The sequence below is a fragment of the Pelobates fuscus genome, chromosome 1 (genome assembly GCF_036172605.1).
Source record: "Pelobates fuscus isolate aPelFus1 chromosome 1, aPelFus1.pri, whole genome shotgun sequence".
Lineage (NCBI taxonomy): Eukaryota > Metazoa > Chordata > Amphibia > Anura > Pelobatidae > Pelobates > Pelobates fuscus.
The window spans coordinates 210,669,487-210,813,665 of record NC_086317.1 but is presented as its reverse complement, the minus strand read 5'-3'; the positions used below and the strand labels follow the sequence as shown (position 1 = coordinate 210,813,665).

At 42.3% G+C, this 144,179-nt stretch overlaps 1 protein-coding gene across 4 annotated transcripts; it reads right to left on the bottom strand.

The window, feature by feature from the left end:
- Positions 1-52,661: 52,661 nt before the first annotated feature.
- Positions 52,662-121,876, bottom strand: PTPRU (protein tyrosine phosphatase receptor type U). 4 transcript variants are annotated; one of them, XM_063454404.1, is made up of 33 exons: positions 121,658-121,876; positions 95,088-95,207; positions 94,535-94,806; positions 93,753-93,834; positions 92,502-92,617; positions 91,870-92,044; positions 91,295-91,588; positions 90,734-91,027; positions 90,454-90,563; positions 89,483-89,684; positions 80,613-80,715; positions 80,231-80,504; positions 79,667-79,703; positions 79,163-79,301; positions 78,766-78,795; positions 78,311-78,462; positions 74,300-74,490; positions 73,842-73,911; positions 73,627-73,703; positions 66,901-66,918; positions 66,732-66,779; positions 65,660-65,696; positions 65,173-65,270; positions 62,254-62,370; positions 56,642-56,796; positions 56,401-56,536; positions 56,123-56,272; positions 55,645-55,821; positions 55,189-55,329; positions 54,759-54,884; positions 54,335-54,486; positions 53,655-53,790; positions 52,662-53,395 (listed from the first exon to the last, which is right to left on the bottom strand). In XM_063454404.1, exons 1-33 carry the CDS (start codon positions 121,728-121,730, stop codon positions 53,333-53,335), a joined length of 4,365 nt encoding a protein of 1,454 aa, XP_063310474.1. In that variant the 5' UTR covers positions 121,731-121,876; the 3' UTR covers positions 52,662-53,332. The 4 variants fall into 4 exon arrangements, with proteins under 4 accessions (XP_063310474.1, XP_063310484.1, XP_063310493.1 ...); XM_063454414.1 differs by lacking the exon at positions 78,766-78,795; XM_063454423.1 differs by lacking the exons at positions 66,732-66,779; positions 66,901-66,918.
- Positions 121,877-144,179: the final 22,303 nt, after the last annotated feature.

Sequence of the window (144,179 nt, the reverse complement as noted above, 5' to 3'; positions counted from 1 at the left end):
TTGGTTTTGTACATGAGGCGACGAGGACATGGTTTAAACTCTTTACAATTACTCTACCTTTGTAAATGTCCCCTACTAAATCTCTAGTGAGCTTTACTTTATTATTTTGGAAAATTCCAAGTTCTGAGAAACCTTGATCAGACTGTGTGAGGTTTTTTGGTTATTTTTGTCAATCAATGTTTTATTGAGGTCATGCAAAGACAAACAAATCAAAGTATATGAGAGTCAAGCCAAATATTGGACATGTCACATTGCTGTATACATTCAGCCATTGTATAGTCAGATACATTACAGGGCATTACTCATGTCATACAATATATCTATACCGTAATTATATATTTACTTTTTATTACATTCTTTATTGGAATGTGTTGCTGATGTAGTTAGAGCTGTTTGCAATACAAGACCTAGCTTCAAAGTTAGCTTGTGGAGTGCAACGTTAAGAGTTTTAGGTATAGGTTCCCTACATTACATTGCTTCTCTGGCCGAGGCGTGGGCTTAGAGAAGTAGTGGGTGTCTCTGTTTTCTTGATCCATATAGCGTTGGGCTGCCATAGTGGCACATATTAAGGGTATCGTGTAGCGTAAGCCATTGTAAGCATTAGCAGTAGTCGTGATGTTCACGTCCCGGGATACTTTAGTCTAGGGCGTCGGTGTAGGTCTGGTATGCCCGGATGGGGGGGTCCAGTAACTTGGGGAAGCCCTTTTCCTCTAAATCCTGACACATTGTGGGAGTTAACCATTGGGCGATTACTTTGGGGTATCTGTGCTGAGTTGTACTTCGCATCTTTAGGCAGAGGATTTAAAGAGAAGGCCTGGTGTCGTGTGTGGAATTATCATAGATTTGACATTGCCCTTGGGACTGTGTTGGGCGTCCTGGTCAGTAAAGTGTTTTGTCGTTTCCCTTAGTGCGGGGTGTTCAGTGCGTCTGTATCTTAGGTTTAGTGTATTATGAAGAGGAGGGAAAGGAAGGGATCAGGAAGCGAGTGGAGGGAGAGAAGACTGTGTGGGGAGAGTAAATGTTAGAAGGGCTACGAGGCCTCGAGCTCTCCTCCCGCCCCCGGGCATCTATCTCCTCCTGCCCCCCTCGAAACAAATTCAACCCATGGGTACCAGGTCTGGGTACATTTGTCCGAGCGACCTTGCAGGGTCCTTTGCTTGTTGTAAATGTCTTCAACCCTGGCCACCCATTGCTGGAAGGTAGGTGCTACCGTTCGTTTCCAATGTGTCAGGATTAAGGATTTTTCTGCCGTGAGTAGGTGTATTGTAAGGCTCTTTTTGTATTCTACTGTGGGGAGCGTTGTATGATTAAGGAGCATCATCAGTGGCAGGAGGGTTAGGACCGTATCTGTGATTACACTTATCTTTAGTGATGTCCCGAACGGTTCGCTGGCGAATAGTTCCTGGCGAACATAGCATGTTTGCGTCCGCCACCGCGGGCGAACACATGCGATGTTCGGTCCGCCCCCTATTCTTTATCATTGAGTAAACTTTAACCCTGTACCTCACAGTCAGCAGACACATTCCAGCCAATCAGCAGCACACCCTCCCTAGCAGACCCTCCCACCTACTGGACAGCATCCATTTTAGATTCATTCGGAAGCTGCAACCATTTTATTTTATTTTTTCAATTTATTATTAATTTTTTTTATTTTTTTTTCAGTGCATATAAATGTTACAAGCAGATACTCCCCCAGACACTCTGTATTACTGCAGATACTCCCCCCAGACACTCTGTATTACTGCAGATACTCCCCCCAGACACTCTTTGTTACTGCAGATACTCCCCCCAGACACTCTTTGTTACTGCAGATACTCCCCCCAGACACTCTGTGTTACTGCAGATACTCCCTCCAGACACCCTGTGTTACTGCAGATACTCCCTCCAGACACTCTGTGTTACTGCAGATACTCCCTCCAGACACTCTGTGTTACTGCAGATACTCCCTCCAGACAATCTGTGTTACTGCAGATACTCCCTCCAGACACCCTGTGTTACTGCAGATACTCCCTCCAGACACTCTGTGTTAATGCAGATACTCCCTCCAGACACTCTGTATTACTGCAGATACTCCCTCCAGACAATCTGTGTTACTGCAGATACTCCCTCCAGACACCCTGTGTTACTGCAGATACTCCCTCCAGACACCCTGTGTTACTGCAGATACTCCCTCCAGACACTCTGTAATACTGCAGATACTCCATTCGGACACTCTGTGTTACTGCAGATACTCCCTCCAGACACCCTGTGTTACTGCAGATACTCCCTCCAGACACTCTGTATTACTGCAGATACTCCCCCCAGACACTGACACAGAGCAGAATAGGGACTGTTCCCCCTACATAGTGTCACTTGGCAGATATGGATTGACACCTATCCTAAGGATCCCTGAAACACACTGACACAGAGCAGAATAGGGACTGTTACCCCTACATAGGGTCACATGGCAGATGTGTATTGACACCTATCCTAAGGATCCCTGATACACACTGACACAAAGCAGAATAGGGATTGTTCCCCCTACATAGGATCACTTGGCAGATATGGATTGACACCTATGCTAAGGATCCCTGATACACACTGACACAGAGCAGAATAGGGACTGTTCCCCCTACATAGGGTCACTTGGCAGATATGGATTGACACCTATCCTAAGGATCCCTGATACACACTGACACAGAGCAGAATAGGGACTGTTCCCCCTACATAGGGTCACTTGGCAGATATGGATTGACACCTATCCTAAGGATCCCTGATACACACTGACAAAGAGCAGAATAGGGACTGTTCCCCCTACATAGGGTCACTAGGCAGATATGGATTGACACCTATCCTAAGGATCCCTGATACACACTGACACAGAGTAGAATAAGGACTGTTCCCCCTACATAGGGTCCCTTGGCAGATATGGATTGACACCTATCCTAAGGATCCCTGATACACACTGACACAGAGCAGAATAGGGACTGTTCCCCCTGCATAGGGTCACTTGGCAGATATGGATTGACACCTATCCTAAGGATCCCTGATACACACTGGGTGGGGGCCGTAAAAATAATGAGGGGGGACCTACTGTCCTCCTCCCGGCCCCCACCCCTGCGCGGTGGGTGGGGGCCATAAATCACAATGGGGAGGACCTACTGTCCTCTCCCCGACCCCACCCCTGCGCAGTGGGTGGGGGCCATAAAAATAATGAGGGGGACCTACTGTCCTCCCCCCCGGCCCCCACCCCTGCGCGTTGGGTGGGGGCCATAAATCACAATGGGGGGAGGACCTACTGTCCTCCCCCCGCCCCCACCCCTGCGCGGTGGGCGGGGGCCATAAAAATAATGAGGGGGACCTACTGTCCTGCTCCCCAGCCCGCACCCCTGCGCGGTGGGTGGGGGCCATGAATCACAATGGGGGGAGGACCTACTGTCCATAAAAATAATGAGGGGGGGACCTACTGTCCTCCCCCCGGCCCCCACCCCTGAGCGGTTGGTGGGGGCCCTAAAAAAACAATAAGGGGGGACCTACTGTCTCCCCAGCCCCCACCCCTTAGTGGTGGGTGGGGGCCCTAAATAAAAATCCCCCCCCCAATCAAAGGTGACTAGTGGTCCCCAAGCCCCTAGTCACCCACCCCCCACCCCCAAAAAAGTTACCCCCTACCTACCCCCTCACCCTAAAAAATAGTGAAGGGGGAATAAAATAACTAACCTGTAAAGAAAAATTTAACTTACCATTTGACGTCTTCTTTTTTCTAAAATCTAAATTGGTTAGATTCCAAGCCCACCAATCCGAGTTCTCTTTGTCATTTTACACAGCATGGGGAAATTCCTTTCCCCATGACAAAGAGAACTCTGATTGGTGGGCTTGGAATCTAACCAATCAGAGTGCTTTGTGTCATTTTACACAGCGTGGGAAAGTTCTTTGGTATTTTCCCCACGCTGTGTAACATTACAAAGAGCACTGTGATTGGTGGGCTTGGAATCTAACCAATCAGAGTGTTCTGTGTCATTTTACACAGCGTGGGAAAGTTCTTGGAATTTTCCCACGCTGTGTAAAATGACAAAGTGCACTCTGATTGCTGGGCTTGGAATCTAACCAATCAGAGTGTTCTGTGTCATTTTACACAGCGTGGGAAAGTTCTTTGGAATTTTCCCACGTTGTGTAAAATGACAAAGAGCACTCTGATTGGTGGGCTTGAAATCTAATCAATCAGAGTGCTCTGTGTCATTTTACACAGCGTTGGAAAGTTCTTTGGAATTTTCCCACCCTGTGTAAAATGACAAACAGCACTCTGATTGGTGGGCTTGGAATCTAACCAATCAGAGTGCTCTATGTCATTTTACACAGCGTGGGAAAATTCCAAAGAACTTTCCCACGCTGTGTAAAATGACAAAGAGCACTCTGATTGGTGGGCTTGAAATCTAATCAATCAGAGTGCTCTGTGTCATTTTACACAGCGTGGGAAAGTTCTTTGGAATTTTCCCCACGCTGTGTAAAATGACAAAGAGCACTCTAATTGGTGGGCTTGGAATCTAACCAATCAGAGTGTTCTGTGTCATTTTACACAGCGTGGGAAAGTTCTTTGGAATTTTCCCACGCTGTGTAAAATGACAAAGAGCACTCTGATTGGTGGGCTTGGAATCTAAACAATCAGAGCGCTCTGTGTCATTTTACACAGCGTGGGAAAATTCCAAAGAACTTTCCCACGCTGTATAAAATGACACAGAGCACTGTTATTGGTGGGCTTGGAATCTAACCAATCAGAGTGCTCTGTGTCATTTTACACAGCGTGGGAAAGTTCTTTGGAATTTTCCCACACTGTGTAAAATGACAAAGAGCACTCTGATTGGTGGGCTTGGAATCTAACCAATCAGAGCGCTCTGTGTCATTTTACACAGCGTGGGAAAGTTCTTTGGAATTTTCCCCACGCTGTGTAAAATTACAAAGAGGACTCTGATTGGTGGGCTTGGAATCTAACCAATCAGAGTGTTCTGTGTCATTTTACACAGCGTGGGAAAGTTCTTTGGAATTTTCCCCACGCTGTGTAAAATGACAAAGAGCACTCTGATTGGTGGGCTTGGAATCTAACCAATCAGAGTGCTCTGTGTTATTTTACACAGCGTGGGAAAATTCCAAAGAACTTTCCCACGCTGTGTAAAATGACAAAGAGAACTCTGATTGGTGGGCTTGGAATCTAACCAATCAGAGTGCTCTGTGTCATTTTACACAGCGTGGGAAAGTTCTTTGGAATTTTCCCCACGCTGTGTAAAATTACAAAGAGCACTCTGATTGGTGGGCTTGGAATCTAACCAATCAGAGTGTTCTGTGTCATTTTACACAGCGTGGGAAAGTTCTTTGGAATTTTCCCACGCTGTGTAAAAGGACAAAGAGCACTCTGATTGGTGGGCTTGGAATCTAACCAATCAGACTGCTCGGTGTCATTTTACACAGTGTGGGAAAGTTCTTTGGAATTTTCCCACGCTGTGTAAAATGACAAAGAGCACTCTGATTGGTGGGCTTGGAATCTAACCAATCAGAGCGCTCTGTGTCATTTTACACAGCGTGGTAAAATTCCAAAGAACTTTCCCACGCTGTGTAAAATGACACAGAGCACTGTTATTGGTGGGCTTTGAATCTAACCAGAGTGCTCTGTGTCATTTTACACAGCGTGGGAAAATTCCAAAGAACTTTCCCACGCTGTGTAAAATGACAAAGAGAACTCTGATTGGTTAGATTCCAAGCCCACCAATCAGAGTTCTCTTTGTCATTTTACACAGCGTGGGAAAGTTCTTTGGAATTTTCCCACGCTGTGTAAAATGACACAGAGCGCTCTGATTGGTTAGATTCCAAGCCCACCAATCAGAGTGCTCTTTGTCATTTTACACAGCGTGGGAAAATTCCAAAGAACTTTCCCACACTGTATAAAATGACACAGAATACTCTGATTGGTTAGATTCCAAGCCCACCAATCAGAGTGCTCTTTGTCCTTTTACACAGTGTGGGAAAATTCCAAAGAACTTTCCCACGCTGTGTAAAATGACACAGAACACTCTGATTGGTTAGATTCCAAGCCCACCAATCAGAGTTCTCTTTGTCATTTTACACAGCGTGGGGAAATTCCTAAGAACTTTCCCACGCTGTGTAAAATGACAAAGAGAACTCTGATTGGTGGGCTTGGAATCTAACCAATCAGAGTGTTCTGTGTCATTTTACACAGCGTGGGAAAGTTCTTTGGAATTTTCCCCACGCTGTGTAAAATTACAAAGAGCACTCTGATTGGTGGGCTTGGAATCTAACCAATTAGAGTGTTCTGTGTCATTTTACACAGCGTGGGAAAGTTCTTTGGAATTTTCCCACACTGTGTAAAAGGACAAAGAGCACTCTGATTGGTGGGCTTGGAATCTAACCAATCAGAGTGTTCTGTGTCATTTTACACAGTGTGGGAAAGTTCTTTGGAATTTTCCCACGCTGTGTAAAATGACAAAGAGCACTCTGATTGGTGGGCTTGGAATCTAACCAATCAGAGCGCTCTGTGTCATTTTACACAGCGTGGGAAAATTCCAAAGAACTTTCCCACGCTGTGTAAAATGACACAGAGCACTGTTATTGGTGGGCTTGGAATCTAACCAATCAGAGTGCTCTGTGTCATTTTACACAGCGTGGGAAAGTTCTTTGGCATTTTCCCACACTGTGTAAAATGACAAAGAGCAGTCTGATTGGTGGGCTTGGAATCTAACCAATCAGAGTGCTCTGTGTCAATTTACACAGCGTGGGGAAATTCCAAAGAACTTTCCCACGCTGTGTAAAATGACAAAGAGAACTCTGATTGGTGGGCTTTGAATCTAACCAGAGTGTTCTGTGTCATTTTACACAGCGTGGGAAAGTTCTTTGGAATTTCCACACGCTGTGTAAAATGACAAAGAGAACTCTGATTGGTGGGCTTGGAATCTAACCAATCAGAGTGCTCTGTGTCATTTTACACAGCGTGGGAAAATTCCAAAGAACTTTCCCACGCTGTGTAAAATGTCACAGAACACTCTGATTGGTTAGATTCCAAGCCCACCAATCAGAGTTCTCTTTGTCATTTTACACAGCGTGGGAAAATTCCTAAGAACTTTCCCACGCTGTGTAAAATGACACAGAGCACTGTGATTGGCGGGCTTGGAATCTAACCAATCAGAGTGCTGTGTGTCATTTTACACAGCGTGGGAAAGTTCTTTGGAATTTTCCCATGCTGTGTAAAATGACAAAGAGCACTCTGATTGGCTTAAACCAGCCAATCAGAGTGTTCTTCGCCTAATTGCAGGGCGTGGCAAGGCTTTGTAAGCCTTCCCCCGCCCTGCAGAGCTCAGTCTGCGCGGAGCCCTCCATGGGTGAAGATGGATAATTTTGTTAGCGCTCGTTTTTTTTTTTTTATTGCGTCGGTTCTTATTGCTTTTTATTTGGCCTTTTTTGGGGCTGAAAAAAGAATAGTTTAGAAAAAAGAAGACGTCAAATGGTAAGCTGAATTTTTCTTTACAGGTTAGTTATTTTATTCCCCCTTCACTATTTTTAGGGTGAGGGGGGTAGGTAGGGGGTAACTGTTTTTGGGGTGGGGGTTGGGTTACTAGGGGTTTGGGGACCCCTAGTTACCTTTGATTGGGGGTGGAATTTTTATTTAGGGCCCCCACCCACCACTCAGGGGTGGGGGCTGGGGGGGGACAGTAGGTCCCCCCCTTATTGTTTTTTTAGGGCCCCCACCCACCGCTCAGGGGTTGGGGCCAGTGGAGGAGGACAGTAGGTCCCCCCTCATTATTTTAATGGCCCTTACCCACCGCGCATGGGTGGGGGCGGGGGGAGGACAGTAGGTCCTCCCCCCATTGTGATTTATGGCCCGCACCCACCGCGCAGGGGTGGGGGCCGGGGGGGAGGACAGTAGGTCCCCCCTCATTATTTTTATGGCCCCACCCACCGCGCAGGGGTGGGGGCCGGCGGGGAGGACAGTAGGTCCACCCTCATTATTTTTATGGCCCCCACCCACCACGCAGGGGTGGGGGGAGGACAGTAGGTCCTCCCTCATTGTGATTTATGTCCCCCACCCACCGCGCAGGGGTGGGGGCCGGGGGGGAGGACAGTAGGTCCCCCCTTATTATTTTTATGACCCCCACCCACCGCGCAGGGGTGGGGGGAGGACAGTAGGTCCTCCCCCCATTGTGATTTATGGCCCCCACCCACCGCGCAGGGGTGGGGCGGGGGGAGGACAGTAGGTCCCCCCCAGTGTGTATCAGGGTCCCTGAGGACAGATGTCAATCCATATCTGCCAAGTGACCCTATGTAGGGGGAACAGTCCCTATTCTGCTCTGTGTCAGTGTGTATCAGAGATCCTTAGGATAGGTGTCAATCCATATCTGCCAAGTGATCCTATGTAGGGGGAACAGTCCCTATTCTGCTCTGTCAGTGTGTATCATGGTGTCTGACGACAGGTGTCAATCCATATCTGCCAAGTGACCCTATGTAGGGGGAACAGTCCCTATTCTGCTCTGTGTCAGTGTGTATCAGGGATCCTTAGGATAGGTGTCAATCAATATCTGCCAAGTGACCCTATGTAGGGGGAACAGTCCCTATTCTGCTCTGTGTCAGTGTGTATCAGGGATCCTTAAGATAGGTGTCAATCAATATCTGCCAAGTGACCCTATGTAGGGGGAACAGTCCCTATTCTGCTCTGTGTCAGTGTGTATCAGGGATCCTTAGGATAGGTGTCAATCCATATCTGCCAAGTGACCCTATGTAGGGGGAATAGTCCCTATTCTGCTCTGTGTCAGTGTGTATCATTGTCTCTGAGGACAGGTGTCAATCCCTATGTCAAGGTGTCAATGTGTCATATGTCAGGTGTCAATCCATATCCATTGTGATTTAGGAATGTTAGGTGATTTGTGCCCTTTATGGATTAAAACCAGACTCTGCATCAACTGTGTAATTTTCCATGGGAGTTTTGCCATGGATCCCCCTCCGGCATGCCACAGTCCAGGTGTTAGTCCCCTTGAAACAACTTTTCCATCACTTTTGTGGCCAGAAAGAGTCACTGTGGGTTTTAAAATTCGCCTGCCCATTGAAGTCAATGGCGGTTCGCCCGGTTCGCGAACGTTTGCGGAAGTTCCCGTTCGCCGTTCGCGAACCGAAAATTTAGTGTTCGCGACATCACTACTTATCTTACTGTTAACCATCCGCCAGTAGGGGGTTATGAGTGGGAATGACCACCAAATATGTATTCCAGTGCCAGTGCCCGCCCTGCATCTCCAGCAGTCACCCAAGATGGATTCGTGGACATGTCGGAGGGTGTCAGGGGTCTTGTACCAGTGTGTCAATAGTTTGTAGTTGGTTTCCTGGTATTTTGAGCAAATGGATCCTTTATGTGTCAGTAGGAAGATTTTATCCCATTCCCGGTATGTGAGCTCGGTCTCCGTGGCCCGTTCCCATTTTGCTGTGAATCCCAGTGGGGGTCTATCTCCACTGGACATAAGGGTGGAGTATAATATCGACACCCCGTGAGATAGGTGTTGTCTGGTTGTTCATATGTGTTCCATGTACGTCAGGGATCTGTGTAGGTGGCTCTTTCCTTTAATGGTCGTGTAATAGGTCTTGATCTGGTGGTAGTGAAATTCATCTAACTGTGTCAGTCTGTGGTGTGGATAAAGGTCCATTATCGGTTTGAGTGTTTGCTCAGTACTCCAATTGTGTATGTAGACCCAGGAAGCACGTTAATCTTGACCGCGCTGATACATCCGAACCCCGAGATATAGTGGGTTGACCAGCTGTGGAGGTCTTTCTACGGAGTTGTTAGGATCGGGAGGTAGTTTATCCAGTATAGAAGTGTGAGGTCGGCCGGCAGCCAGACTCCGAGATACCGAGGTTTGACATCGCAGAGTTTGAATGGGAATTGTGAGATGAGTTGCCTATGATGGTCAGGGTTCCGAGTTACTGGCATAGCTTCGGATTTGCACAGGTTGAGTTTTATATTGGATACCATGTTGTACATCCTAAAGGCTTCCAGCAGGTTTGGGATGGAGATTCCCGGTTGTTCTAAGAAAAATAGTGTATCGTTGGCGTAGGCCGCCACCCGATGCTCGACATCTCCCACTCGGAGCCCCGAGATTCCCCCGTCCTATCTGACCGCCTCCAGAAAAGGCTTGAGAGAGAGGGCAAACAGGAGGGGGGACTGGGGGCATCCCTGTCTGGTGCCATTGCGGATGGGGAATGGTTTCGTCAGGACCCTGCTGATGCGTATGCGTGCTGTTGGGGAGGTGTATAATGCCACTACCCAAGCCCGTAGGGTGGGGCCAAAGCCCATGTGTCGTAGGGTTTCCGCTAAGTAAGTCGAGTCAACCGGATCAAAAGCATTTTCAGCGTCGGTGGAGTGGAGTACCACATCTTTCCCGGTGTGCTTCGCGAAGTGGATGACGTTGAGGGCCCTTGTGGTATTGTCTCTTGCTTCTCATCCTGGTATAAATCCGACTTGGTAGGGATGGACTAGGTCCGGGAGGATCCACATGAGTCGGAGTTCCAGGGCCTTCGCGAAGAGCTTTATGTCTGCGTTCAAGAGCGATATTGGTCGTAACCTGCGCAACAGGTCAGGTCTTTGCCCTCTTTAGGGATGACCGTCACAGTTGTGGCTAGAGTGTCGGATGAGAACTGTCCGCCTGAGCAAATCGAGTTTAGGCCTATAAGGACTCTCGGCAGCAGTATGTCTTTGAAAGTGGTTAGGTATGTTACTGGGAGGCCATCCGGGCCAGGCGCCTTGTGGGGTTTGGATTGTTTCAGGGCGGCCGCTAATTCTTCGAGCGTCAGGGGTAGCTCCAATTCTGTCGCCGACTCCGGGGATATTGTGCGTGCAACATGCTGTTCGAGGTATTCCATGATGCGTTGTCCGTGGCGTTGCGCAGCTGCGCCCCTCCTGGTCTGTGTCTGGTTGTACAAGTCATTGTAGTAATTTTGGAAGGCTTCTAGGATGCCTTCTGGGAGCCTGGTGATGTGGTGACCCTTGGTCCATATCTAGTGGATGTGTTGTCTCTTTCTCTTGTCTTTCAACATCCGAGCTAGCAGACGACCACTTTTGTTCGAGTGTTCGTAGAACAACCTGGCCGATTTCCGTATGATGAACTGAAGCCCTCGGGACAGGAGGTTACTGAGTTCCCTACGGGCCTCTGTGAGTTGCAGGTATGTACTGTCCTCTAATGTGTGTTTGTAGTCCTGTTCCAGTGCGGCTATGCGTCTTGTTAGATCAGTCGTGAGTTGTGTCCTGTCTCTTTTACGTTGTGTGCATTCTGCGATAAAATTACCGCGCATGACACATTTGTGTGCCTCCCAGAGATTCAGCGGGGGCATGTCAGGTGTGCCATTCATGTCGAAGAATTGTTGGAGAGTTTGGGCGGCCTTGTCTGTGAACCCTACGTCATTCAACAGGCTTTTATTTATTTTCCAGTGGCGTTCAATGGGTTTAACCCCTTAAGGACACATAACATGTGTGACAAGTCATGATTCCCTTTTATTCCAGAAGTTTGGTCCTTAAGGCGTTAAACAATGGGGAGCTAGTGCAGTCTGTCACAGGTGCTTGGTCTGTATGGTCTAAAAGTCTAATGTCTGAGTCTTGTAGGATTGTCAGGTATTCCTGGGCCATGAAGATGTAGTCTATTCGGCTGTAGTGTTTGTGTACGGCCGAATAGAAGGTGTAATCTCGGCTGTCTGGATGTACCGCCCTCCAGCAATCTACCAGTCCCATCTGGCCTATTGATCTGAGAGCTGACCAGAGGCAGTGTGAGGGGACTGCACTGGTTCCTCTAGAGGAGTCCAGACTTGGGTCCAGGGGTAGGTTAAGGTCTCCAGTCACCATTAGCAAACCCTCCCTAAATTTTTCTAGCTTGGCCATCGTTTTGACCAAGAATGCATGTTGTTTTTTGTAGGGGCTGTAAAGGCATGCAAAAGTATAGGTATGTTCCGCTATGGTACCCTTGAGGAATAAAAACCTCCCGTCTGGGTCTGACAACTGTGGTGTACAAAGGAACGGGACGGTGTGGGAGAAAAGTATTGCTACGCCTGCTCTCTTCGAGTCTGTGTGGTTCGAGTAGTAAGCGAGGGGGAAGCATTTGTTCCCTAGTTTCGGTGCCCCTGGGCCCTTGAAATGCGTCTGCTGCAAGAACGCTATGGACACCCTTTCAGACCACAGCCTGTGGAGGAGATGGGACCGCCTCTCCGGGGAATTTAGGCCCCGGACATTGTTGGACCAGTACTTAAGGAGCGCCGGTTGGGGTCCCATCCTGACTCCCAGGGCGGGAGGGAAGGGGGGCGGGGCCCGAGATGAATGTATAGGATATGTAAAGAGTTGGGGGGGGCGGAGAGGAGGCTGGATGGGTAGAGGGTTGGGGGGGTGATATATGGAGGGGTGTCCGGTTGTGTGGTACGTTAGGCAAAATCGATCTTAGATCGGGTTGTTTTGTTCGACTGGGGGGAGGTTGTTCCGGCCCAGTGTTCGTATTTACAGGGAAGATCACCTGACGTGAGTAACCGTGTCTCTGTCTCCGGTGGCACCCAACCCGTGGGGTGCATCTACAATTGTGATGAGCGGGCGTACAGATGGGGTGTGTTGCAGGCGTGTCGTGCAACCCTTGTATAGATGGGGGGGCTCTCCTGGTGGTCGGGGTCAGTTATTATGGTGGCCGGTCTACTGGAGAGGGCCCTGTGGATTGTCAGCGCCCCTTCTGCCCTACCTATGTCCCCTTATGCTCACGTCGGGCTCAATTAGTCGTATGTGGGCCCGTTCCCAGCTGTTGGGTGGCGTGTCCCTGAGAATCTAGCTGTGCGTGCGCATGAGTTAAGTAGACAGACGTAAACAACATCATCATTAGTGCAACTTGAACGATAACTTAGGGAAATTCTTGGAAAACATTTGAATAATTTTGAAATAATGCCTCCCCGGTCTCCCGACCGCTGCAACCTTTGCTCCCTGTCTACGCTGGGCAGCAGTCAAGTAGCCATGGGTGCTGCAGGCATGAGGCTCCCTCCCCGAGATCCCTCCACCCGGGCCCCCTCCCCTCGGGTTCCCACCACCCTCTCCAGGCCGACAAATACCAAATTATGCCGGGGGGTATGTTAATTCGTGATATAATTCGTGTTATCCCAGTCCGTGCCGTGTGAGACGTTGCAAGGTGGCCTGTTGGCATCGGGGTTGCCAATAGGTGTAGCAGGCCCACCTCGCAGCCCCCTTCTTTTCCCCGTTCCCCCTTCAAAAGCCATGGGTCCGTAGCAATCTTCCCCTGTGTCCCATTTATGGTACTGCCTTGTCCCCGTACCCGGCAAACCCGGTCCCACCCAAACCCCAGGATCCCCGCGGTCACCTGCATTATGGTGTCCGGGTTAGGGTCGTGTGTAAAAATGAGAGTACATACCCCCGTGGTTGAGACCCTCATGGTAGGCAGGAAGCTCAGTGGTCTGGTTGCTGTGTGCTGGGTCCAGGTTCGGATTGACCGGTCGGGACGGGCACAGACCTTGTGGTAGTTCTTCATTCCTCTGGTCCCACTAGGCCTCCCCTGAGTCGCTGTGGCCTGCGTTCAGGGCTTCCGCGGATGTTGTGTGCTGGTTCAGTGGGGCCAGTAGCTGTGGCCGGCGGGCCTTCAAAGATCCAGCTAGGGACATTGACGTGTGGGAGGCCTGTAGCTCGTAGGAAGTGTGGGACCTCATTGGGCAAGGGAATGGTGTGCAAGTGGTTGTCGACTTTGGCCTGCAGGCTGAACGGGAACCCCCATTTATATAAGATGCTCTTTTCTTGCAGTAGGCGTGTGATTGGGCTCAGGGCCCGGTGGGTGTCCAGAGAGAGTATGGACAAGTCCTGGTAGAGTGAGACTTGCGCGTCCATGAACGGGATATTGTGTTGCGCTCTCGCTGCCCTCATGATTGATTCTTTCAGCTGAAAAGAGAGTAGGCAGCAGATTATGTCCCTGGGTAGGCCGTCCCTCCTGGGGTTCCGCAAGGCCCGGTGTGCCCTCTCGATGCCGAAGTCTGGCGGTGCACTGTCTCCGAGTAACTGGGAGAACAGGCTCGTTAGCATTTCATGTGGGTTTTCACCCTCTGTCTCTCGTATGCCCCGGACGCGTATATTGTTTCGCCGGCCTCTGTTGTCGATGTCTTCTACTTGTCTCCTGAGGTCGAGGATGATATTGCCCTGTCTGATAGCCGCCAGTTCTGCAGCTTGGTGGTGCTGCTCCGCTTGCATGTAGTCGACCTCCAGGTCATCTACCTGGTCCTCGAGTGCCGTAAGGTCGTTCTGCACCGCCGTGGTTTCTTCCCGGATTACTGAGCGGAGCTCCGACACCATCTCAACTTTATCTTTACGAGTGAGCATGCTCGCGGAGATGGCGGCCAGGTCTGCAGAGATTTGGGAGAGGGCATCTGCGTCCTGGGAGCCCGGCGTTGAGCCTGCCATGCTCGCAGAGCCGGGGGAGGTAGACGCCATATTCTCTTGGTCCCGGGCGCCGTGTAGGCCATGTGGCATAGAGAGGTAGTCATCCATGGGGCCAGGTTGCTGTCGGTGCTGTGTAGCTTGCGCCAGCCCTGGAGTGGCTGGTGGTTTAGTTTTCCCCATAACATTGCCGTTATTTGGGGAGTTTTAAGGCTTTTGCGGATTGGGGCCTAGGAGCTCGAGTCTCGTGCGTCCTACTCCATGAGTAGCCAAGCCACGCCCCCCAATTGTGTAAGTTTTATTATTTTTATCTATGTGTAAAAATTTACCTATAGACACAATTTGACTTGAATGCCTCCTATAGACTTTAAGCTTGTTTGAGCAGGGTCCTCTCCAACCTATCGTTCCTGTAAGTTTTCTTGTAATTGTCCTATTGATAGTTAAATCCCCCCTCTCATAATATTGTAAAGCGCTACAGAATCTGTTGGCGCTATATAAATGGTGATAATAATAATAATTCAGTGATTTTATGAAGGATATATAACAGATGGTGCTGATACAGACAACATGTGTGCCTCCATGCAGGATTTCAAAATCCATATTTTTTTATGTAACATTCCTATATTGGATCTGCTTTTGGATTACACCTCCATGTTGTAATGCTGTCGCCCACCCCATGTGTTTCCTATTAAGGGTTAATAAATGTGTAGGGGATTAGAAAAATAGCCATTTCTGTCACATTAGAGATTTTTGCCTTTTAGCTGAAAGCAGCAAAGTGAATTGTTAGTGTAGAACTCAGGTGAGCTTACACTTTAATGGCCAGTTATTTAAATGTGTATAGGGATTTGGGATAGTGCGCAAGTAACTTTTTCTTTGGTAACTTTGTTTTTTATTGTATTATTGTGGCTGATGTGTACTATAGTCATTGCTCCCACCCTGGAGTAGTAGGAGTTTAAGCGCAGGGCTTAATCTTGAACGTTTCCATGAATGCTGCTTGTTTACCTCAGCTCTGCCTCTCTTATTATCTATCTGTGTATTGTATGATTTTGTTTTTGTTTATTTTTTGTATTTGCTTATATAAGACATTAACACACAAAGATGCTCCTAAATGAGCCAAAATGATGTGCACTTTTTAAGATATTTATGATTTTCGATCATGCTCAAGATGCTAAGTGTCTTGCTGCTGTGAGAGACTTTTCTGTTGACATTTAACTGATAGAGTAGACCTATATACACCACATGTACAAATTCAAAGCACCCTCCGTCGCATACTGTTATTAACTTCTTTTTTTCAAAATCTTTATTTAGCAAACTGGCAATTAAATTATCAACAGTTGAAACATACATACATATGTAAATAAGACTTAGAGCATGGAAAAACAATGTCAAGGCAAAGGAGCAGGTTGGGAGAAGCAAGTGGACACATACCAGATATAGCCAACTTGAGCTGAACAACTCTGAAGTGAGGCTGTAAGTGTCTCCATGGAGTGAAACTCTCCTACCTTCATAATCCACCCTTTGACTACGTATCTCACTTTGACTAATGGATGCAATCAGTGCAGCAATCCAAAATCCCACTGGATGGAGCAGATACAGACGTTTTAAGGTCCACCAAGAATGTGAGTGGAATCAGTGGTGCCAAATTATAATTTTATGTATTGGCACACCCATTCTTCGCAAAGTGTTCACACACCATACCGGAGCTTGCACGGATAATGGGAAAGTTATTTTTTTTTTTTGGTTACAGCTTAAAATTTCCCTTTTTGCATGCATTAAACTGTAACGGATCGCCTGGCACCCCGACTGGGTACCTCCGTTAAAGGATGCTCCTAGCGCTTCCTGAGGCCTCCAAGCACTCTAGCCGACACCACAATCACCGAATCAGAGAAGCATATGAATCCTCTCAAGCCTCTGAATGCTGTAGACAGTTGAATAGGAACCATATGAATAGGTTTGCACTCCTAGCAGTCAAACTGGAACAGCATGCAATAACTCCTCCCCCAATAATGAGACGACACTTCACTTTGAGGGTAAAACAGGAACTTCTGGACTGGCACATCCAGCCTGGCTTTTATTACACTTGTACACTTACAGGCCACACCCAGGGGGAGGCATAAAATAACCAATGACATAGATGTTACCTCCCACACATCCCCTCCCCTTAGTGTGACACATAATAATAATCACATAATCCCATTATTTATTCAGTTTAAAATATACTTTTTACACAACTTTCATAACTCTAAAACCATACATCACATTCACATAAAAATGCATATCCACAATCAATCCATTCAGGGGAACAACATATTAAAAAATGGCATGAATCCGACCAGGGGTTCACAAGTTACTAAAAGTATCTTTTGTCCCTACTAGCCGCATGGCAAACCGTTTTAGACAGATTTTACCTAGGCCTCTATCCTGGAGACAAAGAGGAAAGTAATCCAATTATCCAGGCTAGAAGCAGACTCCATTAACCACATGGTTACAGAAAGACATAAAACACTTTAAAATACAGAAAGTTACTTTTTATCCATAACACACAGACATTTCACATATCCCCAGATAGCTGGGATCTGAGCGCACAAAACTACCGAATAGCGCGCAGATCCTATTCACACAGTACAATTGCCATGGAGCTAAAGTCTTTCCCATAGTCTTTCATTATATGAATAGGCTCCATGGTATAGCTATCTGGGTTAACACATTCACATAAAGTCTGGTCCATAGTCCAAAGGCAAGAGGCGGGCAAGCAGCCCCCTCCAAGGACACGTGGCGAGGTCGGTTTCGCCACATAAACTGTAGACGCAATATTGGTGGCAGAGCCTGCCTTCTTGCCATAGTGCATCCAGCTGATATATTTTTCCCAGGAAAACGCACACGCACCTGGACATAGACCTAATCTTAAAGAAAACATTATTATGCAGACCAGGCAACCTCTTTTCTTTGCTTCATGGTCTTGTTTTGACGCTCATATCCCCAACTAAGGGGCTTTTGGCAGTGGACAGGGATAATCATGGGCATTCTGACCAGTCTGTGGCTATGCAGCTTCACATGCAGCAAACTACAATGCACTGTGTCTTAGTGTGCGTGTCTGTTCACTAGTGTATGTGTGTCTGTCAGTTAATGTGTGTGTGTGTGTGTATTTAGAAGGTGGTCATGACTAGGAGAGCACCACTGCATACAAAGACATACATACACAGGCTTATACTCATACAGATACAGGCACACAGAGCAGAGGTGGATTCAGGGTGTAATCTCGGGAATGGCACTGGTAGTGGGTTGTAGTGGCTGTAATTGAAAAGTTAGGGGATGTAGTAGGGGGCTCGGGGCTGTTGTGGGGGGACTGGAGCTGTAGTGAAGGGCACAGACTGTAATTGGGGGTTTAGGAAATGTAGTGGGGGGTAGAGGCTGAAGTAGGTTGATGGCTACAATTTGGGAAATGGGCTGTGGTGTGGGTGATATGGGTTGCAAATAGGGGGGCAGGGGCTGTAGTAGGGGTATGGGGGCTGTGGTAAGGGGACATGGGGCTGAGGGAGGGGGACACTGGGTCTGAGGAATGGGGACAGGGCAGAGAAAGGTGGAACTGGGGCAGAGGAGAGGGAACAGGGGCTGAGTAAGGGGACAGGGCTGAGGGAGGGGGACAGATGTTGCGGGGACATGGACTGAAGGAGGGGGACAGGGGCTGAGGAGAGGGTCAGCAGCTGACTAAGGGGACAGGTGCTGGAGAAGAGGGACAGGGGCTGCGTGAGGGGACAGGGGCTGAGTAAGGGGGACAGGGCTGATTAAGGGGGGCACAGGCTGATTCAGGGACAGGGGCTGGGGAGGGGAGTAACGAGACTGAGTAAGGAGACAGGGCTGGGGATTAGGGACAGGGGCTGAGTAGCGGGACAGGGGCTGAGTGGGGGGACAGTGGTGAGAATGGGGGACAGGGACTGAGTAGAGGGTCAGGGGCTGAGTGGGGGGACAGGAGCTGAGAAAGGGGGACAGGGGCTGAGAAAGGGGGACAAGGGTTGAGGGAGGGTGACAGGAGCTAAAGGAGGGCAACAAGGGCAGAAGGAGGGGGACAGGGGATGGGGAGGGGGCCAGGAGCTGAGGAGGTGGACAGGGGCTGAGTAAAGGGACTGTGACTGGGGAAGACGGACAGGGGCTGAGTAAGGGGACAGGGGCTAAGTAAGAGGGACAGGAGCTGGGGAAGACTGACAGGGGCTGAGAAAGGCCGAGAAAGGGGGGCAGGGGTGGAGAAGGGGGATAAAAAAAAACTCAAGTTTATTCCCCCCTGAGGCTTACCTTAGGCCAGGGAGGAGTGGCACAGGATCTGCAGCCTGCAGTCAGTAAAGGCGGCCTCTCCGGATGACAGGTGGAGGGGGCTTGACTTCCTCTGCTCTTCTCCCCGACTCTCCAGTAGTCCTGGAAGAAGAGCAGTGGAACCTCCTCCTAACATCATCAGGAGAGGCCGGCCGACTCCACTGGCTGCAGGCTGCAGATCCTGTCCCACCCCTCCCTGGCCCATGGTAAGCCTCAGGGAGGGGAAGTGAGTTAAAAGCTGCAGTAAGACAGGTGAGTTAAAAAAATCTGAATCCCCAGCCAGAGACTTTTTTGCGCCCCTCCAACTCTGGTACTCTAAGGCAGCCGCTTGTGCCGCCTTATGGATGCGCTGGCCCTGACTGCATACATGGAACACCCCACAAGACTTGCCTTCTGGAAATATTCTGGCCCAGTCTAACCATCACTATTTGGCCCTTGTCAAAATCATTCAGATCTTTTTGCTTGCCTTATTTGGTTTTAATGTTGTGGCTGATCAGTGTACATTAACCGGTTAAAACAAACTTGAAATTGTCAGTATAAGTTTATATGGGCATGGTCCAGATTCACATTCATTCTGCAGAGTGTTATTTTCTGCCTAGATGATCATAGAGTATTTAGTTAAGGAAAACTTGCACGTGGAGAAGAACCAATGGTTGTAAACAGTGAGACTTTTGTTGAATGGCATAATTATGATGTTGCTCTGTATCATTTTTGGGCACGTTCTTTTCATTCTCAGGACACTCGGGTGCCAACCATACTCCGTTTCTGAATCCTGGGATTCTATTTTAACTGGTGGAGAGCTTTGTCTTATCTATTTTACATGGTGCAAACTGTACCACCCACTTGTAGTTGAACTTTGAACATTCTTTTGTCCATTCCTTGTATTATGATGGCTGGTATCCATTTACCCTGCCCACAGTAGTTTCTAATTCATACTTTATCATGAATGTCAATCTCTGGAACACTAGAAATGTTCAAGTCCTGTTTAGGATGTTCTGTCTAAAGTTGACCAATAGGAGTTCTTAGGCGTCTTCCAAACATTAAAATGGGAACTGATAAGCCAGTTGTAGCATGCAGTGTGTTCCGATAATTAAAAAATAAAATACTGTGTTTGGATTAAATTTTGTTTTGTAAGCTAAATTATGTTTCAAAGTTTGTACAAATTGCCCAGTCTCTCTATTAGCGGATGGACTATATGGAGTTATCTTACAGTGCTGGATATTATTCAAAGCCAAAAAAGTCTCAAATTCATGAGATACGAAATGGACCATTAACTGAAACCAATATTTTAGGCAGTTCAAGTCTTGCAAACAAGCTGGAACGTATTACAACAGTAAATACATTTGTCCAAATACATTTGTCCATCCACTGGCTCTGCAACATCAATATGGATTCTTGTCCAAAGTTCAGTCACCAATGGCTAAGTTCTGGAGAAATTCCTGGTTGGATTGCCCTCGGTCTGTGCACGTGCATTGCAAGCAGCTATATACGAAGATACATATGTACCCAACATAGGCCAACAAATACATTCCTGTGATCTATGCTTTATTTTTACTACACCCTGATGTAAACTGTGTTGTGCACAGTTTCATTACTCCTTGTAAAATATGGCTGAAGGTCAGGGCAAACTTTAGACCTCTTATGTTGAACACAATACTTAATCTCATGTAACCTACATTCAGAGCATGTATAAGTAGCAATCAACTGGAATTTAGATTCACTGGCTGAGGAGGAGTTTCTATTAATTTAGATCATTTGGCCATATGATGTAACAGTGGAAAACTTGAAAACAAAACCACATTAGTATGATCACTGTCTCATCTATATCTAATTGAGTATTTGTAAGCTATACCCTTCTGAGGGAGTAAAATGGACAATTGCGGTTTTGATGATTTGTGATCAGAGTAACATTTCTGCCATATAGATAAATATGGAATTTTTTCACAACTCAAATTACTGCTTCCTGATCAATATGGGAGCTAGAGTTCTGGCTCAAAAGACACAGGATGATCATAACCATCAGGCATAATGTGTGAAATTACTGTGCCAAACCATATGGCGAGGCATCACAGGCTAGTACTTAAGACTTCTTAAGGTTATACTGGACAAGGAGTCATGAATCCAGAAGAAGTTGTTTGCTTATAATTCTTTGCACACAACTCAGTTGAGGCCCACTGGGTTTTACTATTTAAAAGACGGTGTAGCGGATACATGAAATTAGCCAAATTCTGTAAGAATCTATGATGGTATCTGAGCAAACTCAAATAAGAAGGTTGTTGGGATACATTGACAGGAGTGGGAGCATGAATTAGTGTATTCACCTTTATCTCTTGTCCCCTATATGCACACAATACTCCAAAGTAATACTACTCACTCACACGTCTGTATGTTTATTTTTAGTTCTAATTCCTGTAGGCATTGTAAACAGCTTCAATATTTGCTTTATGAGCGGCATCAGTTTCACCAGTGATATGCACGTCATCCAACATGCAATGAGTGTGTGGAATACCTGCCAGGATCTCATCCATTATCCATTACCACACAGCAGGCACTGAGGCAGTTCCAAACACCATCTGTTTATACTGAAAATGTCCTTTATGAGAGTTAATAGTTAATAGGTGTCTAGAGTATTGATGTACAGTGGTACCTCGGACTATGAGTTTAATCTGTACCGGGAACGAGCTTGCAGTCAAAAAAACTCGTAATCCAATACAAATTTTCCCATGAAAATCAACGGGAATTCAAACAATGCATTACAGACCCTCATACATACATATAAAAAATATTTTTAATGGTAATTACTCAACCAATTATTACCCCTAACATCACAAATGATTAACAATGAATAATTTACAATAAAAAATAAATGTTTTACTAATTAACCTGCACTTTACCTTTGAGGAAAGCCGTGGCTGGCGTGAGGGAGACAAGGTAGAGGAGGAGGTCTCCTTCCAAGAGAATGTCGGAAGCTGTCACCTCGGGAGTTGTCTCTTCACTATCGGATATTTTATGCTTTTTGGACTTACAAACTTTCACAAGGAACCTATCAAATGAAACCTGCTTTTGCCTACTTTTACAAATTTCACGGAAATGTGACATTGCGTTATCATTAAACAAATTCACACTAGGAATTGCTACAGTCTTATTTGGAAGAACTGAGAGATTCCTCCGCCTTGTCCTCCTCCTCAGATGATAACTCTTCTATAACCACATGCTGCTGCTCCTTATGCATATACATCAGCTCGTCGGTCGTCAGCACATCAGGTTTGTTCCTTCAGCCACCTCGAAACATCGCTGAAACAAGGCCTTAGTATACAGCCTTTTTAAGTTTGAGATTACCTGCTGATCCATGGGCTGAATGAATGACATGGTGTTGGGAGGGAGGAACATGACCTTGATGAAGCGGAATTCCTCCAGTAGGTCATCCTCGAAGTCTGGAGGATGTGCAGGAGCATTGTCCATAACCAGCAAGCCTTTGAGAGGGAGGCCCCTATCAAGTAGGTACTGCTTGACAGAGGGATCAAAGCACTCGTTGACCCATTCAACAAACAGCATCCGAGTGACCCAAGCTTTGCTGTTGGACCTTCATAACACATTGAGCTGACTCTTCTGCACCTTACATTTCTTGAAGGCTCGTGCATTTTCAGAGTGGTAGACAAGCAGAGGTTTCACCTAGAAGTCGCTGCTTGCATTGGCACAAAACAAAAGGGTGAGACAGTCTTTCATGGGCTTATGACCGGGCATGGCTTTCTCCTCAGCAGTGATATAGGTCCTTCTGGGCATCTTCTTCCAAAAAAGCCCAGTCTTGTAGCAATTGAAAACTTGCTGCGGCACATAACATTCGGAATCCACAAGCCTTTCGAACTCTTTGACGAATACCTCTGCTGCCTTGGTGTTGGCGCTCGCAGCCTCCCCATGCCAGATGACACTATGGAAGCAAGTCCTTCTCTTGAAGTTCTTGAACCAACCACAGCTCGCCTTGAAGCTCTTTTCGTCTGTTACAGATGGACCTGGCAGCTTAGTCTTCAGGTCATTGTACAAGGTCCATGCCTTCTCACAAATGATGCCCCCAGTTACTGTATCACCTGCCAACTGTATCTCGTTTATCCAAACGAGAAGCAGCTTCTCGACATCTTCGAGAATACAAGGATGCGGCTTCGTTACTGTCGTTATTCCCTTGGATATGTTGATAGCCTTGATCATTTCCTCACACTTCAGAATGGTGCAAATCATCAAGGTTGTATGGTTATACAACCTTGCTAAGTCCACAACTTGCATACCTCCTTCGTGCTTCTCGATGATCTCCTTCTTCACCTGCACAGTAATCGTCTTCTTCCCGCTTTCCTTCTTCATCATCTATGGGGCCATTCTCAACACTACAGTACACACTGCACTTCACCTAGACACAAAACACTTCACTTCACACTGCACTTCACGTAGTCGCGAAAGAACAATGAACACGTGGGTAAAATGCAGTGCGTAATGCTTCCTCCACGATAGACTCGGTTCCTAAGTCATAGCTCGTAGGGCTTTTTAAATCATCCTCCAGCTCTTCTTCTACAACCCTTAGCAAGTCTCTTGAGTGAGGGTTGAATAGTTATTTGCATCCCTCCCCAAATACCAAAGAAGACTTAGTGAATGAAAGAATGATGTGTATTCCAATGAAGAGGAGCATTTATTCTTATATAGGGAAACACAAGGGAGGATTAAGCATAACCAATAACAGTGCCAGGACTTGGGAAAGTAACCAAGAACCGTCAGAAAAAAGGTACATTTTAATCCTTTCTAAGGGAGCTATGGGGGGCAAGTGACCTAAATGGTGGTTTTAGCACTATAGGGTCAGGAATAACAAATGCACTTAATTGGAATAAACCTTATTGATTACTCCATTGTCTTACAGGATGATATTCAGTATCAGCTTATTGCCGATAAGCCAATAAATGACATTCTGTGCACATACTAGGCTGGCTAATGATATCTCTTTAATGCTGACAGAGGAGACGTTGATCCTCCAGCAGCAAAGGGGTTAGACTTAGTATGTTTAGGGTTCCATAGTGAAACTCTGCACATACAGACAGTGGTGTATCCTGGTTTTGTACTGCCCTAGGCAGGACAAAACTCAGGCGCCCCCCACCCCCTCCCTCCCACGCCACCCCCTCCCAACCCTTCCCCCGTCCCGCCTTCTAAATACACACACACACATTCACTGACAGATACGCATACACTAGCTAACAGAAACACACACTCACTAACAGACACACACACTCACAGGCAAACACACTTACACTAACAGACACACACACAGTGAGACACACTAACAGACACACACTCACTAGCAGACACACACACTCACTAACAGACACACACACTCACACTAACAGGCAAACACACACATAGTCAGACACACACACACTAACAGACACACACACTCAGACACACACACTAACAGACACACACACTAACAGACACAGACATTAACAGGCACACACACACTCACTAGCAGACACACACACACACACACACTCACTAACAGACACACACACTCACACAAACAGGCAAACACACACACATTCAGACACACACACACACACACTAACATTAACATATATATATTTTTATTTTTTTTAACCTCCCCCCCAGCCTCCTTACCTTTGGGAATGCTTTGGGGGGGGGGGGGGGGGTCACTTTCTCCATGGTGGTCCAGTGGCTGCTGGGCAGGCTATCTGCTGGGCGGATGGGCGGATGGGCGGATGGGCGGATGGGCGACTGGCGAGGGAGCACTTGCTCTGAGCTGTCTGCTCAGCTCCCTCGTGCGCCGCCCGCAGAGTGAGGCTGGGAGCCGGAAGATGACGTCATATTTCGGCTCCCAGCCTCACTCTGCGGTGCACGAGGGAGCTGAGCAGACAGCTCAGAGGAAGTGCTTTCTCATGGCCGGCATGTCAGTTAGCCGCGAGGCTAACAAGGCATTTGCCCTCGGCATTTGAGGGCGGCGTTTTTTGCCGCCCCCTGGAAAATGCCGCCCAAGGCAAATGCCTTGTTTGCCTCGCGACTAAAACGTCCCTGCATACAGACATCAGGCACCATGACCACTTAAAATCACTGAAAAATCGTCATGGTGTCTGGAGTAACACTTTAGGATCTAAATGAACCAATGCTGCACCACTTTGCACACACTGGTATTGTCAGTCTGGACCATGTTTTAAAAATATCACAGACAGCATGAAACTAAGGGAGCATTACTTCAGTTACAGTAAGACAAATAGTCATAAAATTCCAAAATTATGTTAATGATAAGTATCTGATCTGCAGCAGCCATAAATCATGATTGAAATTAAAAAATACAATCTCTATATACAGCAGCTCTGAAAGATAATGATTCCTCAATATTCCCAGAGGCCAATGCAACTTAGCATGAATAACATTGTCACATAGCATGAATAACATTGTCACATAGTATGAATAACATTGTTTATATTTCAGACCACATTTTCAGTGGGGGGCAGTGTGTGTATGGGGGGCAGTATGTGTATGGGGGGCAGTATGTGTATGGGGGGCAGTATGTGTATGGGGGCAGTATGTGTGTATGGGGGGCAGTATGGGGGCAGTGTGTGTGTATGGGGGCAGTATGGGGGGCAGTGTGTGTGTATGGGGCAGTGTGTGTGTATGGGGGCAATGTGTGTGTATGGGGGCAGTATGGGGGGCAGTGTGTGTGTATGGGGGCAATGTGTGTATGGGGGGCAGTGTGTGTGTATGGGGGGCAGTATGTGTGTATGGGAGCAGTGTGTGTATGGAAGCAGTATGTGTATGGGGGCAGTGTGTGTTTGGGGGGCAGTGTGTGCATGGGGGCAGTGTGTGTGTATGGGGGGCAGTATGTGTGTATGGGGCACAATGTGTGTAGTGGGGCAGTATGTGTATGGGGGCAGTGTGTGTATGGGGGCAGTGTGTGTGTATGGGGGGGCAGTAGGGGGGGCAATGTGTGTGTATGGGGGCAGTATGGGGGGCAGTGTATGTGTTTAGTGTGTGTGTGTGATAAGGGTAGGGGGGCTTTTTTTTCGATTCCCCTCTCCCTTCTTACCTTTATTGAGGAGGAGGGGGACATTTCTTGATCCCTGGTGGCCCCAGTGGGATTCCCTGGTGGTCCAGTGGGGAGAGTGAACTCTCGCGAGATTTGGAGCGTTGCCGTGGTTACCGTGGCAACGCTCCATGCTCGCGAGATGAGGACCCGGAGGAGCTGCAGGCAGAGCTCCCGGGTCCTCTCTCCCTCCCTCTCCCCTGCTGGCTGCGATCACAGTGCCTGCGGACTGGGGAGGGAGATCTCTGAGGGCTAGCACCTGCATGTGCTGGCAGGGGAGAGGGAGACCGTCGGTTTTCTCGGGGGGGGGGGGGGGGCAAATGCCCCATTGCCCCTCCCCCCCCTGGATCCGCCACTGCCTCAGGGTCCCCCTCCTGTGGCGCTGAAGGGGTTAAAACCCCTTCAGTTACTTACCTTATTCCAGTCCGGGCTCCCTCGCCACTGGTGACCTCTCCTCCCCCGCCGACGTCAGCTCCCCCGTCCGACGTCAGCGGAGCCGAAAGCGCATTCAAAGTGTCCATAGGAAAGCATTTCTCAATGCTTTCCTATAGAAGCTCTGCGCGATGGAGGCGAAATGTGCCTCCAGCGTCGCAGATGCGCCTCTAGTGGCTGTCTGGAAGACAGCCACTAGAGGCTGGATTAACCTCAAATATAAACATAGCAGTTTCTCTGAAACTGCTATGTTTGCATCTGAAGGGTTAAAACCTCAGGGACCTGGCACCCAGACCACTTCATTGATCTGAAGTGGTCTGGGTGACTATAGTGTCCCTTTACGTTCCAACTTTTCATAATCTTTAAGTGTTGTATACTACTTTGATGCATATCCCAGGTAATCTGTCTAGCCGTTTTAAAACAGTTTAACTGCTTACAATGGAAGTGGAGAGGCCCGGGCACTTCTGGCACCATAACCACTACAGCAAACTGTAGAGATGATGCTCTTTGCAGTGTTCCTTTAAGTTTTAAGACTACTTTCTCATGAATAGCTTTTTTTTGGACCTAAAAGGACCTATTTCCAGCTGATGCTCGGTATATATAGATCAATAAATTGAATTGCTGTTCTTAAAGTTCCCTGATTACCTTAAATAATTAATAGAAGTGAGAAGTAAGTCATTGCATTAACCATATGACAGTCCTATTGTAGATGAATACATAAAGGACAATTAGAAAATATCATCTATTTACTAGATATCATAATGGAAAATCAGTTTGGTGTATGTAACAAGTTATGGTATCCTTAGGATATATGTATAAACTAATTTAAAATCATTATGTCCTATATGACACAAAACAGATCTAAATAAAATAAGACCTACTTCTGCTGATAGATACCTACATAAAGTCATTAATGCTAATTCATCTAGCTAATTGCATTCACAATTTGAATTAACCCATGTTGCTGACATTACATCTACTATCTGCTACTTGATATTCACCAGCTATAAGGTGACATTTTGTCTTCATTTTTAGATCTGTAACATAGAATGTAAGGTGCTAATTGGCTGCAATTTGTAGTCTACTTGAAGTGTAAATATATCACTGTTATTAAAATAAACTATGTTTGCTTACAGTATTCTACTTGGTTTAAATGTGATAATGATAACATTAACATGTATTTTAATATATTTAGAATTTACCATATTGCACTAGATTAATAGAATTAAATTTATGTATTTTAGACAGAAGTCCAGAATCAAAAATAATACGAAATAACTTTTTAACTCCGTGTTTTTAGATAAATTTTGAGCATTCAAATTATAGCTCCAGTTGCATCAAGCTTTCGTATGTTTCTCTCACATCAATGATGCAAGGCAGATGAAGGATACATTAAGAAGTCAACAAGGGGTGTGGCCTGGACGCTGAAGAAGATGGCAGCATAAACCTAGAGCTCCCTGTCCGGCTCAGCTAACTCATCGCCTAAAGCATACTCTCACCCCAAAAATGGGCAAAACACATCGAACAACTCAACCACCCAAACAAGCAGACACCCCCAGGAGGTCTCAGAACGCCTCCATGAAACAATTTCTAACCGCACACGCGGACACAGACTCACCGGCCCATACTGCTCCAGAGGCCCTGGAAGGCCTGCTCCCACCCACACCGCATGGCGACGAGGGCCCAGCGGACGCTCCTCCAGCCACCCCTGCACTACCACACTCAGATTGGATGGAACTACTGCGCAACCTGCCCACGAAAGCCAACCTGAAGGCGGCCAACTCAGAGCTCCATACATCGATCTCCACGGAGATCCAGGTGCTGAGGGAAGACATCCGAGGCCTACACCAGAGGGTCGCACAAATAGAGGCGGACTGCGACCACATGTCAGTGGCGCAGACTGCGAATACGGACGCGATCAGACTCCAATCCATCCAGCTGCAACAGATGGCTGGCCACATGGAGGATCTCGACAATCGGAGCAGGAGGCAGAACATCAGAGTCAGGGGGATACCGGAGGAGATGGACAACTCTGCCCCGGTACAAGCTACACTGGCAGGCCTATTCAACGAAATACTAGGCCGCCCTCGGCAAGACCCCATCGATTTTGTACGAGCCCATAGAGAGCTGCGGCCCGAAGGCCCGGATGGGAGCCCACCTCGTGATATTATCTGTTGCTTACAGAGCTACCGGCTCAAAGAAGATATACTCAAAGGGGCCAGGGACGCAGGCACGGTACACCTCGAAGGCACGGAAGTACAACTTTTCCCTGACCTAGCACCAGCCACCCTGGCATATTGGCGAGCCCTGCGCCCCTTCACCAAACAACTGCAGGCAAACAAGCTGCGATACCGTGCTTCCCTACAGGATTGCAAGTACACACTCCTAAAGGCCCGTTCCTCATCAAAGACAGGCAGGACCTAAGTGATTTAGCAGAAGAGCTCCACATCACTCCTGCACCCCTGCAGTGGCCAGATCCTCTGGCACCATACACACCTGCCATGGGGGTTATGCACCCCCCGCCTAGACCACAGATCCGGAAGACTACGCGTCAACAGGCGATCCGGCCCTCGGGGGCCCAACTCTAAAGTTGCCGACAGCTCCGCACCAAGATGGCAGACGACAATGGCCGACCACCACAGACAGCGATCCCCTGACACAGTGACTTGTTACAGAACAGCGAGAGGCCATGCTGGCTACACCTGCCCTCAACACGTCGCCAAGAAGGGACAGTTCACTTTGAGGACCTCACCCGGCTCATTCTTCTACATGTTGCAGAGCCACACCCGGTGATAGCCAACTTTGCAAGGACTTACAAATGAAAGCCCACATTATAACATTGTATCGCTACCCCCCACCATCACCGGGGAAATCCCCCACGCAGACTGAACCGCAAGTATTCACTTGACACCCATCTCAGAACTAACGTTATAAACTGAAGGGAAGGGGGTGGGGGAGGGGAGTGGGCACACACTGTGAACGAACAACTCACCCGCTGGGAACGGGATGAGACTGGTCCGGACCGACTGACCCGGGCAACCGCTTCCCCCACACAGGGCCCGTGATGACCTCCCCAGGAGCGGGCTGGGGGAGGGGGGGCCCGGTTCACTCGGACACCGGCGGGGCCGGGAGGGGGTCTGCAGCGAGCAAGGGACAGAAGGGGGAGGAGAAGGGACACAGAGTGTGACATAGAGGGCTGGCCTAGGCACCACGAGGGAGAATTTGGTCTGCGGGGGGGGGGGGGGGTAGAGCTCACACCGAATAGCACTCAACACACATGCCGGGAAAAGGGAGAGCCCCGTCCGGACCAACTGACCCGGGCAACTGCTTACCCCACACAGAGCCCGTGACGACCTCCACAGGAGCGGGCGGGTGGGGCGCGGGCCCGGCACACTCGGGAACCGACGGGGCAGGGAGGGGGCCCCGCAGCGAGCCAGGGGCAGAGGGAGGGGGAGTTGGGACATCGCTAGAGGCCTGGGGGCAGGCCTGATCGCCCGGTAGGGAGAGACAAGGGGATTGGGACCACCTCACGGGAATCACCCAACGCACAAGCCCCAGCTCACGTAAGACACACATACGGAGCCCGCGGGAGAGGCCAGGACGCAGCGACACCCGCCTCCCCAGGGGCGAACCATTAGGGGCAGCCCGCGACATGAGACACACAAATGATAGCCTCGCAGAACTCATTGCACATAATGCTCTTTGTAATAGCAGCCCACTGTGAAAGGGGAAGGAGAGGGAAGAGAGGATGGTCGGCCCACACACCGGGTCAGCAATAATCTGTAAATGTACATATGTTAAAGTATACCGATAACCTGATTCTAATGTTATTTGTTTATATGCTCAGGGTGACGAATTGACCGCAGAAAAGTCCATAGGCGAGGACGGCTACCTAACGACACGACAAGAGCCGCTAAACAAGGAGAGGAGGGAGACAGACGTAACCAGACCACAAAGACCGAGAGGAGAACAAGAGACGCGCCAGTCGGGATAGGCGTTTCCCATACGGTTACAACGCTTCTCGGTTCTCCTACCACTCCCCTACGGGACAGGCGTCACACTCAGGTGAGTGGGTCACTGGGCACATACAATAGCCCAGGTCCGCACGTACACCTAGACGCCAAGACCCTAACACCACCTAGGTGGCGGACACCTCACACACCCTCTCCCACCTCCACTTACCTCCCCGCATACCCCCTCCCAACCCCCCCCCCCTTGTCTCATCCCGACATCAGACGACAGGAGACAACGACACACAAACGGCCATTCAACATGACACTCACACCGGCAACCCTTACATTGGTGTCCATCAATGCGAAGGGACTTAACAAACCCGAAAAGAGGTCGACAGCCTTACGGGAGTTCCACACCCTCAAAGCTTCCATAGCCTATATACAAGAAACCCACTTCAAGGAAGGGGCTCGACCCCGATTCCACGATCACAGATTCCCAAAGGGATACTTTAGCGACTACCAAGAGGGCAAGGCACGGGGGGTCGCGATCTTAATGCACAGGAGGGTCCCCTTCGAGGAGGGGGGGATACTAACAGATAGGGAGGGCAGATACATATTCGTGAAGGGAAAGATAGCGGGCCAAACATACACATTTGCCAACATCTACGCCCCCAACCAGAGACACTACAGGTTCCTATCCCGTACACTTCGCCTACTCTGGAACTTCACAGAGGGGGTGCTCATCTTGGGAGGAGACTTCAATCTAGCTATGGACCCGAGATGGGACACTTCCACGGGAAAGACACACATCCCGACACAACACCTAGCAGCGCTCAAAACGCTTCTGTCCAAACACAAGCTCGTGGACTGTTGGAGGGCTCACCATCCCGACGAGAGGGACTATACCTTCTTCTCCCACCCACACAACACCTACACCAGAATAGATCTTCTTCATGACACACTTTCACCTCCCGCTGATTGAGCACGCGGAACACGGCACAGTGACGTGGTCAGACCACGCACCGGTATCTATCACGATTGCATCCCCACTACACAGACCTACGGTGTCTAAATGGCGCCTAAGTGAGCACCTACTAGCACAACCGGACATTACATTGGATATCAGCACAACCCTGAGGGAATACTTCACCATCAACACACCCGATCAAACGACACCGACAATATTTTGGGAGGCACACAAGAGCGTAGTGAGGGGCCACCTCATACAAAAAGGAGCCCTACTGAAAAAACGGAGGGAGGCAGAAATGACTGCACTACTCGCCGAAATACAGGAGATTGACAACCAGAACAAAGGCACACAGACACATGCACTACAAAACAAACTCCTGGCGCTCCGTAGGGACCTGACACGACTATTACTGAGGAGACACCATAGGGACGCACTGAGACATAAAGCGTTCTTTGCACTACATGGCAACAAAAGTGGCAAACTACTTGCAAGGATGCTAGCTAAACGCAGACAGCAGACATACATAGAACGCATCAGAGATGAGAAAGGCACACTACACAGACTACCCACGAAGATACAAGACGTAATTAAAACATACTACGCTAGCTTATACAACCTGCCCCGACCACAGACGCAGGCCACAGAAGACCGCCTGATGGGCAAAATAAATGACTACCTCACCACACAAGACCTGCCCACATTAGACAGGAACGCAGTTGACCTCCTTGAAGAAGAGATCACACCCGAGGAGCTAGCCCTAGCGATCAAACGGACGAAACCGGGCAAAAGCCCAGGTCCTGACGGATTACCGCTATGTTATTACAAAACCTTCGCGGAAATACTCTATACCCCCCTAGTGGATGCGTTCAACGCCATCAGGGAGGGTCACCACTTCCCCAAACAATCCCTCGCGGCCCACATCACTATCCTCCCCAAGGAGGGCAGGGATGTGGAGCACTGCGGAAGTTACCGACCCATCTCCCTCATAAACAGCGACCTCAAACTGCTGGCCAAAATATTGGCCACCAGACTACAGACGCACGTGCCCCGCCTGGTGCATCCGGACCAGGTGGGGTTCGTGATGGGGAGGAAGGCACGGGACAACACCATGTGCACCCTTACCCTGATGCACGGCCATAAACGGGATCAAGGGGGCCTCCTCCTGCTGTCCACGGACGCGGAGAAGGCCTTCGACAGGGTCAGCTGGACGTATATGTTTCAAACACTAGCACACACGGGAATGGGTCCCAAGATCAGGGGTTGGATCGAGGCCTTGTACACACAACCATCCGCACAAGTGGTGGTGAATGGAGCACCGACAGCCGCATTCGACATACAGAACGGCACCCGTCAGGGATGCCCCCTGTCCCCACTACTCTTCGTCATCGCGCTGGAACCGCTCCTACAGACCATTAGGAACAATCCTGACATCAAAGGAGTGACGGTAGGGAAGACACAACACAAAATCGCGGCATACGCAGACGACATGCTCTTTTACGTAACTAATCCGGTAATATCCCTCCCTAACATCCTAAAAACGCTCCAGGACTTCGGGGCCATATCCAACCTGAAGATCAATAACTCCAAATCATTCATACTTAACGTTAGTGTTCCAGAAAACAAGGCGCTGCCCATGCGCCAACACTACGCCTTTCGATGGGCAGCACACAAAATCCGCTATCTGGGCATCTGGCTGACGAGACGGGAGGGGGACATGTACAAGGAGAACTTTGCACCGATGCAAGCGCAGCTCCAATCTGACATGAAGTAATGGGCATACCCACACATCTCTTGGCTGGGCAGAATACAGGTGGTCAAGATGAATTTCTTGCCGCGCCTGCTATATCTGTTTCAGACCATCCCCATATCGATTCCGCGCACATTCTTCAACACACTACGCACCGCATTAGGCAGATACATATGGGACGGGAAAAGACCTAGACTAAACCACACCACGCTGACACTCCCAAAAGACAGGGGCGGCCTAGCTCTGCCGGATTTCTCCTTATACTACAGAGCATGTCACCTCCTGCGGATCATGGAATGGTCCAAGGAGGGGGTACACAAGCTATGGAAACAAGCCGAGGAGGGAGAGGCAGGGATGCCAACAGCAGCACTGCCTTGGACACCACCAGGGTCATGGAGGAAGTCATCAACACACTCCCCATACACGAGGGCAACCCTGCAGGAGTGGCAGAGGGCGAGGAGGAGTCACAACCTCTCGACACACCCCTCGCCCCTGCTACCCCTGACACACAACCCAGAATTTTCACCGGGGCAGGACCCGAAAGCGTTCAGGACGTTAATCCCTGACCCCATACCCAGACTGAGACACATCTCCAAGCCTGAGGGCATCAAAACCCTGAGGGAACTCAGTGGAGAAACGACTACCACCTTTCTGACGCAGCTCAGATACAGACAACTATGTCACTACATCGCCACTCTCCCCCAGGGAGCACCACTCACGAGGGCCCCCACGACGTTCGAGGACACATGCTTAGACCCCCAACCTCTAGCACATGGGGTCTCCTTTTTATACAACATGCTACTGACCCAAACACCAACAGCACTACCGAGCTTCATGGGAAAATGGGAGGAGGCACTGGGACACACACTCAGTAAGGCTGACTGGGAGAAAATTTGCTACCTCACACACCACTGTGCCTGTTACAGCAAGACACAAGACACAGCATACAAGATCATGACGTACTGGTACCGCACACCATCGATACTATACGCCATCTCCCCGACGCACTCCCCGCAATGCTGGAGATGCGGAATGGAGAGGGGCACACATTTACACATTTGGTGGGAATGCAGTGGAATCACCCCGTACTGGCGGGGGATACACAGGATGCTACAACTCTTCTCAGACGACCCGCCCCCTCTCAGGCCAGCGGAAATGCTACTGCACCACACCAAGGTACCGCGCTCTATATATAAAAAGTCCCTGTCCATACGCATATTAAACATGGCCAAATCCATTATAGCAAAATACTGGAAGCAAACTGTAACCCCACCGCTGACAGTATGGTTCTCCCACATGGAAGACCTACGAGCTCTAGAGGAATTACAACACATGGCAGCAAACACACAACAGTCATACCTCAACACGTGGACACACTGGCTACTGCAGACCTCCAAACCAGACTTCTCGGAAAGGCTGGGACTAGCGGACAGGAACGGAACACAAGAGACAGATGACGAACCTTACCCCCTCTCACCCAGTTGACCTCAACCCCTTAACTCCATAACCCAACCCCTCCTACACACACTGACCAGGGAAGGCTAGGTACGCAGACGAGAACAGACGAACGGATCTGATCAGAGACGTAGATAGCATCTGACGTTGAACAAGACCTTAGATGTCACTAACAAATGGACACCATCTAGCACAAACACCGAGAGGACGTGATATAGGGTGAACAAAGAGGCAGTGATAGACATAGCCCAGTTAAACTGATACAGAAACCGCCCCAAAGAGAGACCGATACCTAAAGGGAACGTTGCTAGAGGGAAACTGAGAACTGCGAGTCATATGATAATGTGGGCCTGCGCGCCCAAATAACCAGGGTCTCTCTTGAACACGATCCACTCTCGTATCAGACGCATGTAGCACCTGGGTCAATTAGTTCCAACAAACACGGTGACCTGCGAGTCTCCTGGTAAACTGAGTAGCGTATGATAAAGACCTGTGAGTCGCATAAAACTGTGGGCCTGCGCGCCCGAATATTCACGATCCTCCTGGAGCATATTATTAACTCATGTTTGACGCATGTTGCGTCCTGGTTAACTGACTATATTACACGCAGGGACCTGCGAGTCTCAAATTAAACTACATGAAACGAAATAAAAATTATATTTACAAAAAAAAAAGAAGTCAACAAGTGGTTGAATCTTAAAAAGAGTCTGCTAAAATGTCCAGAGATTGTTCGTAAAAGAGCTTCAGAGGTGCCACACATGTATTTTTGATGGAAGGCACCGTCACTTTCTAACTTTATTCACTTCTTCTCCCATTCATGTCTATGTTATATGTGACTTGGATATAGGTGTGAGGTACAGGGGTATCATAAATGTCAGAGATTATGTTGAATGCTAATTGTCTTGTATAAGGGATGTTTCTTGGGGTTTTATATTTTGATGAGTTGAACCTGTGACTCCGTTTCTCATATATCCAAAACAAGCTGGGCATGTAAGACACTAATGTTTGCCTAGCTGACATATGTTTATGCTAGAAACAGCCAACTATAAGCAACTGGCGGGGAAAAAACAAGTTGATATAACACACAGCTGTGTGGACAGTAATATCTCATGGATAAGTGCTATACAGGGGGTGCAGAATTATTAGGCAAGTTGTATTTTTGAGGACTAATTTTATTATTGAACAACAACCATGTTCTCAATGAACCCAAAAAACTAATTAATATCAAAGCTGAATATTTTTGGAAGTAGTTTTTAGTTTGTTTTTAGTTTTAGCTATTTTAGGGGGATATCTGTGTGTGCAGGTGACTATTACTGTGCATAATTATTAGGCAACTTAACAAAAAACAAATATATACCCATTTCAATTATTTATTTTTACCAGTGAAACCAATATAACATCTATATATAAAACAAAACAAAATATAAAACAAAACAAAAACAAATCAGTGACCAATATAGCCACCTTTCTTTGCAAGGACACTCAAAAGCCTGCCATCCATGGATTCTGTCAGTGTTTTGATCTGTTCACCATCAACATTGCGTGCAGAAGCAACCACAGCCTCCCAGACACTGTTCAGAGAGGTGTACTGTTTTCCCTCCTTGTAAATCTCACATTTGATGATGGACCACAGGTTCTCAATGGGGTTCAGATCAGGTGAACAAGGAGGCCATGTCATTAGATTTTCTTCTTTTATACCCTTTCTTGCCAGCCACGCTGTGGAGTACTTGGACGCGTGTGATGGAGCATTGTCCTGCATGAAAATCATGTTTTTCTTGAAGGATGCAGACTTCTTCCTGTACCACTGCTTGAAGAAGGTGTCTGCCAGAAACTGGCAGTAGGACTGGGAGTTGAGCTTGACTCCATCCTCAACCCGAAAAGGCCCCACAAGCTCATCTTTGATGATACCAGCCCAAACCAGTACTCCACCTCCACCTTGCTGGCGTCTGAGTCGGACTGGAGCTCTCTGCCCTTTACCAATCCAGCCACGGGCCCATCCATCTGGCCCATCAAGACTCACTCTCATTTCATCAGTCCATAAAACCTTAGAAAAATCAGTCTTGAGATATTTCTTGGCCCAGTCTTGACGTTTCAGCTTGTGTGTCTTGTTCAGTGGTGGTCGTCTTTCAGCCTTTCTTACCTTGGCCATGTCTCTGAGTATTGCACACCTTGTGCTTTTGGGCACTCCAGTGATGTTGCAGCTCTGAAATATGGCCAAACTGGTGGCAAGTGGCATCTTGGCAGCTGCACGCTTGACTTTTCTCAGTTCATGGGCAGTTATTTTGCGCCTTGGTGTTTCCACATGCTTCTTGCGACCCTGTTGACTATTTTGAATGAAACGCTTGATTGTTCGATGATCACGCTTCAGAAGCTTTGCAATTTTAAGAGTGCTGCATCCCTCTGCAAGATATCTCACTATTTTTGACTTTTCTGAGCCTGACAAGTCCTTCTTTTGACCCATTTTGCCAAAGGAAAGGAAGTTGCCTAATAATTATGCACACCTGATATAGGGTGTTGATGTCATTAGACCACACCCCTTCTCATTACAGAGATGCACATCACCTAATATGCTTAATTGGTAGTAGGCTTTCGAGCCTATACACCTTGGAATAAGACACCATGCATAAAGAGGATGATGTGGTCAAAATTCATTTGCCTAATAATTCTGCACTCCCTGTATGTTTAGAAAAAAGGGTCTCAGCCTTAATATAACATAAATAAATACAAGGGCTGTTCAAACAGTGCTGTGCAGTCCATTTTTATGACAAGAGACTTAAAGAAAGAAGATTTTACCTATAACATATGTGGGAAGGTGAGAACAACAAAGATATGGAATTATTTGCCTACAGAAGATGATTTGTCAGAAACAGTAAATATCATTAAAACCATTAGACATTTTGGAAAAGTTACATAAAGTAAGGATATTAAAAATTATAATGGTAATAACTGTTAAATCTAAATGCAACCTTTGGAATCAAAAAGGAATTTGTTCTCTCTTTGTAGTACATTAAAAAGTAAGTGCTTACATGCAAATACTCATAGGACAGTAGTAGGAAGGGAGTGAAAGGGTGAAAGGAGTACAGATAAGACATAGGGATGAACTTCGTGTACATATAACAGATACGTTCTGAGAAAGAGAAAGAACAGATTGATTTAGAAGAGACGGATCAGGTGGGGGCTATCTGCTCCTGGAAGTAGACATATATGGTCTTAAGTGTTGTTTTAAGCATTAAGCATTTCGTGAGTCCAAGTTAGCCAATTTTAATATAGGATATCTTATATGAAACCTATAAGCTTGAACCTTGGAATCAAAGTAAATTTTCTCACAATCCCCTCTTTTGATCCAAGGGTCACCCAAATGTCCAAGGTATTTCCAATTTTGCTAGCCAAAGCCTGAAGAACTTTCATTTATTTCTTCACCACGGTTCCCTTGGACTGGGAGACCACCAGAATCAGCTGAGGAGAGTTCCTTCATTTGTTAGGCGAGGTAACATCGTAAAAACCTTCCGAAGTTGGAGTAACAGCTTCATGTTGGTGGATCAGTCGGAGTGACTTGTTTACATGACTTTTCCTTCTAGTTTTACTGAGGTAGCCGTAGTAAGGAGCATTTTTACCATGGACCGTCAAAGCATGGTTCAAGTCCTTTCCTCACATGCCTCTTTATCACCACCCAATCCCCAGGCTGCACTTTGTGAGTTGCAGAATCAGAGTCTAATGCCTTTGTAGCTGCCTTTAGAAGAACTTTTGACCCCCCTGGTAGAAAGGTCAATGCAGCCAGATTACTGTTGCGCCTGAGACAGGAGAACCGAACACTTGTGGATTATGCACTAGAGTTCAGGTCCCTGGCGTCAGAAGTTAAGTGGAATGAGCAGGCTTATATAGATGTATTTTTGAACGGGCTATCAGACGTAATCCTTGATGAGGTTGCTACTAGAGAACTCCCTGAAAATTTGGAGGATTTAATTTCGTTCATTTCTCGTATTGATGAGCGTTTAAGAGAGAGACAAAACACTCGAGAGAGGAACCTTAGACCTTCCTTTAAATTAGCTCCCGCATTTCAAAGTCCTGATTCCACTACCTCACTGTTTCCTGAACCTATGCAGATAGGCAATACTCGCCTCTCAGAAGAAGAGAGACAGTACAGGAGAAGAGAGGGATTATGCATGTATTGTGGAGTCAGAGGTCACTTACGCCTGAATTGTCCTAATCGCTCGGGAAACGCTCGCACCTAAGTTTCTCTAGAGGACAGGCCTTGGGTGTTTCTATTTTGTCCTCTACTCATAATTATAAAGATCACATGCTTCTGCTACCAGTTTCTTTAACTTGGGAGAAGGGAGTACTAAAGACTATGGCTTTGATAGATTCCGGAGCTGCTGAGAATTTTATCGACCAAGCCTTTGCTACTAAACACACTATCCCATCCCAGTTAAGGGATACACCCTTGGCCGTTGAGGCCATAGATGGTAGACCTTTACTTGAGCCTGTTATCTTCCGTGAGACCATACCCGTTAACTTAACTGTTGGTATCTTACACGAGGAAAAGTTATCACTTATGCTCATTTCGTCCCCTTCTGTCCCCATAGTCCTGGGGTACCCTTGGTTAAAAAGACATAACCCTATTATCGATTGGGAGTTAGGGGAGATACTCTCATGGGGTCAGGGCTGCCAGGAGAGGTGTTTACGCAGGGTTTCTCCATTGGCTGTAATAAACACACCAGGTACTTCCACTCAGTCTACAGAGAGACAGATACCGTCTCTCTACCAGGACTTAAAAGCAGTATTCGACAAGAAGAATGCTGATACCTTACCTCCACACAGGTCATTTGATTGTAAAATTAAGCTTCTACCTGGTACTATGCCTCCGAGGGGCAATGTATATCCTCTATCCACTCAAGAGAACTCAGTTCTAGAGGAATATATTCGTGAGAATCTAGAAAAAGGATTCATTAGGAGATCCTCTTCTCCCGCCGGGGCTGGTTTTTTTTTCGTTCAAAAGAAGGATGGCACTCTGAGACCTTGTATTGATTACCGAGGTTTGAATAAGATAACCATCAGAAATGCCTATCCGATTCCTTTGATTACCGAGCTGTTTGATCGTTTAAAGGGCTCTAAAATTTTCACCAAGTTAGATCTCAGAGGGGCGTATAACTTGGTGAGAATCCAGCATGGACACGAGTGGATGACAGCGTTCAATACCCGTTATGGTCACTATGAATACACGGTTATGCCATTTGGTCTTTGTAATGCTCCGGCAGTATTTCAGGATTTGATTAATGAAGTTCTTAGGGAGTTTCAACATGATTGTGTTATTGTATACCTGGATGACATACTTATACACTCTAGGGACATTGAGACCCACCACAGACAAGTCAGAAAGGTATTGCACAAACTTCTGCAACATGGCTTATACTGTAAATTGGAGAAATGCAGTTTTGACCAGTCTCAGATAGACTTTCTTGGTTACGTGATTTCTGGGGAAGGCTTTAAGATGGATCCTGACAAACTCCTATCTATTTTAGATTGGCCATTGCCTAAGGGACTCAAGGCGATTCAGAGGTTTATTGGTTTCTCTAATTATTATAGGCGCTTTATTAAGGGATACTCTTCTATTATTGCGCCTATTACCAATATGACCAAACAAGGGGCTGATACTAAGACCTGGTCTACTGAGGCCCTTGTTGCTTTCAAGACTCTCAAGGAACTTTTTGCTTCTGCCCCAATTTTAGTCCATCCTGATACGACTCTGCCGTTCCTACTCGAGGTCGATGCCTCTGAGACGGGAGTAGGTGCTGTTCTGTCACAAAGGTTAGGGGTGGACAAACCGTTACACCCTTGTGGTTTTTTCTCTAAGAAACTATCTGGCCCTGAAAGCAGATATGACATCGGGGAAAGGGAACTGTTAGTGGTCATTATGGCTCTAAAGGAGTGGAGACATTTATTAGAAGGGACCTTACATCCTGTTACGATTCTAACGGACCACAAGAACTTGTCCTATATTGGGGAGGCTAAGCGCCTATCCGCCAGGCAAGCTCGTTGGTCCTTATTCCTGACTCACTTCAATTATGTGCTTACTTATAGACCTGGTTCTAAGAACTCTAAAGCCGATGCTTTATCTCGCCAATATGAACCGTCCACTATAGCTGAGCCAGTTCTTTCCTCGATAGTTCCTAAATGTAATATCATCGCTAACACGAATCTCAGGATTCATTCTCCGTTGCTTGCTGAGATCATGAAGTTACAACATCTAGCTCCTAAACAGACTCCTGGGGATAGACACTTCGTTCCTCCTGCTCTCCAACTGGAAGTGTTACGGTGTTTCCACAACAGCAAGGTAGCTGGGCATCCTGGCATTCGCAAGACGTATGCTTTAATCTCCAAAGATTTCTGGTGGCCTGCTTTACGTAAGGATGTTAAGGATTTCATCGGTACGTGTGAGGTCTGTACTAAGACTAAGCAACCTCATACGCTCCCATGTGGATTTCTGCATCCCTTAGAGGTTCCAGAGAAGCCATGGTCCTGTTTAGCTATGGACTTCATTGTCGATTTACCTATCTCTAAAAAACAGACTGTTATCCTCACCGTGATTGACAGATTCACCAAGATGGCTCACTTCGTTCCTCTGCCTAAACTCCCGTCTTCCTCCGAATTGGCAGAGATATTCGCAAGGGGGATTTTTCGTTTACATGGGATACCCTCCCAAATTGTGTCTGACAGAGGTTCCCAATTTGTTTCCCGTTTTTGGAGGTCCTTCTGCTCTCAACTGGGTATCAAATTGAATTTCTCTTCTGCCTATCATCCTCAGTCTAACGGAGCTGCTGAACGCACCAACCAAAAGATTGAACAATATTTACGTTGTTTTGTTTCTGAATTGGGTTGGTTTGATTCCTTGGGCGGAGTTTGCACACAACAATCTCGTTTGTGATTCTACTCATTCAAGCCCCTTCTTCATGAATTATGGCTTTCATCCATCTATTCTTCCCTCGGCTTCTCCTTCCCAAGGGTTACCGTCGGTTGATGTTCATGTTGCCAATTTGAGGAAGTTGTGGGATCAGACTCGACAAATTCTTCTGCACAATTCTATGCTGGTTAAGAAACACGCTGATAAACGTAGAAGGGCGGCTCCGGTGTTTGTTCCAGGTGATAGAGTATGGTTGAGTACAAGAAACATTCGTTTAAAAGTGCCTTCCATGAAGTTCGCTCCTCGTTATATTGGACCTTACAGGGTGCTGACTCGAATTAACCCAGTTGCGTATCGTCTAGCTCTTCCATCTGCCTTACGCATCCCTAACTCATTTCATGTTTCATTGCTGAAACCACTAGTCTGTAACAGATTTTCCTCCACGGTCTCTTCCCCTCGCCCTGTTCAGGTGGAGGGTCAGGAGGAGTATGAGGTTAACGCTATCATCGATTCTCGAATCTCCCGGGGGAGAGTACAATATCTGGTCGATTGGAAGGGATATGGTCCTGAGGAGAGGAGTTGGGTGCCTCAAGAGGATGTTCATGCTCCTCGTCTCCGCAGGGCGTTTCACTTCCGCTTCCCATCGCGTCCCGGTTCATTCCGCCCGGTGGGCGTATCTGAGAGGGGGGGCAAAAAATGTTAATGTTAAATGTTAATGTGCTGCTGTGGAGTTCTAGTAAAGAGAGACTTAAGGAAATATTCGCCTCCTGTCATTAATAAAATTAAGATTATAGTTACACTAAAACTAGTATAATCTACAATTATTCTAGCCCAAATGGGGCCAGCTTCTAGGGCAACAATCTGTTTTAAATCCATCCAAGTACACTAGTAAGTAGCTTGAATGTTGGATAGAGACTGGACTAGAGCTAAGGGGGCCTTTTCATCATCTGGCAGCTGCTGTATTACTGCCAGTTTTTCACTGGGTGTCCAGGGCTTATATCCTTCCCAGTATTGGATACCTGAGCTCGGCTGTCTCTTCTCATGGTATACACTCTCAACTTTGGGTATCATGGGAGTAGTAAATTGTGGAGCTAATGGCCCCACTACGGTGTCTATGGGGGCAACTAGGGGTTCCTTAAGTCTGGCGGACTACCCTCCTCCTTTAATGAACCCATAGGTCTTACTGGGACTGCTTGGAAACCATATGAAGTCCCACTGTGTAATATTACTGGAAAGAGAGGTTCTGATTTCTGTAAAAGGGAAATCGCCTGGTCTTTCGGGACAAAAGGAGTCACTGCCTTATCCTGGTAAAGGGGTGGGTTTACAAAATTTTTCCCAGGATCTTGTCTACTCTGGGACCCTAGAGGTCCAAAACATTGATCATATGGTATACCTTTTCTGGTGGTTTCTCTACAACAGGCTTCCTCAAACTCCGGCCCCCCCGATGTTGCTGAACTACAACTCCCATGATTATATGAATGACATAGGCTGAGAATCATGGGAGTTGTAGTTCAGCAACATCTGGAGGGCCGGAGTTTGGGGAAGTCTGCTCTACAACCACATTTAGTTAAATCAACTGCAGTATCATGCCATTTTTGGGCGACTTCTACTAAGTCATTATCTTCTAACCAACTTCTGTAATTTGCCATAAATTCCCTCCATATATGTGGGTCTAAGACACTTAGGACCACTGAAGTGGAATTTTCACAGTCTTGTCTTTGTTATTCTAAACACAGATCAGGAGATCTGCCCTTGGAGGATTCTAACTCGAAATATAAAACAAATGACAAGGCAAACAATACAAAATAACCTAAAACCCACAGATATATTCCACTCTCTCAAGATTCCTTTCACAAGACATAATACAACATCCACCTGAATATAACCATAATACCACAGAAAACAAGTTCTTTAGATCAGAGGTTTTTAAAATCCTTACCCAGCCGGACCAGAGAGTGAAAATTAATTATAGGTAGAAAAGTAAAAGCTTTTCCTCACCCGCTGCAGCTGTCTGATTAACCGTCTCCCGGGCTCCAAGCCAACCCTTTCTGGGTCCGGATAGATTGGATTCGTCTGATCCCGGGTTTCGGCACCAAATTGATATAGATATAGATGTGAACCTTGGTATATTCAAGTGAGCCAAAATTGTTATTATTTCAAGTGCACTTGGAGGAGCGTTAATTCAGACACCAGACACCTCCACCAAACTGTCCACCTCAGCAGTGGACCATTAGTCAGCATTGGATACTTCGTTATTCCCTGCATGGGAAGGACACAAGCCCGGTGAGCTACCAAGTCTGTGGCACAGAGGTGCACTTACCATATTTGCCTTTTTGGCACTTTATGTATATAGTTTATGTGCTTATATTTTACACTTCATGCATGTCGCCTTGGGCTTACATTAAGCACTTTCATGTTGCATGATTAAGATACACTATTAAAGATTGGGTATCTATTTGCACTAGTGTATTAACTGAATGGCAGTTTGTACACTTAATGTTAATCTCTTCACAGGGAAATAAACAATCAGAGGTTTCTCAGCTGAGGAGCTGGCCTGAGGCCTGTGAGGGGAGGCTGGCACACTCAAGTAGAGTGTGTCTGCTATTTTCATTAGCTCAGGGGAGCTAACGGAAGTAGGATTTACAGCCAGGGGGGAGTAGCCTAGTTAATTATTAATTTTATAAACACTTTTATAAACTAGGGTTAAGCTAAGGTACTCCTCACCCATAAAGCACTTCAGCAAGTGTTTTTAGGGTGTGGAGTGGTCCTTTAAGTATGAAAACGTAAGAGGGATGTAGGGGAACAAAACTTGTGTGGCCTGGCTGACAAAGAAATTAGTTAAAGTAAAGCTGACTTTGAGCACTATGCAAATGCTCTTGCTGCTTCAGTCTCTCTAACACTGTAGCATGTTCCCTTTCATCTACATTTACTACATACACCTTTCCTCTGTCCAAGACTGTATAATATGAGCTTCTGCCTCCTAGTAAGAAGGTAAGTAGAGAAGTAGACAAGTGAGTGCTAGGGGACAGTTCGTAGAAAACATGGCATGAGCGCATCATTAAACGCATTTATGCCAAGCTCAGACTGCTGTCTCCATGGTATGCCTTTTACTGGTCAGTTTGCATGATTGGCAGGCAGCCTGACATTCATTTACACCAGGCTGACCTTCTAATTTTTCGGGCAGACTCGGCCCCTTTTTGGATATGTTCGCCCCTTTGGGCAGTTCTGGTGATTTGCGTCAGTGGCCCAGCCTTTTACTCTTCCCACCGACATAGTGCTTTACCAGACATTGCTGTTAGGGGGTGTGGATTTACTTGAAAAATGAAAGTGAGAGATTAGCATAGGGTATGTGTTTCCTGATAGCTATATCCTGTGAGTTTCCCTCCAGCACCACCTGCACCAGATGCATGACGTTTGGGAGGTATGACTGTTTTAGTTTTTTCTGTTGATAAGATTAGGCCCATCTTAATTGTCAGCACCAGGCCCATTGGGCTCTTAATCTGGCCCTGACTGTGATACATACAGAATTCTACATTCAGATCCTACTACAAAGTATTCATTAGAGCTTAAATCCTTGCTGGATGAAGCCTTACAAAAAGCTTTAATAACCAAGGAAGAATATAACTTCATGTGGATCAAGCATCACAAAATAGATTCATTTTATGCACTACCGAAAATTCACAAACAACAACCTATACTCTCAGGCAGACCAATAGTGTCTGGCAGGAATAATTTGACACAAAACCCCAGTATCTACGTTGACCATATCCTTAGGGGCCTGGTCAATATACTCCCATCACACCTTAGGGACACAAAGAAAACTCTAAACATACTGAACAACTATCAGATATCAGACAATGCCATATTATGGAGCCTTGATGAAGAAGGCCTCTATAGTTTCATACCGTACAAGGTGGGACTCTCTCATATAATGTCATTCCTTGACACACGTACTCCATCAATGCCTGCACATAATCAGTTTGTCGGCAAACTTTTAAAATGTATCTTGACACTCAACTTTTTCTCTTTCAGGGAAAGTACTATCACCCGGTTAGGGGGACCGCTATGGGTACGGCTAGTGCCCTCATATGCCAACCTCCATCTGGGATGGCGGGAGAAGACATCTGTATTTGTTGATGAGTTTGTAAAATATACCAAGTTTATTCAACTATGGAAACGTTACATAGATGACATTCTGGTAGTCTGACAAGTACTATTAAAGTTTTCTTGAAGTTTGTGGATATCTTGAATCACAATGATATCAACCTAAGACTTACATCAGAGGTTGGGGGACACGTTTGAATTTTCTGGACATAACACTTAGTGAGGAAAGTGATGAAAAATTACGCACCACACTCTTTCATAAGCCCTCTGCAACAAATAATTTCCTGAACCGGGAAAGCTGGCACCCACCAGCACTCAAGAGGGGAATACTGAGGCGGTATCTCCGTTTGAGATGAAATTGTTCGTCTTTAGAGGATTTTACACTGAAAGCCAAAACCCTCATGACCCATTTCAAAGCTAAGGGATATGCTAATAGATACTTAAAGCAAGCATATTGAAGTGCACTTTTGACTGAGAGAGTTGAACTCCTGAGAAAGGACCTACCAACAACATCAACTAGGGAACCGATTGGGTGCATTGGTAACTTTGATGCCGGCTAGCATTCAGTCAAAAATATCTTGGAACGATTTCGGCCCTTAATTTACCAAGATACACATTTACAACAAGTAGTCACACCTCATATCTCTATTACGACTAGAAGGAGACGTAATCTTAAGGATATTTTGGCCCCGAGCTATCTCAAAACAGCTACCGTTAAATCATTGTGGCTTAAATCTCCTGTGGCTTAAATCTCCCAAAATTGGAACTTAGCAATGTTTGAGATGTAAAGCTTGCAAATACATCCAGTGGCACTCCAAAACATTCACAAACTCTACCAACACTGAGGCGTTCACAACTAACACATTCTTTAATTTTCAAACAATGGGACTGGTATATTTACTTAAATGTAGCTGCCTTTAAGCGAAGAATATTCAAACGTGAATTCTGTCAACCCTTCTAGACATATTGACACCCCTATCGCAAAACACCTCAAACTACATCATGGGGGCTTTTTGGATGGGCTGAATTTTTGTGGCATTGAAAAAGTAGTTTTGCAACCTAGGAAGGTTGACCTTGACAAAATACTGCTTCAAAGAGAGAGCTACTGGATCTTCAAAATTAAAACCCTGTCACCACTTGGCTTGAACGAAGGCTTTTCTTATACATCATTCATCTCGGAATGAATCACCTTCTTTAAATCAGTTAAAGTAGTACTTTTTATATTTCACACAGTATCTTGTTTATATTTATTATTATGTTTTCACACAGTTTCATACTATTGGGACTTTTTTTTAAATTAATTTTGTCTTGTATAGAGTGGGCATATCCCATATATTATGGTTTATGCTGCTACAGTGTTGTCTAATATGAACTCAAACCTATGTCTGTGAGATGATTTATCTTCACACTAATCTTTACAGTAAGTGCTTAGATCAGTTTGTTATGGTATTATTATTACTACTTGTTTTTTATTTTATTACTATTTTTGATTATTTATTTATTTATTTATGATGTTGTTTCTGTTAGTCCGTATTAATTATATTATATCACATTGAATTAGAGGTTACAATTTTGTGCAGTAATGACTCTTTGTGAGAGTCTCACATATACTATTGCAGTGAGGTCTTTCATTCACAAAATGGAAAGGCACGCCCCCAAAAGGAGCCGATTGGCTTCCTTGAATAATGGGGACTAGAGATGTCGCGAACATAAAATTTTCCGTTCGCGAGCAGAGAACACGAATTTCCGCAAATGTTCGCGAACGGTCGAACTGCCATAGACTTCAATAGGCAGGCAAATTTTAAAACCCACAGGGACTCTTTCTGGCCACAATAGTGATGGAAAAGTTGTTTCAAGGGGACTAACACCTGGACTGTGGCATGCCGGAGGGGGATCCATGGCAAAACTCGCATGGAAAATTACATAGTTGATGCAGAGTCTGGTTTTAATCCATAAAGGGCATAAATAACCTAACATTCCTAAATTGTTTGGAATAACATGCTTTAAAACATCAGGTATGATGTTGTATCGATCAGGTAGTGTAAGGGTTACACCCGCTTCACAGTGACAGACCAAACTCCCCGTTTAACACACCGCAAACAACCGCAAACAGTCCATTTGCACAACCGCAAACTCCCCATTTGCACAAGGTTGGATACCAAGCTAGCCATGTCCCATTCCTTGTCCTCACTGATGTCATTGAAGGTCTCTTCCTATTATTTCACAGTCAAAAAAGTGTTGTTTTTTTTAAATGTACACTACTGTTACACCAGATATGAGTTGCACTGGTGTGACACTGTGCCCTGGCAGGCCCTGAAACGCACACGTTTGAAGGAAACTGACTGCTATTATTTCACAGTCAAATTTCTATTTTTTTTGTTAATGTACACTACTGTTGCATCAGATATGAGTTGCACTGGTGTGACACTGTGCCCTGGCAGGCCCTGAAACGCACACATGTGAAGGAAACTGACTGCTATTATATTACAGTCAAAAAAGTGTTGTTTTTTTAAATGTACAAGACTGTTACACCATATATGAGTGGTGGCACTGGGTAAGTGGGCACAGTATACGCTGTGAGCCTGACACACACGCTGGCAGGCAGGCAACTGCAATTAGATTACACAGGAAAAAAAAAAACAGACTGATGTTCTAGCCCTAAAAAAGGCTTTTTGGGGTGCTGTCTTTACAGCAGAGATCAGATGAGTCCTTCAGGACTGTAGTGGACACTGAATACACTAGCCTAGCTATCGATTTCCCTATTAAATCAGCAGCAGCACACTGTCCCTCCTCTCACTAAGAATGCAGCTTCAGAATGAATCTAAAATGGATGCTGTCCAGGAGGTGGGAGGGTCTGGGAGGGACCGTCTGCTGCTGATTTGCTGGAATGTGTCTGCTGACTGTGAGGTACAGGGTCAAAGTTTACTCAATGATGATGAATAGGGGGCGGACTGAACATCGCATATGTTCGCCCGCCGTGGCGAACGCGAACAAGCTATGTTCGCCGGGAACTATTCGCCTGCGAACTATTTGGGACATCTCTAATGGGGACGGCACCAGATTAACACTTATTACCTCTGCAGTGGAACATATGGACTTTTATACACACAGTGAAGGTAATTTTGGACTTTTCTACCCTCTAGTTTTCCATTTATTAATTTGCTCATCAGGGGTACTTACCTAGGGGATCGGGACTATAAGTATCCCCTATATATTTCAGGTGACCCAGATTGGGTCATCGCTAATTTCATGTTACAATTTGCTTAGACGATTGCCATTCCCCCATGGGACTTGAGGATATTGGGTTGTCTTGTCAATAGGTGTTCTGATTTGTATTTATTATCTGCAAATTTTATATTTGTGTACCTTTATTATTATGTTATACATTTATTGTTATTTTCCTAATTATTTCATTATTATTTTCATATCAATGTATTATTTATTATCTAATTATTCTCTAATAGGATTTCTGACATGAGCTCTGCATGATTTTGTTTTGAGATCACATATATTATATCATTACTGTAGTATTGGACCTTTTGGGGTTATATTACCCCTATGTATTATGAAGCCTGATAAGTCTTGGAGATCACAGGTGGGTGTTCGTGGTTTCATTTTTGTTGTGGGAGTTTCTTTTTCATTCACTCCCACACATAAATATGATCTCACCCATTCATGATTTTCCTGGTTATCCTTTTCGACTCATGATTGGATAACACGCTTGTGGATCATACTTATTAGGATGACATGGGTTTCCCTATGGCAATGATCTGAGTGACATGTATCACTCCGGTCCAGATTGATTGTTCCCACCTAAGACATGTCTATATAAACGAGACTACTTCCAGTTCCATGGTGCCCTGAAGAAGGTGCAAGTGTATTTGCACTGAAACGCACGTCGGGTTGTTTTTGCTATGGGGTGGTTTATTTTATAATTTATTTTAGGCACTTTACCTCACTTTAACTATGTTGTTACACTTTGGTTGAAGGAGTTGAATGATTTACTCTGCTGGAATTGTGATTTTATAGACTTACATTTTATTTTTCCTTTATCCTCCTACGCCTGTCTAGTTAAATTCCAAGGGAGAGAGGCTTTGTCTACATACTCTAATTTTCCAGTATATACTACTCTAAATTCTGTAATCATTTCAGGAATTGATGCTGGTATTTTTCTGTCATCTCTCCCATTTTATAACAGTATTTCCAAGGGCGAGATGTATGTCAGTGTGGTAACTGGCAAATTTTAAGAAAGCCTATAGATACACACACTTATACTATTTTTATGGTATGTCAATTCTAATGTCTACCACTTTATATTTGCCCTCCTCTAATTTATAATTTAGATCCAGGTGTAGGAGAAGCCTTATAAGGCTTGAAGTTATGTCCCAATATGTGTATAATGTTATAGACTAACGTGTTATTCATAATAAGATACTGTTTCTATTTTCCAGGCAGCATCCCCTCACAGTGTGTGAGAGGTGTGCAGTTTTCATTTAAGCTTGAAATTGGTAACAATGTAGTAGGATTGTATTCTTCAGTATCAGGAAATTGTGTACCAAGTATTACTGTAAAGTATTACTGTAAACAGTACACATCTTATTTAAAATAGTATTTTAAATTACTGCTGCATATCTGTTCAGAGGCCAACTGTGTTTCATTGCCCTTGTTTGTTCACGGTACAATGACAATAAAGTTGAATCTGAATCTGAGGTGTTGGCCTTTTGAAAAGCCCAGGGCTGGATGGATACCACTCCCTGACACTATACAGCTAATTAACGCTGTGGCATACGTAACCTCGCCACTGGTTTTTGGAAGTGCCTGTTTGCCACCCTCCTACCCTGTGACTATGGCCCCTGTGTTAAACCCTGGTTGAAACCACTGTTTGTTCCTTTTTGGACTTGTATGGATACACTTCGAACTCCCGAACAACCGCACAAACCAGAGACCACCCTGGAGCTTGTTAACACCTATTAACAACTTGGAACGTTTCTCACCGCATTGTTCTAACTGTTTGTCTGGGTGGACAACCACGAGGGGGTGGCCATCTTGTTCGCATGAACGCATTCAGCGGTGTTTGGGCATGAATCTCATGGAACTAAAGTTGGACACAGAAACTCCCGAACACCGCTGGACTTCCATCATTGCCTGCGTTCGTTTCTATACAACTTAGAAGGGCACTGTTCGGTGAAATCATTCATCTGGATGAGGGGAACAAGCTCCAGGGTAAGACTATTGACTCTGTTCGGTAGTTTGTTCATTTTCAAACTACCGAACTAGACCGACCGCAAGCCCTGATTCTCTGGAACTGTTTTGGGCATGGGACAATGCCTGCAGTCGGTCAAAATGTGACTTACATAGAATTCCTGAACCCCTGAACTGATCTGGGTGATTTTTGGATATGTTGGTCACCTAAATCAGGGCTATCAGGGGATGTAATGTGTTTTTGGGGTACCTTTTTTTTGTAATGTGTTTTGGGGTTTTTTATAGAAATGTGTTTTTTTTCTGCCTGGACATAATTGAGTTAATACACTATCTGACTCAATCATCAGTCTACCATCAGGTCCATGTGGGCGTACCCCTTGCATGGGGATTGTCATATAAGGCCAAGTGTGGCACCATTAAAATCAGTTCCTCTTCACCCTCAACATAGAGCCTCGTCTCATGTGTGGAGGGGACAACTATATTCACTCTGAAGATTACTATACTACTTATACTCCCCTGGGTTCTAATCACTACCTCTTATAAGAGCTGTTCCTGCTATACTCTCTGGAGTAGGAGAGGTTCACCCACTGGATCCTGGTCTTGGGTCCAGGGTGGGAGGAGGACGGCGAGACGCCAACCAAGCTGCGGTGGTTTGTGGGGTCTACGGTGCAGATGGTGTCTGGTGGAGTGCTTGGAGTCCTTGTGAGCACTAGGAGCATTGATTTACGGAGGCACCTGGTCGGGGTGCCAGGCGGTTACTATACTAATTTGAGTCTGCTGGCAATAGCAGTGGGTTGAATGCCTGAGCCCTGACAAAGTATGTCCTAATGTTTGGACACTAGAGCCTTGCGGCTCAACAAGCCACAATTTTATTATGTCTCTCCAGTTTTCTCTTTAAGTATATTCTATCTCTTAATCTTAGCATGAGATGATGCCGGTTCTAGCGGTTTTCTTATAAGCTTGTTCCATACCTTAGCAAATGTACTAAGCTGGTTCCATACCCTAGCAAATGTACTATAGTGAATATCTTCTGCTTAAATAGCACTTTCTACCACAGTATCTAGTTCCAGTTTTGTCTTGTTAATTTTTTTTTTTTCAGTTTAAGCGGTGTACTACCTATCTGTTGTCCTAGACACCCAGTGATATTAAAACTCTATGTCTGGGAAGTCTGAAGTGATACCAAGCCAATACTCTCAATAAAATCTAGATCTGCCCTTTTAGCTTGTTCTCCAAATATTATGATCCTGTATTATGAAAATGCTCTCTTTTCATCTCTGAGATTAGCTAGCCATCTTCATCTATGAGTATGACATCTGTTCTCCATTCTGACATGCCAGTATAGCTTGCTTTATTTCTCTTTTTACTTCTGTTATTATATTATAATGTGCAAATTATATTATATGGGGAGATGCTTTTTTTCGGGTAATAAACACTGGCAAATGAAACCAAGAACATCAGAATTCCAACAACGAGATAATATAGAAAGAATCATTTTTTGATCACTCGTAATACATAAATATTGTTTATTCATTTAGCAATACTGTCATGTTGTAGAATTTATTCCCTTCCCCTGGTGACATGGACCAGTGTCTGATCAATACTATCTTGATTTCAATTCATGTTGCTGCAACTCCAGTAAGAAAATGCTTCTGTGTGAACTGCTTACCTTCTAACTCTGATGTTACTTTCACCACAAGCTTCCACGATGAGGGACACTGACGGAATGGTCATTTCAGAGATCAGTTAACAACAGGTTCCAATATGCCTTATAGTAAGTTTCAACAAGGGTGATCTTTTCATCATTTTCATTCAACTGTACTGTATATTCTATGCAGATATTACAATGTTCCAACTCATGTACCATACCTAGAGCCTACATTAATTGCGGTGTATTCTAACATTCTTGAACACAGGAAAATGGGAGTTCTAATATCCTCTTAATACACCAGGAAAATGCATATCTCAACCCTTATACTAGCAATGGGACACACAGATCACACATATTCCCAATACTGGGCTTGGCATCCCTAATCTCCTAATAAACAACCACTGGATCAGAGTATTTATAACCAAGTTGTAATAGAAAGACACTGTGATGCACAGGTAAGAAAAACAGGCATTTTATTTGATACAATAAAGCATTAAAAAACCCCATCATTACTTATGGGATTAATACATAATATACCCTTATTTACAGATAATAATCAGAATGACAAACATATTGTATTATGTGGTGTCTGTTGTAGGATCAAACAAAACAGGGTCCTTTTCTGATTCTGTTTGTGCACTATGCTACATTAGTCTATATCTCAATTTTATATGATTTTACAGAGAGAGAGAGACAAAATATCGTAGTAGATCCTTTTGTATGTAGCTCAATTGATCTTACATCACATACCCTACTGAACCAATTAAACTGGCAATGACCTTGTTCACATGTTTGCATATCTCCTGTGTGTGACCATAAATTATTCCTAGTATAGCATACTGGGAACCAAAGCTTTTCAGTCTTTATTTAAAATATGTACAGATACAAATATGTACACACATATATTGGCAGGACTTCCAATTTTAATCCCTAGACTGACAGATCTTGTTGCATGCTACCTTTCAAGGTATGGAATTATGTAGTACATAGAAGGATTAGTAAAGAGAAGCCCTTTTGAATTTGCAAGAAGAAAGGTGGTTAAACTCCCTTTTATTTTTGGCAGTCGAAATGAAGCAATATCTGCTGGGTACAGAATACAGGAATGTCACCTGAAGTGTTTTTGAATGCTATCTGGTGTCGATGGAGTCCAAATATTCAAGAGAAATTTCATAGCAGAAGCGGTATTGATCCTTTGAAAGGAGAAGAATCATTAGCAACATTCTATATTCAGTCAGAATGCTGTAACAAATTATAAGGGGCAGTACTCCTGATTGCGTTTGTCTTACAACAGGGGTTCCCAAAAGGTACAACCCCAGATATTTTTAAAACTACAGCTTGCATGATTCTAAACGAATTACAAAGGTATGCAAAGCATCGAGGGAAGTAGTTCTACAACATCTGGGGATCTACCTTTTGAGCACCCCTGTGTTACAACATGATATCACTTACCAGTGTCTCCACCATATTTGGTTTGACATTCCTTAGACTTTTCACAGCATAGAACACATCCACTATTTGGTGACATCGCACCATCTCACATAGCATTGCACAGGCACAAAATGTTCCACTCCGACCACCACCATTCCTGTGGAGGCAAAACACAACATGAAAATATTTCCCTAATGGAGTTTAGGGGTTAACACAGCTTTGTAAAATGTAGGAGGCAGCCAATACCTTATGGGGGTAACCCAATTTTGAAACAGGAAAACAGTTCTTTAAAATGCTAGGCAAAATGTGTAAGACTTTAGAAGTCTTGGCACCATAGTTCCAAGATTGATCAAGCTGGAGAGCATCCCAACTATTTAGGTGGAGTGAAATGATGTAATGAATTTACTCAAATGTAATCAGGCTTTTCTTGAAAATGTGATGATGCTAGGTGACAAAAATGTTGATGAAGTCTAGAGAATATGGTAATTACCCATTTCTAATGTAACAGAGTGTGGTGGTGGTAATCTGTTTATACAGTATACATATGAAGTGTGATAGTGTTATCCTATTATTGTCTGCTAAAGCCCTGTAAAAAGACTCTGATGTACCTTTTTCTCTACTTAATACCTCTTAGGGGCAAGGTATGGGAACTTGCATGATGTCATAGTATGAATTTGGCTCAAGAACACACATATACATACAGGCAGTGTACTAGCATTCTGTGGTCTCTATTTTGATCTTGCCACTGCTCCACCAAAGACAAAAGTTGTAGAAACGACCTCTTGGTGTCTGGAGTATCTCTATATGGAGACCAGCGTAAGTACTGGAAATGTTTGACCAGAAGATGTTCATCCTACAGGAGAGTAGAAAATTATCACAAGAAGAAAAGACGGTGATGTGATGGAAAAGTAAAAATGGAATTGGGAGTGACAAGCAGTATGAGTAATGAGAAAAAAAGAGAAAGAACTTTGTTAAAAAAATAAAATAAAATAATAATAATTTGAAGAAATTATATGGAAATAAAACAATAAACTTTTTGGGGGTTGAGGGGGGGCAAAGAAAAGTCTTTATAAGCATTTAAAAAGTCACAATGTTCTATACATAGCATGCTGAAGAGTTGCTTACCCTAGTGATATTTTGTACACGAAAAAGGCGAGTCACTACATCTTCATCTACTGATCCAGACACAAACTGCACTTCCATTGGCCCATAACGGGAAATCCCACTGTCTGGCCAGTACTGCAGGCAGGGCTAGGATTGGAAGAAAAAAAGAGGAAATGGAGATGAATCATGCACATGATGAGGGAAAATACTGATAAATAATACTTTGTTGTGATGGCAGAAAGAAGTACATTGAATGCACCTAAACACAATACTGCAATAAAGTGTCTCAGGGTAATATACAAATATAACACATATAAAGATAGGGCTACAGACATTTACAGGCTGATAAAAAATGGATTGCAATGTGTCAGACTTAAAATGTTCTCTGCAGCAGTACTGATGTATATATCATTGGTACAAGTGTCTCTTTAGACTCATGATTAGTACTTACCCATGCAGAGTTGGACTGGTTGAGCTGGTTTAGCATTACAATACTAGTGCAACCATAGTCATAAACCAATCTCCAGAAGTCTGTAATTGTGTTTTGCAGAGGATGCAAAGTGACAATCACATGTGAGCTCCTTGTGTAACTCTGTGGAAACAGGACACAAGCTCTAAGTTCAGTATATTTGGTAATAGCTTCCATCTACCTATCACAAACAGAGATACAACAAACTCACATTAGAATATTTCTATAACCGGAGAAATAAATAGTAATTTTTCAGCTATGAATCAATCATGCATCAAGGATTCTTTAGGACTGAATTAGTTTGAGTCTACAAAGATCCAATCTAGAACACAGCAAGTACTACGTATTCCCTGGGCACAGCTCAAGCAGTGCAGGCTTGAAATCAAGTCCTTAAACCTAGAGACTAATAGCAAAACTAAATCATAAGACCATACATACATCAGTCAAAGCGGCATTGATGTAATTGCTGGTGTCCTCGCCATGGGCAGAGAGCAGTAAAGGTAGGGAACGGTCTGGAGGCAATACATCCATACTGCGGTTCTTGTCACGGTTGTGGGGTAAAAGAGCAACACTGCACTCTTCTACACCGAGCTGGGCAGTCACTGAATTAAGTGTCTTGATAAAAAAAAGAGACAAATACAGTTAAAAGTGTAAAGCACTAGAAGCAAAAATCTATTTAACAAAGAAAGTCAACAATGCAGGAATAGGAGCGGTAAGGATAGTAATTCAGAAAGTAGTTACATGCACAAGATGCACAAAGATTAATGTTTTGAAACAATCTCTAGGTACAGAATAATATATCAATAAAATAGTGAACCAATATAAGAAGATATAGTACATAGATGTAGTTATGAGATGAGTGATCGTGCAGACGTTTGATTAGCATGGGAACAGCTAAGTGAAGAAGCAGCAATACCTGGAATTCGTCTCTCAGGTGTGTAGAGTTGCTCTGTGTATCTATCTGCAACATCTCCTTGTACGTCTGTCTAAAGTCACACGCAGGAATAGCTGTATCTCCACACAGACATGCTTCCAGTATTGCATCATGGATGAATACATATTGTTCCTGGAGACAAAGAATGATTTTGTAGCTGAATCTATACATCAAAACAATGTCTACCACTCCTCATAATCATTAATATTCCACAGGGCAGCAATATGGTCATTGATGTATTGCTTCACAATTCAGCTTACCTGTGTTTGCACCATGTTAATTCGTCGAGAGCAAAGTGTTTTTACACAGTTGTAGATGTCCACAACTCCCTCACACTCCGCCATGTCCAGCATTACATCTAGGACTATATAGCATCCTGTTCTTCCTGCTCCAGCACTGATAACAAGCAGAGGAAGATTTAGAAAAAGGCCACAGTAAAGAAACCACTAGAAGCCATCTCTACCCTGCCCAATAAAATAACACTGTGATATCACCACTAACCTGCAATGCACCACAACAGGACCTGCATCAGGTGGAGTAGAGGACTTAACTCTACGGATAAACGCCAGAAGCCCAGTTGCATGGAATGGTACTCCATGTTCTGGCCATGACAGGAAGTGGAACTGCTTTACTTCATGTCTTACTGTGTAGCCCCGCTGAAAAACAGATGTATACCTGAAATTATTATTAAGCTGTGCAGTCCCTTGGTATACAAGGCACAATTAAGTACATCTAAACCAGTATAAGTTGATTGTGAGTGTTGGTTTATCACAAGCTAACACATCCTATATATTCTATAAATTATCAAAGAACTGTCTAGTGAATTACAAATTTAGTAACTTTATTTCCTCAAAATTAGCAATTTCTTAGTCCAAGCTCCACAATTCCATTCCTCATTTACTTCTAGGTGTAACAGATTATATGTGCAGAGATCAGAAGTTCACTAACAAAGACAAAGATGGAAATATATACAACTTAATTTCTGCCCCTGTGTAATAAATAAAAAAGTAAAGGAAAAAAATATCTAGAAAATTTTAAATGTGATAAGCCTAAATGTGATCATCAGACATGGATCCAACAAAAATAAAAAAAAAACTTGAAAATATAAATTACAGGTTAGGCTAAAAAAAGAAGTAAATCACATCTACATGCAACTGTTTGCTGTCCAATCGACTGTGATGAAATATGGGGAAATTAGTGGGTAATTTGCTACTCATGAGAAGCTAATGGAATAAATATTATTTACATGCTTAACCATAGTAATAACAGATTCTACTAGGCATGAAAGGGATATTATATATTATAGATCCACAGTTAACATATTCTTCCTATTATCTGACAGCATAACTTGAAATGGTACAAACTTGAACTTGCTGGATTTTAATTTAAAAAATGAAAAATAATTTATTCATCCATTATTGTTTTTTGGAATCACAATTGTAACATAGAGACAAACCCGTTGCAATTTGGCTTTAAAGGGACATGCATTGCCTGTAACTGTGTTTGTGTGTGTGTGTGTCTGCATGCCTGTAACTGTGTTTGTGTGTGTGTGTGTGTGTCTGCATGCCTGTAACTGTGTTTGTGTGTGTGTGTGTGTGTGTCTGCATGCCTGTAACTGTGTTTGTGTGTGTGTGTGTGTGTGTCTGCATGCCTGTAACTGTGTTTGTGTGTGTGTGTGTGTGTGTCTGCATGCCTGTAACTGTGTTTGTGTGTGTGTGTGTCTGCATGCCTGTAACTGTGTCTGTGTGTGTGTGTGTGTGTGTCTGCATGCCTGTAGCTGTGTTTGTGTGTGTGTCTGCATGTCTGTAACTTTGTGTGTGTGTGTGTGTGTGTGTGTGTCTGCATGCCTGTAACTGTGTTTGTGTGTGTTTCTGCATGCCTGTAACTGTGTTTGTGTGTGTGTCTGCATGCCTGTAACTGTGTTTGTGTGTGTCTGCACGCCAGTAACGGTGTTTGTGTGTGGGTGTGTGTGTGGGTGTGTCTGCATGCATGTAACTGTGTTTGTGTGTGTGTGTCTGCATCCCTGTAACTGTGTTTTGTGTGTGTGTGTGCATGCCTGTAACTGTGTTTGTATGTGTGTGTGTGTCTGCATGCCTGTAACTGTGTTTGTGTGTGTGTCTGCATGCCTGTAACGGTGTTTGTTTGTGTGTGTGTGTGTGTGTCTGCATGCATGTAACTGTGTTTGTGTGTGTGTGCCTGCATCCCTGTAACTGTGTTTGTGTGTGTGTGTGTGTGTGTGTGCATGCCTATAACTGTGTTTGTATGTGTGTGTGTGTGTCTGCATGCCTGTAACTGTGTTTGTGTGTGTGTGTGTGTGTGTGTGTCTGCATGCCTGTAACAGTGTTTGTGTGTGTGTGTGTGTGTGTGTGTGTGTGTGCATGCCTGTAACTGTGTCTGTGTGTGCATGCCTGTAACTGTGTTTGTGTGTGTGTGTGTGTGTGTGTCTGCATGCCTGTAACTGTGTTTGTGTGTGTGTGCCTGCATGCCTGTAACTGTGTTTGTGTGTGTGTCTGCATGCCTGTAACTGTGTGTGTGTGTCTGCATGCCTGTAACTGTGTGTGTGTCTGCATGCCTGTAACTGTGTTTGTGTGTGTTTCTGCATGCATGTAACTGTGTTTGTGTGTGTGTCTGCATGCCTGTAACTGTGTTTGTGTGTGTGTGTTTGCATGCCTGTAACTGTGTGTGTGTGTGTGTGTGTGTGTGTGTGTGTCTGCATGCCTTTAACTGTGTGTGTGTGTGTCTGCATGCCTGTAACTGTGTTTGTGTTTGTGTGTGTCTGCATGCCTGTAACTGTGTTTGTGTGTGTGTGTCTGCATGCTTTAACTGTGTTTGTGTGTGTGTGTGTGTGTGTGTGTCTGCATGCCTGTAACTGTGTTTGTGTGTGTGTGTCTGTAACTGTGTTTGTGTGTGTGTCTGTAACTGTGTTTGTGTGTGTGTGTGTGTGTGTCTGCATGCCTGTAACTGTGTTTGTGTGTGTGTGTGTATCCATGCCTGTAACGGTGTTTGTGTGTGTGTGTGCGTGTGTGTGTGTGCCTGCCTGCATGCCTGTAACTGTGTTTGTGTGTGTGTGTGTCTGCATGCCTGTAACTGTGTTTGTGTGTGTGTGTGTGTGTGTGTGTGTGTCTGCATGCCTGTAACTGTGTCTGTGTGTGTGTGTGTGTGTGTGTGTCTGCATGCCTGTAACTGTGTTTGTGTGTGTGTGTGTCTGCATGCCTGTAACTGTGTTTGTGTGTGTGTGTGTCTGCATGCCTATATCTGTGTTTGTGTGTGTGTCTGCATGCCTGTAATGGTGTTTGTGTGTGTTTGTGTGTGTCTGCATGCCTGTAACTGTGTTTGTGTGTGTGTCTGCATGCCTGTAACTGTGTTTGTGTGTATGTGTGGGTGTCTGCATGCCTGTAACTGTGTTTGTGTGTGTGTGTGTGTCTGCATGCCTGTAACTGTTTGTGTGTGTGTGTGTGTCTGCATGCCTGTAACTGTGTTTGTGTGTGTGTGTGTGTCTGCATGCCTGTAACTGCGTGTGTGTGTGTCAGCATGCCTGTAACTGTGTGTGTGTGTGTGACTGCCTGCCTGTAACTGTGTATGTGTGTGTGTTTGTGTGACTGCATGCCTGTAACTGTGTGTGTGTGACTGCATGCCTGTAACGGTGTGAGAGTGACTGTCTGCCTGTAACTGTGTATGTGTGTGTGTGTGTGTGACTACATGCCTGAAACTGTGTGTGTGTGTGTGTGACTGCATGCCTGTAACTGTGTGTGTGCGACTGCATGCCTGTAACGGTGTGAGAGTGACTGTCTGCCTGTAACTGTGTATGTGTGTGTGTGTGTGTGACTACATGCCTGAAACTGTGTGTGTGTGTGTGTGTCTGTCTGCCTGTAACGGTGTGTGTGTGTGTGTGACTGTGTGATGTTTCCTGTAACTGTGTGTGTGACTGTAACTGTGTATGTGTGTGTGACTCTCTGCCTGTGACTGTGTGTGTGTGACTGTATATGTGACTGTCTGCCAATAACTGTGTGTCTGACTGCCTGACTATGACTCTGTGTGACTACCTGTAACTGACAAAGTGTGTAACGGTCTGCCTATAACTGTGTGTGTGACTGTGTGACTGTCTGCATGTGACTATGTATGTGTGACTGTCTGCCTGTGACTGTTTGATGTTGCCTGTAACCGTGTGTGATTATCTGTCTGTGACTGTGTGCATGTGACTGTCTGCTGCTGCCTTTTACTGTGTGTGCGTGTGTGACTGTCTGCCTGTGAGCGTGTGTGTGTGTGTGTGAATGTATATGTGATTGTCTGCCTGTAACTGTGTGCATGCCTGTCTCTGACTGTATGTGTGACTGTCTGCCTGTAAATGTGTGTGTGGGGCTGCAGGGATTTTGTAGAAGGGAGCAGGGGTTTTGTATTGGGACAGGAGTCTTTATAAGGGGATTTGTAGATTGGGTTTCAGGGGTTTTGTAGACGGGGGGCAGTACAGGATTTGTAGATGGGGCGGGACAGGGGTTTTGTAGGAGGGGGTGGGGCACACAAGGGTTTTGTAGAAGGGGGCTGACAGCGGTTTTGCAAAGTTTCCAAATTTGTTCAATACATAAAAAAAAGGAAACGTTTAAAAAAAATGTACAGGTTTTTTTGGGAGGGGAGGGGGGAGAGGGGGAGTGGGGTTAGAGGGGGGGTGCCAAGCCCAGGATCCGCCCCTGGTGCCAAATGCTCTAGGTACGCCCCTGTGCATCACTCGATACCTTTTTTTAACCAGCAAGCAAACATTTGTAAACAAATATATGAACCAAAATAAAGCAATAAACACTTTGAAATGTATGTAATAAACATTTATAAACTTGCTGTCAACTTGGTCAGATTGAATTATTGGGCAACTAAGGGATTTTCTTCAGCCTTGATCCCCCCATCTCAGTTTCAGACCAGTCCACTAATCACAGAAACAGGGCACTATTGTGCAGCTGCAGGACAGAGAAACCAGCCACTGGAGCCTGTTTGGCATGAATACACTGATCAGACTCCAGCTCTTTTCCCCTGTCAGGATGTTGCAAGGAAGTGATCTTGCAACTGAACAGGTTTAAATCTGTCAGGCATGCCCAATGCACTTTTCCAGTATTCCTAGGGATTAGACCCTGATTGGATAGATCAGTGTTCCCCCTGGAGTGGATGTGGGCAACACAATAAATCATATTTACCTGGTTTTGCAGCCTGCAGAATAAAGCAAGTGTCACATTCAAAACTAAGGCTTTTGAATGAGACGGTTGTCTTGAAATGATGCATGTCCCTTTTTTTTTTTTTTTTTTAAAACATTTTTCCTGCAATAATTATATTTCATAACTCATTTCACAATCTCATGTAATTTGGGGTTAATCTGACTGCAAGTCAAAATTGCTCCTACAAGCTGTTTCCTTGGGGATTTTTCCAAAGCTCCTTGATATACATAGTAACTTTTGAAGTATAACTTATTACATTATTTATATATGACTAGTGTCACAAAATAGCACTCAGTAAATATGTAATGATTCACTTATCATACTGAAAAAAAAATCTTTAAAGGATCTCAAACTCTGGCTCCCCAGATGTTGATGGCCTACAACTCCCAGAATTCCACGAATGCAATTGGAAGCTAGACAATCATTTGAGTTGTAGTTCAGCAACATCAGGGGGGCTGGAGTTTGAAATGCCTGACATAAATATATGTTATCATAAACCAGTCTTTCAATGTTCTGTATCAAAGTGGAATATCTAACATGTTTAACAAATGCAACATAACTAGGACAATAGATGCTAGCAAGGGTTTTTAAGGACAAGATTCTGATCCAATGTGATAATAAAGGGATCAAAATCAGAAACAGCATTAATGTGTGACAGCTATTGTCCCTGATCTTAGCAGCACATATTTACATTACTCTTCATCTTATTCTTATTACTTTACACAAATTAACCTTCCAGATTCTCAAGTAATAAATGTAACAAAAAATAAGACCAAATAAGGAGTTTAGACCAGGAATGGGCAACTTATATAAATCCACATATTTTCTAGTTTCTGTGTTACAACCCATTGCTACCCTACAATGCTGCAATAGGTACCTCTCACAACGAAAATGTATAATCCAAATATTTCTCACCCTCTCCAAGGCAAGTGTCCTCACTGTATACTCTGCCAGACTCTCAGTGTTCAGCAAGGTAATCCGAATATCTCCATATGTTTCAGTGCTATCAGGCCAATACTTACTGCATTTTACCTGTGTTAAGGCAGAAAAAGGACCAAAAATTGAAAAGTGGGGAAAATGCAAGATATATCTATTGTGACTATATGATTTAATGTCTCTATGTGGTACATATGTCTTTGTGTAACACTGACACAAGGAATTATAAGATCTAATTTCTGTAATGACAATTGCAATATGACACTGACAGAGGAGACTCTCGAACACGGGGTTTGTCAGCGAAATACAAGCAGAAAGGAACAATGGGACATTGAATAAGTTCCCCCCACTGCAAGGTGAATCTGAAAAATGGCATATGCAAGACACCAAGTGTGCGCATCGTACCTCCGGGTAACACTAAGAGAAGGATTTATGGTTCACAGAGTCGATTAATCCCATGTCACTGTGATGGATATAATACAATACGCACAATAATAAAGAGAGATTAAACTAATTACATTGAGCTCACGTCAGCTGTATTCAGGAGGGTGGGGGCGCTGAAGGAAGACAGTTAATGAGCAAGGAAAATGAGACCAGCAGAGACCAAACAAAATCATTATAGTTAATGTAGATTTACGAGAAAACACAATTTAAAAAATGATCTGATGTAAGGAACATTGTTCTTAATTAGCTGTCAGTGCAACACAGTGACAATACTAATGACATTAACAGAGCAGGGAAAATTACAAGATTGCATCCTATGCTCACTTCAATGAAACCACTCTTGTACGTTCTTGTACCCATTCTATGCTTGTATGCTGTCGGTCTATGGATACTACCACACAGCTATATTCCTATACAATCACGTGCATGGAAACAAAACACATATTGAACACTAAGAGGGATGATGTTTTTGAGTATACTGGGACACACTGGAAAGCAAACTGTGGGGCTATTAAATGCTTTAAATAAAACTGTACACATATACTTCAAAATAAATCTCGTAATGCGTACCTCTCGTTTTAAAGGGATAGTCCCTATTTTGAGCACAAATTGCTGTGCCCCTCTTTTCTACCCTAATTTCTTTCTCTGATGAGAGCTCCATATTGTTGGTGCATCTGAGTGTATAACAGAGCTCCACAGCAATAATACTCACAGTAATGTATCTATAAATTACAATAAATGTGTTTAGAAATCAGTTTGTGGAAACAAGATACATGGGTCTATTTCTGAATTATATTTAATTTGCAAAAATTGTTATTAGTAGATTGCCTAAAATTTCTCAGAACAGTCCCGCATCTGGTCACACCTCCACTCACATCCATAAAATTTAAGTGTCCCTCTTTATCCATTTTTAAAATGCTGGGATTTATAATAATGTCCTATTTACTCAATCATTTAAGTTCATAATTTCCATGCATTTTCTATTTAAAATGGTGGAAAAAATTAACTGTATATTTCACACATCAATTTAGCAATCAGAAATGTTGTATGGGGCCTTAAACATATGATAATGGTTTTTCAAATGAATTATCCTGAGAGTACAGTTTGACTTTAGTACACACAATGAAAAAAAAACATTGATTTGGTAAAGATGATAACCAGCAAAAGCCTTGGGTGTTTAAACAAATTATTTTTCACTCAGGAGTATAGCTGGCCCATATACTCTGCTTTGTATGCTGTGCACGAATTTGACAATTACATTAAGACGCTGGGCTAATTTCTTCTCTTGTCATGACCCCTGTGCTCATTGGCAGCCAAGTGGAGCTGCCAATGAAAGTATAATTTTGTGACATAATTCTTAGAAGCATCATTGCCATCTTTGGTCCTGGCAAGCAGCATCCTGAAATAGAGTTTTGTGTTAATTTCAAGTGTGCATCAGCATTGTGGACCATCCAAAGAAAACATATTCGATTGATTCACGTCCAGCAGCTGAGCATGAAAACTAATTTCAAAATAAATAAAAAAAAGTAAAGAAAAATGGATTGCAGGCCAGTTCCTCTAGTATCCAATACTTCAGTTTCTCAGCTGCGAATGTAGCAGGTGCAATTTTGTAAAGAAAGATCAGAGAAAATCACCTGAACTGACAAATAACCAAGCTGAGAGTGGTTAAGACTGGAATCTAAGCAACATATGGGAACAGCAAGTCCTGTGAAATCACAAAGAAGGAGCAGATGTGATTTGGGAGGTGAAAAAAACAAGCATGCATCAAGTAAAGTGATCAAGAAAGGGAAAAAAAAACTACAATTGAAAGCAAACTTCAAATCTTTCTAACTGTGTTGCTGGGAGAGGGGAGGGGGATTGTTAGGAGATACAGAGAAAAACTGTGTTTCTGGTGTAAACTAAGCCTAGTACTGATGTACCTGGCAAGACACTTATTGGGCATTGCTTCCTGGGGATTTTTATGGCTGTTCAGCTAATGATTTTTATGCTCTATTGATTTCTCCCGGTCAAGGTTGTTTCAACTTTCAAGTCAGTTTGATCCGTGTGTGTGTGTGTGTGTGTAATTAATGAAAGCAGTTTATATTTTTAGATATACAACAAAATCTTAGTTGTCAAGTTAAAGGGAGAGGTAAAGAGTAATATAAATATCTGAAAACACAAAACCTGAGATTATTTGTCATCACAGCTTAGTAAATGTTCTGCATTGTATTACAAAGTGATAGTTTAGTTTATAGTTTAAGCTGCAGTTTGCAAAGGAAATACATAGGAGCAGGTAATTTAACCAATAAAATAATGTGGAAATAACCAAGAGGTGCAGAGGACCCTGCTCAAATGAGCTTACTATCTATATCTCATAATGACATCTCTTTCTAACTCTTCATTATTCATATCAGCAGTCATGACATCTACTATCCCTACACAGATACAGTATCATCACTTCCAGTTATGACTTACCCTTCCAACTTCCACCAGTTTGGTGATCATCACTATACTCGAGCAGTGTTCCTGCCAAACCATTCGCCAGAAATCATAGATCATGTCTTGCTTAGGACCTTAATTGGCAAAAGAATGATCCATTAACATGGCAGGTACAATGAAGTGACTACAAGAACTGTAATCAAATTATTTATTTTAAGACATCACTATAGATACATGCTATTAAGTAAATGGCAGCTTGTGTGTAGGTATGCATATTTAAGTCCTGTACCAAAGCATCACATTGCCTGTGCATTCTTTGTATATAACAATTCCTCCTACAGTTGACATTCTCCAAGATTATGCATCTTGGGTAATCTTGAACAGGTGTTTTATACATGTGTGAAATTTTACTTTGCATAAACAGAAAAGAAAAAAAAAAGAGTCTATTTTGGAAAGTAATGTGATAGCATGCCACACTTTTTAATTGTTAACCATTTAATGGTGCTCTCAAACAGTTGCTCACCTTGCGTAGCGATAAAATGATTGGACCTGTGATAACCCTATAGAGTATAAATGGAACACATGTAAATATACTGACTGTTGAAAGGTCAGACAATTCAGAGCATGCATTGCAATCATGGTGATACCACAGAGAGAAAGAGGAGGGGAGAGGAGGGAAAGATTTAGGGTTAAAAGGTACATACGCTCCGCATACTGTCATGCAATATTTCCAGTAGAATATAGATAAAAGGTATAGAGGTTTATCAAGTTTGTAAAAATGGAGTGAAAGTGGGAACAAGAGAGAAACGTTTACTTTTTTTTTACATTTTGTTGGGTTGTAGGCCCTTTTGATAATTGAAGTGTATTTGTGGTATACCGTCTGTGGAAAGGCAATTGGTTTTAACATTCTAAGGATATTAAATAATGCTGAGGGTAGTAGAGGGGTTTTGTGAATATAAAATTAAATGGTCTGAGACTGTTACACAGTTATTAATTTTGCGTTTTGTTCTAGCATTTTGTTCTAGGAAAGAAAGGAGCAAGGCAAAAAAGGGTAAGGGTGACAGAAGAATGAGTAAAAGAATGCATATACGAAAGAATGTCGGCGATAACCGTAAGAAAGACGAGTATGAGAAAAATGGAACAGGAGAAGTGTGTCAGCAAAGGACAGACACCAAGAGGAAGAAAGGGAAGAAAGCAAAGTCTAGAATAGATAGTTAATGGACATAGATGAATATAGATGGAAATGCACAGAGGATAAACAAAGGTAGCTATAAGATAAATGATAAGGAATCCAACAAGTACAGACATAGTGAGCAATGTGAGTGGAGAAGAGGGGGCTGTACAGATGGAAGGGGTACTGTAGAGAGTGACATGATATAAAATAAGGGAAAAAATGGACACAGTAGATTAGATCTGGGATGTCACATGAAATAATGTGGAGGATGACAGTAAACGAAAAGGGTAGCTTAGAGGGTGATGATTAAATGACTGATGAAAATGAAGAGAATGTAGGGCTAGAAAAGCAGAAAGATACAATATGTAAGAAAAATATATATGAACTGAATATGGCAAGGCTAATGAAGTGGTGGGATTACCAATGACAACAGCTTCGGTCTTTTACACTGCTGAATTGCTGACAGTTCCTGTGGATAGAGGATGGTGGTTGGCTTATGCCACAGATCTTTTTTCTAGAAGTACTCCAAGGGCAATAAAGCACCTGGGTGGGAGGGGTGTGGGAAATATGATCAGAAGCTTGATACTCACTTCTCTGTTAATCCGGATCTACAGGTGATCCCACATATAGTAAGAGAAAGAGAGAGGGAGGGAGCGAAAGTTAGAGAGATGAGAGAAAATAAAGAAAAAAGGAGTGAGAGAAGACAGAGATAAAAGGCACAAAAGAACAAAAGTGTAGGAGAAAATATGAACGTGGAGATGGTAAAGAAACAGAATGAATTAAAGAGATCGGAAACATTAATATACGTTGATATAATGAGAAAGGGGTGAAAAGATTTGGCAGTGAGGAAAAAAAGCAGAGAAAAGAAAGAATAAAGATGTATTAGCAGAAATAAAAAGAGCAGAGTAATTGTAGAGATATATAGATATTCTCAGCACCCATACACTGCACTCTATAGATTGCATTGTCAATATAGGAAGCAGGCAGATAGAGACTGATTAGAAATTACAATGTACATGTTGTCACTGCAACATGGCTTTACCAAAGAAAGCCAGTATTAAAAACTTAATTGGCATGCTTGGAAGAGGTGAATTCGATAAATAATAAAATAAATGATGAAATGTAATTTCATTTTTTTTTTAAATCCCCATTATTTTTACCAGCCCAGTAAAACATAAATTATAAGAATGATGGGATGTAAGAAATATACCTGATCTGACAAGAAGGGCTACAAAAAAATGAATCAATTGTTACTACAGTAATTAATTACACATTACATACTTGCCAAATTCTTCTGGCAATATAAAATCAAGCCAGCACTACGGGGTACTTAATATGTTTTAGTCCTCCTATGTTGTATGCCAACCACTGGAGTGAGATTCCAATTGTATTTATTTTGAGTACTTTTGGCTGCAAAGGATGAACAATTGATAGTATGTACTTGTAACATCTGTGAACCAATCATGAAACTTCAAAAGCATCCAACACAAATGACTTTCAATTACGGATGTTGGCATCTGTGGCACTAAAGTCAATTGTGCTGTATTTTCATTGACAAATAAATAACCACAAACGGTAACACATAAATGCAATATGTGAAATGTATAACTGAGTGATAAAGAGATAAGATTTCTAAATGGTGTCAAGTAATATTAAAGATACACCATGAAATCTATATGGTGTTGGGGTGGTGAATTAAAACTAGGCGCAAGGATGAGCTCAATAACACTATGGAGAGTGGTAGGATTAGTGAAATAGAGCAATGCTGTCCAACTTTCTAATGTGGAAAGTCTAGGATCATTCTGATCCACTGAGCGTGAGCCAAGCACATTTACATGAACAATGTAATACTATATAACCAATGGATTTTTACTGGTAGATTTTTACCCAAATGGACTGTATTCAAGCACAAATGCACAACAGTAATTTGAGAAGGAACACATATGCCAGAATAAAAATGTAAATTAATTGGACAAGTAAAATAATGATATGAAAGCGGGCAAAAGAAGGGTAATATCATTAAGGAAATAAAGGGGCAATGATATGGTGGATCACATAGTAATATGGGTAAAAAGTATTATTGTAGGATGAGATATATGCAAGGATAAAGATAGTAAGTAGAATGAAGAGAAAAATGGGGGCGCAAAGAATTAATTATTATTACTGGGAATAAATAATGATGTATATGGAAATAAGATGCTAGATGAGAAATAATAAAAGAGGAAGTATAATTAAGACATAAATACAGTATTGTCGAGCCATAGGTATGGTAATTATGGAATGCTGATGACGAGAATTAAGAATTCGAGAGGCAGAAAAGGCTAAAACTGGGGAGAAAGGAGATACAACAGTAACCTGAACTACATGGAAATTGCATATACATGGTATTGAGAGAGTTAAAGTTTGTGGCTGGTTTAGCAGGATGTTTCCTATGTCAGTAAGGGAAAATGATAAATTGGTAAAAACACACACACATTATCTATCTACACCATTTTTTATAAAAGATGAATGATAGGCTTTCAGTATTGTTCCTTTATCACACTGATTACGTCTGTGTAGCCTTCTGCCAGCAAGGAAAGTCAAATATTCGTTTCTATTGATGTATAACCTTACATTTAGAAAGGTAGAAAAAGATTTGACATTTATTAACTTGAACTCTCCTACCATTGTCTAAATATACATCTGGGTTGAGTGAACATCGTGCCTCGGTTTTTTATTATGTTAATAAACACAATTTCTTTTAAGGTTTAAAATTAACATATTAAAAGAAGGGAGTACAAGGCTGAACTGTTCAATTTCAAAGTACCCCATATAGACCCTCTGCAGTCTATTCTTTAAGCTGCTTTCTATTCAGTTTAGGGTTGTCAGATCATTACATACTGATTCCAATAATCTTGTCTGTATCTAATCGTTTTTACAGTAACATTCTGTGTAGTTTTGCATCAAAAGCGTTAACAGAATCTAAGAAGACACTCTGTTTCCACTACATTTGCCTTGTCTTCATGTTTTGGCTGTTTAAGAAAGCAAATGGCTTTGGCAACAGTAATCACACAAAAGCTGGTCCTAAAGCCCTAGGTATTTGTGAATACTACATTTTAATAACCCATTAAAAGCACCCCCCCTGCGAATGTCATGTCAAGTTATGAATTTATAATTCCTACGGTGATTTTAAATGTCACCACTTTCTGTTAGCTACATAGCCTATGCCTGAGCAAATTAGGAAATCCTTTATTTAAAAGTGATAAACTAAATTTGTGTTTGCAGTCTTTAGCCGCCATGCTTAAGTCACCCTGCTGTTCTCTTTGTTAATGAAAAGTTCCATTGTCAATCAAAATATTTTTTGATGGTTCTATTCTTCACCTGCCTTTAGATAAGGCACCAGTTAATTCTATGGAGTGTAATGAACATTTACTGGTTGTCCCCACCCTCCCAAGCCTTTAGTAGTGAAATGTCCTATTTGATATGTCTGACATTAATTTGATATTTTTTATTTGCACAGATCTACGTCAAAACAAACATTACATGTAATTGCATTCCTTAAAATGTATCTTTCAACAGTCTACTGAATACAAAAAGCAAGTTCCGTCCTTTCTGTATCTTCAGTTGCTTTAATTAGTTTACATTATGTTTAATCTGCATGTTTGCATTACTTACCTAGAGCCCAGGGATATATTAGTATGTGTGACAAACAATATATTATGTTGTTGTTTTTGAGATGATTCTTATCTCGGTTTGTTTGTTCAATGTGTAATTTAATACTTAGGACAAAGTCAGATGAACTCTATGGTTTTAATCAAACATCTTCTTATAATGTAGGCCAGGGGTAGGCAACCTACGGCACTAGTGCCATGCACGGCACTCGAGGTGTCTTTGCACGGCACTCAAGGCTGCTAGAGCCAAACAGGCGCTTTCCTATCAGGAGTCCCAGTAAAACTTCAGATATCTGCTAATCCGAGAAGGTGGTGAAGGACAATCCTCAATTTAAGCATTGCAGCACGAAGAGGTAGTGATCTCAGAGCACTTGTGAATAGGAAGCCACACTGTAGTAGAGCAGCTCGCAGTTGCTGTTGCAGCTCCTGTCCTTGACCTGTACCTGGCCAGCCTGGCCCCCACTGGAACCCAGGGAAGCCACCCACACTGCTAGATATACACAGAAATGCAGAATAACCCTCCCCTCATAAAATAATACGGACAGCCCACACACAAACATACACACAATCCACACAAACAAAACACCACTAACAATCCACATACATGCACACAACCCCACATACAATACCCCAAGAAGCCCCCACACACTACCAAACACACACACGCAATTGCACAAGCGGCCTCCATACACAGCCCACATTCATATGTATCATACACAATACCATAAACTACTCATGAACATAAACAATATAATAGCTCATATACGCAGGGACATCTTTAACACGGGGCAAACTGGGCAGCTGCACCGTGAGCCCTGCTGGCCTCAACTATTTCTAACCCTCTGGCCGGTAATCTACACACTAAGGAGGCCCACCGGGTGGCCCATGTACAAAGGACCACCTGGTGGGCTTCTGTCAGCAGGGACCCGCTGCACGCTGAGGCGCTTTTCGGCAGCAGACTGGGAGGAAGTGACGGCCGCGCATCACTTCCTCCCACAAAGAGAGGAGCGCGCGGGAAAGAAGAGTAGGCAGATTGGAGGGGGGCTGGCCGAGAGCGCTAGACCCCAACTCCCAACACCTTCAACCACCAGCAGGAAAGATTGGAAACTGGAGGGTGGGTTTTAAATATGTCTCAGTGTGTGTGTGTTAGTATGTCTGTATGTATGTGTGTCAGTATGTGTGTCAGCATGTGTGTGTCAGTAAATCTGTGTCAGTATGTTTGTATGTCAGCATGTCTGTGTGTGTGTATCTGTGTGTATCTGTGTGTGTGTGTGCGCATTTCAGTGTGTATATATCTCTGTGTGTGTATATGTGCATACATCTCAGCATTCACACACTTACACTACACACAAATACACCTCTGCATTCAAATCTCAACACTACGTACAAACACATGTCTGTGTTACACACCAAAATTATATGTGAATACACCCCTGCATTCAAAAACCAACACTACACAAATACATGCTTGCAATCACACCAACACCACGTACAAACAAATTCCATACAAAAACCTGTTTACATTCAAACAAACAAAAACTGCTTAGTGCTAAATACAGACCTGCAAACATGGGTAAATGGTAGAGCCCCAGCTATCAATGCATTTCTGGAGTTGCTCGACAGATGGGGATCTACCTTTTAATCACCCGTGCAACAGGGAGACCCCCAAAAATTCTTGCACCTCTCTACTTTAGGTCCGCCACTGCTTTGAGGTGGAGGACGTGATTGCATGCCTGGGAGGGAGGGACAGGTTCCAGGGGGCCCTAAGCAAATGCTTTGCCCAGGGTCCAGTCACTATTAAAGAAGGCCCTGCATATACGCACAAATACAACAATGCAAAGCAATTACAGTAAAAATAACACAAGCAGAATACGGCAGCAAACACACCTTGATTAAAAAAAAAAAAAAAAATTAGGACCGGCACGCTACGGGACATCACAATCCTATATCGGCACAGTACTGCTAAAAGGTTGCCTACCCCTGATGTAGGCATATCTAACAAGGGTGATTCTAGCATCTAAACCCCATACTTAGCCTGTTGAAAGGCTATCTTTGCATTTAGCTTTTTTGTTAGTTGTATTTTTTTTTATCTCTATGATATGCATGTAGTTGTTTTGCAATATGTAGAAAACCCTTTTTTTGTTGGCTGCGTGTCAAGTCTCACACTGTCAATCAATTTACTGCTCGTTAAAATCTATCATCATTAAAACTTGGCTTAATTGAGCATTTTATCCCCACTTGTATTATAAGTTGGATGTCTTTAGCTTCAACAATATGTGTTGGCTTATAGCAATCCTATTAACATTGTTTTTTATTACCATCACATATTTTATTCTACAAGGTCAATAAACATAAAGATCCCTTATGACTATCTCCCATAAGACTATGTATCACATATAGGCATATTTCTTTATCAATGTCAATAATGTAATAATGACATAAATGAATGGTCCATTTACATGTATCATGCAATGCCAATAACTTTATATATCTATTTCACTGATTATTAATTTCAGCTCTCTTCATTTTACTCAACAGACGTCTAACGTCTCCAATCGTTATGTTATTGGCTTTTCCAAACTGTGTATTCATAGCCATGTGATCAATAAGTCACCTATGAATTAGCTGAATTACGTCATTCCTTCAATCTATACTTGATTCTGGCAGGTATTTAGCATTTTCATTAGTCTCTACTTTCAGACTGAACTATTCTCCAAAAACTATGCATCCTCTACTCTACTCAAATTTCTATGGTGGCCAAGTTTAGCCATCCCTGCTCTAGCCCAATGATTTAGATTGCATAGACATGCTCCAAGTGAAAAGTGAGCAAAAAATAACAACAAATCATCTTCTTACACAAGAAAACGTTAGGAACAATTTCACCACTAGTTCTCCAAAAATCATCCCAGGCAAACTATGGAACTAGCAACACTTCTCAAAATCCAGCCCGGTGCCGCACAGACAACACATCAGTCAATCGTTTCAAAGATGTCTCTATACAATAACTATATATGGAGGATAGATCTGACAACTCCAAACATTTTACTTAGTATAGAAAATGTATTTGGATAACTCTGGGCAGAATTAAGCATTATCTTCAACTGCCTACAATTCACCATACAATATCAAGCTGGTGTATAATAACAAAGTTATACTATATGTTTATTACCAGCACACAGATACAGCACCATTATATAAATCAACATGTAGAATATGACATTTTCACTAACAGTGTCTAGATATCCAGTATCATAATGCAGTGCATCACATAATTATTATATAGAAACAGACACTCAGCATTACTCTTTAATACAGTGTGCATATTGGTAATTTATAGTCATTCAGCAATTATACAGTGGAGAATGTATATTGTCATTGTGTAAATACTCAGCATCATGATCAAGTTCAGCTTGTGTATTAAACTTCACTTTAATATGCAATGCAACACATGCACTATCAAACTTGTAGATACTAAGTATCATCATAAAATATATTTACTACCCTTGCAGATATATTCAGGAACATAATGCAATATGCTCTTTGGTGGAGTATAAGTACTCATCATCATTATGAGACATAGATAGCATGTTCCTTCCTAATTTAATGTACGTTAATTTACAATACACAGATTAATTATATGGGCTATTTATTCTTGTGCATACTCACATCAATGTAGTTAGCATTAATCTCTTCTGTGCTGTTATCTGCTTGCAAAGGGTGAAGCCTGACACGGTGCCGCTCATCTGAAATTAAAAGAAGTTCTTAAAATATAATGCCATGCCCCAAACACTTTTCCATTATGACATTTATACAAAGGATAGGATAACACAGTAAAGAAAAACATACTACTAGTGCCAGACTCTCACTCTTTGATCACCTACAATTTGGTGGTGCCTCCTGTCTTCCTTTCCCTTTGTCCTTCTTCTTAGACACATCCCAGTCAAAGAAACTCTGGAAGAGGAACACAAGTGTCAAACGGCTTAAAGATGTGCGAACCCTGGCAGTTTGGGCCATGAATAATATCCTGGCATTACAAAAAAAAAATAAACTCTCTAAAGGTTATTTGTGGACTATCAAACTCAGGCCTTTGTAAATCAACATCTGAGGCAGGAATCAGAATAGTGACCACATCAAAATATGAAAAAAGGCAACTAGACATAAAAAAACGAGCATGAAGATACAGTCAGTTTACATAGCTAGTAAAATACAACAAAGGAAAAAAAATATCAATCCTTTTGAACTTTAAATAAAACATAGCAAGTAATAAAACATAGTACGTAATATGCCTGCACATGAAATAACCATATCAGAATTATCAAGTAAAGAGTACAAGACTCACTTCATACTCCTGCCTGAATCCATAGCCTTCGGCCACCTTCATTTGATTTATATGTTGAAGCAGATCTGCCACTCTTACTGCTGGGTGTAACTGTCCTGTGTGGTAGGGAGAACCTTTTCTGCCTCCATTTCGCCGTGGGGACCCTCCAAGAAGACTGCTTGATTCTGTAACAGATCCAGCTCTAGGTTCACCTGAGTAGACAATTAGGGCAAAATATTTTAATATGGTCCTTTACGGTTTAATACCATAATAAAATAGTTGAGATGTGACTTTGCAACTTTTCAGGTTGAAACTGTGACCCAGATAGCAATATCACTCCGTTCTTTAAAAATCTGCTTTTGTAGAAGAGAGAATTTTCTTTAATTATTATTTATATTTTTACCTTATTCATATTAAAAGGAGGTATACTAAATATTATTTTAGTTATGGTATTGTATAATTGTTTAATATCTGTATTAATAAAAATAATAATTTAAGACCACCGAACTACAAGTGAAGTACAGTAAAATCTGATTGAGGTTGTTGAGGAAGAGTTGTTTATCCCCCTATGAGCTTGTAATAGTGGCACTATACTTTACTAATCTTTTAATTAATTTTGTTAAGTATGTTTTGTAATAATTAAGAATATATTTTTCTTATAGCTTTGTATTAACTCTACTTTGAGTGCAATGAATTTTTCATGTATGCCAGTTGTGGCGAAACCAACCTCGCCACTGGGCCCTGGAGAAGCCTGTTTGCCCGCCTCCTACCTGCTGACTATGGCCCCTGGGTTATTTGGGGCATATTGTATTTTATTGTGCGACTGCTGGCCCTTTAAGCACAGTGAATGGTATTTTATTGTACTGCTGCTGGCCCTTTAAGAACTGTCTGGGGACATATTGAGACTTTGGGTAACAATACCCTTTAAGACTATGGCCCCTGAAAACGTATGGACTTTTATTCAGTGATTATGGCCCTGTGTGAGCGGTGATACCCCAGATAGCTATACCATGGAGCCTATTCATATAATGAAAGACTATGGGAAAGACTTTAGCTCCATGGTAATTGTACTGTGTGAATAGGATCTGCGCGCTATTCGGTAGTTTTGTGCGCTCAGATCCCAGCTATCTGGGGATATGTGAAATGTCTGTGTGTTATGGATAAAAAGTAACTTTCTGTATTTTAAAGTGTTTTATGTCTTTCTGTCACCATGTGGTTAATGGAGTCTGCTTCTAGCCCTGGATAATTGGATTACTTTCCTCTTTGTCTCCAGGATAGAGGCCTATGTAAAACCTGTCTGAAACCGGTTTGCCATGCGGCTAGTAAGGGACAAAAGATACTTTTAGTAACTTTTGAACCCCTGGTCGGATTCATGCCATTTTTTAATATGTTGTTCCCCTGAATGGATTGATTGTGGATATGTATTTTTTATGTGAATGTGATGTATGGTTTTAGAGTTATGAAAGTTGTGTAAAAAGTATATTTTAAACTGTATGCATAATGGGATTATGTGTCACACTAAGGGGAGGGGATGTGTGGGTTGCACCCGTGATACTATTGGTCATTTTATGCCTCCCCCTGGGTGTGGCCTGTATGTGTGAGATGGAAATAAAAGCCAGGCTGGATGAGCCAGTCCAGAGTTCCTGCTTAACCCTCAAAGTGAAGTGTCGTCTCATTATTGGGGGAGGATTTATTGTATGCTGTTCCAGTTTGACTGCTAGGAGTGTAAACCTATTCGTATGGTTTTTCCTATTCGGCTGTATACAGCATTCATATGCTAGAGAGGATTCCTATGCTTCTCTGAGTCGGTGGTTGTGGTGTCTGCCAGAGTGCTTGGAGTCTTCAGGAAACGCTAGGAGCATCCTTTAACGGAGGTACTCAGTCGGGGTGCCAGGCAATCCGTTACACCAGTCAAACTTGAAACTGGATTCAAGAGTCACAGAGAGGGGGCACAACACTATATAATTCAGTCATGGATTATAGAGGCTAAAAATTGTACAAACCTCTGAGGTACTGTCCAAACGAGGAGGAAGCAAGACACTTGGTCATACAGTCTGTCGTTAAGGCAGCCAGCAGATGAGGGTGGTGAAGATGGAGAGTTAGGATAAAGTTTGAAGTAAGAAATTAAAACAAGGAAAGAGATGCTAGGAATTGCTTGGATGCAGAAAGAAGGAAATTAGGACAATTGAGCAAAGGACAGCCCATCTCTAGAGGTTTTATAGGATCGGTCATGTAATGATATATGTGATGAAAAGATTTGAATAGCTGGTACATTTACATGCATCATTGATGACCTTCTATGAACCCACTTGAGAGTCTGTGTTTGACTAGCCATTACTTCAGTGCTAAGAACATGGCACATGCATAACTGACTCCACACTGACATGCATTTAGGGAAATTTCAATCATGCTTCTAAGTCCATCCAACACCAAAATAGGTGGGTGACATGACTGTGACCTGCAGGTGAGATGAGTGGGAATTATGTGCTGTAGGACCATGTCATGGATAAAAGTGAATTTAAACCCCTGCATATAACCCTCCAGTCAAATAAACAAATTGTGTGGGGAGAGGTTGTGGGAGGTGAAGGAATGTGACTGTTGATCAAATAGCAATTGTGGTCTTTTTTCAGTCCCCAGTTGCTTTGACGTGCATTTTGGAGGCCAATTTGATACTGCAAATAAATCTTAATATTCTTTGCCCATTTTGTTCACAGAATGTAGTTATTGTACCCATTATATTGCAATCTAGGGGTAAACTTGGAATACAGTAAAGCATTTCCTACCTATTACAAAACTCATTTAATTGTAAAACGAAAGGTTGATATGAGCATTCATGCTCAAGCCAGTTTATCATCCATGTAACTCAACATGTCATGGACATCTTTGCGGCCCGGCGAGCCGCGAGTACATGCTTAGTGTTATGGCAGAGTAGGCACCTGCTTTCCCCACATTGCAGGTGCCTACTCTGCTAAAACTTACCCGGCTGGGGAGGAGGGCCAGCGAGGAAGCTCAGTGTTCCTGCTCCTCGTCTGCAGTGAAGCCGGGCGCCGGAATATGACGTCATATTCCAGCACCCGGCATCACTAACCCACGCGAGGGAGCAGTGAGGAGCATGTAGAAGATCCCCACTGGACCCAAGGGAGAGGCCCCACATTGGCTCCCAAAGGTAGGGAGCAATAAAGAAAATGATGTGTGTGCAAGAATGTGTTTGTCTGTCTGTCACTGTGTGTGTGTGTGTGTGTCTGTCAGTGAGTATGTGTATGTCAGAGTGTATGTGTGTCTGTCTGTGAGTGAGTGTGTGTGTGTCTGTCAGTGAGTGAGTGTGTGTCTATCTGTGAGTGTATGTCTGTATGTGTCTGTCAGTGAGTGTGTGTGTGTCTGTCAGTGAGTGTGTCTGTCTGTGTGTGTCAGTGAGTGTGTCTGTCAGTGAGTGTGTGTGTCTGTCTGTGAGTGTCTGTCTGTGAGTGTGTGTGTGTGTGTGTGTCTGTAAGTGTCTGTGTGTGTGTGTCTGTCAGTGAGTGTGTGTGTTAGTCAGTGTTGCATTGGCTGCGACTGGATAGTGGAGTACCTGGAAGTGCATGGAGGCACGCAACGCCACGTCACATTCCGACGTGACATCGACGTGCTCCATCTTCACAGGGTTTCAAGAAGTAGCGGGAGGTTCAGATTTGGCACAGGTTGCGGACGGCGCCATTTGGGGTATACCAGAGGCCGGACTCTGGAGTTACATACTGGCAGCGGCAATGTGAGTGCAGTCTGCTTGTTGGCTAGAGGGGGGTGCTAGAATTTAGTAGAGGGGGGTGCTAGAATTTAGTAGAAGTGTTGTGAACCATACCACTTCTAGAAAACTCGTATGCTTAAAAGCTTCATTCATTTATTGTGGAGTTTAATAGTTAGATCCTATGCCTATAGAACCAGCTACCATCCTCTAGTCTTTACAAGCTAAAAGTGATTTATTCATAGCCCTGGTTAACAGTAATCTATATCTATTTCTGACCCAGTTTAAACTATCTCCATAAACCCTATACTCACCTCGGTTGTTATAATTGTGAAGGAATGCAAGAGCTGCTTCCTCCTGAAGTAGGGTGGGCTGATCAGTGATCTTGGCGTGTTCTCTGGGTCCAACAATGCTGGTCTTCTCATGTCTTGTTGGTAGTGCTGACTTAGTCAGACTCAATGGCTTCCTGTGAAATCAAAAGGACGGGGTTGAGATTTTTCAATATTCTGGGTGCTGATTACTGTCTATAAACCTGTGAAGGGGAAGGGACAAACTCAAAGTTTCTTGAGTCCTTCAAACTGCATTGCAGTACAAAACTCACTGATATAATAGTCCCTTTCTTTTTTATGGCTTGGAAAAGAAAGTCTGCCTTGGAAAGTAAAGTCATAATGGTCAGAGCTCTTTGATGACTTACTCATCCTGGAGAGGTGGGGCATGCTATGCCCCCAAGCCTGTTCAATTTATGTTTATGCTGGGCATATGTACTTACGGGTAGTAAGCATAAGAGAACTGTGTTCTTCTGGCAGCCAGAGAGAAAAGGAGGAAAGCATAAGAACTGAAGAACATTACACCCTGACAACAAAAATGCAGAATATAAAAACCTTACAAAAAAATTGTAGAACATCATACCCTGACAACAAAAAAATGCACATCATACGCTGACAGTTTAGAAACTTGGAACATAACAGCCTAACATCAATAGACTGTTGATAACAGACAGTCATACACCAATGACATGCAGAAAAGTGAAGAAAATACACCATAACAAAACTTGTAGAACAATTGAACCTGACAGCAAGAGATAAGAAGAGTGTGCCAAATACTTATTGGTAGTTGGGTACCCAATTATTATCCTTCCCATTTGCATTGGCAAAACTTCCACCTACCCCTTTCGGACCACGATAATAACTGCCCCCAGAAGAACGATGAACACTACCAGACCCCCAGCACAGATTCCCAGCACCAGCCCCATCTCCTCAGAGCGCTGGGGGGCCACAGAGGAGCGGTGGCTGTCCTTACATGGAGCTGAGGAAAAGATAAGAACATTTTAAATAGATAGTAAGTTAGGGTACTTAGAGCAAGTAACTAAACAGTAGGAAAACTCGGGAAAGGAAATAATCCAACAAGGGGACAAGGGGGTTGACAATGGGAAAAAATGGGAAGAAGGCTAGACAATAATGTATGGATGGAAAACAAAGTAATATATAGCAAGTAAATTATAGACAAAGTTGGTAGAATAGGGAAGACAAATAACAAAATGGAAAAAGGTATAAAAAAAGGAAAAGAAAAGAAACAATTAATAGTAATGTGAAAAAATGCAGAGTGGAAAATAAGAAACAAAAAATAATGAGTAGAGATTCATTCATAATTGGAATGGATAACATATTTACCTTTCCTGGCAATTCGAACACAATTCAAACGTGTTTCCTATAGGAGAGAGAGTAATAAATGTCAAACTTTCTTGACCTGCTTTCCCTTAATGTCCTGAATGGACAGCACTAAATAAAAATATCACGTGCTCCCAGAGTCCAACATAAACATGTCCTGCACATTGGATTTATAGGCATCCATTAGAGATTGTATTGTACAAAAGGCAGAATAAAAAATGAAAAAAAAACCAGCAGATTGGCAGAATGGCAAGAAAAAAGAGAAAATAAATAAATATATAAATAAAGGACAAATAACGAGATTTTGAATAAATAAACATATTATACCAATAAGAAAAACAAGCAGAGTAAATTTTATTGCTGAACACATCTGCCAAAATTGGCAATGTTTGACTGCATCATTATTTACATAAATCATTAGCTCTAAAGCTCTTTGGGGAGCAAAGGAGTTTTACCGCTGCCCCTTTATTACAAGCACACTATTGCTTCTACAGAACACATCAGCTGAAAACAAATTTTACTTTCTTTGCTCTGCTCATTTCTCACTTTACAGCTCTTCTTGCTCACCCCCCGGTGGTGGCTAGCAGCCTGCAGGTAGATTAGGTAGCCTCTACGGGGATCTAAGGGTGGATTCCAGTAGCCTCCATAGCTTCGGTTGTCCCCAACAATAAATGGTGTGTCATGAGATAGGTCACTTGGTGGCAATTCCGCCCCAACATATTGAGTGGCACCCTCTGTTTCAGCCTCTTCATATCCATATGCCCCAGGGAAACAGCCAGGGATGCCTAGCTCACGTCGAGAACGACGGGAAGTCTCACCTTCCACCAGCACCTGGTAAAAACTAAAATGGGGAATGTTATGAATAAAAAAATTACATGAATAATTTTGAGGAACATAAGTAGAGGGTTATATTACCCCAATAAGAAGAGCTTAATAGGGCAAAACTAACCTGACTGGGGATCCCCTGCCCTGAGCTGGCCTCAGAAGTACTGTGATGGTATGGTCAGTCTCAGCCAGTGGGGGAGGAAGGTCACTGTAATCAAAAGCAGGTGCTAAAATGGAAAAAAAAATCTGTGAGTGAGTATTTGACCTCTCATCTATTTGCTAGCAATTGGACTTTGAAATGAGGTCCATGAAATGTCCAACAATAATTCAGTTGTGGTGGTCAGTCTAAGATTTTACATTGAGTTAAATAAGGTCACTTATGTCACAGCATCATTACAGACAGGCATATTTATGCATTGGATAGTATGTATCAACAGCAGGGACATGCTGCTATAAAAGTCTCATAAGTGCACAAGGGAGGAATAAAAAAGGTATACATTCATCATGGCCTTTCTTGACCTCAGCCACACTCAAGCCAGCATTTGCAGTAATTGAGAAGTAGACATGTAATACAAACTTCATTCACCAAAATAGTATATAAGACAGTATAATCAAAAACCACATGTTAACGGGAGGTCATGTAAAAAAAAAAAAAAAAAAAGACCTGATGGACTATAGAAAATGCTGAATGTTTCTTTTTCTCAATAGCCACCCAAAAGGTCATATAGAATGTGTTTCATCACTAGAATGTCTCTGCTCAAATTATCTGCACTGTAAACCTTGCAGGCTTTCATAATTTGTCCTGGAAATGATTTCTGATTTCCTTTTGAAAATCTCTTACAGAATGCTTGCCATCATTAGTTTCTGAAAGATTACTTTTTTTTTACATTTTGCATTTTTATTTATTTTTTGTTATCCCCTTCATTATGCAATTTGTTTATACACCGAAGATATGTTCCCATTACTCAGGATTGTGTACACACGACAACCACTGGCATTTGAAATAGATCAGGTGCATGAACGCTGTCTGCCCCAGTGGTAGACAGAGTCGGTGCTACTATTAGAGTGCCAGCTTTGTGGGTTGCGTTGCATCTGTTCAGGCTGGTGATGGAATCAAACAATCTCTTCACTAGCTGTCTGCTGTCTTGCAAGTGTAAGTGAGCATCAAGTCTACACCTCCGCTGAGTGCTGATCACTTCTGATGCTCCCTCATTGTCACAGGCCGAAGAGATTCACATACATTCACTCCATGACATACACAGTTACCCTCATCCACACAGTCAATTCCACACACACGTATCTCACATACACACAGTCACTCCCACAAACAATCACACTCACACAAACACCCTCACCCTTTACAGTCACTCCCATGAACACACAGTCAGCCCTAAACATGCAGTTAAACCAAACACTGCTTTGTCATAAACACAATGTACACATAAAGACCAAAAGAAGACGAACACACATATCCCCCAGACACAAAGATACACATTTACAGAAACACAGAAACAGATTTATGTTCCAGACACACTCACAGATATATATATATACAAATATATATGCTCAAAAAGACTAACACAATAACTACCAGACACACTCACTCTCAGGCACATACAGAGAAACACAATGCCAGACCAGCACACATAGATACCAATACACAATGTCAGGAACACTCAGTCAGAAATATATACAACCTTTGTGTGTCTGTATCTAACAGTTTGTGCGGGTATGTGTGTGCATGTATCAGTTTGTGTGTATGTGTGTGTTTATCAGAATTTGCATATTTGTGTGTGGGTGTATGTATAAGTGCCCAAAGAGGCAACATGGCTGCATGAAACATGATATATACCATCTAATGGCAATGCTGCTCAATAGGAGGGGCAGGGAAGAAGAGGGCTATGTTATGTCATCAGTAATGACATGCAGAACCTCAAAAATAAGTATATTAGTATGATGCCCCTTTTGTGATGTACTATGTGTGCATAGGGCTTATAGTGTGGTGTGTTTTTGCATACATATATTGTGTGTGTGTGTGTCTAGTGGTTGTATGTATATGTGTCTAGGGCAGGAGTCAGCAACCATAGTTGGCACCAAGACATTATCCTGCTGAAAGGGGCCAATGCCATTATAGAACACCATTGAATGAAAGGGTATGTAGTCTATAACAACCTCTAGGTAGGTAGTACACGCCAAAGTAACATTAACATGAATGCCAGGACCCAAGATTTCCCAGCAGAATTTTGCCCAGAGCATAACACTGCCTCCTCCGGCCTGCCTTCTTCGCATAGTGCATCCTGCTGCCAGCTCCTCCCCAGGTACAATACACACACACGTGCCCATCCACCTAATCTAAAAGAAAACATGATTCATCAGACCCGGCAACCTCCTTCCATTGCTCCATGGTCCCATGAAAGGTGCTTCCAGCTGTGGAAAGAGATCATCATGGGCACTCTGGCCAGTATGCAGCCCCATACGTAGCAAACTAAGATGCACTGTGTTTTCTGACACCTTTCTATTATGGCCAGCTGCAGTAGCTCTTCTGTGTGATCGGACTGACAGATTAGCCTTCGCTCCCCATGTGCATCAATGTGCCTTGGGCGCCCATGACCCTGACACTAATTCACTGATTGTTCTTCCTTGCACCACTTTTGTTAGGTACTAACCACTGCATACCGGGAACACCCAACAACTTGCTGTTTTGGAGATGCTCTGGCTCCTCTAGCTCATCTAGCTATCATGATTTGGCCCTTGTCAATGTCACTTGCCCATTTTTCCTGCTTCCAACAAATGAAATTCAAGAATTGACTGTTCACAAGCTGCCTGCTATATCCCACCACTTGACAGGTCCAATTGTAACCATATAATCAATGTTTTTCACTTCACCTGTCAGTGGTTTTAATGTTGTGGCTGATCAGTATATATAGGATTATAGAATATGTGTAGGGAGATGTCAATGTTACATATCCAGAAATGCTAAAGGTGTTTATTTACAACACTGGTTTTGTTATCCATAAATTCATTATTTGGTCAATTATTTTTTGTAATTTTTCTTTACGTTTTCCTATATAGCCAAAAAAAAAATTTTTTTCATTAAACAATGTGCTATTTCTGCCTCCTGACTCAAAAACTACAGTTAAACATTACTTTCCAGGACATTAAAGATACGTTAAATATCTAGCTTAATTCCACAGCTCACGACCACATTCTAATTCAGCTCCTAAACTATTTTCTATGTGTGCAAAGACCACAGTATAACTATCAAAGATTATTGTGTATTGCTAATGCTGGTGATAAAAGAACATATGTAGTATTCATATAAATTATGTAGTATTTCCTAATAGAAAGAAATAACAGGCAGGACACTGGTCTGCTAAAATACAAATAATGTCATAATAGTATAATAATACACACCTACAAAAATATAATTTGCTCTTTACTGGACAACTGCTGGTTCCTTGTTCCCTCACCCCAGTAAACGCTATTAAAGTGTTTAGTAGACTAATGAGTGCTGAGGAGGTAAGTGAGAAAAAAAAACATATTCATCTCCACTGCACCAGTTTCAGAGTGACTTTGCCACCCCATGATGCCTTTGGTGGAGTTATGCATTTATGTGCTTAATTGCAGATACTTCGGTAACAAAAATTGCTTTAACATGTCAAGGGGCACAATCACAAAAATAATGATAGCGAATAACATGGCAGCCATTACATGGGAGTCATTTAGGCCAATGATTGCAGAACAGCCCACAACAAAGGTCATTTTAAGACAAGGCGAACCCAATGCGCAAACATTGCTCTGTCAGAATTCCCCAATGGTGTAAGATAGCCTTCTATACACAGCTAAACAAATACAAGAGTATTTCCACTAACAACAAGTCAAACATCTCCCAGATCTTAATGCCTCTGACCTTTTGAATTATAAACACCACAGAAAATGTATAGCCCCAAAAACAAAAGAAAACAAGTAAGTGAGTTCAAAAAACTGGATTTATTCTTCTGGAAGATCTATGCAATCTCCCACTACTAAGAGCCCAGAACTAGGAAGTCACCATTCCAAGTAGAAGTGATTGTGTTTTTTTCAGGCAAACAGAGCTATTCAGTAGAGTGTGAATTTCTGGGAATTATATACAAATTTAAAAAGTAAAAGTTTAGACTGAAATAGCTGAAATACCATATCATTCTCCAGTTACCTGTGTTTTTGTTATCTTCACACAATACATCAGGGAAAGATTACATTGACACACATCTAATAATACACTAATATTAAAACCACAATAAGTAGATGGCTTACAAACCAGGTTATTCATTAAAGTTTGAATTGTCAGGAAGTGAATTTAAAGTGAATTTGTATTTGTTGTGGCCACAAATTTGAAATTCACGGGGGTGAAGCTTGACCACCAAGCCGACAAGAAGTGTGCTGAGCTGGCTCCTGCTTTTTTTAATTAAAACTCAACGAAAACCCCAGGAACATAAGCCTGAAAACACTCCACCGTGCCTTATTAGTATGGAGGGAGAGCAGACAACTAAGGGGACACCTTGACAGACACAATACCGGGAACACAAAATCTGGAGAGCGGACTTATCACTCTCCTCACCCCCTCTCCTCCCCGGACCGGTGGGGGTTATCCCGGTGCCGCTGGGGCGCAAACCCACTCACATCTGCTAAAGTTGGCAGTTTGTGCGGAGCTGACCCTTCGCTAACAGTGATCTAAGATGGCCGCCAATAAAAAGCCTATTGCCCGTGCAAAGCTTTAAAGCAGCACCGACACTTGAGAAACGGAGGCTGGCACTCAGGCGCCGAAGATTCTGCTCTGCTGTGGATCACCGCCTACCTGGGCCACGGTCCAGACAGGGACAGAGCACTATGTCTCACACCCTCGGAAGACCACCATGCATCGTGTCCGACAGCAACCTGGAAGAAGGCCTCGAGACCAGATCCTGATCGCCACCTAAGAAGGGACTCGTGCAACTAGAGTTCTGGACTGTATGGGGGCCTGGGGCTGGTTGGGTGCAGATAAGTGGGACATGAGTCATTCCTTTTATCATGGTAGCATTCACTATATGAGAGGAGTAGGCTGAGCCCTTTAATTTTATCTTATCTGTAGCCGCAGCTCTTTATCTTCCTGCAGGCAGTAATCCGTGTTGCTTTTTCTGTTTGACCTTGTATACCAATCCCCCAAGCAATTGGCAGCCAGTGTAACTACTCAGTTATTAGCTATTCACCATAATTAGTAGTTATTTTCTGTTTGAATGTTTTATTTCTCTAACTACTTGGATATTTCCGCTTAACATTATCATTACATTACAAAATTGTGCTACATCATCAGGAAGCCACTTAATGCAATATTACTCACAGTAAAATATCTCGAAATCTGTTTATCTATGTCAAATATTTTTGCTATCGTACATGCTGTTGTGGCTTCACAAGACTCTCTGTATTCTCATGCAACAATTTGAAATTCACTTTGAATTCACTTCCTGACAATTCAAACTTTAATGAATAACCTGGTTTGTGGACCATCTCCTTATTGTGGTTTTAATATTAGTGTACTATTAGATGTGTGTCAATGTAATCTTTCCTTGATGTACTGTGAGAAGATTCATGTTTCTACTAATTACTACTGCTAGTCTTATTTTCAGCAGTTTTAATGTTATCTTTCCTACGATAATCCTATTTTTGTGTTGTTTCTATACAAGCACTATTTACATAAACCATTGACTATTTAGCAAATCAAGTCACAAGAAATGTTGAAGGGGAACTTACAGCATTAAATAAAGCACTGAAAATCACAGATTTCTGTTTTTCATATATTTATATTAAAGATTTAGCAAATTACATTATAACCAAGTTAAGACAAGGCAACACCAGGGCAAATATTTCAAATAATGATGATAAATATTACCAATGTTTCATTTCTAATCTTCTCTGCATGCTCTCTCTATGCTAACTGCCGGTTGCAAAGGACAGAGCTTATAAGAAAGATTGACAGAGAGCTAAGATGGGGATGAGCCAGTATCAGGGTAAAAAAGTTCAGATTTCTACATTTAATTTTTTTTTCCCACTTCAAAAATGTGGATTTGTTAAATGTAGGTATAAGTAAACATTATGTTAAAAGTTCATCTTTAAGACATTTACCACGTGATATAAACATATTGCTCGAAATAACAAAATTTAACAAATAAAGTCAGCATTTTCTTATGTGGAAAAGCGTGTGTACATAGCTTTGAGTATTTAAGTCAGGCAATGAATCACAAGTGATGTAGTTTCACTGCAACATGGTCTATGGGTCACACATACAATCAGAGGGATCAACTAGATGTTTTTTTAAAAAAATAGACACTTGTAGAATACTTTCTACATTAATACACTTTGTGGTTGCTATTCTCTTTACAAGTTGTTTTTGTTTATAATACTTTATCTATTTCAACAGTATCAGAAAATATTTACATATATGTCTGAATACTGGGACCCAAGCCACCAAATTCCAAGGAGAAGCACTACCCAAAATTCCAAGAAGAAACTGTTTATTTTTAATGATAGTGATCCGATTCATTTCATAGGATTAGTAAGCAATGAGACTGCATAACACACGCAGACAAAACACATTCAGCTACACAATTACACTTATCTACCCTACTTAAACAGCCTTTAACTATGAGTATTGTTAAACATTTTGTCCCTTCAAGGACAAACACCGCTAAACAGCTAACAAAAACACCCAGAAACGGTCACCCAAACCCAAAGTGCCTCAGGGTATGAATTTCCATTACTTTGAAAAGATGTCTCCATAGGTGCTAATTAGACTAATAAAGCTGCACTTATGCATTTTCTAATAGCTGAAAAGAAAACAAATAGAAGAAAACTTAGTGTCATTTATCACCCATCTTTGAATAAATACACTCCAGGGAGTTAAGTAGGCCCAAAACAACAACCTTTTACGCCTGCCCAACCCCCAAACTCATATACCTAAGCAAAAGCTTTAATTCTTCACTAAAAAATGTGTGCAAGAACACAATCTGCTAGCCTTTCTGTTTAAAATGTAAAGACTGCACAGAAAAGCAGAAATCTTTTGTTTATTAGGAATAGTGCCTGACATGCATGTGTGTACAATTTCCTATAAGCTTTAGGGCAATGCGCAGTTACAGTTACAGCAGTATGTCCTGAGGCAAAATTGACTATTTTCAGCATTGATAGTAATGAGAAAATGCAATCATTTGTATGTGTATAAATTAAATTCAAACCCCAATGAGATGCAGGTCCCTTTTTTTTTTTGCAATGCCTATAACATAACTGTGGTGAGGGTAGTAGTGGTATATGGTTGTAGATGTTTCGATTTTGCTTGTATTCTAAGAGTATTTTTAAGTGTAGTAAACAGAATGATATTATTCAAATGTTCAGGAAAAAAAATAAAAACTAATTTCAGCACAGGAGCCAGTGTAATCTATAATTCTAAATAGTAGTTGTGCTCATTTAACCACAGCAGGGTTAGTAAGGATTCATTGGTAGGTTCATCTCTATTATTGTAGGGATAATGGCAAACGATTTGCAATGGCTGCCCAATCACTTATTCACTTAACTACATTCCTGTTGGCCAAAAATGGTGTATATAAATGGACTACTAGCACGATCTCGCCATATTAATTCAGTAGTATATTTGGTTGGGCATTTAAATATATTTTTAAGCAGAATTTACAGTGTTATTATTTCAATGGCTATTGGAAATATCTTTTTAACTTGGAATAAAAGCTTAATTTTAAATGTAAGTTTTGGAATGTCGGTATTGAGAATTTATGTGTGCTTTTCTGTGAGACATCTGCCATGGTAGAAAACAGAGTTGCAGACTATGTGCATGGGGAAGAGTATAAGTCCAGATAATATGATGGATAGGTGAGCACCTTTTTGTGTTATTGGTTATTAGTAAAGAGATACAAGTTGTAGAATTATCCATAGTTTCTTGATATTGCCATATATTCAAAAAGAGGACTAGTCTACAGACAGGTAGACATGATTCCCCCTGCCAAGAAACCCAAACCCAGTGGGATTAATTCAATTCCCATCGTTATGCTAGCTCAACCAATTAATTGGCAAGTTCTACCAATGGCACTACTCTTTATTTTTACTTTTAGTTTTTTTGTTTATATTTTCTGGACGTTTCGATGGTATGAGAAATTTTCCATGAAAACACTCTGTTTCACATACAAATGTTTGTAATATGGGGCATACTTCATACATATAAAGTCTGCTCGGTTGTAGAGTAGTTAGTGTAAAATTGAGGGGGAAATATAAAATAGGTTTATATCAATTGTATTTCTTCTAATAAAATTGTGCCCTAATAGATTGTTCAGAAACCACTTCGATTTTTACATGCTTCCTTTCCATGTAATAGTATGGGTGGGGTCAATCCTGTACCTCTTCATCTCTTTGGCTTAGCAAAATGTTATTTGTGAAGCACTAGCATGAGATAAAAGTTTCAAAGTTCTGTTTACCAAAGATATATATTGTATACTAATATATATATATGCATTTCAGAAATCTGCAATAAAACATAAAAAGATACTCTTTTGTGTAGGCAATGATGTAAGAACCTGCTTCACATCTTCATATGTGAGACACTTGACTCCACTTCCTGCACATTTCATATATTTTATTTCACAAAAGGTACATATGGAAGTAACATTTCCACCCACACCAGTCCGTTTTGGCTTGCCTTTGTGAAGGTGCAAAGAAACAGGTCGTCAAAGAATGTTTGAAGCAGGTTCTTCCATTATTTACTGTGGTAACCAGCATTGAGATTCACAAACTGCATATCACAAATTAACAAGCTTTGGTTTCAGAGCTAGGATTCAATGACACAAAGAAGGGGATTTTTGTGACTGATTTAGAAGGGCTAAGAACCATGTTTGGCCTTAGTTTGGACACCTCTGTTCTAGAAAGTTCATTGTTAAAAATTATTGTGGCAAACACCAAGCAAATACAGCATGCAGTAGTTACCTGAGATGTTTGTGGTAAGCTCAGTGAGAGCACTCTGCCCATAGCCCTTACTGTTTCGTGCCCTCACACTCAGTAAGTAAGTGGTTCCTGGGTGGAGATTTGTGAGGAGATGAGATGTTTCATTGGGTAGTTTGCAGATGGTACCACGTGGGCCAGGCACACTTACTCCAGGGTCTGAGGATTCAATAATCTGGTAACTAATCTATAAAGAAAGACAATAAAGAAAGCCTGCATAATTACTCCTTATAAACAACATAGAGACAGTGAACAGATATAGTTATGGGTCAGCTATCCGGCTACTATTAGGGAATAAATGTATAAGCAATAGGGCAACATAGTGTTGTGCTAAATACCCTGTTATTGTGCCATATAGAATACGTATAAAACATTTATAAGGAAAAAAATATACTCAATAAACTCTTACATATATGTGGTACTACTAGGAGTAAATGTGACCTGGAAGATTGATGTAAAAGTGGGAAAATGAAGAGAGAAAATAAGTTGTTTTCATCTTAACCCCTTAAGGACCAAACTTCTGGAATAAAAGGTAATCATGACATGTCATGTGTCCTTAAGGGGTTAAATTGCACTACTTTGCTTTTTACACCAATCACTACAAATGTGATCTCTACCATTCAATTTGAGTTTGTGTAGAGGCACAGTTTGAGAGGTTGCATATTTGTACATCTGAAGACACAGCAATCATGTAACAGCACTGTACATCACTTGCAGCTTATGTATTGTTTAGTATTGTGTATGTTTAGCAGCAGATGGGTAAGTTTAACCCCTTAAGGACCAAACTTTTGGAATAAAAGGGAATCATGACGTGTCACACACGTCATGTGTCCTTAAGGGGTTAAACCATGTTTCCATGCATTCAATAACATATAAGTTGAATGCATCATGAATGAAACTCTTTTTTTGTTCAGCCTATATATACTTTTACAAGTACAAAATGAACATTCACATACCTCATACTGTGTTAGGACCCCATTCGGCTCTGCAGGTTCGTCCCAAGCTAGTAAGACTGCATCATCCGTAGGTGTGAGGACCAGGGACTCAGAGGCAATTCCCCCAGGGACTGAAATCAATAGAAAGGAACATATGTCAGGTATAGGGGCTATAAATAAGTTCATCAGACTCATCTTGTTTCATAATTCAGAGACTTGTATACATGCATGAATGAGAAAGTGTGTCACAGAATCAGAGTTCTGTGATTGAACTAGAAGAGAAATAGACATGTGTACTCACCATCTTCTTGTGTATGGCAGATCACCTCCTTGCCCTCTTTCCTGCCCTCAGGATTGGTGACCACCAGGCGACACTGAATGGCACGGTGTGGGGGCAGCCCACGCAACGTATAATGGTTTACCCCTCCCTCTGCTGTCACACAATCCTGCAGTGTGCTTGAATCATAGTGGTAACACAATGTCACTGAGAAGGTGTGACAACGAGTGATATTGAAGCCCACTGGTTCCCAGTGAAGGGTCATCTGACGTGGTTGCTCTGCTGTGCACGACAGTCCCTTAGGTGCACGCATGGGTTCTGGAAGGACAGCAGACGAAAGAGGAGTCAGATATAAACCAATTAAAGCTACTGTGCTTGATTGGTTGAGCAATACATTCATAATTCACAAATCTCTAGTAATCAACTCTTAAAGAATTGTATAGTCAGTGTACTGGAGATTCTATGTAAATGCATGCAGTTAATCCACATTGCATTACGCTGTTTTCTATCCTTACCTCTTTATTTTCTTGCTCTGACTTTTTCAATGGGATTAAATACTCCCTAGCATTGTTAGTGACCTCCTACCTGCACACTTGGTTCTGCTGACCAGAGCCGGACCTGGCTTTCCTGTTCCCCCTGCCCCAGGGCGTGTGAGCAACACAGACACGTGATATTGTGAGTCAGGATCCAGATGCCACAGCTTGTACGTATGTGCAGTGACTGCATGCCGCTCGCGCCATGTACCCCCAGTCACACGGTACTCGATCTCCCTGCGTACGATTGGCCCATCCCCAGTAATGGAACGAGTGTTGAGCTGTACGATTAGATAGGTGGGTCCAGCCCGAAGAAGTTGAGGTGGAGCAATTGGGGTTGGGGGCTCTATGAGGTGAGGAGGAATATTCATTCAAAGTCATGCAACAAGGTACATTACAGCAAATGCATGCATGATGTTGTTAAAAACTAGTCACAGTGATTTAAGTTTGTGTGCAGTGACTGATAATGGGATGCAGTTCTCTGTGGGACAGGACAAGCAGACAGTGAAATAATTTAAAATACAGCAAGCTATGACATGTCTGTAAAGATGCTTTCTGGGTAATAATATACAGAACCAACCCAAATCACAATCAGGGTATATTAAAAGGATCCATATACTTTCTCACCTTTCACCACAAGCTCTGCAAAATTAGAAACACCTGCACCATGGATGGAGGAGCTTACACAACGGTATAAGTCTTGAACCTCCTGTGATGCCTCCAACAATTGGAAAGAGGCCATGAGCCGCCAGTGGCTTGTATGCTGGATTATTCCAGAGGAAGTGATGCCCCCGGTCTGCCTCTGAGAACCAGAAAGCACATAAAACAATCAGCAAACCTAACAAAGGTTAAGACTATTGTCATAGATACACTCTATATGTCCGCATTGTAAGCTGCTGCTAATATGTATCATCATCAGAACATGAACACAAATTCCTCCACAATTTATCCATCAATCTAGAATAGGTTATTCACTTAAGGTTGTGCAAACAAAATCTCTTCACACACACACATTTTCCTAGGAAGCAGTCGCAGAAGTATAACACTACCTCCTACTAGTATTTTCTTTTCTTGCACATAACAGATAAGATTACTGCTTTCAATGCAAGACGTGCAATTAAGTAATCATGCAGAGTCTGATGTCACTGATAAAATAATCCTGCAACAGTACTGGCCCTATATCCCACATTCACAGCTTTCTGTTTCACCCACAATTCATATGAGAGTGAGTTCAGAACTCCCATGATTGGGTTCTTTACCTGCAATACGAAGCTTTCCCCCTCATTTGCCCTTCCTGCAGCAGGACACTGGAAGGTGGCATTCTGCCCAGCATTCACTTCTACCTCCCCAAGGCGGGAAAAGTGGGGAGCCTGAGCTGTGATTAGGAAAAGGATAGAACGTTGGAATATAGTTAGTTTCTCATTCTTCTTTACTTTCAATCTTTTAAATAACAGTTAATTCTACAGCTCTTTTAAAAAAGGGGATTTAACAGCAGATCAGACAAACTGTAACAAATATTGACAGGAACAAGCAGTTAATGAGGACTCAGCTTTAACTAGCTTAGAGCAACATGTTTATGTATGTATGTATGCATGTATGTATGTGTGCAACAGAACCGCAGTACTGCCACTATGCAGAGGCATTCACCACAATTTCTCACTTAAAAGCTAAAATCACACTCTCTGGTTTTCCCCTTGTACTTCACCCTGCACAGCCCTGAAGATCACCCTCATTACAATCCACCAAGTGGCGAATCAATAACGTGAGTGCAGCAAGAGCATCCTTTCGACCAAAGGAGACAGAGGGAGAAAGCTATCCAGGGATCTACATTGCCCAAGCCATGGATAGCTTTCTGTTGATATCGTGTGTAAAAAAGTGTGCCTTGTTCTCAATAAACCAGTTCTTATTAACCCTTCACTAAGTAACTAGTGTTTGGTTGGGAATGCTTTAACAGCTATAATCACTCTAGGTATCCAGTGCTGAAAGAGAGGGAACCTTGAAGGAAATATTCAAGCTAAGTGCTGAGCTCCGTCACACTATGTACGTATGTATTAACGTTTGTGGGTATCCTTGGAGTAACACACCAAACAGCCAAATTAATGCAAGAGACTCCATCTGCCTTTGGCACAAATGAAACTCTGTAAATTTTCTTTTACAGTGTTTGTCATGTGTGATTATGGGAATTTACTTCAATTGTTGACAAGGAAGAAAACCCTGCAGGTTGAAAGGTTGGGAAGAAAGGGTGGGCTTAAGGAGCAAAACTATATATACATACGCACACACAAAAAAATAAAAACATTTGTGGGTGCTTGCATACATCTACTACCACTGATAAAGTCATTTTTGCGGGCAGTGTTTGCATAAAGGTCGTTTCATGGTTTAAGCAAAATTAGGAGATTGCTGTGCCCTGCATATGTCCATATGTAACTCCACTGTGCCCTGCATGTGTCCATGTATGTCCTGTATGTGCACAGAGGAGCTAAGGCAAAGTTTCATCCTGGTACACTCACAGCATGGGTAACTAAAAAGGAGAATGTCATCTAATCCGATGAATCCCTGTGGAGTTCCTGATACTTCGGCTTCAAACAACACCTGTAAATGGAGATTGGAAAAACTACACATTACAATGCTGTGTGCAATAAGTTCCAAATTAGTTACAGAAGACTGCTGATGTGCATAGCTGGAATGATGTGAAGTTGTACACTGTAAATGTGCAGAAAGACAAGAACAGTAGCACTCTGAAGCCAACACAGAGCAAATCACTGGATAAATCATCAACATTTTACTTAAAACGATTTTTGTGGTGGTAGGTAACTGAAATGATTACTGCTGTGCAGAAATTGGTAAGCAGAAAGATACACAAATAGGTAAAGGAGCCTTTAGTGTAGAAGGTATAGAGTATTAGGCTTAGTGACCTTAGAAAAACAAAACTCATACAGCGGGGCACATTTTCCACACAATGCAGAAAAGACCAATATATTTCTCCACAAGAGTTTCTTATTACGCAGTTTCTCTTCTGGATATTAATCACACTAGAGCACAGATTTAGTATAGTAGAAAAGCACATTACAGTATAGATCCAAAATTGCCAAGAGGTACAATATCACTCAGAAGTGAAATGGCTCAGTGATGAATTTGTTCATAGAGCAAGAGCGGTTCATTAGCAAATAAAGTATGTGGAGTCAATATGAAAAGCCTTAGATTTAGCGCCACAGAAGTATAAATAATGTGCGGGTCTGAAACAATAATATCTTAGTGCAATAGTAGCAGAGCAGCATTTGCAGTCTCTTACCTGGTACTCGCTTGGCCAGAAGGTGCTCACAGCCAGCTCTGCCTGGTGCCACTGCCTACCACGGGGTCCAGATACCTCCCACACCGCTGTGCCCAAAGGACCCCCATTTACACGTACGTAAGCTCGCAATGTGCCTGGACCTCTTGCATCTCTGCTGTGGAGGAGGTAACTGAATTGCAGGCAGTGAGTGTCATTCTCGCTTAATGATTGAAACAAGAGTTGAGCTCGTTTTCCTGAGATATGTTGGGATGAATTAACCACAAGATATGAACCTAGGTAGGTGGAAGACAAATGAGAGAATGGAGGACAGTGGGTGTGGCTGAGCAAGTAGGATATTATAAACAAAGATAATAAACTAAAAATATGTGAGACAAATATGCTCATTGTCAAGTGACAAATCATGTGAAAGTTTAAGTAATTTAAGAGCAGAAAGTTTAGTAACTGAAAAGACAAGAGTGGACAAAAATGAAAACAGTATGAGCATAAAGAAAGAGGAATATCTCTCTATCCCACCGCCATTTTTATGTAAACTTCTACCTGCCTTGTAACCCACCTTGAGGTAAGTCAGTGTCTCTGCGAGGATCCTGTACGAGGCTCCAGTCAAAATCATCATGTGTGCCCTGTGTCACCTCACAGGGACCAATGTCACTGTGCGCTTCAAAAGTACAACCAGCTGGTGAGGAAGAAAAACACACAATATAAATATAAATAAATAATCATGCAACACTTACAATCTGTCACTTCAGCATTCTACTTGTTCTGTCAACGATGAGCTTCTCTCTCCCTGTCAATCATATGTCTCACATTTCCAAGTAACTAAGTGCTAAAAGAATCTGTTGTTTTATGTATGCTGAAAACAAAGTTTGAGGACATAACATGTATTTACACATGGTATGTTCTCTCCCCCTAAATCAAGCAAAAGTAAAACAATTGCATACTCTCCATCATTTAAAATGGACAAAGAGAGTTGTGAGAGGTATGCAAGGGGCATAGTTTTTTTTTTTTTTTTATTGATGGCTGATTCATAATGCCACTCTGCCAACTTGCTCTACAAGTGTAAACATTGTTAAATACCTGAACAAGGACTGGAATCCTAGCCTAGATATTTTGACTGGAGAATAGAGCATTAACTTTATTAAAACATGATAAATAATTAGGCAGATATACAGAGAACCAATCAAACACACATTTTGTGTTTTAAGTGTTGAAGCTATGTGTGACCCCAATTCCCTTTACAATGGGCACACTAATAAGGCTCATGGGACAATTTATCATGAAGCAGGACAAAGTGGTAAAAGACTCCTGTTGAGCGTAATTTGCAATAATTCTCTGCAATTGCTCTGTAATGATACAGTGAATATTTCTCAGCAGGAATGTGTTGAGTATATGTACTGTACATGCACACAAATACCCTTAGGTGCCGATTGAACTATTAGCCAATGTTAATGCTTGTTTTAATAATTGAGGAGAAGGAAGAATTTATAGCAAGCACAATTGTGTTAATAAACATCTTTCAGACGTTATCTGCTTCCCCACACTCATCATTCGTATCTCTCCCATCCATGCACTGCTACATTCTGCTAGAAGACATTAATCAGAGCAGCAGTTTGTGATCTCTGTTCTACTGGTCGGTCCTGAAGATTGACATTGAAAACCCAACAAGCCAGAGGACCCCTCTAGGTACATGTTAGCATAATGTTGGAAATCACTGCAATCTTTGCTTCGGCATACACCCTGATCAGCTCTGTTAGTTGAGATTTATTTTATCCCATTTGTGAGGAAATATTCTAATAATTTCTTGTCTTTTCTTGACTTGCTAGCTTCAATATTAATGCTCATAAATAAGAATATGAAGGTTAACAGTTAATGTTCAATGTTTGCCACTTAGATATACAATGCTACCATTGCCAACTCTGTCCAGGCTATATCCCATCTTTAATTTGTTTTATCAATTTTACCAATTTACCCAGAGATACTTGTGTGCCCTGGAGGCCTTGTTGTTGTGTGACACTGCCGCGAGAATTGTGTTTGAGGACAAATGTTGTGTGTGCATATAACAGTATGTAACACAACTCACATACCAGAATTGGATTACAAAATCTGTCAGATCTGACAGGGAATATCACTCAATAGCTTGGTGCCACTCAGCCACACTAGAGTGGAAATCGGGAGGGAAAGGGGGCTGATCAAGAGCTCTTAAGCCCAGATTTAATTTTTTTTGTTCTTCTTAACTCAAGCCTAACTCTCCTTGCCCTAATTCTTGTAAATCCTAAACTCCTAACAAATTCTACTAACCCTAAATCTCCAAACCATAATTCTTCTAAACCACCTAATCCAAACTCTAATAATAATTTCCTTAACCTTCAAACGAGTTAACCTAATTCTCTTAACCTTAATCCTCAAATTCTAAAGTTTGAAAATATTCTGCTGTTCTTTTAAATCCCTGGGCCTATTTTTTTGTCAAAGCCTTGCTTTCACAACCACCAAAACCTGTGACTTGACTAAATAACGGAAACTCTTAATAATATACTACTATCAAGGACCAAATAAGAATGATGAAGAGAATCACTAACACCTCTGAAAGTCTAAATATGATTCACTTAATTATCCCATGTATTTCACAAAGACACCTGTGCAACGTTGCAACCTGTGTCAATTCGGCAGCAGAAAAAGAGTTAGCAGTAATTTAGTAAAGTCAAATTCCACTCACCCATAAAAATATTGTAAATGCACAATGGGGAAGATGTGACTTCCTACGTTGATGGGTGGGCTTTGGGTAGCAGGGAGATTCCAGTTTCTGTCTAACTTAAAAATGGTTTGACAGAAATGGTAGGGATTGCACCCACAAGAGTTCTAGCACCAAAATCTGTTGTGTTGATTTTGCTTACAGGATCCTATTGAGCATACATTTATGAAAAAATGATTTTGGGAAGTGTCTCTAAGTGGCACTGTCACCATCTGGGGACTTTACAAAATTTGCAAAAACCCTGGATGGTGACATCGCTGGTGGTCCGGTGTCCCTCATGGATGCGGCCATCTATATCCGGCGTGTCCTCTTTGGATTGATGTCACTGCTGTAATCTCGCTCAGCAACATTGAGACCTATGGAGGATCCCGATAGACAGAGGGATCCTCCATAGACACAGCAAATTCCCTGCAGCCATTGTGAGATTGGCACTTTGACTCTAACTTTATAAAATACTCATTTTATTTTTTGGGGGGGAGGAGGTGACAGTGCTGCTTTAATTGGTATATTCTCTGAAATACAGTGGAATATTAACCCAGCTCTGGCTATCACTCCTAATTTTTACCCTTATATAAAGAATCACACCACAGCATGTGAAAGCACTCCAAGTCCCACAGCAAAGTTTCCACGATGGACCGATACAAGGGAAAACCATGTGTCATAGAGGTGAAAATAACACCAGAGGGGGCTGGAGGACAGCAGAGTTTTTGAACAGTCCCATACAGGACAAGACTGAGAAAGGGAAAGGATGACCAAGAAGAGGAAGGATGGGAGTTTACAATTTCCTATAGTTGAAAATTCCTTATTTGTCTTTCAAGTGTCAGCTGGGTTTTATAAACAAATCAAACTGTGCTAACAGCCAAAAAAATAAATAAATAAAGATAGAAAAAAAAGCTATTGATTCTATGAAGGGCTGGCGACCAAATGGCAAAAGGTCACCCAATAATTATTCTTGCTTGTTTAAAGCAGCTAATCATTATTCATATATGGTACACCCGATCATACCACCAATATTTTACAACCCCATTAAAGAAAGGAATCAAAATGTAAATTGTAAATATGTGAATGCCATTAGTGCACTTTGGTTCTAAAAAGGCTGACTCCTTAACATAATCATGCTAAAATGCTTTTTATCTCCCTATATTTTAGAGAACCTATCGTCACATTTATTATAATCATATTACTGTTTAAATAGTACCTAACACAGCGCCTGTTAAATCTCTGTGTAATAATTGCATTAATAAACCACCAAAACTGCATAGCAGCACTCGTCAAACGGATTTCTGACACTTTTATGTCAGAATATTACATGCACAGCATAGCCAGAGGTTCTTTTTAAAAGCACTACTATACTTGAGGTTTGCATATTACAGATGTTCCATGACATACCTCCCTCCAGTCTCTCTTTTTAGGTGTCTGAGACTAGCATTTCATTATTCTATGTTGTGAAATAAGCAAATAAAAAGAGGAGTGGTGGAACTGGTAATAACCTTTAAATTACTGGGCCCACAGCTGCCTTCAAGATCATTCTCTTTTGCATTGCTTTTTTTATATATCCCAACAGAGGCGGCTCTAGACTTTATGAGGCCTTAGGCGAAACGCAAACATGAGGCCCCACTAACAAAAAAGTGTCACATATACACATTGATGCACTGTCTACCTGTGTATGTGCCTGAGAGTGTGTCTGACAGAGAGTATCCTTGTGTGTGCGAATGTATGTCTCTGTGAGCATGTTTGCGTTTTTGTCTGAGACCCTATGTGTATGGGGTAGCTGATGGTGAGAGGGAGCGGCGGGGGGTGTGATGGTGAGAGGGAGCGGGGGGTGATGGTAAAAGGGAGCGGGGGGTTGATGGTAATGTGAGAGGGAGCGGGGGGTGATGGTAATGTGAGAGGGAGCGGGGGGTGATGGTAATGTGAGAATGTGAGAGGGAGCGGGGGGTGATGGTAATGTGAGAGGGAGCGGGGGGTGATGGTAATGTGAGAGGGAGCGGGGGGTGATGGTAATGTGAGAATGTGAGAGGGAGCGGGGGGTGATGGTAATGTGAGAGGGAGCGGGGGGTGATGGTAATGTGAGAGGGAGCGGGGGGTGATGGTAATGTGAGAGGGAGCGGGGGGTGATAGTAATGTGAGAGTGAGAGGGGGTAATGTGAGAGTGAGAGGGGGTAATGTGAGAGTGAGAGGGGGTAATGTGAGAGTGAGAGGGGGGTAAAGTGAGAGGGGGTAATGTGAGAGTGGGCGGGTAATGTGAGATTGGGGGTGGTGGGGGTGAGGCTGAGGGTGGTGGGGGTGATGGTGGTGGGTGGTGAGGCTGAGGGTGGTGATGGTGGGTGATGGTGGTGGGGGTGAGGCTGAGGGTGGTGGGGGGTAATGGTGAGGGTGGGGAGGGAGATGGTGGTGGGGGTGAGGCTGAGGGTGGGGAGGGGTGATGGTGGTGGGGGTGAGGCTGAGGGTGGTGGGGTGATGGTGGTGGGGGGTGAAGCTGAGGGTGGTGGGGGGTGAAGGTGGTGGTGGGGGGTGAGGCTGAGGGTGGTGGGGGTGATGGTGAGGCTGAGGGTGGTGGGGTGATGGTGGTGGGGGGTGATGCTGAGTGTGGTGGGGGGGTGATGCTGAGGGTGGTGGGAGGTGAGGCTGAGGGTGAAGGGGTAATGGTGAGGGTGGTGGGGGTGAGGCTGAGGGTAGGGAGGGGTGATGGTGAGGGTGGTGGGGGTGATGGTGACGGTGGTGGTGGGTGTAGCTGAGGGTGGTGGGGGTGAGGTTGAGGGTGGTGGGGGGTGATGGTGGTGGGGGGTGAGGCTGAGGGTGATGGTGGGTGATGGTGGTGGGGGGTAAGGCTGAGGGTGGTGGGGGGTGATGGTGACGGCGGTGGGGGGGTGAAGCTGATGGTGGTGGTGGGTGTAGCTGAGGGTGGTGGGGGTGAGGCTGAGGGTGGTGGGGGTGATGCTGGGGAGGGGTGATGGTGAGGGTTGTGGGGGGTGATGGTGGTCGGGGGTGAGGCTGAGGGTGGTGGGGGTGAGGCTGAGGGTGGTGGGGGGTGATGGTGGTCGGGGGTGAGGCTGAGGGTGGTGGGGGTGAGGCTGAGGGTGGTGGGGGGTGATGGTGGTCGGGGGTGAGGCTGAGGGTGGTGGGGGGTGAGGCTGAGGGTGGTGGGGTGATGGTGGTGGGGGGTGAAGCTGAGGGTGGTGGGGGGTGAAGGTGGTGGTGGGGGGTGAGGCTGAGGGTGGTGGGGGTGATGGTGAGGCTGAGGGTGGTGGGGTGATGGTGGTGGGGGGTGATGCTGAGTGTGGTGGGGGGGTGATGCTGAGGGTGGTGGGAGGTGAGGCTGAGGGTGAAGGGGTAATGGTGAGGGTGGTGGGGGTGAGGCTGAGGGTAGGGAGGGGTGATGGTGAGGGTGGTGGGGGTGATGGTGACGGTGGTGGTGGGTGTAGCTGAGGGTGGTGGGGGTGAGGTTGAGGGTGGTGGGGGGTGATGGTGGTGGGGGGTGAGGCTGAGGGTGATGGTGGGTGATGGTGGTGGGGGGTAAGGCTGAGGGTGGTGGGGGGTGATGGTGACGGCGGTGGGGGGGTGAAGCTGATGGTGGTGGTGGGTGTAGCTGAGGGTGGTGGGGGTGAGGCTGAGGGTGGTGGGGGTGATGCTGGGGAGGGGTGATGGTGAGGGTTGTGGGGGGTGATGGTGGTGAGTGGTGAGGCTGAGGGTGGTGATGGTGGGTGATGGTGGTGGTTGGTGAGGCTGAGGGTGGTAATGGTGAGGGTGGGGAGGGGTGATGGTGGTGGGGGTGAGGCTGAGGAGGGGTGATGGTGGTGGGGGTGAGGCTGAGGGTGGGGAGGGGTGATGGTGGTGGGGGTGAGGCTGAGGGTGGTGGGGGGTGATGGTGGTCGGGGGTGAGGCTGAGGGTGGTGGGGGGTGAGGCTAAGGGTGGCGGGGGGTGATGGTGGTCGGGGGTGAGGCTGAGGGTGGTGGGGGGTGAGGCTGAGGGTGGTGGGGGGTGATGGTGGTCGGGGGTGAGGCTGAGGGTGGTGGGGGGTGAAGCTGGGGGTGAGCCTGAGTGTGGTGAGGGGTGATGGGGAGGGAGAGCCTACCTTTCCCTGGTGGTCCGGTGGGCACTGCTCCCGGTCTGCAGCTCCGCAGAGCGTGTAATCTCGCGAGATTTCAGAGCGTTGCCGTGGTAACCCGCGGCAACGCTCTGATTGGCCAATTCTCGTGAGTCACATGGTCTGCAGCTCTGCACACTGCGGAGCTGCAGACCAGTGTCTGCGGTGGCTGGCCGGGCAGCCAGGAGGGGCCTCGCACCCGGCGGCATACCGGGCAAGCCGCCGGGCCCCCTCCTGGTGTCAGGTTCTCGGTCACTGACCGAGGACCTGACACACTCTGCCAACAGGCGGTTTAGGCGGCCGCGAGGCCCCAGCCAGCGCGAGGCCTTAGGCGGCCGCCTAAACCACCTAATTAGAGAGCCGCCTCTGTATCCCAATACTGTAAAATTGTAAAATTGTCTCCCCAATATCCTCACCCAATTTGTTTCAGATGATGGGAAAACATTTAGTATTTAGTATTCATCCGGAGAAGTGACCTCCTCTGTGCTCTCTCTAAGATAAATATTTAAAGAATAACATCTTATAAAAATTGCTTTCATATGCATGAAATAGTAAAGGGACACTTAAGGCACCCAGACCACTTCAGCTAATTGAGGTGGTCTGGGTGCTGTGTCCCTGTTGCACTTAGTGCTGCAATGTAAAACATTGCAGTTCCATAGAAACTTCAATGTTTACATGGCAGCTAGAAGTCTGCCTTCAGTGGCTATAGTTGTATTCCTGACACTACAGTATCCCTTTAAAGATCTATAAAACGAATTCGGCCAGTTAACATTACAAAGGTTATAAAGGTAACTTGACGCCTCTTATTTCCGTTGAATTGTTTGTCTCTTTTGGTCTAATCACGTGGTCTAAATCTCTTTCAGCACTTTGAAAAAAGCTTTAGTAGGAAACTCCTAGTAACCAGATACTTTACTATGCAAGAGCAAGAAAATACGGGTTTAATATCCAGCATGTTAAAAGATTCCTTAGGACTATCAAGGGTTAATCAAACTGGTAGATCCTTTAGACTTATCAGAGCTGAAAAGACAGACAGCCTTTTACAGAGAATACTTTGGAAAAACCTAGCAATTTGAGACCCCTATTGTCAGTTCTTTCAAGCCATTCTACATTTTCAAAATAGAAATCATAGGAATGTTCATTCGAGCAGTACAGGGTGACTTTGATTCACCATGTAATATTAAGGACAAAAGGGGGATATAACCTTACATCCACAGAACACAAATATGTTGCTGAACTGCAAAACTGGCCAGACATAATATTAGAAATGGCAGACAAGTGGAGAGATATTATTTATTTAAATAAATATTATTTATTGAATAATAAATCAGAGAGTAGATTTTTTTTCCCCCTTCAGTAGTATTAAAACCCTATTTTTATTTATCTACATTCAAATTATTATTATTCATAAAGCGCCAACAGATTCCGTAGCGCTGTACAAGAGGTGGTCTAACAGACCCGTAATTGATGAGGTGGACGCACAGGAACAGAGGGTGTTGAGGGCCCCTCACAAACGAGCTTACATTCTAAAGTGTCTGATTAATCCACTGGAATGCCCTTTTATTTCTAGTACAAATGCTCCCACTGTTATTACATAAACATAATTTTATATGTGGAAACATACATTTCACCTTAGAAACCATTGTGTGCCTATGCAATATTTTTTTGGAATGGGCAGAGGATTACTGTTAGCTTACTTTAAATTTGTACCCTTGAACCAAACATATCATTATCTAGCACTGACGGCAATACAACACTTTTTAGATCAACGTAAACACATTTGAGATGAGATGATTTATTGCACTTAGTTTTTTTTTTTTTTTTTTTTTTTTTTATCCAACAATTTTAGATAGGATTCGATGAAATTGTGATTGGTTCTTTTTTTTCTGTACCCCAATCCCTTTCATATAACCCAATAAAATTGGAATTAAACAAAAAAAAGATATTGTGTTTGGTGATCCATTTTGCATCCAGGTATGTGACTTAATTTATTGGTCCTTTTGAGTTAATCCATTCAAACACCAGCAGCTGGGTTGCATTTGTGGTCCTTCATTGACATCCTTGTAGTATGGAGAGATCCTTCATTATAGATCTTAGGCTTTAAAAGGTTTCTGGATTACAACACTCATGAATTTTCTTTTTTATACTACAGCAATTTCAACAATTTCAAAATGCTTGCCCTTCAATTGCTCCTCTATTGAATATTTTGACCGTGATAGAAAGATTTCAATGGTAACATTTAAATATTCATGCTAAGCAGTATAACAACTTAGATTCACTGTATCCTTGAAAATTGTGTCTTGTAAGTGCAACAATTTGCAAAAATTGATGCAGTTCTTAGAATGACCATTCTATGCCTGACGTCAAAACATGACATTTACTTGCTCCTTTGCCATTCAAATCCAAACTACAATTCATGCACAGTTTTATCTCACTGTACGCATGTAGTTGGCAATTTGGGATTGTGAATGAATTGAGCCATATTAAGATGCTAACATCTTGTTCTGCAGATGTGATAGGTGAAACTATGCTTGGGGCTGAGCTTCATATCCAAATAGACCTTGGTTCCCAAAGCCTAAGCCTGGTCTAAGTGGGTGCTGTCTGCTGGTGCAGGCACTTCACAAACTTTAAACGCTGCCAAAGGCCCACGGCAACCAACCAGGGTCCTGATGAGATACTGACCTGGATACCCTATCGGCTATCACTTGAGGAGGGAATTTTTAAAAGGAACATACCCCCCATTTCCATCAGGGGAGGCACCTATAATACGCTTTATTATCTTGGAATATGTGAGTGCATTCTGATCACTGGCAACTTTCACTATATTTTATTAGCAATATTTGCACTGTTTTGTCCTCTATTATAGGTACACTAGCAATATCCCAAAATATCCCATCAACTATATATTCCTGCAATTCGGTTATCACCTGGGAGATAACCCTGGGAGGCCGTGTACCTATCAGTTAAGTTAAAGTTTTTGTGTTTTATCACTTTTCCACGGGTGACCGTGTTGTTTGTTATTTCCTGATGAGACCTGCCTGGGTGGGATGGAGGGGGTGTCTGGGCTCATCCTGGCATCATCAATACTGCAGGCCCTTTTAGAGCCTGATCAGGCCTCTGTTTAGCAATAATACCTGTCAGGTGGCCCTTAGTGCATGGGCCGTCTGATGGGCCCCAAGTTACCACCGCACCTGTTGCACTAACTTCAGCAAACACGAAGTACTTGTGTGCCTACAAATCCTAGTACTACCTCACTCAATGCCAACTATATGCATACATTCCCTAATATTACCTCAGTAAGGTTAACGGTATAAGTGCCAGGAATACAAATATGGAACTTTATAAATATTTATAATAATAATAATAATATTGAGTGCCATTGCTACATAAAGAAACTTTCATTTTGTTAGACCCATATTTGAAAATGTAATTACCAATTCATCCCAGGGTCATCGTTTACAAATGAAGAAATTGAAAGTATATTTTTCTCCAAGTAAATTTAGAAAATACAGAGATAGTAAAAATTCTAAAAGCCACAGTCACTGTCTAACACAAAAACATCTATACAAAAATGTTCTGATTTCTCATCCATAATCACTGTTTTTAGGTATGATATTGATTTATCTCACAGACGGCTGTTCAAGATTTATGGTGTATCTTTAAAGCTGCCTGTGTTGTCTACAGAATAGATTCGGTGAACAGAGATACCTAATTTTGAGAAATTTATCGCCTCAAGATACCCTAAAGACTATCATGCTGGAAATCCCAGAGGTCTGAAAGAGTTGGTTATTGAGCATGTGGCCCTTGGAGGCTCTGTTACAGAAATAAAGAAAATCTTGGTCAGCAAGGAATACAAATGAATTTCTTTATTGGACATTCGGAGCCCCGAGGTGCTAAATGAACGGTTATATAAGACAGTTATTATGCTGTAATCATGTATTGATTTGTAGTCATGGTTTCTCTGTTTTTGGCTTTTGGAAATGTAAAATGTGTAATGTCATAGATTGTTTTTCTCTTTAATCATAAAGGTTGGTTTTTGCTATCTTATATCCTTTTGCCAACATATTAAAATATTAATCTATATAATACAAACAAAAACACTTTAGAGCATAAACCTGTATAAGTGGCATTATACTTAGCAGTGTTAGATAAGAACGTGGTTAAAGTCCCACCCTTGTTTCATGTCCTACTACACATTTTGGTATTTTTGATATTTAGTTCTTATTATGTAAAATAATAAAACAAATTAGGTTCATCCAGTTAAATATTTTAGGATCTACATTGCTTGGGTCTTTGTCATGCCAGGCTTTGACGTACAGTGAGCTTGGGCCAAAAAGAAAACAGATCTAACTATCCAATGAAAATTGTCAACTCAAATTTACGGCAAGTGTGATTACAGGGGCAGCATTTCAGTAATAGGGCAAAAAGTTGCCTTCAGATGATAGCTTCAGATGATAACTTTTAGTAACAAACCTGTACAATGGAGGAACAGATCAGCTGTCCAAGGTTATCACATACTTAGTGGATATTTAAAAAAAAGTTAATGCTGGTTGTTCATTGTTAAAGGAACACTATAATAGTAATGTAGTTGTTCTGGTGAGTATAGTCAGTCACTGCAGGCATTTTCATGTAAACACTGTCTTTTCAGAAAAAAGGCAGTGTTTACATTGCTGCATAGGGACACCGCTAGTGGCAGTCACTCAGATGGCCACTAGAGGTGCTTCCTGGGTCAGTGCTGCCCAATGTACAGCATTGATGTTTAGCGTCTCCACGCTATGCATTGAGACACTGAACACTCCTCATAGAGATGCATTGATTCAGTGCATCTCTATAGGGAGATGCTGACTGGCCAGTGCAGCATTTGGCTCCATCACAGACCTGCCTCCTGGGCTGAGATCATCAGAATTGACAATCTCAGCCAATGCAATGCTTTCCCATAGGTTAGCCAAGAAGGCGTGCATTGGTGCAGACAGCGCCGGTGCAACAGGGCGAAGCTGGAATAAAGGTACATTTTAGAGCTATTTAAGGGGGGCAAGGAGGGGCCGGCTACACCTGAAAAATGTTTTAACAATATAGGGTCATGTATACACGTTTGTATTTTCTTTATTTGTTCTACAAGAAACAAAATAGGATATATTATGGCATCTTTAAAGGGATAATGTGGTCACAATAACTATGTCATCTCTCTGAAACAGTTCCCTGGCACTGTCCCAACATTCAGAGTTAAACATGTTTAGGGTCATTTAACGATAAATAAGGGTCCCTGGTCTCCCTCAGTCCGGCCCCTTCAGGGTGTGTAGAGACTTCCTTGTAGTTGGAGCTCTGATAGGCTTAATGCAGTCAGCTGGCACTCTCAGCCAATCACAGCTGCCCATTGCTTCTCAGGGTTATACTTCTTCACTAGGCAAAGCAACACAGAGGCTGCTGGGGGACTCTCATTTAGCATTAAAACGTAAAAACATTAAAAACTTTTTTATGCTGAATTAAATGATGGTACCTGGGTATTCAAGACACTATAACCAGTTTGATGAGATGAGGCAAATTCAGCGCTTTCAGTAAGGGACGGCGCTTCCTATAGGCCAAGTAGGCGGCCGCCTAGGGCACTGCTTTAAGTGCCCTAGGCGGGATTATTTATTAATTAATCAGAGCGTGCCGGCCATGTTAACGAACGCTAGGGAGCGCTTACATTGCTGCTAACTAGTGCCCAGTACAACAATGGTCCGGCGGCATCCACCTCAGTCCGCTCAGCCAGGCCCCCCTCCCAGTCATCAACTGCGGAAGGGCGCTTCAAATGCCAGCTCCCACCCCTTGCCCTGTAAGTGGTGACAAGTGGGCGGGAGCACAGCAGCGGCAGGGCTGTTACAGGAAGTGAAGGCAGCCAGGCAGAGGAAAGATGGACACATGAACTGCAATGAAGGTAAGATGTGTGTCGGAGAATGTGTGTTAATCTGCTTTAGTCAGTATGTCTGTGCATGTCAGTGTGTATCTGTATGGCTCAGTGTGCGTCTGCATGGGTCAGTGTGTGTCTGTATGGCTCAGTGTGTGTCTGTATGGCTGAGTGTGTGTCGAATTGGCTCAGTGTGTGTCTGTATGGCTCAGTGTGTGTCGAATTGGCTCAGTGTGTGTCTGTATGAGTCAGTGTATTTGTCTGTATGGGTCAGTGTGTGTCTGCATGGGTCAGTGTATTAGTCTGTACATAAAGGGAAATATAGGAGGGGACTATATTTAAAATAAGAAAACCTACCACAACAAGAGGACATAGTCTTGAATTAGAGGGGCAAATGTTTAAAAATATCAGGAAGTATTACATTACTGAGAGGGTAGTGGATGCATGGAATAGCCTTCCAGCTGAAGTGGTAGAGGTTAACACAGTGAAAGAGTTTAAGCATGCGTGGGATAGGCATAAGGCTATCCTAGCTATAGACTAGATGGGCCGAATGGTTCTTATCTGCCATCACATTCTATGTTTCTATTAGTGGGTGAAGCGAATGGGGCATCAAAATGTTTTTTCCTAGTGCGGCAAAATGCTTGCACCAGCCCTGCTTACAGCGTTCCTTTAATTTGAGGTTCTCAGGAAATAGAGCCATCTGCCTGCCACTGTGTTTGCATTTAAAAACATTATAACCAGGCTTAGATTCCTTGTAGGTTTTTTCCGTCTCAATGTGTGCTCTATTACAGTGCCTATGTAGATAGGTAGGGCTTACAGACAAAGCTTTGTGTGTTTTGTGAAAACTCAAGCATGAAAAGTGTTTTGTTTTGTTACCAATAAAGAGGCCTGTGTGAGTCATGTCCTTATGTCATGTTACGAATTTTCAGTAGAAATTGATTCAACTTTAATCCAACTGATTTATTTACCAAAAGTGAAAGATAAAGAAACGATCAGTCTGATATGCGTTTATCATACAAAAGGTCAAATACTAAAAATCAACAGCAAAACATATCATAGAAACCCTACCATGAATCTACTCACAATGTGAAAAAGTTTAAAGGTATATCAGCAAATTTCTTGACCAGCACTTTTCATGTAATGTTTTCTAAATATATACACTGAACAAAATTAAAAATGCAACACTTTAGTTTTAGCCCCCATTTTTCATGAGCTGAACTCAAAGATCTAAGACTTTTTCTATGTACACAAAAAGCCTATTTCTCTCAAATATTGTTTACAAATCTGTCTAAATGTGTTAGTGAGGACTTCTCCTTTGCCGAGATAATCCATCTGTAACGGAGCTCCTTGTACCCCTGGCTGGGTACCTCTGCTAAGGACCGCTTCATAGCTGGAACAGGGGAAAAACCACAGCACTTCTGCCAACAGTCGCCATGGCTTGACTGGGGTCCTGGAACCGCTCCCTACTGGAGCTGAATGGGTAACTCCTACTGGGAGTTGTAGTACTTACAAGGAATTTTCCCGTTGAATCCTCAATGCTGGAACAAGCTGGAACAGTGATTAGCCCTTTCCCCTCCCAGTAACCAGACGACACATAGTTCTGGGAGTACAAGCTGGAATTAATTTATTCAGACCAACTAGACGGTTTTTATGCAAGTCCCCATGCATGGGGTTTACAGTGACATATTCCAGGGGCATTCCTCACTGGACCTGAGAGGGGACTATGACAAAATACTGTAAGTACATTGGCTCTCCGGTCCAGGACAATCCCACATAAAATAGGATAATCCTTCCCCTGTGCTTGGGAGATAATTGAGTCAAGGATTGTACTAAACTCAATTATCTCCAGGCACCAAAAAAAACATACATTTTAACAAAAACCCAGAAAGTACCTTAAAACCCATGGAAACCCCACGAAAGTGATATCCCCTGATAGCCCTGATCTTGGGGACCAACATATCTAAACATGGCCTCCGTTTTCTCCAACACGTGGCGTTCGGCCATACAAAAGGCGGGCACACAGGGAGAGCACTTAATCTGTGTTTTTTATTTGTAGTTAATGAGCCAGGGGAGTGGTTGGTTTTTGGTAGTTTTATCTACCGAACGAGAAAAATCAAAGTTAACAAACTAAGTGTGTGGTTTATTTACATTGTTCCCCCTTAGTTCCATGGGTCGGCATAACCGCCTAGATTTGTCGGGATAAACCATAAGCATTGCCGTTCTGTTTGCCTAGCCTGTACTGCATGGTAAAATTGTAGGGTTGCAGGGCCAGGCTCCAGTATAACAAACGGGTATTGTCTCCAGCGACTCTGTTTAACCAGATGAGGGGGTTATGGTCTGTCATTAAAGTAAAGGGACGACCGTAGAGGTATGGTTGCAACTTCTTTAATGCCCACACGAGAGCCAGGCATTTCTTCTCCACGATGGCATAGCTGACCTCTCTAGGTAATAGATTCCGGCTGACATATGGTCCATCCAGTCGTCCCCCACTTGACTCAACATGGCTCCCAGCCCAAACATGGAGACATCTGTGTGGACAAGAAACTTTTTAGTATGGTTTGGGGCGCCAACACATGTGCCTCGCTCAGCATCGTTTTGAGTTTTTGGAAAGCTGCCGCGCACTCCGTGGGACCATGCTACCTGTCTGGAAAGGGACTTTTTGGTCAGGTCGGTGAGGGGCTTGGCCAGGGCACTGAACTCGGGGACAAACTTGCGGTAGTAGTAGGAATGCTAGTACCTGGGTCTTGGTACGGGGTTGTGGCTGGTTGGCAATAACCTCCACCTTGGCAGGTTCGGGTCGCTGTTTTCCCAAACCCACCCTATGGCCGAGAAACTGTACCTCGGCCATACCGACATGGCACTTATCAGGCTTCAGAGTGAGCCCCAATGCCTGAATTCGCTGCAGTACCCTAGATCGGTGTTCCAGATGGTATTCCCATGTGCAGCTGTAGATGGCAATATCATCCACGTACGCACATGCGAAGTCCTGAAATCCCTCTAGGAGCCTATCGATCATCCTCTGAAAGGTAGCCAGGGCATTCTTTATCCCAAAGGGCATAACCTTAAACTGGTATAGCCGAAATGGGGTAACAAATGCTGACTTAGGAATGGCCTTTGGACAAATCTAGGGTAGTCAAGTAATTCCCCCCAGCCATACGATCTAGTAATTTGTCTATCCTAGGCATAGGGTAGGCGTCGGTTACGGTCCTGTCGTTAAGCTTCCAGTAGTCAATACAGAAGTGAGTCGTGGTGGACTTGATAGGCCCTCAGTAAGCCCAGCACCTCTGCTCTTTCCCGAGGTGCTGGGCTTACTGAGGGCCTATCAAGTCCACCGCTACCTGGTGGAAGGGTTCCTTGATGATGGGTAAAGGGTGTAACTTGGCCTTCGAGTGATCACCCCTCTTCCCTATCTTTTGGCAGGTGTCACATGTCCTGCAGTAATCTTGCAGTTCCCGTGTAATCCCCGGCCAAAATAAGTTCTGGCTCAGACGGTCTTTAGTCTCCTGGACCCCCAGATGCCCTGCTAAGATGTGCAGTTTTATCACACAATGCCACTGATGTCGCAAGTGTTGAGGGAGCATGCAATTGGAATGTTAACTGCAGGAATGTCCACCAGAGCTGTTAATTTCTCTACCATAAGCCGTCTCCAAAGGCACTACAGGAATTTGTTGGCGCTTTATAAATAAAAAAATAATAATGACAGAGCAGCTTTAAAAAAAATGCAGCCAGCCAGATTTAATAAGATGGCTGAAAAAAATATAATGCCAGCATTGACTGCGGGCTGGATGGCTACTGGTTAAAATTATGAAGGCTAGCTGGACTGACTGTTGAGATATTATCAGGGTACTGTAAGTATTTTGAGAACTGAGATAGTTTATTTTCATTATATTTTTTTGAAAAGATCGATATCATTTGTAAGAATTATGGTGGAAAAAGAGCCTATCGGACTAACTTAAACCTATTATTTAGAGACATATATAGATATACTTTGTGTCTCAGCAGATGAGATCTATTTGGCTTTTGCCAAATTAATTTGATATAATTATTTTCAGAAGTTTACTGTACAAACTGAAAACAGCTGGTAAAGGTGAGAATGTTTGGAAACTGGTTGAAACTAAATGGTTTAAAAATAAAGTTAAAAACAGACATTTCTCAGCTGGTGATGTCCTGGGTACAGTACTCTTTTTTATTAATGATTCTGTAAAGGGCATTGTATTTTTGTGTCAATACTAGAAAATTACACAAAATGAGATAAACGTTATAGCCTGAACATAGTGGAGATGGATGTAGCTAAACTAGGGGACTAGACAGGCAAGTGATAGGTGAGATTCAAGGTGCATAAATGTAGAGTTACGGATTTGTGACGGATGCAATTTATACTCTAAATGAGATTAGACTGGATTTATTAAAAAGAAAGACCTGATGTTTACCATGCACAACCAATAGGCAATATTAACCAGCAACTGGAATGGCCTGAGAGGTAGTGCCAAATATAAAAAAAGTATTTTTCTATGTTTCTATGTATTCATTCTAATAATGGAAATATAATGTTGTTTCTTTATTTTTTAACAATATACTAACCTATGGTTCCTGATGACCCCAGACACTATAACCACTACAGCCCCCTGTAAATTATGTTTCCTAGAGGATCATATGTTGTGGCTTATTCAAATCACAAAAATAAACTTATGTGGCTTGTTTTTAATGGGTATAGTTTTTAGGGGATCCTTAAAATTATGTTCTCACAAGTGGTTTAAAAAATAAGTTTCTAAATATATCGCTATTAATTTCAACATATGTTTTCCTGTAACAAAGTACACTGTAAAACAAATCCCTGCTCCCTTTGTGTAAAATTATACAAAATCTTTATAGTTATACATAAATAACCAAGACAGTCAAAAATTGGCAGCAGCACAGATGGCTTCAACTTGGAGAACTCCCAAAGAAAAAACACTGTTATCAAGGTCAAATCTAACAAAACTCAAAAGAATAATCATTACACACACAGCAGAGAAGGTGGAAATGAGTTAGTGAAGACTACAGGAAGGTGAGAAGGGCGAGAGAAATGCAAATTAAAAAGTAATGTGTGGTAAAATCATACAAGAAACTTTTGCAGAAGTTGAGATTAAATGGGCTCATGAAAAGATGATAATATCTCATGAGAAATATCTTGTGGGAGCCAACATTTGCAAATACCTTAATGGGGCTAATTTTATTATGGAGTCAACTATTCTACCCCAAAGGACACAGAGACTAAGCTAATCAGTCAAAATGGAGGACATGTCTATAATTTGAGCATATGACTTCCCACAAGTCTAGCTAAGGTGTAGCAGGTAGGTATTGATATAGTCTAGGGATGCAGCAGAATACAATTCTGGGGTTTTACAGTAGAAGAACACGTCAAGGCTACAATATGCACTGCAATATTCCAATATCTGTGTGGAAAAATACAGGAAACAATGCTTCTGTTAAATTGGTATACATATGTGGTGAAAATGTCACATGAAAAGACTCAAAATGCTCCAGGTTTTGTAGTTTTGTATATTGCATACTATGATGGTGGTAACCCAAATATTGAAATAGTCACATCTAAGATTTGTCCACTTAAGCTCCCAGAAAACTGGCATGCATGGGGGGGATTGCTGGGTGGGGACATTTACAGTACTACATACCTCACAGGTGTCCCTATTTAGTAGGGATAGTCCCTATTTTGGGCCCAAATCCCTCTGTCCCTCTTTTCGAGGGGCTTCATATTGTTGGTGTGTATTAGTGTATATCAGAGCTCCACAGCAATACTACTCCCAGTAATGTGTCTTTATACTACAATAAATGTGTTTAGAAGTCAGTCTGTGTAAATAAGATATATATTGTTCTTGTTCTTAATTGCATTTTAGTTCTAAAAAATATTAGTAAAATTTCTCAAAACAGCATCACCCCTGGCTTCACCCCTTTTACTAAAAGTAAAGTGTCCCTCTTTGCCTATTTGAAATATTGGAGGCATAGTACTAGGACACAACTGGTCTGTAAAATTTGAAATATTGGGGGCATAGTACTAGGACACAACTGCTCACTGTTTACTAGACATGCCCCTGCTCGCGGTATAGCGAGTAGGGGCAGAATTTACTAATACTAAATAATCTTTAATTGGTATTAGTAAATTTGGCTGAAAGACCAATTTAGGTCTTTCAGCCTTTTGGTAGATAGCTCCCTAATGCCGTGGGAATTAGGGAGCTATCTACTAAGCGGCTGCAAGACACAGCCGCGGCACGAATAGGATCAGAGTTTCATTCATGCGAATGAAATTCCAATCCGAACAAAGTCCCGAATTGCGTCCTAACATGAATGAACAAACTATTCTCATTCTGTTAGGATGAAATTCGGTAGTTTCTAAGTGACAGGACATTCGGGAATACTGACAGGAAGCATTGCAAGATCACAGGTCAATGGTGAGAATTGCGGGAAAATTGCTCTGACCACCGGAAATGAAGCACACTTTGATCCTCTGCTGGTCATAGCTGGTCAGGCGCAGGAAATGTTCATACAACAAATAGTCCCTACTTTGTCTTATGATTTTAAAGAAAACTAGAGCAGATAGGAGAAAATGAAGAACAGATCCTGACAGAGGGAGAGAAGAGGAATCGATTAAAGGTTGGTTCGGCATGACAGTACCAATTTAATACTGCAAATAATACATGCAAAGAGAATACTGCTACCTGATGTATGATCGGTTTTAGCATCCTTCACAATCTTTGATACATTGAATCTCATAAAAAGCAACAGCCTATAAGAGTGACACAGATGATCTTCATACAAATGTGTTTCTATAACTCCATCAACACCAGCATTTTACATCCCAGTCTTCACTCATCAAGAACCACCAATGGTCCATTAGTTAGGGATTACACAGTTCTGCTACAGTGGATATAATTGACCACCAGATTTTGTGAACTGGCTTGGGAACATTGACATTTTAGACATTTTAGATTTACACAGGAATACCCATAATAAAATCACATTTCATTGCTGTATTGGGGGAACATGTGGAATGAACAATGCAGTTTACATTTTATCCAATGTAGCCCTAAAGATGGTCTGGTAATCCTAGGTACAATCTATTGACGCTGGTAAACCCTTTCTCACATCATTGCGTATATAATTGTGCTACAATATTGCTACAATTTACCAACCACGAACACACACGTACAGCAAACAATGACATGATTGTTCCTAGGATAAAGTAGGGTAAATAACACAAATCCCTAAGCAACTACAGTAAGCTGTGGCCCCATTATATTCCGACTTCTTTTTCCCTTTAAGTACAAAACACTTGCCCCCAACAGAGCATCATATCTTTCCATGCAGCTCTGGAATATGTATTTTCTACATCGTCACCCATGAAAGGATACTTCTTGCTACTCTGATGCACACTGACATGTCCACATTTAATATTCAGCGTTGTTAATAAAGACTGTATCCCAATCAGAAGGGAGTAACAGACATGTTTTATTGGGACAGTCCCTTCCCCCCCAATCTACATTACAGACACTGCCCCAGTTCTTACAAAAGGGGGGATTTTTATAGGGCTGCTGTCTGCAGGATTAGCAACATCCCTATTGTTTTCAGAAGCGTCTGGTCCATCCAGCTGAACAGTCAGCGAGATCATTCACTATACACAACATTAACCTTTTCCTGTACAACAACACCCATTTCCATACCCTCTCTTGACAGTAAATCTGCCTGCCAGTTTTCGGCAGAGGACAAGATGTTATTTTAGGAGTTAAGAGTTAACAGCTCGTCATGCAAGTGATTACTTTGAAGGGTTTCTTCTACATCAAGGGTCGCTAACGAGCTTGCATTCCCAGTAGGATTAATGTCTAAGGATGACTAATTACACAAAAATGAAATTGCCAGGTTTTGTGTGATACTTTATATCTGAAGTACATTTACAGGGACAGGTATGACATTGTATTATATAGGAAATTATGTTACAAGGTAAACAAGGACAACACAGGAAAATTTATGTGGTGTAACAACGACAAAGGGGATGATCGTGGGGGAGATAAATAATCCATACACACATATTTCGAGTACTGGTAATCCATGGGGGAGAACAGGGCAAAAATTCGGCAGAATTAGGGAAAGATCACTGGCTGAGCAGATGTGTATATATTAACATATGAGTAAATGAATGGGGTATTCCAATATGTTTTACTGGACAAACAACATTTTGGAATGGCAAACTTTTGGTCTATGTCCTCTTGACTTGAAAAAGGGAGCAACTTCAGAAATCTAGTTTTTCCAATATATTTTATGTGCATTAAAATAGCATTAGTGCTATACAGTTATTTTGCATCCATATCACTAGACTTATATGGCTACACGAGACCAACTACCTAATCTATTAGACAACCCTTAATATGGTATCCAGACCCTTCTCTACTACAAATATATTTTCAGCTGCCTCTTTCATCTACTAATACGACACCCTACGCTCATTACTGTGGCTCAGGTGTCACAGAAATATATAACATGACTCCCTAAGCCGTAGTTAGGAGATTGCGTAGAACTGACAAGCAGCAGAAAATTTCAGGTCAGAGAAAGATAGAGAAAAAACAAACTCTGGTATTTTTGCATTTGCAATTATCCTTTTCAGTTCTTTCTGTCTAACCCAAATGCTACAACTCTTTCGTTATCAACCATGTACCCCATTCTTTCCACTCCATTACATCACCCATAGGCAGGAGTCAAAACACTTTCTCCCCTTTAGCAATGCCTGCTCTTTTCCACTATTCGACTTAGATATAATTTCTTTGTGTTCATTCTGCATTCTCGTTTCCCCCATCCATCTCCAACCATTGTACTGTTCGTGTTTAAACAAGTTGTGGGATGCAGAGACGTGTTATTAAAAGGGATTTTGACAATAGTCATGTGTAGGACGAGAGGAATTCTTTCTAATCTCCCACAATAATCCTGTGACCAAGAGACACGCTTGAGAGCTGGAAACATTATAGTTTTATGAAATCTGAGCCCAGAAGGAAGAAAAAAATGAAGTGATAACAAGATATTACCACTGAAAAACAAAAATATATAAAAGCTCTTTAATGTCTAACTAGCAGGCAGGCAAGTTTCAAACCATTCAGTCTTTACAAGGCCCAGTGAGCAGGGATGGAGGGGGGGAGATCTGAGGCCACCCCTGCTCTGCAAGTTTATTAACCCATTGTACACATCACTGCTCCTAGGTAGCACAGTTCCCGAGTGGGGCTTACCCTTAAACCTACTAGACATGTCACTGTCATTAGTTCACACACCTTCCTGCCCATGGATAATGAGAACAATGATGAGAGGTGACCAGACAGTGATACAGAAGCTTCCTAAGTGGCACTAAAGAGGTAGAGGACTTTGATCTCTTTAGGGGTGGTTAGTCACCAGAAATAATGACATGTTTGGGATATTAAGATCCAGAGTCAGAGTTAGCTTGCTTGTAGCCTGTAAAGACTTACGTATACATTTCCTCTCGTTAAGAAATACTGTACTTACACAGACATATTTTATGGACACCAATACACTTCAGATCAATGTAATTGCAGTCTTTAAATAAATGTATCCACACATATTAACATCCAGAACAAAACATGCATCACCATCTCAGCATAACATTGTAAAAACCTCTCATACAGAAGTTCCTTATTGAAAAAAAAGATATCAGAATTCCCTTTATTAATTAATTTCATTCCATTTAATTGATAGATGTATATATCTATAAGTTTTATATCTATATACATGTATGGGTATGAAATATATATATAAACTTTTCCTTTATAATATCTTCTATTTATCAAAATATAACATCCAATCTCTCTCCCTACAACTCCTCCTACCTCTTCATATAGCAACCCCCTATTAAAATTGTTTTGTATCTTGCTCTCACCTGTATACACAAAGGGTTACCCCTCATAAATATACTACCAGTTCAAAATATAAAATATCTACAATGATATCACACTCTCAAAAGAAAATGTTCACCGTCTATTTTCTATAAATGTATCTTTATTCCTGAGGAAACACATTTTTGATCTCCATATACAAGGAGATTAATAGAAGAATCAAAAACAACCTCTACATAAAACCTCACCATATAAAATCTCTCGATAACTCCTCGTATCTCTCCTTATAACCTCTCACTATAACTCCTCCTATCTCTCCATCTAACCTCTCCCTATAACTCCTCCTATCTCTCCATCTAACCTCTCCCTATAACTCCTCCTATCTCTCCATCTAACCTCTCCCTATAACTCCTCCTATCTCTCCATCTAACCTCTCCCTATAACTCCTCCTATCTCTCCATCTAACTTCTCCCTATAACTCCTATCTCTCCATATAACCTCTCCCTGTAACTCCTCCTATCTCTCCATCTAACCTCTCCCTATAACTCCTCCTATCTCTCCATATAACCTCTCCCTATAACTCCTCCTATCTCTCCATATAACCTCTCCCTATAACTCCTCCTATCTCTCCATATAACCTCTCCCTATAACCCCTCCTATCTTTCCATATAACCTCTCACTACAACTCCTCCTATCTCTCCATATAACCTCTCACTATAACTCCAATGTCTTCATATATCATCTCTGTATCTCATATGATCTCTCCATATAACATCTCACTATAACTCCTTCTTCCTCTCTATATAACCTCTCCCTATAACTCCTCCTATCTTTCTATATAAACTCTCTCTATAACTCCTCCTATCTCTCCATATAACCTCTCACTATAACTCCTCCTATCACTCTATATAACCTCTCCCTATAACTCCTCCTATCTCTCTATATAACGTCTCCCTATAACTCCTCTTATAACTCCATATAACCTCTCCCTATAACTCCTCCTATCTCTCCATATAACCTCTCACTATAACTCCTCCTATCTCTCCATATAACCTCTCTCTATAACTCCTCCTATCTCTCCATATAACCTCTCACTATAACTCCTCCTATCTCTCTATATAACCTATATATATATAACTCCTCCTATCTCTCCATATAACCTCTCCCTATAACTCCTCCTATCTCTCCATATAACCTCTCCCTATAACTCCTCCTATCTCTCCATTTAACCTCTCTCTATATCTCCTCCTATCTCTCCATCTAACCTCTCCCTATAACTCCTCCTATCTCTCCATCTAACCTCTCCCTATAACTCATCCTATCTCTCCATCTAACCTCTCCCTATAACTCCTCCTATCTCTCCATATAACCTCTCCCTATAACTCCTCCTATCTCTGCATATAACCTCTCCCTATAACTCCTCCTATCTCTCCATATAACCTCTCCCTATAACTCCTCCTATCTCTCCATTTAACCTCTCTCTATATCTCCTCCTATCTCTCCATCTAACTTCTCACTATAACTCCTCCTATCTCTCTATATAACCTCTCACTATAACTCCTCCTATCTCTCCATATAACGTCTCCCTATAACTCCTCCTATCTCTATATATAACCTCTCCCTATAACTCCTCCTATCTCTTCATATAACCTCTCCCTATAACTCCTCCTATCTCTCCATTTAACCTCTCTCTATATCTCCTCCTATCTCTCCATCTAACCTCTCCCTATAACTCCTCCTATCTCTCCATCTAACCTCTCCCTATAACTCCTCCTATCTCTCCATCTAACCTCTCCCTATAACTCCTCCTATCTCTCCATATAACCTCTCCCTATAACTCCTCCTATCTCTGCATATAACCTCTCCCTATAACTCCTCCTATCTCTCCATATAACCTCTCCCTATAACTCCTCCTATCTCTCCATATAACCTCTCCCTATAACTCCTCCTATCTCTCCATATAACCTCTCCCTATAACTCCTCCTATCTCTCCATCTAACCTCTCACTATAACTCCTCCTATCTCTCTATATAACCTCTCACTATAACTCCTCCTATCTCTCCATATAACGTCTCCCTATAACTCCTCCTATCTCTCCATATAACCTCTCCCTATAACTCCTCCTATCTCTCCATATAACCTCTCCCTATAACTCCTCCTGTCTCTCTGTATAACCTCTCGCTATAACTCCTCCTATCTCTATATATAACCTCTCCCTATAACTCCTCCTATCTCTCTATATAACCTTTCCCTGTTACTCTATAAAAAACTCTCTCATTAATTCCTCCTCTAATGCCATATAGTGTCAACCTCCTCAACACAGCATCAGAATTAATCGCTCAAAAAAATAAAATTATAATACTAGTACTAAAAATAAATTCTTCCTACAACTCACACTTGCATTCTAATTTATTATTATCAGTAAAACTGGATTTAACAAACACACATGTATAATTATAAAGACTGTGCCCAATTAATAAACTTTAGCCAACTGGTAATCTCATATAATAAAAATACTTGAAACCACAGAAGTTATTAATTAACCACAAATTAAGTTCAGAAGGTTGTCTTAATAAAAGATCACACAGAGGAGCGTGACTCTGTATATCAAGAAAAGCAAGGGAGAAAAAAAAGGAATCAAATAAACAACAAACAAATAAATAAATACATCAACATAGTAAAGTAGATACTGGGGGAAAAAAAAACCACTAAGGAAAAAGCGGATAAATAAATATAAGGGCATATGGACAACCAAATAAACTGCAGTTATAGAGAAAATGTACAGAGTGTTGGAGGAAGGAGAGAGCAATAAGTGGAGGATGTATTGAAGACATAAATGAAGGTGAAGTATGAATATAGTGTATGGGAGAAAGGATGAGAACACATGAAAGGACAAAGCAGGGTTGAAAGTAAAGCAGAACATTTGGAGGGGGGTTAAAATGGTGGACATTGCAGGGAAGAACAGTTGTAGATGGGTTAACTAGTAGAAGATGTATATGATGAGTCTGAACATGTATGGTTTAGAAAAACAAAATCTTACAAAGAAGATATAGTGTGTAAGGGATAAAGAAGATGGAGGTGTAGGAGAGAAAGGTCCTCAAGTAGGAATAAAAAATAAATGGGGATTAATGGTAATAAGCATGAGAGACTAAGAGTTGAAAAATATATGATGGGGGCATAAATTATTAGTTTAGTTTGGGGGGAAAGGAAGACATTGGGGATGAGAGGCTGAGATTTGTAAGAAATTGGTGGTAGGAGAGATAATAGAAATAATATATTAAGGATGGGTAAAGGGGAACTAGGAGTGTAAATCTGGAAATAGAAGGTCTGGAGGACAGGGCAATGAAAAGAAAGGTCTGAATATATTTTGGAAGACGGTTTACAAAAAGTGAGAGGTGGTGTTATATAACTGAAGATGTTAGAAAAACTAGTGATGAAAATAAACAGGCACATGGTCCTGTGACTAAGGATGGAGAGATTTGGCAGTGGCATAGGTTAATCTGGTGTTAGAGGGTCCATGAGATAGACAAGAAGTGGGTGTAGAGAAGATGAGGCTGATTACAGATGAGGAATAAGCAATAAACTGAGAAAGGAGGGAATAAGGGATTAAGAGGAATACAAAAGGATTGAAAGGGACCCTGATTTTAGAGATATGGGGGAAAGCATATAATGCAGAACCCATTATATAATTTAAATGTTGTTAGTCCACACAGAGGACTAATTAAAGAAAATGCTAAACATAGCAGATTAATTCAATTGAAGAGTAAAAAAAAAATAAACAATGACGTGAAATAATCCAAACAGATATTAGCTAAATAATGAGAGAGGTGAGTATAAAATAGAGAGGGCATTGGAAAAAAAGTGGGAGGGGGAATTGGGTAAAGGAGGAAAAAGAGGGAGGAATATAGGAGGAGTATTCATTGTTAGGGGCAAATAGGGGTAGGAGGAGATGGGAGTTAAATATAATAGCCAGGAAAGTACATTGTAAAGTATAGTGTATGTGTGTGAGGAGGGGGGGGGGGGGGAATACGTAGTTTGATATTTCGCAATACTAGATTAAATTGGAGAAAGAGGAGAAGGGGAAGGACATGAAAGTACGAGGGAACTGGAAAGTAGAAGTAGCACAGAAAGGATGGTTAGTAATGGCAGGGTTTGTAGAGAGAAGGGGACAAGTCTGAAAACATTAAAGGGCTAGCAGGCCAAGTTATTGGAAGAAAGGAGTGAACTGCGACAAGGTAATGAAAGGGAATGACGGAGAGGTGAGAGAGTGTACTGCAGACAATGGGGAGAGAGAATGGGCAAGACTGGATGCCAGGAGAATTAGCTACCAAGGGGGAGCACAGAGTACAGGTAGACATGGGGAAGGAGGGGGGCAGGTGAAAAGAGGGGAGAAGGAGAAGAAGAAGTAGCAAACAAGTGTTGTAAAGGAATGGGTGTGAGCAGAGGAGGGAGAGGGGAACAGTAAGTGATATGGGGAAGGAGGGGTGAGAGGAGGAGGAACAAAAGCAACCAGTGACTGACCTGTAGGAGTCTCAGTCTCCAGGGGGAAGCACAGGGGGGCGACCAGGAGCAACAGTGCCAGTTGGGGGTGCATTGTGCCCCTCTCCCCCTTTTTCTGTCAGTCTGGTGTTTTGGCCCCTGTAGCCCAGCCTGTTCGGCTCCCCCCTCTGTGGCAGGCTACTCCACTCCCCTCTCTAATCCTGCCTGCTCCAGCACGGGAAAGTTGCAGAGTGGAGAAGAGTGTCAGACTAGCTGTGTGTATCGGAGCTGACGTCATTCGCTCTAACAGCGAGCTCGCAGCAGTGCCCTCTGCCGGACAAAGACACACCACTTGCGTCTTCTGGATTCAGAAGGCAGATGGAACAACAGCGCCATCTACTGGGCAGAAAAGGACAAGACACCATCATAGACCGACATCGTAGACTGTATTTTTCGCAATAGTTCGTTTGCTGTCTTTCTGACTGTTCTTTGCTAATTTTCAAGCTATTTAGACACCATCAGAACACATTTTCGATTATTGTAAATTACACAGCCATGTCCTCTCTGATATTTGAAACAACAATGACAATTATATAAATATATATATATTATTATTATTTTTTTGCGGCGATATAGACTTTGTTTTATGCACCAAACATGCTGCAGCAGTAAACAAGGAACAATAGACTGCAATTTAAAACAGTATTTATATTTTACATATCATTTTCCAATAATATGTGTCATTTTATGTCAATAAAGCAGTGTTTTCGAACATATTGTGTACTCCTTTTATCATCATATCTCATACTGAATGTCCTTATGTATGTATTTCTCATTTCTCTATCTTGTATATTACAATTTCCTACTTTATATAGTGAAAATAACTATGTTTGTCAAAAATGTTAATGATGGCACATAAACAAGCTGGGATTGTATCTGTAAAACCTGTAATTTCATTCCCAGCACCGACTCAATGTGCATTGCTCATTCTATCATTAAGTCAATGCACCCCTTTCTGTTTACTGATGAGTATTAGTTGCTATGTTCATGCCTCCTTCTGCAGTAGATCTACCGAGGTCTAGGGTATTGGAAATAACCGGCATACTAGTCTATAGCATACAGGCTAGCTGCATGTCAGCACTATATTATGGGTCCCATATGTATACATTTCGGGTTTGCCAGCTAATATGGAACTTGTCACCTGGGAGACAAAATTTAACATTCTTGGAAAATGTATCATGTCTCTCAAGGTCTAGAATTGGACATAGTCTACAATTGTTCTTTATACATATGGCTTAGTGTTGCTTCTACATCCAGTAGATTTATTCTGCAAGGTGGCAGGGTGATTGCATGTTTGACTACTCCATTAATTCCAACTAGATAGTTACAGACATCATATATTTTATATTGATAACCAGACATTGTGGGTGGAACTCACTGCTAGTGTTAAAAAGTCATGCCTTATGTTTTATACCCCACCTCCTCTAGACTGTAAGCTGGTTTGAGCAGGGTCCTCTTCATCATATTATTCCTGTATTTTTTTTTGTAATTGTCTCATTTATTGTTAGATCTCCCCCTCTTGTGATATTGTAAAGCACTATGGAATTTGTTGGTGCTTTATAAATGCCAATAATAATTATAACAATAATAATAATGTACCCATGTATTACGGTTTAGAAAGACAGTCCCCAGAGACATCCATCCCCTATTCTTTATTCAAGTGTTCCCTGGCATTCTTTTTAATGGTGTTCTATGGGATGTGAGGTATTACTGTTCATAATATTGTAAAGCGCTACGGAATCTGTTGGCGCTATACGAATGGCAATAATAATAATAATAATAATGAATGTAACAATAATTTTCATTTGGAATGTCCTACCTGCATTCTATCTTTATTTTCGTCTTTTTCATTCATAGATAGATCAGGCAAGACACTTTGAAAAAAAAACAAAAAACAGGGTGCTATAAATGCAAACTGGTGTCATACACAGAAGGATTGCTACAAAAATATCACTGCAACCAGAGAGCAAAAGTGTGATTGGCAGTGCTTTTCACTGAAGTGTTAATTGTCAGGAAGTTAAATTGAATTTTAAATGCAAAGCCAAAGTAGCTGACCTGCAAGCAGAGCTGCCTTAAATAGTAAACTCACTTTTCAATTCTCACTTTAGTGAATAATATTGTGAGTATTACAAGGATATTGTCCCCAAAAACAGATTCTGATTATAAAATGCTATTAAGTGTTTGCTTAAATGATTACATGAACTCTGTGGAACCCCACACAAAAGTCAGAAAGCAATAAAGGTATAGTAGATTAAATCTAGGCATACAATTTGACATCAGAAAAGACCTTTAATCCATTATTGGTTCAAGGCAATCCTCCAACATTTCCACGTGATGTTCAATCTGTAGACTACAACAGACAGACTGTCAAAGTCAATGATGCCTGTTTTATCCTAGTATACCATGGAAAAGACAAAAAGATAAAAGGTAAAAGAACACAGTTGCTATGCAGAGAATGGTTTGAAATCCCGGGGATAACACTAACGTGGATGCACAGTAGGACATTAGATACTACAAATGATTCAATACATGGTTTTGGTAAGGCTTTTGAAGAAGGTCTTGGAAAGCATAAAATGCATCCTATTCATTTTATCATTGATACAAGTGTGCTCCAGTATCCTACAAAGTCAAGGCAAGTTGTATGTGTCCTGAAATGCAGACATTACTCATCTTGTGGCACAATGCATTCTGGTACCAGTCATTCTTGCCACGCGAGGTCTATGCACTGACTATAAATCTATCATAATCAAAGTATTGCTGAAAAATCTGCATTAGTTTCATTATACATTGCTAAAAAGAGACATTTGTTTCAAATCTAATAGTACAAACTCAGCAACACACCATGAGTTAAACAACTGACAAGCTTCCCGTGTGATCCAAGTAATTAACGATAGACCTTAAAAATGAGGGATATGCCACAATTATGACAGGTATTACAACAATCGTCTGGTGTGGAACTAAAAGAAAATGTGTATTTGGATCTGCTAGTGTTGAATTCAATGGGCACAGGTTGGCACGTAGGAGTAAATGCATTTTCAATGTCCAATGTTTTCTTTTCATACAGTTGTCTTTGCTGCTGTACGATTCTGCATTTAATCAATTTTCCAATAAATAGATTTTTTTTACGCTTTCCTTTGTGAGAGTTTAGCTTCTTTAACTCAGAGTGGGTCGTGTTTGGCAGGCTTTGTTTTAAACGTATTCCCTCCTGAATTGTACAATCTGCTGAGCCCTGTTCCTTACCCTTGACTAAATGTTTTGAAGGTATTTATCCATTGATAAGATCTGCTTTTTGTTGGGGCTGTTTTTACAGTGTGTGTTGTGTTTATAGCTTAAATGGATATCAAATCATTTCTACCGATGTCAGAGTTGCATCCGTTCAAATGGCATCGTGACTCCAACATTAAACAATATGTATGAGCAAGAACATTTTCTGAGACTATTTCATGTTTACGATTTGTTCTTCTTCAGCAAACTCAGAATAAAATTTGACTGACAAGCATGATAATGTTTTTAAATGGTTACTCAAACCTTAAACTAATTTGTTTTTAAATAATACACTCCACTCCCCCAAAAAACTACAGTTTAGAAATATAGTGTCAAGACATAATTATAACTAATAAACTACCTCTAAAACTCTGCCCGGGTGACAGTCAAAAAGAGACGAAAGATAAAATTGGCAACATGGCTGGTTGAGCGTTAATGTATTAAAGAAATAAAAAAGCTCCAGCACAACATTTATTGCCATGAAGTCTCTATTAAACGTTTTTTTTAAAAATCACAGTAACTTTTAACATTTGCAAGTGACATATCAGTTAAAAAGAAAAGAAAATATGGGCTAATTCCCAGAAAGGGGAATAGTCCAACCTTGTAATAACAATATCCCTAAATTCTAAAGTAAGAAAAGAAAATAGGTGGTACTATTTAGAGTGTGACATAAAATCTATTATCATGTCCAAAGATTGCAAGTAACAAAGTAGTAGTGTGTCTAAATAGCAAAGTCACCAAAACAAGGTGGAGCACCCTCAAGCTTAAATCCAATATTACCTATGTGATCCACCCTTAATCAAGGAAAAAGAGACATTTAACCCCTTAAGGACCAAACTTCTGGAATAAAAGGGAATCATGACATGTCACACATGTCATGTGTCCTTAAGGGGTTGAAAAACACATGCTAAGAGAAAGATAGGTACATGTAGGGAGGGTGTTCGGGGGTATGTAGACATGTAAAATGTATGATGTATGATACCAAAGTAGTCTCACTGGCACACTTGTATACATGCGGGGGAAAAAAACACTATATAAAGGGCTTACATTTCTATTTTGGAACAGTAAAATAGTGTACTGTAAACCTCCACAGACAGCAGTGTATAGGACCCCTAAGTAGGAAAGTATATCAATCCAAATATATATAGATATAAAGATCCAAGGGGGTAGGAAGCGAAAAGAGACAGAGAAAAAATGCGTCAGCTGTGAGTGTTTGAATACTGACAGCGAACCTACCAGCCCTCTCTCCCTGTAAATCTAACTAAAAGGACAGGATACAAAGAAAATACAAGTTGTGAAAAGTACATAATGCGCAGTAAGTGTAAGGTTATGTGTGAGACATATAGAGACAGACGTGCGTTTTGGTGCTTAGCAAGGGACCAAACACCGTGTTTTAAAGGGAATGCTGGGATAGAGTCTCCAACATGTAGCCAATAGTTTACTTAAATTGTGAAAGAGACGTCTTCCTAAGCAATCCTTCCCCAGGAGAGGAGGGAATTATTATTAAATATGGCTTGTGAATTAATTTCAATCCGTACAAAATTTGTGGTAGGAACAGAGATCACCTACAAGGTGTGTGTCATTGAAGATTGTTGCTCCACCTCCTCCTGTATAACAAGATGGGAGGTGGCATGTTATAGATGCTTGGGCTCATATGAAAATTACCTCTCAGACTTCCCAAAGGGGTTGCACATATGGATGTAAAGGTGTAATCTAAGACATCCAGAGCAGGCCACTACATGCAAGAGATATTGTATGCATATTTTAGGTAATGTAAGTATGTCAAAATGTAAAAGATATATCAGAAGAAGAGATGTTGAAACATTAGAGGTTAATGGACGAAGCAGGATGTCAACGTAGTAGGTCCATATCAACTTAGCATAAACCATGTATTTATGCCGTGGATATGTAAAGGACCCAGATGCTGCAAGGGTTACGTATCAGTTGACCTTAAGTGGAAGTATGTGCACACTAAACCACCATCTGGTTAATGTCCTAAAACTATAATAAATTTAGTCACTCACATAAACCTATTTCAAACAAGGAGCCAAATATAAATGGTGATAGTATGATAGTATTATATAGTAGTAGGAGCCCAAAAAGATTGCCACTTTCTTGTGGAGTTACACGTGCATGCTATACTCTGTGGTATCCTCCCATAAAATCCATTCTTGTTTAGTGTTTTACGTATTGTAGATTCGCTAAAAGGGATGTTAGCATTTGCCAGTGACTTTTGTAAGTCTTTAGCTGACACTCTAGGATTCTTCTTCATCTCATTGAGCAGTCTGCGCTGTGCTCTTGCAGTCATCTTTACAGGACGGCCACTCCTAGGGAGAGTAGCAGCTGTGCTGAACTTTCTCCATTTATAGACAATGTGTCTTACCGTGGACTGATGAACAGCAAGGCTTTTGGAGATACTTTTATAACCCTTTCCAGCTTTATGCAAGTGAACAATTCTTAATCGTAGGTCTTCTGAGAGCTCTTTTGTGCGAGGCATCATTCACATTAGGCAATGCTTCTTGTGAAAAGCAAACCCAGAACTGGTGTGTGTTTTTTATAGGGCCAACACCTCCAATCTCATCTCATTGATTGGACTCCAGTTGGCTGACATCTCACTCCAATTAGCTCTTGGAGATGTCATTAGTCTATGGGGTTCACATACTTTTTCCACCTGCACTGTGAATGTTTACATGGTGTGTTCAATAAAAACATGGCAGCATTTCATTCTTTGTGTGTTATTAGTTTAAGCAGACTGTGATTGTCTATTGTTGTGACTTAGATGATGATCAGATCACATTTTATGACCTATTTGTGCAGAAATCCATATTATTCCAAAGGGTTCACATACTTTTTCTTGCAACTGTATACACACAAACAAACACACACTGAAACACATGCAGATACACAGATATGAACACTGACACACATACAGATATACAAACACATAGACACATAATGACACATGTACAGATACAGTCACACAGACTGACACAGATACACAACCTAGCACACATGCAGATACACAGACATACAGATACAAACACTGACACACATGTAGATACACAGATACACACACTGACTACATACATACAGGCCTTCCGGGTGTACGAGGAAAAGTATAGCCACCTTGACCCTCCAGGTTGCCCAGAACATATGGGAACCAGTGCCAAGATTGTCTGGGACCTGATATTCCCCCTGATGAACAAAGGGTACCACTTGTATAGTGACAATTTTTATACAAGTGTCCCTTTGTTCAAGCTGCTGAACTGTTTTGATACAGTAGCTTGCAGTACAATAAAAAAGAACAGCACAGGTTTCCCAGGACAACTTGCACGCACCCGGCTACGAATGGGAAAGACCTCAGCTCTGCGCCAAAAGGAGCTGTTGGCAGTTAAGTAAAGAGACAAGAAGGTACCTTCTTACCACCATCCACACTGAGGGGACTGTGGAGGTCTCTGTACGTGGCAGAGCTGAGAGCACAAGGAAGCCAGTGTGCATCAAGGCCTATAACCATCAAATGGGTGGGGTTGATCAGGCAGATCAGCTGCTGCAGCTCTACCTAATTATACATTAAGACAAGGGCCTTGAACAAAAAGGTTGCAATCTACCTAATGCAGATTGCAACCCACAACTCTTTTTTGTTGTTCAAAAAAGCAAACCCTGGGACGCAACTGAGTTTTTTACAGTTTCAGCTCCAGATCATTTCTGGGATTTTGTACCACGATGCGCCTGGTCCCCAGGCGGTAATAGGAGAGAGCAGAGTTGGGGCTACACATTTTATTTTTAAAATTCCCCCTACTGCGGCAAAGCAAAATCCCCAAAAAAGATGTAGAGTCTGTTTTAAGAGGGGGAAGAGCAAAGATACTGTGCATCACTGTCCTGATTGCCCTGGACAGCCTGAACTCTGCATTGGGGACTGCTTCAAACGATACCATGCACTTGTCCATTTTTTTTTTTTTTGTAGCATTTGCCGTTCAGTTTTTTTTTGTTACATTTACCCTATGCATGGGGGGAATAGGTGTACTAAGGAGGCCTGGAGTGTTTTCTTGCAATAACCAACAACAGGCTCTCCTAAATCACAGTCAAAAAGCAATGTGTGTGTAAAAATGAAAATTGAACAATTACCACCACACACTTTCACCAATTATTTTTGGCTAAAACAGTTGCATCAAAGCACTCCATATACAATAACTCTGGGTGTCTACGTTTCAAATATATACACTTTCATGGCAATAAATAAAATTGGGGTATGTGATAAGCCCCAAGCTAAAGATAGGCCTATCAGAAGAAATACTCTAAATTTCAACTCAAATTACAAGTAATACAATTGTAACTGGACCTTCCCAAAATCCTGGCAAACCTATGCATGCGGAGCATGAGTGTACTGAGGAGGCCTTGCAGAAAACAACCCGGAGTGTTTTCTTGCAATACCCAACAACAGGCTCTGCTAAATCACAGTCAAAAAGAAATGTGTGTGTAAAAATAAAAATTGAGAAATTAGCACCACACACTTTCTCCAATTTTTTGACTAAAACGATTGCATCAAAGGCATCAAAACACTCCACATACAATACCGTGGGAAGTCAACTTTTAAAATATATGCATGCTCATGGCAAGAAAATAAATTGGTATATCTGAAAAGGCTCCTAAAAAGAAAATAGGCAAAGAAGATAAGTAAAATATGAAAAACACATGTCAGATGTTTGGCTTTGCACCCCCCTAACAACCCAACAAAGCTATGCATAGGTTGTATCATTGTACTCAGGAGATGTTGCTGAACACATATTGGGGTGTTCTTTGGCAGTAACACCTAACAGGAGCTGAGAATCCATGCCTAAGGTAGAATGTGTATGAAAAATAACACAAAAAAATGACTACCCAAACGTTTGACAGAGACTGGTGGTAGAATGAGTGCATGGAAAGTGTTAAAATACCACCATTTGAAATACCCTAAGGTGTCTACTTTTCAAAAATGGTTTGATGGGGATAAATTATATTGGCCGGCTTCAAAAATGTCCCAAATAGGACATGGGTGCATGATGACCAGCTGTGAAAATTCCAAGTTGGAAAACTGGAATGCGCACCCTCCAAATAAGGTCTTTTAGCCCCCAGAGAACCCGACACACCTATACATGGGTGGTATCATTGTACTCAGGAGAGTTTGCTGAATACATATTGGGGGTGTTCTTTGGCAGTAACACCAAGCAGGAGCTAAGAATCCCTGCCTAAAGTTCGAAAAAGTGTTGTTGTTTTTTTTACATTTTTTTTATCATATTTTACTTTTTTTTTTTCTAGTAAATTATATGATATGATGAAAATCACAGTGCTTCCCCATAGGATTGGCTGAGACTATGAAGGAGGCAGATTAGGGGCAGAGCCAACACAAGTCAAACACAGCCCTGGCCAATCAGCATCTCCTCATAGAGATTAATTGAATCCATGTATCTCTATTAGGAAAGTTCAGTGTCTGCATGTAGAGGGCGGAGACACTGAATAGCAGTGCTGCTTACTCTGCAGAACTGCCCAAGATAGCACCTCTAGCAGCCATCTAAGGAGTGGCCAGTGGAATTATCCCTAGGCTGTAATGTAAACACTGCATTTTCTCTGAAAAGACAGTGTTTTAGAGCCAAAAGCCTGACGGGAATAATTCTACTCACCAGAACATATGCAATAAGCTGTAGTTGTTCTGGTGACTGTTGTGTGCCTTTAATAAATTAGTTATTAAAAAAGTAAAATTAATATATTGAAAAATATTTTTTTATAAATTGATATTTCTATATAGGGTATATTATTTTATAGTTTAATAGTTTGAAAAAATATACATTTTAAAAGTGTATATAAATATATGAAAAGCGTATCCAGACGTATTAAATGATTTGGCCATGATTTAAAATGCATGCATGTCTCCATTCAGTAGTATTTGTTGATCAAAGCACTGACACAACCTTGCATTAGTGCCTAGGTTATGGTTCATAGAGCACTCTGAACTAACTCTCAGGTCCAAGAGTGGCTTAGAAACCTAGCAATTTGTAAAAATCACACAACCCAGCCAATTTGAACTGACAGTCACACAGCCCACAACAACCTTGTTTAGTGGTTACATGTGCTAATTCTGTCCATAAGGCGTAGAGGCATAACTTGGACTGAACTTTATTTTCCCTATTGAAAGAGAGTTTTGTGTTGGACCTTCATGCATAGACCATAATTGATGATAGCGGCACATAACCCAGTTGACTTAACAGTGAATCCAGCAATATGTAAAGCGACAGCAGACACAGTATGAATGGTATAAAGTTTTAGGGGCCAGAGCTAAAACCTGCACAATATTCAGGCTAATTCAGAGCCTTCTCTACAAAATCTGGACATTGTTAAATAGCATCAACAATGGCCGATTTTGCATTCTGAATGCACCATACTTCACCGGATGGTTTGCCCCATTTGGTATGTGACCATTCGTAGTTTACAAAATTACCTTGTGAGATTAGCAAGAATGGAATAATTGACCTGTAAATGTCTAAATGAAGCTTCACGTGGCTTTTTATTGTGGAAATGTTTGTGAACTTGCATAGTTGCTCATAATCCAATATCTTAAAACCTGTCTGGGAAGTCTTCATCCTGATCCAAAGGGTCATTTGCTAAAGAGAGAATTCAAAGTAAATTTCATATTTAAAGTCAGGGTAGTGGGACTGATGGCATTGCATACAGAATAAACTAAATTATTGTTTTGACTGTGAGGATTTTCGAACCAGGCCACACTTTTTTTGTCTGAAACTATGCTAATTGGTCTAAAAATATACCTGATAATGTTCTAGACATAACAGTACCTGTGTTCAGCCTTCTGAAAACAAGATAATGGCGGAGCAGAGAAATGAATTAGAAAAACAGAAGAAGGAATTACTTCTGTTACTGCCACAGTTGGCATTGGTTCTTCAACTCTTCAATTGCTGTCAAATCATTGAACCATAATCAAATGGTACATTATCCCTGAAGTTGCTCTTTTAAAGCTATCAACTTCCAATTCATCTCACACAGTCAGAGACGAAACTGACAAGAACAAATACTGGTCCAAATAAAACAATTGCTACCTTAGCTAGAAATGTCCACAAAGGATAATTCACCATCTTACTTCCCTTAAGGGCTTTGTGATATAGAGGGTGGAACATTATATATTAAAAATGTTGTCCTTTACAACACAGAATAGCATTAAAACAAATCTTTTTTCATAATTTGCATGTCCTATTTTGTGTATTTTTTCTATCTATAATTTTCTTTGTATTACTTTTTTTTTTTTTTTTTTTTAAATGTTAGTCTTAAAAAAATATTTCCTCATTGTAGTTTGCAAAGTGGCCACTGCCTCATCTGCTGTCAAAGGCTCCTGTCACTGAGCTAGACTCAGTTGTTCAGGGTTATAGTCATTGGCTGAGAGCATCAACTGATCTCATCCGGCATGGCAGGGCTTAGATTAGTGAAGCTATTTAAAGCTCCTCGTAGGATCTTCTGGCATTAGGGGAAATAGCGACAGATAAGTAGTCAAAACATTCTAAAAGGGTTTAACTAGTCAAGCTATAGGGGGGTACCAAATACTCCTGACACCATAACCACTACAATGCACTGTAGTTGTTATAGTGATTAGAATGTTCCTTTAATCATGAAACCTGAGAGTAACTTAAAAGGAAAAAAAAGTTTATTTTTTATTTTTGATGTAATGAATGATGCTGTGACAAACTTCCCTTTTCCTGTGAGTTTGTCACGAGTTTTTGGAGGGGCCTGTTTGCCAGCCTCCTACCCTGTGACTATGGCCCCTCAAATGTATTGTGTGCAGGGACACTGTTTGTGCCCTCTCCGGCATTTGGAGTAAGCACTTTGAACAGTCGAAGTAGTCGAAGTGGCACTTCGAACAGTCGAAGTAGTCGAAGTGGCCGCCATTCGACATTCGAACACGTGGCTGTGGCCATCTTGTTGGTTCGAACGTGTTCATCAGTGTTTTGTCGTTGAGTTCATGGAACTCAAATCGGATATGGGACGGCACCAACACCTTCCAGGGAACTTCAGCTATTCGAACGGGAGACGAACGGTGTTCGGTGAGTTGAAGCCCACAAACAAGGGACATACACAAACTATACCCACAAACGGCTTCGTTCGGTAATTCGAACGATACTTCGACTATTGGAAGTCGGCCGCACAGCCTAATTCTCTGGAACTATTTTGGGCATGAAGCCATGCGTGCGGTCTGTCAAAAAGAGACTTCCAGGAAATTCCTGAACCCCTGCTCTGATCTGCAGGATGTTTGGATATGTTGTTCACCCAGATCAGGGCTACCAGGGGTTTTGGGAACTTTTATGGGAATATGTTGTGTTTTAGGGTACTTATTATACTTTGTAAAAATGTGTGTTTTTCTGCCTGGGGATAATTAAGTTAATGCATTATCTGCCTTAATTATCTTACTGGCAGAGAGGAGGGAATTATCTATTTGCATTGGGAGTGTCACACTTTGTCATTGTATTGTTATTGGCTGTAAACGTTGTGTCCCTGTGCCCAACAAGGTCCACATGGGTGTCACCCTTGTTGGGAAACTTGCATAAAAGGATAGCTGTGGCCTCCATTAAACACACTTGTTTTACCCTTCATGAAGTCTAGGCTCATGTTTGGGGGATTGGAGAACTACATTCACTCTAGGGATTGCTATAATCACAATAATCCCCTGAGTATAATCACTAAGCTCTTGTAAGAGTTGTTCCTGCTAAGCTCTCTGGACTAGGAGAGGTCTACCTACTGGAAGCTGGATCCCCAGTCTTGGGTCCAGGGTGGGTGGAGGACGACAAGACTCCAACCAAGCTGCGGCGGTTCTTGTGGTTTACGGTGATTATGGTGTTCCAGTGCAGTGCTTATGGTACTCGCAAGTACTAGGAAGCAGCGATTGATGGAGGTACCCGGTCGGGGTGCAAGGTGGTCCGTCAAAGATGCATAATGCATTTGATCAATAACCTGATATCTTTAAGAACATTTTGTAAAAACCTCAATTTTAAAACTTTATCCAAAAATATTAAATCATTTGAAAAACGTATCCAAAAAGTCGTATGCTAGCAATTCAGGGAATAATATGGTTTTTTTTTTGTTTGTTTTTTTATCTGCAAAGCATATAACAATCTCAGGGTACAGTTTTTCTTTCTGTACATAAACCAAAGCTGTGTATTTTATTTCTTTCCAATGGGGAACCACTGTTACCAGCCTGTGCTAATAATCATTTAACATCCTTCCCACTACATCAAACAAACGAGACATAAAAAGCTTATATCCCTACTTCTCTGGTACATAAATACCTCCATCATCAAAAAGGGTGCCATTAACAAAATGTCTGCTTAGCAAAAGGCTGCAAATGAAGCAGCATGAAACAGCTAATTGACACCTGAATGCAAAACACAAAATTAATTCAATATTAACCCTTAGTCATCTTATGAGCAACAGGAAGTAATTTAGGTGAAGCAAAGACTCTGTTAAAGTACGCAGTCCTGCAAATACTTTTTAAGCCTAATGAAGTCTAGTCTATATTTTTACCCTTTTGGTGATTCTACCCACAATTCCTTTATTGTTTCATTTGATTTTGATTGTGTACTGTACTAAGCCAGTCTGTCTAAAGGACTCTTTTACCATTATGTGACCTGTCCAAACCATGTTTGTAAGTGTATGACCCCATCTTTGCCTTGTGATCCTACTCAAGGTGCCAAGACCATTTAAGTGCAAATGTGTTAAATGCCAGATTGTTATAACTACACAGACTTTTGCTGTTCTTGAATGCATTTGTATCTTTCCTCTTTTGCCCAAACTCAGACTGGCGCTCCAGGTACGGAAGGAGTCGGAATTCACGTAAAGAAACTTTGTCACTATCACCTTACCCACAAACAGGATCATCCGCACACTCACATGCCGCACTCCATATATGCACTGAATCTGTACGACCACCAATACACCACTTGACAGGCCACAACAGCATAGACTCCAGGGAGATGGATACATCATTAAACACAATTTCGCCAGTCTCAACACACATTTCCCCATTCCCGGGAAAAACTGACCACCCTAGATGAAGGCCAAAAGCTCACAGATTCAATACCATGGCTACAATTCTAACCTAGCACATACTTACATACCCTACCATAATGGATATTCACTGGAGAACATTACTCAAGAGCAAAACTCTTACAGAAGCTCAAAAGGGGAACAGGAGTTTCTGATACCAAGTGGATAAAATATAGCACTCCTGCTACTCTGTACAGATCTGGACTGTTCATCCAACTTCACTTGTTCATGCTTATGTTACTCTGTTTCACCAACAAGTAATATTATGTTGTTATGTTTCACTCCTTGTCATGATATTGATGCGATACCGGTAACCAACGCTGTCAAAATGTACACCATAATATGACAACTCTATGCTTTAATTTAAGCCTTCTTGTATGTAATGGGGTGTTTCTGCCATGATATGTCTTGATACGTTTATAACGATCGAATGTATAAAAATCAAAAATGCATAAATAAAGAATTTTTAAACAGAAACTCTGTCTCTTCTTATATATACAGTATATAAAAGAACAAAAGAGGAACACTCATGGGACTTAATACTGAGTTTTTTTACTGTCTTTATTCGCATACTGCAAAAATTTAAGACAAAAGATAGTTGCAGTCTGTAAGTTCGATTTAATTACCAGTAGCTTTAAATGGTTCAATTCTAGATACATTACAATGTTAGCAATGATACAATACAATTTTAGAAAAGTTCCCGAGGGGTTTATCGACAGAAGTCAACTTTAAAGTCTGTGGGAATTTTTGGAAATTTTTCTAACAGTAGTAAATCATCTAGAAGGCTTATTGAATCAAGGCCTTGGACTTTTATCAGGAAATTGATAAAATTCCAAGTTATGAACTGAATTTTTTACTTTAACTAAATGTTTAAAAGCCGGAGGTTTGACACCAAACTAAATATATTATAATCACAAATTAATATAGTAAGAATAAATATCCCACATTTAGAACCCTAACCAAGTTTAAAATTGTTCGTTTGTGAAATTATTGCCTATTGTTTTCATCTACCACTTTTCTCTTTATGTGTGTTTGGCATACACGCAAGATCACATGAGTTTTACAAGCAGTATACTTGTGCACTTCAAATGTTAAGTGCAACTATAAGTCACCCAGGAAAATGTCACCAACTGCCCCAAGAAAACAATATACAATTAAAAGATAAGGGTGACGTGCACACAAGGGGTTAGTACAGTTACCACAAAAGTTTGCGCCTTAAAAAATCATACAATCTTTTATGTTTATTTCTATGCCGTCTTATTCTGGCTAATAAATATTTTCTCTGATGATACTTTGGCTGCCTCTAGGACTTTTGTGGAACAAGAAAGCTGTGTCCTGTTTGGGGTGATCCTGGCTGCCTGAGTATTCAGTGATTGTGTTCTGCTTGCACTAGTTTAGAGTCAACTTAAGGTTCTCTAAAGAGTAAGTGGTTCAGTCGTGATATCATATACCACATACTGTGTTAATAGTTTACGCTTGAGTTGTATGTCTTTATATTTAACCCCTTAAGGACACATGACATGTGTGACATGTCATGATTCCCTTTTATTCCAGAAGTTTGGTCCTTAAGGGGTTAAACAGAATTGTATAATTTTTGAAGGCAAATACTGTTTGTGGTAACTATACTACCCTCTGTGTGTGCTCCATCTCTGTTAGCCAAATGACCAATTCCCTCTCTAAAGCCTTTTCCAATTAACCAGTCAGAGGATGAAATAGTATAGGATAACGTCGTTATTGCAATAGAGGGAAAACAACCAAAACTGGTTCTGAAAGCATACACATTACGCTCTTGACTATATACATGATATTAATAGAAGAAAATAACAAAAAAAAACAGAAAGGATTTTTATCTTGGCACGCTTTGCATACACCGTTGTTTGTCTATTCTCCTAACAGGAAACTCTTGTGATTGGAAGAAGGTAACTTTTCACATTTTGAGTAGTAGTACAACTTATTGCTCACCTGCTGGCCTTGAAAACCTTAGCTACAAACAGTGAAAGCTTTGTTACAAAATAATTACGCTGCTAAGCAATTATAATGCTGAGCTAACACTTTTGCATATTAGCCCTTCTATTACAAGACAGCAAGTTTATCCAATATATCAGTTGGATTATACGGGTTTGCATTTTATCTTCTCATTAAAAGTCTCTTACCATGATATTCTCCATATTTCTGAATAGAAAATGAAGTAGCTGAAACAATTGCAGCCTATGTTGTGTAAGTGTGTCAAGTGTAAGGCTCTTGAGGTTATCTTCCAGTAACCTCAAGAGCGTTGTTGGGAAGTCTTCTTTTACAAGGTCTATGTTTGCATTTAGGGCTTGAAATTGCCCCTCACCCACTAACCATTAGCAAATGGTTTAACAAATTTTCTCAGATGTTTAACAAATATACTCAATACTTGTTGCAATGTCTCACTAGCAACACAAAAATGCGATTCGTTATCAATATGTACATTCCGAACCAATTTTCCCCTTATGGTAAAACTTTTGTACTTGTTCAAAATGGATTTAATTGATACGATATTGGAGAAAAGGAAATAATTTGAAGCCCCTCCTATAAGTGTGGCACATATAAATAGTATAAATATACACATATAAATAGTATATATCAAAGATCAATGCTATTTAAAAACAAAATCACCATAGTTCTTGAAAGCTTATTTACCAAAGTGAGAATTCAATGTGAAAGGAAAGTTAATTTTAAAGGAACACTATAGTCACCTAAATTACTTTAGCTAAATAAAGCAGTTTTAGTGTATAGATCATTCCCCTGCAATTTCACTGCTCAATTCACTGTCATTTAGGAGTTAAATCACTTTGTTTCTGTTTATGCAGCCCTAGTCACACCTCCCCTGGCTATGATTGACAGAGCCTGCATGAAAATAAAAACTGGTTTCACTTTCAAACAGATTTAATTCACCTTAAATAATTGTATCTCAATCTCTAAATTGAATTTTAATCACATACAGGAGGCTCTTGCAGGGTCAAGCAAGCTATTAACATATCAGGGGATAAGAACATCTTAATTAAACAGAACTTGCAATAAAGAAAGCCTAAATAGGGCTCTCTTTACAGGAAGTGTTTATGGAAGGTTGAGCAAGTCACATGCAGAGAGGGGTGACTAGGGTTCATAAACAAAGGGATTTAACTCCTAAATGGCAGAGGATTGAGCAGTGAGGCTGCAGGGGCATGTTCTATACACCAAAACTGCTTCATTAAGCTAAAGTTGTTCAGGTGACTATAGTTTCCCTTTAAATTTACAGCCACAGATGCCAAACTGAAAGTATGGTTGACTTAGATAATTTCCAATTCAACTATTTTAACTTTAAATTTGAAATCCACTTTGAATTCTCAATTTAGTAAAAAAAAAAAAAAACACGGTAGGCATTTTTCTCAATGATTTATAACATTACACTCTTCATCCCATTTTCGTAGGACCTTACAAGTTTTATAAGCATATGTTTAAAAATATGACATGAAAGAACAGTTGAGCATAAACCTGTGCAGCAACGTTGGTTTTCAGAGGTGGTATAACACATTATAAGAGACACCACATTTGTTAAAGATAAGAATTAGATATCATGTACACACTTCTATGAGGGTGGTCAGACAATAGGCTATATACGCTATATCCTAGAACTGTGAATATTAACTTAGAATTGAGAAACCAACGTTAACGTTAATTATGGCTGAGGCTCCAGCAGAGCACACGTGAGATAAGTGTGTGGTATTGAGAGATAGCCCTAGATATGCAGAGCCTCGTGCATATTCAAATGTAAACAGACAATTAAACAGAGGGAATGCCTGTGCACTCCAGAAGTAAATACAGGTATTTCAGTCAAGCTGTAAGAACGAAGTAAGTGAGTGAGTAACTGGAGTAACAGGTGGGAGCAGGGCCGGCCTTAGGTGTTCAGGCGCCCTGTGCGAAACAATCTTGTGGCGCACCCCCACCCTCACCCGTCTCTGTTTGGACCCCTTCAAACTATTTTAGGAGCATTCACAATCTGTCGCCTCCAGCCCCTTCTACAAAACCCCTGCACCTCTTAACCAAAACCCCTGGCCAGATCTTCACCAAGCCCCTGGCCACCACTTCATGACACTCTTGGCCACCCCTTCCCCTTCATCAATGCCCTGGCCATCCCTTCATCAAACTCCTAGCCACCACTTGCCCTTCATCAATCCCCTCCCACCCTATCAATTCCTGCCACCCCTTCATCAGTCCCCTGCCCCTCTCATCAATTCCCTCCCACCCCTTTCTCAGCCCTCTGCCCCTATTCATCAGCCCCCTGACCCCCTCATAAATCCCCTCCCACCCCTTTAACAGCCCTCTGCCCATTCATCAGTCCCCTGACTCCCCCCTTTTATCAGCCCTCTGCCCCCATTCATCAGCCCCCTGACCCCCTCATAAATCTCTTCCCACCCCTTTAACAGCCCTCTGCCCCATTCATCAGTCCCCTGACTCCTCCTCTTTTATCAGCCCTCTGCCCCCATTCATCAGCCCCCTGACCCCCTCATCAATCCCCTCCCACCCATTTATCACCCACCTGCCCCCCTTTAATCAGTCCCATGCCCCCCTTTTCAATCCCCTGCTCCCCTTCATAAGCCCCCTTAATACATCCCCTGCCAATTAATCCAACCCCTGGCCACCCCTTCATCAGTCCCGTGACCTCCTCATCAATCTCCTCCCACCTTTAATCAGCCCCATGCCCCCCTTTTCAATTTCCTGCCGCCCTTTATAAATCCCCTGCCAATTAATCCAATCCATGCCACCCCTTCATTAATCCCCTGCCCCCCTTAATTAAATTCCTGCATCCCTTCAACAAAACCTATTTAATACAAAAGAAAAAAAAAAGAACAGTCACTCACAGTAAAGGCTGCTGCTCCCTGGACTGAGCTGTCTCCGCCGATTGAAGAGCACCGGGCGCCGCCTTCACTCACTGAATTGGATCCTTCCGCGGCTCCCTCTGATGACAGAGCACGTCGACGTCACGCAAGTATGCGGCATCACGCCCCCACGCTCCTCCTCCACACTCCACACAGAAGTGGATTCCCGGCCGCTGCTCTCTGCTCATAATTTGCAAGTCAAGTGCAAAGCAGCATTTTGCACTTGACTTGCTCTTCACTTGAAATACATAACTCAGCCGGCCTGCGAGCTGTGTTGGCCGCCCGGCGCCCCTGTTGCCATGGCGCCCTGTGCGACCGCACAGCTCGCACACCCCTAAGACCGGCCCTGGGTGGGAGTATATTTCTTTGGAGTCTTGTGCCCGTTAAGTGATGCACCCCTCACCAGATGAGCGGAATTTTGTAGAGTTGTTCCCCTAGTGAGTCATTGGGGGGGGTACCCAATAGATATTCTCTAGTGGGCTACAGGTGTATAACATATTTGAGGAGTAGGAGCGGAACGCTATTTCCCAATCTCGGCAACTTATAAGGGGTGGCTAAGCGGTGGAGATACAGAGGATGGTGGTGTGAAACTTAAAATAAAACTGTGCTAAACGTTAACATAAGATAACAGTCAAATTAGCAGTTAATCTTGTACGGTGGTGGAATATGAAAACCTCAAAGTGGGCAGGCTGTCTCTCCCCGTTAGGGACATTCTTCATGTTGGTGCTCTGGCCGGCAATGTACGCGGAGCCGCTCTGGGGGTGAATTCAGCTATGATTGCAGGATCTATGTGAGAGCAAATTCTGTCCTGTCTCATTCGGGGGATCCATGAGGCCATGGGTCTGCAGCCATGCTTCCAGTTCTTGAGAGCTTCATGCTTTGTACGTAGTCCCTTCATGTGTGAAGAGCAGTGCCCTTGGTGTGCTCCATCTGTATGGAATTTTCTTGGCAAATAAGTGCTGTAGCGGTGGCTGCAAAGTTTTCCACCAGGAGAGAGTGCTTTTTGTCAGGTCGGGAAGACTAGTAGCATGGCTCCATCAAAAGGATTGAGGAGTCTTCCCCCAGATTGTAGCGGTAAGGGAGTTCATGTCTAGGAGAGAGTATGAAAGCGGAGGATGAGATCCGCTGGTGCAGATGGTGGTGCCTTTGCTGTCTTGGGCAGACGGAACGTCCCATGTATCTTTATGCCTTTGGCCTGCTTGGGTGGCAGCGTTGGCTTCAAACAGGCGTCTGATGAAGTGGGTTAAGTCGGTGAGACCCACAGTCTCCGGTATTCCCCTGACCTTTAGGTTGTATCGCTTTCTCTGGTCTTCCTCTGTATTTACTCTGTCTTCAGTGGCTATTTGCCGGAGTTGGAGGTCTGCCAGTGTTTGTTCCACCTTTTGTGAGTCTAGTGTCGTGGGTGCTGGAGATGGCTTCAAGTTGGGTAACCTTGTACACTGCGCCTTCAATGGCGTTCTTGTAGTAGGCCATGTCTGCGGCAATGTCCTTGCACAGGTCTGTTAGCATGCTTTTAAGCAGATCCGCTGTCACCAGGTCACCGGTCTTTAGGGGTTTGGTAGCTTGTTCTGATGGCAGGTCATACGATGCTCCCTTCCTGAGGTCAATGGAGGCCTCTTCAGAGTAGTAAGCTAGGTCGTCCCTCAGCACCATCTTGGCTCATGCGGCCTGTTGTGAGTTCCTTAGTAAGTCTCAGATATCCCTGCTGTTAGGACCCTTGTCAGCTCGGGACTTTTTAGTTTTACTACCCATTGTCTTACTTTGCTTTGGCTGCAAAGTGTGGGGTCGGTTTTTAGTAGTAGATGCCAACTTTTGATAATTTTCCGACGATTAGGGATCGGAGCTCATAGAGATGCGTCCGCTCCGTTCCTCAGTTGGCATAGCCTTGTTTTCTCAAGAATTTTATGCAAGTATTTTTTATTGTGGAGGATTGTGAAAACCCTTGTTTGTAGATTTTTATTCATCCCTATCTTATTGCTGTTTACTGTAATTCTAGAACTGGCTTTTAAATGCTTGTCATTCCTTGGATGTATCCTATTTCATTCACTTTATACCATTATCGCTTGTTTGTTTTGCATCTTCGGCTGAATGATTTTGTCTATGTTGCAGATCTATGCATTTTCTGCAATTAACAGGGTTTTTTTTGTTTTTGTTTTTTTTAAATTGCACGTGAACTAATCATTAGACTCAAGTTTCTCTTTATTCTCTGATGCATCCCTGCTTCATATATAACCAAGATACATTATAGAAGTTGTACAGCAAGTATATATAAAAAAATAAAAATAATAATTCATGTGGCAAAAGTATATAAAATACAAAATAACTAGCAATGAAAGAAAATTTTCCATTAAATAATGAAAAAGGTTAAATTGCTGGACCCCATATGGTTCACCTTTTGTCACAGGATGCATGATTGGCAACATAAAGATTTAAAAAGAAAAAGGATCAATAAAAAAATAACATATGAAAAGTAATTACTAATAGAAAGTATAAACATCTTGTGAGACCATTAAGCCAAACATAGAAGCTTTACAATATAAAAGTTAATTGGAGTTTGAAATATACATTTCACTGGCTTCCTTAGATCCGACTTCATCAGTGGCTAAAATAATAAATATAATGTATTTAAAAGTTATACAAAATTGGTGGTTGTTTTTTCTTGAGTCCCAAAAGCGTTTTTATACCTGGCAATTTTACACTGTATCTACGGGGAGAGGGGGGGGGGGGGGGGGGGGGGGGGTTGCATTTTTGTTTTTGTTATTGATTTCCTAATTTTCACCATTATTGGTAGTAGAATAACTTAACACAGGTAAATCTGAATATTTAAGGTGCTACACACAGGTACACCTAAATATCTTAGCTGATGGAGCTAAAATTACCATATTAATGTTTTAATGGAGGATGTTTAAAAATGCATCCTTTAATCAGTACTATGCAGCTGCTAATGTGCAGCATTTAATTTACTCATTGCAGGCCTGGATTTTTTTTAATAAGAATATATGTTTGAACAGAGTGGTTTTCACTTTAAATATGAATAAATAAGAAATGTCTGCATTGATTTATTCTTACATGGAGTCAAGAAGACAGACTCTGTATTGAAAATTATAGTCCTTTAGAGTGTAAAATCTGTTTTCCAATTGTGCTAATCATTGTAAAATGATCCTTTGTACTTCGATTTATGTATTATTTCAACGGAATTGTCTTTCTGCCTGAGAAAATTAGGATGCACAAAGAACCTAGACACTTTTCTCACTCCCAGTCAAATAATTTTGTCCAAATTAATGGACAAAATGGATATTACTAATGTGGACGTTGGAACTTCCACTTTATTGATACCTGTGAAGAAAGGCAGACCATGGGCTCCATGGAAACAATATGACTCTTAACAATGAAAAGGCACCATGGGATTCCTGGCACCTTAACCACTACAACACACTGTAGTAGTTATGGTGCTGAGAGTGCAACTTGAATGGATTTATTTATTAAACTTTTTTTTATAATTATTTGGTCTACATTTAGCTATTTGGCAACTCAGAGGTACTCACTAAATATTGAATAAATCTCATTGTGTACAAAGCCTAAGATACATATATTTAACAGTTGCACCTCTTTTTCAAGTATGGAGTTGTTAGAATTTTACAAGGAATGATGGTCTCTCTAATGCCTACAACAACTACCTACACCTCACTTTGAATGACAAGTGTTAAGTGAACATTTAAAGGGATACTATAGGCGTCAAAACAACTTTAACTTAATTAAGTTGTTTTGATGTATAGATTATTCCCCTGCAGACTAACTGCTCAATTATTTACAATTTAGAAATTAAATGACTCTTGTTTCTGTTAATGCAGCCCTAGCCACACCTCCTATAGTTGTGACACACAATACATGAATGACATTAGCATGCTTTAAAAGTTTTTATCTTCTGCTCTGTAAATCTAACTTTTCTCACACACTGGAGACTCCTGCAGGCTCTAGAAGGCTATCAACAGAGTAGGAGTTGAGACATTCTAAATTAAACAGACTGTGCAATACAGGAACCTAAAATATCTAGGTTATTTTTCAGGAAGTATGTGAGTCACATGCAGGAGCTGTAAACACAACTGCAGGACCGCCATCAGGGCATGACAACCATGACGGTTGTCATAGGCCCGGCGGTCCTGGGGGGCCCGGATTGCTCAGGGTGTCCCGGGCCCCACATTAGCTATTTGCACACATATATAGAGATTACCGCTATATATAGGCGCATCTTTGGCCCCCCGCCACCTGTATTCTGCAGA

Excerpts from the sequence above, each read along its gene's own strand:
- PTPRU (XM_063454404.1), bottom strand. The coding sequence starts at position 121,730 with ATGCACCCCCAACTGGCACTGTTGCTCCTGGTCGCCCCCCTGTGCTTC. Across the intron at positions 91,589-91,869 it reads TGCAGAGCTTGTGGTGAAAG|AGCCCCCAACCCCAATTGCT; the intron begins GTGAGAAAGTAT and ends CTCACCTCATAG. Across the intron at positions 55,330-55,644 it reads TCAATGCCGCTTTGACTGAT|AGTTACACAAGGAGCTCACA; the intron begins GTATGTATGGTC and ends CTGTTTCCACAG.